The following is a 144,179-nucleotide window of genomic DNA, read 5'->3' on the forward strand; positions in this document are numbered from 1 at the left end:
AGTTGCTAAAGCACCATTTTCCTTTAGTAAATCCATGCTGACCGCCAAAGAGTATTTTTCTGTTGTCAACCCAATTCTGAACTTTATTCCTAACTAACTTCTCTAATACCTTGACCACAACTCCAGACACACAGACTGGTATATAATTCAAAGCCTTACTCTTATCACCTCCTTATGAAAGGAACAATTTTACCCTCTTTAGACTCTTTTGGAACTTGACCCAGTGAGAGACTCATGTTGAAAAGATATACAAAAGCGGTTGTTAACCCTCTGGCACATTCCCTCAAGACACGTGGTGAAATAGCATCAAGTCCCACAGCCTTATTTACATCAAGTCTATTCAATTCCTCATATACCTCCTGTTCACTTACTAACAGTTCCTCTTGCTCCTCCTTTCCCACTGCTTTAAAGTTCTGCATGATGTCACATTCACAAGAATGAAATACCTTTAGAAATTGCTCACTAAATATCTCATCTATATCCTCCGCAGCATTTTTTTTTTTTGGCCGCTTTAGCTAATGCTGCTCATACTGCATTTTTGCTACCCCTATCAAGCTAGTCACCTTCCTCGCCTGCTCTTTGTACTTCTCATGCAACTGGTTGTTATATGTACTCATTTTGTGTTTCTTCCATAATACCTTCTTCTTCCAGATTGCATACCTTATCACTTGATTCGTCCATTTTACACCCAACCTACTCTGTTTACCCTCCTGACCCTTGGAATACACTTTGATATTGCCTCCACCAAATAGTTCTTGAGTATGGCCCAAGCAACATTGATATCCTTTCCATCCAGTTCCTCTTTCCAATTTATTATCGCAAGCTGTTTCCTGAGCTTTTCGTAATTACCAGTCTTATAATTCCACATGTATCCCTTTCTAACAGACATCCTCGAATGACTGGTCACCCTGCACGTGATCACCTCGTGGTCACTCTCACCAACTGGTTGAAGATTTGACGCCTCATTTATAATAACATCATCTGATGAGATGATCAAATCCAATACTCTAGATCCTCGTGTACTCTCTGTTACGTGCTGCCTAAGGCACTTACTTATATACAAAGCACTGTGCCAAAATATACTAAGATACGCTATAACAACGTATGCTTTCTGCGCACCCTACAAATTAAATAGATTAATGTCGCTACAATACAAAATGATAAAACTAATCTTTTGGAAACAAAGAGAAATTAACGAACATAAAACATGGAAAAGGAAATTTAATCAGCAATTACAGACCCATAGCAAGATTACCAATTATCAATCAAATTTTGGAGCGGATCATACTGGTCACAGCATACACAGAGATCTTTCATATTATCCCCAAAACACAATATGGTTTTAAGAAAAATAAGGGGACAACATCTTTCTTGACAGACGTTACAGTCTTGAAGACTTTACAGACATAATTAACACCGCCTTAGACAAAAACAAAATTGCCATGGTCTAATGATCTAACTAAAGATCTTATTGATCTAACTAAAGATCTTATTGATCTAACTAAAGCATTCGATACACTCACACATCAAACCTTGTTAGAAAAGCTGAGGCATGTTGGAATAGACCTCTTCACAGGTGGTTTACAAACTACCTTCTAAATAGAAAGCATATCACATGTATCGGGTCAAACCGAAGCAGAGAGCTACCAGTAACCTGTGGAGTACCACAGGGAGCTGTACTCTCCCCAACTCTATTCAACATTTACACACACGATATTAATCAGCTACCACTCAAAGGTAAGATATGCCAATATGTAGACGATGCAGCAATAATATCCATCCATAATAACGCAAGCATAGCCCAAACAAATCTGCAACATGACATAAATAAAGCTGCATAGTTATGTCACTATGCAGCTTTGCTAAAACATTATTTCGATGCCACTACAGGACAGTCAGAAATACATGCCGTATAACAAGACCTCAGACAACTAATTATATCACATATAAATACAATAATCACTACGGAAAGGCCACGCGAAACTTTTACATCCCAGACATGATAAACAAATTACCTTTTGAACACAGAAACCTTACAAACTACAATAGCCTGAAAAGAGCTCTAAGGAAAACATGAACAAGAAAGACACACCCAAAATACCATACAAATTCAATGAAACACAAGATATTCGTTCAGGCTTCCAGTTGAGCGACACATCAATACATTCCAAGTTATTTGTGTGTGTGTGTGTGTGTGTGTGTGTGTGTGTGTGTGTGTGTGTGTGTGTGTGTGTGTGTGTGTGTGTGTGTGTGTGTGTGTGTGTGTGTGTGTGTGTGTGTGTGTGTGTGTGTGTGTGTGTGTGTGTGTGTGTGTGTGTGTGTGCGTGCGTGCGTGCGAATTTCTCAGTCATAGATTTCGTAGCTTCCCAACACAGCAAAATAACCAATAAATAATAACCAACTGGTGTCATTTTCGGATAAGCTTATATATAAGCTTCGAGGATGAATGCAGAGAAACTACTTCTCATCCAAGATGTATCACATGTAAACCAATGTATGTAATGTATTTATTATATGTAAACTAATGTATGTAATGTAAGTATCATATGTAAGTAATGTATCATATGTAATCAAATGTGTGTAATAACTGTAACAAAAGTATGCAATGTAGAGTTATTATATCCATTGATATTGTATATATAGAACGTAAAATTGCAAAGAAACATCTGTAATAATCATCATTATGAAGATTATAATAATATATGTTGCAAACAGTTATTCTTATTATTATTATTTAAAAAAAACTTTATGTGCGAGAATATATTTGTTATGCATAATTGTGTTCATATAATGTATGTAGTTTATATGAGAAATAATAATAAAAAAATATTATTATTATTACGGGCAACTTCAAGGAGTCCATAGACTCATCATGGTAGTTCCCAAACATCATATCAAGAAATATTTAGTATTCGCACAGTAACTATCATACTTTGCTTTGAACTCATTCACAGTCATGACACCGAAAATAGACTCTGGGAGCTTATTCCACTCGTTCACCAATCTCCAAGTAAAAAAACCTAGTTCTAACATCCTTGCTAAGTACACTCTTGCTCAATTTCCATGGATTCCCCAAGTTCTCCCACAACGAGATCTGTTCTGAAAAATTTCCTCTAAATTAATCTTGTAAAAAACCCCTAAGTAATTTGAATTTCTCAATCATATCACCCCTTTTCCTCCTATCAACAAATTTCTGTAACGCACAGACCTTCAACCTGTTCTCGTAAAATTCATTTCATAGACCAGCTACCATCTTGGTCACTCACTTCTGGATCCCCTCTACCTCCCCCCAATCAAAAAGAAACCCTGGTCCCCAGATTTGGGCAAAGCAATCAAGATGGGGTCTTATCCATGCCTGATAGAGAGGAAAAATAATCTGTTTGTTCTCTGCTCGTCAAAATATTCTTCAGTAACCAAGTGACCATTAGTAACTTCAGTATCCGTTATGTTTCTTATTTATTCGTTCTTTTGATATAACCATGCACTTTGTTTTCTTAAGATTAATAATTAATCACGTTTAAGCTTCTGTTGTAAATTTCTGTTACTAAGTTTTGAAGATCACCTTCAGATTCAGTTGTAAGGACGATGTCACCTGCATACCTGAAGTGGTTGAAGTTCCTATCCTCTAATTTTACACCCTTCAGCTCTAAAATATTTTTAAAAACTTATTCACTATATGTATTATACAGTAAGGGTGATAAGACACTCCCTTGTTTTACTCTTTTTTTGATTTCAAAGTTGTCAAAATATGCATTTTTGTCTCTTATTGAGGATATTTCATTCCAGTATATATTCGTAATTATACATAGATATTTTTATTTTAACCCATTATTCTGTACGATATGTAATAATTTCTTGTGATAATTTCTTGTCTATTGAATCAATTGTTTGGAGTAATCAATAAAACAAATATATATGCTATTCTGGTTATTGAGGCTTCTTTCGCATAATGTTTTCAAATTGAAAATTCTTTCTCTTTTACCTTTGTCTTTTTGAAAACCGGATTGAGTGTCTTTTGTTTTCTACTGAGAAAGTGCCTTTTATTCTTTCAAGGTTCTTGTTGAAATGCTTATACGCTGGTTATACATGATAACTAATAATTAAGGAATTGACAGCATATACTAGATATATAATTTAAATAAACTTTAATATGTACTTTCCGATATTTCGGCAAACGTCAAGTCCATCTTCTTGGGAACTTATTACAAAGACAATTGCACACAAGTACTACATAACAGCAAATGAGAACCGAAGCTAGGAAGATAACGTTTTCCTAAAGTCCTGATGGTGCCCCCTGGCGGGCTATATTGGTAGTTTTTGGCCTTTGGGCTGAAGTTCTTCTGATAAATGTTTTCCAAATTTGGGACAGTCTCATGCATCCATATTTGTTGAGCTTTGGCATGTTCCTAATGGCTGAGGCTGATTCCATGAATAGTCTTTCATATTTGAACTTGCTGAGGTGTATTACTGTGGCTTTCTTCCATCTTATTCTGTGGCGAGTATCCACAGCGTGGTCTGCAAGCCCAGAGTGGCTGTACTTGTGAAATCGAATGTAATCCTTGTGTTCTGAGATTCTGAGATTTGCTGTCCTGCCTGTTTGGCCAAAGTAGGACAGTTTACAGCTGCAAGATTGGATGTAGCCTGTGTTCTCACAAAAGCATAGCCTCCAAAATCCAACTCATCCATTAGTGAATACACGTCACTACAAGAATTGAAGAGAAACAAAGAAATAGTGATCACCAAAGCGGATAAGGGGAACGCTACTGTGGTACACAATCTTAATGACTACACAGGTAAGCTTAAGGCTTTACTATTAGATCGATCCACTTACCTCCCTATTCAATATAATCCCACCAACTCTCAAATAAGAAAACTCCATAGGCTCCTTAAGAAGGTCACTTCTTGGCCTGTGGAGATTACCAACAGATTGAAACCCTATTACTCTAGACCCTCCCCCCTGCATATATGGGCTCCCAAAAATACATAAAGAAAATGTGCCATTACGTCCCATAGTGGATGGCATTGATTCCCCCCACTTACAAACTAGCCAAGCATTTAGCCAAAGCGCTCTCACACTATACTGGGAACACCATCACACATAAAAAACTCAGCCTACTTCAAAGCCAGTATAGAAAACCTTACACTCCAACATAATGACATAATGGTCAGTTTTGACGTCTCCTCCTTATTCACGAATGTCCCCCCTCAAAGAAACCTTAGAGCTAATCCAAGCTAAATTTCCTCCCGATATCTCAGCCCTATTTCAGTTTACAATGAACTCAGGCTATTTCGTTTGGCAGGAAAAATTCTACAAACAGATAGAGGGGACAGCCATGGGTTCACCACTTTCCCCACCGTTGGCCAACTTCTTCATGGAGATGTTTGAAGAGAAAGCCTTAAACTCAGCCCCACAAAAACCTACCATATGGCTTCGCTACGTTGATGATGTGTTCGCTATTTGGCCACATGGCCAGGATTCACTCCTCTCCTTCCTAACACACTTAAACAACCAACTCCCTAAGATCAAGTTCACCCTGGAAAAAGAGGAAAACAATAACCTCCCCTTCCTAGACACACTAGTCATCCGCCAACCTGATGGAACCTTGGTTTTCTCAGTTTATAGAAAACCCACCCATTCAGGCAGATACATTCACCAACAATTCCATCACCCTCCATCACAACAATATGGAGTTATTAAGACACTATTCAACAGGGCAAAAATAATCTGTTCAAATGATCAAGCCCTAACCACTGAACTAAATCGCATCCTTGACACTTTCTCAGCCAATGGCTACCCTGCCAAAAGAATCCAAAAAATACTTAAGCCAGTTATCCACAACCCACCATCTCCTCCCTTCACAAAAAAGATTACTCTAAATCCATCGTCATTCCCTACATCCGAGGCACCTTGGAAAAAATCAAGAAAATTTAAAAAAAAACATGACTTGACCACCTGTTACAGACCACATAGAAAATTGGCATCCCTTATCTGTTCCACTAAAGGCCAACCACTTCCCCTAGACCTACCTGGTGTATACCAGGTCCCTTTCAGCTGTAAACTGTCCTACTTTGTACAATCTATCTGCAAATGGTTCTACTTCTAGTATTCTCGAACAGAGTAATGAAGTTGGGGAATTCGCCTCTTTCTTTTAAGGATCTGAGCCAACATTTCCTTGTTCTTCCGGGTGGACGCTGTTTTCCTGTTCTTCCATTTAGGATGATGTTTGAAAGTCTGTGAGGAGACGTTCTCTGGACATGGCTAAATAGTCCGAGCTGTTGCTGAACAATAAAGTCTCTGAGGTGCTAATAGTTGAGATCCTGCTTTACTTGTTCTGTGGTTTTATGTTCTGTCCAGCATGTTTGTTTATTTTTCTTAGGCACTTCCCCTGGAATGCACTTATTTTGAGTAGTTCCCTACTGAGTCGCCGCGACTCACTTCCATATGTTGCTGTTGGGACGATCATGGTTTTGAATAGTTTGATTTTGAGATGTTTCGAGAGTTTATTATTGATCCATATGTTGTGTGATTTATTCATGTTTGACAATCCAATGTTAATTCTGTGTTTTTCTGTTTCAGTGCTTTCTAAATTGTGCGTAATGGTGTTTCCTAAGTAGACCAAAGATTTTATTTGTTCTAGGGTTTTGTTCTCCAGGGTTAATGAGATATTTTCAACTTCTCTTCCTATATTCATTATTTTAGTCTTACTGCTGTTGATCCTCACTCCAAAGTTTTTACATTCGTCATTTAAAAGATGGACTGTTTTTTCTAACTGTACCTTGGATAATGCCAGGATTAGGTTAGGTTACTTTAGCGTATTTGATGTGGTTGATGTTTCTTCCATTTATATTTATCCCTGGTTCATTGGATATTTCTCTGTATATTTCCTCTAGGTATATGTTGTATAAGAGCAGTGAAAGTGGGCAGCTCTGCATGATTCCTTTTTCTATCTCAAATTGTTTCTCTTCGACGATACTTCCATTAATTTATAAGTGCGGTTTTGTATAATTCAAAGAAAAACCTTGTAGCTTTGATTTAAAAGCGTGATACAGCGATGGTTTTCACATTTCTGTTTGTCGCCTTTTTTATGGATGGGTATTATGATCCCAGTTTTCCAACCGTTAGGTATTTCTCCTGAGAATAAAATTTGGTTAGAAAGTTTCAATAAATATTTTGTTGTTCCCTGGCCTCCGCGTTTTCAGAATTCGGTAAGAATTTGGTCAATTCCAGGCGTTTTGGATGTTTTGATTTGTTTCATTGCTTTAAGTTGCTTATATTTAGGATAAAAGGTGCTATTTCTTTTCTTCGTTATTTGATGAATCCCACGTTTGGTTTCTTTGGAATAGTTTTTTGGTATTATTCTTTTTATATTTTTGTATATCGTGAATCACGCAAGTTTCAGTTTTATTAGACTCTTTCATATTTAAGGTGATGTTTTTTTATTCATTGGTTAGATCTTTTATTATTTTGTAAACAGTTTTAGTGTCATGCTTTTTATTTGCTTTCTTGCTCGCATTTTATTTTTTTTCTTCTGACCAGGATTCCTTTCCGATTTGCACATTCCGTCGATTTTGTTTTTTAGCCTTTTATAGTGTTCTCTGCTTTCATCGGATTTATTCTGATTTAATGTGTTTTAGCCTCTCTTTTTATTCAAAGATTTTTAAGATTTCAGGTGTAATCCAATAGTTACTTGATCTGATAGCTGTGCCTAGAATCTTAATAGTCGTACTTTGGACTGTTGTTCTTCCTTGTTTAAATGCAGTTTTAACGTCAGCAAAGGGTTTATTTTGCAGTTCTTTTTCTGTGATATCCTCATATAATAAGTATATATTTTGCAGTTCTTTTTCTATGATATTCTCATATAATAAGTTTATATGTTCTTCGTTTATTTTGCTCATGAATGTTAGGTTACAGTTGCTCTTTGTAATGTTATTTTTGAATTTTAATTTAATCTTGCTGAGAAAACATTATGGTCAAAGTCGTAATTAGGCTTTTTTTAGGGCTTTGACATTCTCGACTGATGCTTTCCATTTATATCTTATTAAAATGTAGTCAACACAATTTTTGGTAACTCCATCCGGTGATATTCAAGTATATTCATGGGAAGGATTGTGGTACAGTTGGGTTCTGGATATGAATAAATTATTTTGTTTGCAGAATTCAAGTAATTTTTCTTCTCTGTTATTTCTCTCATTTATTCCGAATTTGCCCATGACACCTGTTATATCTGGTGGGCATATCCCTATTTTGGAGTTGAAATCTCCCATGACTATTAAAATATATTTTTTTATTAGCTTTGTTTGTGAGGTCTTGTAGTTTGTGATAGAAGGCATCTATTTCTCCATCATCATGTGAATGGTCCAGTGCATAGATCTGAATTATTTTTATGTATATCCCCTCTTCCTTAGCTTTCATTCTAATCAAGGTCATTCTTCATCCTTGTGGCTCAATGGCTGTGATGGATTTTATAAAGATATTTTTTACTAACATGCCGACTCCTTCTATCTGGACATTATCGTCTCTTCCTCAGTAGAAAAATCTTTTTCTTTCTACGTTTATAGCTCCTTCTGTTGGCCAATGTGTTTTCGCAAGATCAATTATATTCCATTTGATTTTTCTAATTACTTTTCCATTAGTCCCAATATTCCTGTCGTATAAAGTGTTCTTTTATTGAGAGTTAGGACGAAATATGCAATGTGGTTGGCCTTTTTGACCAACCACATTGCATATTTCCCAACTCATCTGTGCTGGAGAGGCTGTCGTGTCGGCTGCCTCGGACGCGGTAACATTTTCTCTATTTGGATCTTCCGAATTTATAATCGTTTATAGCAAACTGTCTGCAGCAGGCTTGACATTTCTCGGTTGCAGCCTTTGGTCCACAGCTCCTTATTCCTTATTCGGAACAGCCCGTTAGGGCTTCCCTCATATCACCCGTGGGATTCGCCCGGAAGGAGTATGGTATCCAATATTGACTTATAGCGTATTCTATTTCTTCACACATAATTCTGCCACGATCCATATTTTGTATATCTGGTGCGTCTGTGTGATAAGAATCAAACAATTGTTTTCCATATTCTTTCCATCTTTTTATGATATATTGTATTTCTAGTAGTATCTTTCCAATTTGATCTTTTATGCAAAGATCATGGCTTAAATTTTTCTCTTTATAAGTTAGAGCTTGGATTGATTTATGCATTGATTTACTATTGCGTTTGTTATCCAATTCCTCTATTTCTTTACATTTTTCATTTAGCCATTCCTTGCATTCATTTTTTTCTCATTTTACTGAGTTTTTTATACTGTTACGTATCTTTCTCTTTTGTCTTTCATTCAATAGTTCGAATATTGATTCTGTCATCCAGCGATTTTTCTCATTATATTTAATTTTTAGAATAATCTCGATGTCTCCTATATGGGTTCCAGATTTCGACTGGAACATGAATCTACCCAAAAACATTCAGAATCTCACAACATTTGTTTTCTTGGTAGGACTGCAATATGCAAGCCTCAAACTACCCGAACTAACATGCACTGTCGTCTTCTGTGGTCCAAAGAGCGTATGTAATGGGATGTGAAAGCTTATGGAGCGACCAGACACGCTACACCCTCTACCTAGGAGACGACTGGGTATGGGTACGGCAGATGCTTGGTGAACGTCTCTTACGAGAGTGTGTAACTCCAAATATGAAATTCGGTGGTGGTGTGATGGCAGGATTCTTTTTTTCATGGTTTGGCCTCGGACATTTGTTTGTGGTTCCACGAACATTGAACTACGGGAAGTAACTTACCATACTGGACAATTCTATCTGCGTTGTGGCGTTTCTGCAGTACTGACCATTGTCTCTTTCAGCAAGACAATGCAACATGTCACAAGCATGCTGTGATTGGGTTCTTTGTGCATATATGAACATCATCACGCATGAAGGCCTCTACAGAGCCATGACCTCAATCGTATTGAACATCATTTGGATGAACTATATCGTCGGGAGAGAGAGAGATATCAAGGGACGTCTATCCCACAACAGTCCAGGACTTCATTACATGCCTCTATGCGCCATTGCATTGCTATAGTCATTGCAGCGAAAGGATGTTAAGGTTGGCGCCAACAAATAGCCATGGCGCGAAACTGTTAAGGTTGTCTCCATGGCTATTTGTTCCTCACCCTATGGTGCCCGTTGATTCCTTCCCAATGAGTTAATGTACAATTAGGTTGTATACAAAAAACAACTTGTGTAAGTGTATCTCTTGTAGTGCAAGATATCTGTGATTGGCTTATGGCGAAAATATAAATGCATTCAATCTCCAAAAGTTACATAGGGCTAAACGACATTGCCTATTTCCTATAAAGAATGAAAGGCATTAATGGATTTTTTAAATTGCGATTAAGAGAAATGGATTTTGCTATTAAATCAGAAGATTATATCAATGTTTAATTATGTTAATTTGTTTTCAGATTTTTAATTTATATTATTCTTAATATACAATTTAATATAATATAATATTATATTCTTAATATATAGCAATAATGAGAGAAGAATTTGATAACGCACTGTCCGAAATGAATAAGGGAAAAATTCCAGGTGCAGACAATATTCCTATAGAACTGCTACAAAATCTAGGTGATGAGACAAAAACCTTACTCTATCAATTAATAGCTCAAATCTATGCTAGAGGAGAAATACCAAAGGAGTTTATGAAATCAACCATAATACCAATACCAAAAAAGAATAATGCAAACAAATGCAACCAATTTAGAACAATAGCTTTAATCCCACATGTTAGCAAAATTCTGCTAAAAATTATTCAAAATAGAATTTATTCAAAAATAGATTGTCTATTGGATGAAGACCAATTTGGATTCAAAAAGTATAAAGGAACAAGAGAGGCAATACTGTGTTTAAGAACAATAATAGAAAGAAGATTAGACCTTAGTAAAAATACTTACATTTGCTTCCTTGATTTAGAGAAAGCGTTTGATAAAGTAAACCAGCAAATACTCCTAAATGTCTAACTAATATCGGCATAGATTTGAGGGATAGGAAAATAATTTATCAAATTTATAAAAATCAAAATGGACGGATTAAAATCACTGATAAGGAGAAAATAATAAATATAAGGAGTGGAGTAAGACAAAAATGCATACTTTCACCACTTTTATTTAATTTATATATTGAAAAGGCCATTCAGGAAACTAAAGATAATATAAATAGTGGCATAAAGATAAATGGTAAGCAAGTCATGTGTATAAGATTTGCTGATGACATAGCTCTTGTAGCAGAAAACAGAAGAACGTTAAAAACAATGCTAAAATTACTAAATAATAACCTTGAAAAATATAAAATGAAAATCAACACAGATAAGACTAAAATCATTGTTACAGGCAAAATCCCTATCAATATAGAGCATATAGACATCAGCGGGAAACAAATAAAACAAGTGTAAAGCTTTAAATATTAGGAAGCCTAATAACAGAAGATGGCAGAACAAGATAAGAGATAAGATCAAGAATAAACAACGCAAAAGCCCAATTCTCTAAGATGAAAAGCATTTTAACAGGAAAACTCAACCTACAATTGAAAAAAAAAAAATACTAAAGACATTGATATGGAGCATTGCACTGTATGGATGTGAAAAACCTGGATTCTAGGCAAAGAAGATGTAAGAAGATTGGAGGCTTTTGAAATGTGATGCTGGCGTCGCATGAACAAAATAAAATGGACAGAATAAAAATCAAACCAAGTCCTGAGAGAGATACACGAAACAAGAACTCTAATTAAATCGATCAAAATTAGAAGGGATAGGTGGTTTGGACATATACTTCGACATGATGGACTTGTGAAAAGAATAACTGAAGGCAAAATAGAGGGGAAAGGAAGAAGAGGCAGACGAAGGAAAAGCTATCTTGACCAAGTCAAAGACAGCACGGGTTTGAGGAGTTACCAGGAGGTTAAGAAGAAAGCCAATGAGAGAACAGAATGGAGGAAATTGCTGCAGATCTACCAGCCGCAAGACTGATGCAACTGATGATGATGATTATTCTAAATTTTAATTTATATTATTCTTATTTTTAGCTCAGTGGAAATGGTGTCTGCATTCCTCTGCGCTAAACCACCCGAAGATTGACTTCGAGTTTAAGCCTAGTCGCTGATGAGGATCTTTTTCTAAGCCTTTTTTAGACCGGTTCCCGAGTTGGTCGATATCTGTCATGGACAGGCGGGATTTTTCTCCCGGAAACTTGGGTTTTTCATCCCATGAATTCAAGAAAATCGACCGTAGAACCCACGCTATTTCAGACATGAAAATAGGGTTAGGGACAGCGAGATGGCGGCGTTTATTGAGCCGTGTCTTCACTGCGGGCTGTTTAATTAGTGATAGACTTGGGCCAGCTATCTCTATTTGTCTGTTTTGAACGCATTACGTTGAAACCCGTTATATACAAATGCTGTGCACAGTGGGATTTTAGTCTATACTTAATATTTTCGACATTCATTAACCGTGCTGTATTGCTGCACAAGTGTTGCGTTTCTGAATATTTCATTAAATTATGTAATTTCTTCGCGATTTTAGAGGGAAAATTCGTTTAATAATGGTAAAAACTTTACATATTCAAATATATTCTCTTACATTATGACATTCCGGCTGCAAGTGTATTTCTTTTTGAATTAAACGGTTTCTACTGTGTGTAAGTGAAATAATGATTATATATATTATATATATTCCAAAAAAGATGACATTACAGAAGTCGACGGAATATTCTCAAAAATGAAAACGCATAAGATCAGCTCAATTTTAAAAAAAAATCAGTTAACGCCTTTTGATTCCATATAGGGAGTAGGTGAGGCTGTTTTTTTTGTCCTATCCAACTTTAAGTGGGCTGTTCAATATCAACTGGTAGCCACCCAGAGATAGCTGTTCCAGTAATTTTAAGCAGCGTACAGTGATGAGACGGCTAACATGTGTCAGCATTTTGTAGTTCCTAGCCTAACACAATATTTAATAAGATAACTGAAACTAGGTTTTATTGGTCTGAATTTCATATAACTATTAACCGTCTATTTTCGCAACGTTAACTAGTGGCTTCATATGAGATTTTGATATTTAACGTGGCGAAACTAGTCGGTTACTAGTTATATCAAATTCTGACCAATAAAACCAAGTTTCAGTTATCTTATTAAATTAATTTTGTGGTTGAAAATAACATACTAATCACTAACACAATATTGTTAGTGTAAAATAGTGTGGGTTCTACGGTCGGTATTCTTGAGTTGATGGAACAAAAAACCCAAGTTTCCGGGCGAAAAAACACCTTTGCTTGTGCCAGCGATAGACGTACTCGGGAACTGGTCGAAAACGGATTAGAACAAGTTCTTCTAGTCGACGACTAGAATCATACTCATGACGTACATTCTTCGGGCGATTTTGCGCTGAGGAGTGCAAATAGCACTTCCACTAAGATATAGAAGCGCTGATTGAATACCGTAAAACACATAGCAATCAAATTAAAGTATCCCTGTAAGGTTTTGTGGAGTGCCACCCTGTGATCAAAACTTTGCAGGAATGCACTATGAGCGTTGCAGTAGAGACGTCTGAGAGAAAAAAAAGAATTTCCAAAATTCGCCACAAGGGGTCGCTATCTGACGATTCAGATGTAGATATAATAATTTTTCTGTATGTGTTAGAAGGAAAAAATCGACTCAAGCATAAAAACACATTTTTATTCACTTCCATTATGTATTCTCGGGCTATAGTGTTCGATGTGCTGCCTTCTTGGTATGCCACAAACTGCATCCTGGGCACAGTGTGCTCAATGGCAGAATGTAGCTGGTCGGATCTGATGTTGCATACATGCTATATTATGCTGTTTTTCAGTGCTGGCAAGTTATAAGGTTGATCCCGATAAACTCTGTATTTGAGAAATGCCGAGAGCCAGAAATCACAGGTGGTCAGATCAAAGTCGGTCATGCAGTGGAATACTCATAGCTACTCATTCTGGCTTCTCGGAAATAATTTGCAAGAACCGCCTGTATGAATCGGCGGATATGTAGTGGAAACCCATCCTGCGTGAAAATGATTTAATCAATGCATAGGCGCTGCTGTAGCTGTGACACCTCAAAATTGTTTATCATATCGAGATATATGCAGTAACAGAGCAGGTCGCAGGACCTAACTGGTGAATGTCTTCAAAGAAGAATAGTGCAATGGTAAACAATGCCATAGACCCACAACACATATTAATATTGAGTTTGGGCAAAGCAATTGTTACATTGCAGGGTGGTTTTGGATAGCCTATATGCGGCAATTGAGGGTATTAGCAGGTCCTTTTAGTAAAAGTACTCTTCATCTCTCGATAAAATCATCTACGGCCAAATAGCGTCCACTCGACTTTACTAAAAAAAATTAAAACAAATATCAACGACTTTCAAAGTCAAGCTAGCACAATTCTTGTGTCAGGGTTATCTTGAATTGGTAAAAATGCAGAATCTTCCATAGAATTATCCAAACATTTGTGTAAGCTATATTCATGGGTCTTAATACAATATGTGTACTGCAGCAACTAATGCTGTTATTTATGGTCTGCTCCTCATAGCAGTAACAATTTCATTCACTCGTTGTGATGTGATTGGTTTCAACCTCTATCAGACAGGACCGTACTTATGTACAGGCGCACGAGGCTCTAACTGGGGGGAGCACAAAATTACAACCAATTTAAGGGCCCCAGTGCACTTTTCCCGCCTCAGGAAAACTATAAGTATATCCTCCCGCTGCCAGGTCTTAATCCCAATTATTTTGTTTCTTCGAAATGAAACGACTAATCATTCGTCGCAGAGTACGTAGAGATAATGGACCTCGTGGACAATTGTTCAGGCAAAGAAATTCGTGGAGTGCAACAACAACATTGCAACTGTTTAGGTACCATGTCTTTACTTGGTAACGCATTAGGGAAAGTTACTGCCTACACTGTGGACGGTATTAAAACCACACTACCGGCAAGACGTCTATAGACGTCAAGTTTATCATGGATGCGAAGTGCATAATAAAATTGTAATACCATTGATTACGTTGAAATATATGATGGATACGAAGGATATGAGGATGCGTATTTGATCCATAATGGCCGGTGAGGTGGTTAACAAGAATGAAGGAATAAATCCCGTAGCTTCTTTTTAAACCCTCCTGGTACCTTCTGAGTTGCGTAATATGCAAATGACATGCATTTGATGTTTACAACGCCCCATTGGGGTGAAATTAGAACCTCTTGTATTTTATACATCGCTTCCGCATCACGCACAATGTATTTTTGCAATACTTTGCAGCATTCGGATCACTAGATGGCACTCAACAAGGATTTACACAGGAACAATTTAATTTTGATATCCCTCTGTTTTCAAGGATTCACTTAAAATATAAAACAAGTAGACAGAAGATCAGCTTGAAGCTCAGGCTCTGTGCTTAGCCGTCACTGATAGCTTACGGAGAGGCTATTATGACTTCTTAAGCATTAGGAAACAGAGGGATATCAAAAGTCTCCATCTTCTAAAACCTCAATATTCTTCACTCAAAGGGCCCTGATTACACAATATTACCTTCCACGTGGAATTTGGTGTGTGTGTGTGTGTGTGTGTGTGTGTGTGATATAATCAGGTCTATTTTCAATCAATCCAATTAAATAATCACTAGTAGCCATTCAGAGACAGCTGGGGAACAAAAAAAGCACTAATTATAGTTCCTCCCATTGGCGACTAGACTTGAACTTAAGACTATCTTCGGGCGGCATAGTGCAAAAGCCACACTCACTGAGTTACACAGGCAGTCGCACATATCTCAGCACAAACCATTCATAAACTTGCAGTACACAAAAATTGGCTAAATTTACTACAGTTATTCGTCAGTGCATTACTGTGTTAGTGGAAATGCTTAGAAAATAATCAAATCAGTGTAACATTTGGTTATTTCCTACATGGTGATACATGACTTTTGGCGATCTTTCATCAAAAACATAATGCAAATCTCAGAAACTCTTATCATCTTCTCGTTAAACAGAATTGTAAAACCTGAATTGGGCGCTTCCGTTATTGTCACGCTTTTCGATATGCCTGTGTAGCTCAGTGGATGTGCTGTTTGCAGAACACGGCGCTTGACCGCACGAAGGAAGACTGTTTCGAATAGAGGAAATTTTTCTAAGCCTTTTTTCGACCGGTTCCCGAGTTAGTAGATCTATGGCACGGCAACCGTGATCTTTCTTTCAGAAACTCGGATTTTTCGTTCCGTAAACTCAAGAAAATCGACTGTAGAACCGACATTATTTCAGACATTAAATATATTGTGTTAGGGACCACGAGATGGCACTTGTTTAGCCTTCTCTCTTCACTGTGTGCCACTTAATCAGTGATAGCCTTGGGCCAGCTATTGCTGATTGGCTGCCAGTGGAGATTGAACTGCTCACTCAATCTCCAAAAGTTAGATAGTCCTAAACGGCCTCGCCCACTCACTATATGGGAATAAAAAAAAAAGGCGCCAGTTAACATTTTTAACTATTATCGTTAATTTTTTTATTTCAATTTCAACTCAAATGAGTATTATTATTATTATTATTATTATTATTATTATTATTTTCGATGCTCCCATATTTTAATTTGCAAAGTAGATCTTTTCTTGTGAATTAAAATTTAAAGTACATCAGTGAACTCCGTTCTTCAAGACGAACATATAGATGTAAAAACTGTAAGTATCTGTTAAGTAATAAGTAAAATATAAGTATTCAAAGTTCGAAGTATACGTTGGTCAACTACGTGAGAAGAAAACAAAGGAAGATGCCATATTAAAAAATACAGCAAGATCGTCAAGCAAGAAATATGAAGTGCTACAAATGCCAAGAAGACCTACTGGGGGAAGAAAACCACGTAACATGTAGGAACTGCCAAAGAAACATGCATTTTTTATGTTCAGGATTGTCCGAGACTACTTGGCAGCGAAAATCAAACAAGAATCGTGACGAGTGGAAGTGTCCCCATTGCAGAGACAACAAAGGAACGTCGCCTTCGACCGCAGGCGGAAAACAGCCAATGCAGAAAACAACCGCAGGCAGTAAACAGCTGTCAACAAGAGAGGGAATTAAAAACAAAGAAAACAACAACGGAAACCCAGGTGAGCCATCTTTAAATGCATTACTTGAAAATAGATTCCAAAACCTAAAAGACTGTTTAATCGACCAATATGAGGAATTCATTAAATTTAATAATAACTCGATAGAAGGTATGTTACAGACCGTTAGAGAAATTAAAAACTGCGTCACAGAGCTAATTGAAAGACAGCATAATTTAATTAAAGAGACAACGGACCTACGGCAAGAACTAAACTCTCCAAAGCAACAGTACGAGCTCTCAAACCAACAGCAGCACAAAAATGACCTCCTCATAAATGGTCTCCCAGAAATAGCTACGGAACATCTAAGAGACACTGTAATACAACTAAGCCAAAAAATCGGCTCTCCCATTGAATCAAGAGACATCCAGTCAGTGCATCGGTTACCACAAAAAAGGAAAAGAGAAAATAATACCCGTCTTTCTCCAGTTGTAGTGCGACTCACCAACAGCTTAACAAAAACTACACTTATAAAAGCTAGCAGAATTAAAAATCCAGTAGTAAAGGATATGAAAGGAGACCACGACAACACCCCAATATACTTGTCTGAATACCGTACTCCACACTATCAGAAAATATTCTACCAAGCAAGGAAAGTAAAAACAGAAAACAATTACCAGTTTATATGGAAAAGAGACAGCAAAATATTCCTTAGAAAGACACAAGACGCAAAATCAATCGAAATAAAATCCGTAGATGACCTCAACAGGCTTTCACATTGAAAGGAATATTGACAACTCGTAAAGAAGGACCAGCACCCCAACCAACATGAATGCACACCATCAAGCAGACGTAATCACCCCGGAACATGATAATTGCCACATTCTGAAATCAATATCAGAATGGAAACAACTGACAATCCCCAAAAAAGGACTGTCTATTTTCCACATCAACATCAGAAGCATTCAAAAATACTGGCTGACCCTTCAAGCTTATCTGAAGGAAGATATAGACGAAATAGACATTTTAATAATGACTGAAGTATCTACGACAAACGAAGAGGCATCCACCTACCAAATGCCACACTTCCAACAACACAAACACAGCAGACAAACCAAACGAGGCGGTGATATAATAATATTTACCAAACATAAACTAGAAGTAACAGAAATAAACTATAAATTAGAATACGCAGAAAACATATGCATCGAAATTAAAAACATCAAACAAGAAAACTCCCTGATATTAAACGCAATATACAGACCACCCAACTTAAGCACCACAAAATTCCTAGAAGAACTAAACAGATGGCTTTCAGCCACGAAAGTAGGCACCTCAAAATACTTAATAATAGGAGACATTAATATAAACATTAGGAACATAAATAACAACACAGAACAATACCTAGACCTATTATCGGCATATAACATAACCCAATCCATACAGTCGTATACACGAGAAGAGATAGTCGGAAACACAACAACCTCAACCTGCATTGATCATATAAATATAACGGCCCCTCCAAACAGCCACACAGCAGCCTTCATAACATGCAAACTAGCAGACCATTATTTCACAGCATTGCAGTTACACACTGAACCAGAACCCATAAAAATCACTGAGACTACAAAACAGTATCATAGCATTGTAAACGAAGCAATAGTGAACGATGAAATCAGAAAAACAGACTGGATGCAGATAGCATCTTTAGACTCCGCTGAAGCTGTATATAATAATCTTAATCTTGCATTTAACAAAATATATAACAAAGCATTAACAAAAATAAAAATACGCCACCAAACGAAACAAAATGCATGGATAACAGACAACATACTAACAGACATACAAAGAAAATATGCCCTATGGAAACAACTTAAGAAGTCGCCGAACAATATCGCTTTAAAAGCTGAATACAAAAGAAAACGGAATCTCCTAACAACCCAGATTCGAACGGCAACAAGAAACTATTACAACAACAAATTAACAACAGCACAGAATGACATAAAGGAAACCTGGCACCTGATTAATGAAATGCTGGACAATATACACAGAACCACTGCCACAATAAAACACAGCTTTGCCTGCGACCCCAAATCCCTCAAACAGTTGGCAAACAACTTTAATCAGCACTTCGTGAACTCTGTCCAAAAGCTACAAGAAACAACCTTTCCTCACACAAACGAACATTCTCCACTAGGTCCACGAGCAACCCAGTCGATGTGGTTTCCCACAGTAACAAAAGAAGAACTATCACTGGCAATTCAACAAATTAATCCTAACAAAGGACCGGGGATAGACGGAATCAGACCAAAAGACATCAAGAAACACTCAACCGACCTACTTCCAGTTATACAAAAATTGTTAAATAAAATCTTCGAAACGGGACACATACCTGAAACACTGAAGACTGCATTAATCACACCCATACACAAACATGGAAAAAGAAACATAATAAGTAATTACAGACCTATCGCCACGCTGCCTGTAATCAACCAAATCATGGAGCGCATTGTACATCAGAAACTCTCCACATACGTTGAAAAATTTCAAATCATACCCAAAACACAATATGGCTTTCAAAAAAATAAAGGAACAGCAACACTCCTTGAAGATTTCACAGATCTAATAAACGCTGCATTGGATAAAAACAGAATAACATTAGTGGTATTCATTGACCTAACAAAAGCATTTGACACACTAACACATAAAACCTTGTTAACGAAACTTACCCATATCGGAATTGGAGGTCGTCTACTCCAGTGGTTTAAAGCATACACGAAAAACAGAAAGCACATCACACGTATAGGATCAGCACACAGCAAAGAGGTACATGTAACCTGTGGAGTACTGCAAGGAGCTGTCCTATCTCCCATTCTATTTAACATATACACACACGACATAAGCCAACTCCCCCTAAAAAGTAAAATCTTCCAGTATGCAGACGACACTGCCATAGTATCCATTCACAAAAATGCAAATATCGCTTACAAAAATATGCAACACGACATCAATCAAATCAGTAACTGGTTAACCGAAAACGGCATATATATAAACCCTGGAAAAACAAAGCTATTGATATTCAAAAACCCCCAAACCCTGCCCATAGGAACTAAATATCTCACTATCAAACATTCATCCTCCTATACACAAAGTGCAGAATCTAAAATCACAACCATCACACAGGTGAAAACAACACGCTACCTTGGACTTCACTTCGATGCTGATCAAAGTTGGAATAGCCATACAAATTACCTACATACCAAGCTTAGGATAATAGCAAGCAAACTATACAGATTAAAAGACATTGCCACAACCCACATAAAAATACTAATCTATAAAGCATTATGTGAAAACATTTTAAGATATGCAATCACATCATACGCATTCTGCGCAGACTACAGACTTAACAGGCTACAATGGTTGCAAGATAAAATGATAAAACTGATATTCTGGGAACAACCCACTCTTATGCAGGAAGCACGGACAAAACACAAAATATTTAAGGTGAAGCACTTACGCCACTACACAGTAATGTTAAAACACTATTATAGCCCAACATATAGAGTAACCAGAACAACATATCAAATAACAAGTCCACAGACAACCTACGTAACATATAAGTACAACAATCAACACGGCAAAGCCACCCGAAACTTCTACGTACCTGACATGATAAACAAACTGCCGTTTGACAACAGAAACCTAGAAACAAACATAGAGCTGAAACAGGCACTATATAAATATTATAGCGAGAATGAAAATTAGAGCAATTCCTGTTTCTCTCTCCCCCACCACACACACACACACACACACAAATCATGACAACACTCCCTCTCAAAAACTATCACTACAAGAACACAAAGAAACAAACACACCATGTCTAAATCCAACCCCATTTGCACAAAAAAAAGTTAAACTGTAATAGCAGTCGAAGTCTTTCAAGCATGTACCAACAAACTGTAAAATCAACACCTGGCTTGTGACCAGTATAGGAAGACAACCATGAAACCACCACCCTCTGTCATCTATTATCTTCCTCAGATAAGCTCTGCTAAGCTTCGAGGAAGAAAATTACTAACTTGCAAGTATCTGTTATACACACTTGTAATGCGTTATAAATATTACATATATGTAATTACTACAGCAACTATGTATGCAATTCATCTGAGACATAAAAAAAACTAAAAAAAAATGCTGTATAATCCTTATTGTAAATACAATAAATATTATTATTGTATGTAACTTATACTGAGACATAATAAAATGTTTAAAAAAATTATTATTATTATTATTATTATTATTATTATTATTTTTATTATTATTATTATTAAGAGAGACCCCAGAGAGTCAGCGACTCATCGAGAGAGGTCGCATACTACATGCACCAATTCCCCAGCTATCATACTTATTCTTGTATTCATTTTTCCACTGATTGCACTCACAACATCCATTCCGTTCACGCACCACCTTATCATAGAAAAATCTAGCCCTCACACCCTTCTTGGCGGCCTTCATTCTCAGCTTCCAAGGATGCCTTCTAGTTCTTATCCCACCTTCCATAAATTGAAAAATTCCATCAATTGAAATCCTGTATGACCTTTTCAAAAGTTTGTAAGTGTCAACCATATCACCCCTCTTTCTCTTGTTTGCTAGTGTCTGCAGTCTACAAATTCTCAATCTGTTTTCATAATCAGTATTCCACAATCCTGATATCATTTTTAACACTCTCCGTTGTACTCTCTCCAAGCTCTGCTTGGAATCACAACAGAAACCAGGAGAACAGACCTGTTCACAGTGCCGAATTTACGTATAATCTAAAAAAGCTATAGCTTAGGGCCTCGCAATCTTCCGGGGCCTCAAATAAAAAAACAAAAAGACCAGCTGATGTAATTTAAAACAGTAGGGGCCCTCTGTGTTTTGTTTAGCATAGGATCTCAGCAAGTCTAAATCCGGCCCTGACTGTGCACAATAGTTCAAGTGAGGTCTTATGAAGGCCTTGTAAAGTGGCCAAATAACATTCACATCTTTACATGTGAGCGTGCATTTCAGCATTGCAATTATATTTTGAGTTGTACTTGCAATCCTTGCTACGTGGCTCCTGAACTTCAACTCCGTATCTATTAACACTTCAAGATCACTAGCCTCACCAGTTTCTTCTTGCCTAATCCAATTGATATAATACGACCTTGGATATCTAATAATGCCGAAGTGAATGACTTTACATTTACTCATATTGAACTGACACACATTTTCCCAAGCCCACAATTCCAGTCTATTCAAATCATTCTACAAAGACTGCCTATCAGCAGCATTCCTGATTTCTTTGCATCATCAGCAAATAAGTGTATGTTGCTTGTCAAATCAATCCTTCCAAATATCATTAATATACAGATTGAATAACAGTGGACCAAACACTGATCCTTGTGGTATACCACTTGTTATCTTAAACCTTGCAGACTCAGATCCCCGTATACCACTTTTTGATATCTGTCAGTCAGCCATCCTATTATCCATGCTAATATTCTATAACCTGAACCCATATTCTCCAATTTATGCAACAGTCTACCATGTTGTATTCTATCAATAGCTTAGCAAAATCCAAAAGTATCATGGTGTATCCGTTCCTCTTGTCTATTTCAATGATAACATTGTTATAGAATGTGAGCAAGTTGCTAAAACATGACCTTCCCTTAGTAAACTCATGTTTGTAATTGCAAAGTAGAGATTCACTGTCAATCCATTTCTGAATGCGGGCCCTAACCAACTTTTTCAAACTCTTCACCACCACTCCTGAGATACTAATTGGTCGATAGTTGGATACACTGGTCTTTGCACGACCCTTGTGCGATGGAATTACCATACATTCCTTCCATTCCTGCAAAATCTTCCCTGTTTTGAGACTCATAATAAACATCCTGGTCAAAGGAATGGCCAGTTCAGCTGAACACTCTTTTAGCACATGTACTGATATCCCATCAGTCCCTATTGCTGAATTCTTATTCAATTTGTGCAACAGCTCTAATACCTTGGTCTCACACACCTGCGTTTCTTCATCTAGTGAAGAGGTAACAGTGAGCTCAATGTTGCATTCACCAGGTTGAGAGCTTTTAACGAATTGGGCTGTCATTAACTGAAAAAACTCTTCTGCATCTGTAGCCTTCACGCCATCTGGATTTAGAAGAGACATTCTTTTACGTTCATTATTTCTTTTACTTGCAGCACATCGATAGAATTCTTGTGGTTGTCTTTAGCACATAGAGTCAGTTTCTTTTCATAACCAGAGTTTGCTTTCCATACAACAGTTGTGAATATTGTAGTCTTATGTTTATAACGGACGTCATCTTTATACTAACGGTATTCCTTCCACATCGTCCTTTTCTTTCGAATCTCTTGCTTAATAACTTTACACATCCATTTGATTCCTACTCTATTTATTCTTCGATGTTTCGGGACACATTCTGATATCGCATCATTTAATTATTGTTTATACGTTTCCAATGCACTGCCGATATATCCTTTCCATCCAGCAACCGCTCCCATTCCACTGAACTCAGTATACTCCGCGGTTGGTCATGATATCCTGCTTTGTATGTCAGCATGTAACCTTTACTGAATGGAATATTCATAACCTTAGTCACTTCCCAAGTGAGTACCGCATGATCACTGTCACCAACTTAGGCAGAATAGTTATGTCTTTAACCGATACGCCCTCTGAAACTATAATCAAATCTTACACTCTTTGACCACGAGTTCCTTCTGTGACATGCTGCTTGAGGAAGTTGTCCTGCAATAGCTCAATTAAAGGATTTTTTATTCTTCTCATGAGATTCTACTGCTATCCAATCAATATTTTGATAATTAAACTCTCTCCTTATGTTTATTCTTTTGGCGCTCATCTTTTCTATTTGGTGATACATTTCACTAGTTTTATCAATTGAGTTTAAACCTCTGTTTCAACTCAATACAGTAATTGATAAAGTCTGGAAGTTATATATATATATATAAGACAGATTAAACTTTTAATTTCAGTATAAATTTCACATAGAGACTGTTGGCTGACCATTTTTTTTTTGTCTTATTATATATATAATTTCCTGTGTTTTTTATACATTTGATTTTAAGTACACTGAACCCTTGAAAACGCAACTAAAAGAATGATTTTAGCGCCATCTTCGCTTTTGCATTTTCCGACTATTTTTGTGATGTGAATGAATAGTAGTGGTTTGTTCGCGATATATGAGGATAGTTTGATTGCTTTGTGTTGGAACTTAAAGAATAGTAGGTTTCTTTCGTTGTAATCTGCCATGTCAGATCACCAGGTACCATGTTTTTGTGCTAGTGATGTGATTTGTCATTTGAAACTAATTTTCATGATTTGACCTGTGATCTTTATTCTTTTATTCTTTCTTATACTTTTAGAAACCGGAAGGAAGTGATTCCGGATCTGAATATATCAAACTCAAAGTAGTTGGACAGGTGCGTCTCTCTGTAATGTTATTACTATATATAAAGATTGTAATGTTATTACTATATATATATATATATATATATATATATATATATATATATATATATATATATATATATATATAGATGCATACACATACATACATATATTTATATATATGAAATGTGTTCGCGCGCTACGTGTGTTTCGCACTCAGACACACACACACACACACACATATATATATATGATTAATTCTTAATATATCACTTGTGTGTATGTTGTATCATATGCTTTAATAACTTCTGCTAATGGGCTTGTGGCGCGAAACGAGTACGAAAAACAATTGGTGTAAATAAAATATCCGTTAGGCTTAAGTTAAGCGCCCGTCAAATGGATTTAGCATAGAATAGGAGTAACATTTTATATTTTGAATTAACTTGTCGGTGCATTGTTTTCAAGAAGAAAAAATTGCCATATCTGTATTAGGAATACTTCTACAGCGTAATGTTTCAAAAGCTTATAAGTCAATATGTCAATCGATTATTATTTTTATTTGAAATTACTAATTGAAATTATTGGTCAACTGTGCTAACAGAATTGCTTCCTTTTGAAGCAATTTTTTTTTCTTTTCTTTTCTAGTATGTGTTGTTATTGCATGGTTCCATTTGGACACATATATCATATATATTATTATATGTGAGGGTGACGACTTGACTGATGATGTACTGTTGGGAAAAGAAATAGAATGAAATTCAATTTTCTGGAAAGATAGGAAGGTGAAAAGAGAAGGGGGCAGTTAATGATTGCAGAAGAATTATGTCCACACGGTGTGGAAGTTGTGGTGCATGTGTAGATTTTGAGTCTGTGTGACATTAAAATTAGTGGACTAGTATACTGACTAGATACTGGTATAGGCCAGGGAATGTACTGAATACCAATTGTGAAATGTTTAGGTAAATTGGTCAGGCATGTAATGAAAAATAGTGATCCTGATGGGAGACTTTAATTACGAGAATATAAATTGAAACAAGGAGAGTGAGCTTGTTGAATTTATGAGGGATAAATATCTTAAGTAGCATGGGACAGAAGCAACAAGGTCTTGGATTTGGTGATAATTCACAAGATGTAGTTGAAAATGAGCTATTAACACTGTCGCTAGTTGGTGAGAGTGATCATGAGGTATTCATTTCGGAAGTGGTGAAACAAAAGGTTACTGCCAAAAAAGATTATATGTGGGTGATTATGTGAAGCTCTGTCGTCACCTAGCATCGGTACATTGAGTAAATGAGCTGTGCAGAAAAGATGTTGATGTTGCATGGGAATTTATAAGGCAATATCTAACATAAGCAATGTATAAAGCTAATAAATAGAGTAGGAGTGAAATGGTCGAACAGTGAAATCAAGCAAGGTGGGTTGGAAAAGAACATGTTATGGAGGAGGGAATACAAGATGGCAATCAGATCTCTGAGGAGAATAAAGTGCAGGTGAGGATGATGACAAACATGGTAAAGAAAGAACAGCAGTAGTATGAGAAGGGATTGGCTGGTCAGGCCCAAGTTAATTCAATGGAATTCTGTTATATAGCAAGCAAGAGGAATAATAATTATAGCAAGTTGACACTGGTGGATAGTCATGGCAGCAGCAGAGTGACCATTGCAAAGGATATAGTGGATTATTTAATGAGTACTTCATCAGTGTGTGCCATACTTGTGTAAATGATGCTGTGCAATATGTAGAAAGGAGGCAAGTATTAGGAGAATTGGAAGTGAAGGAATTAGGTGTGTCGGGTGTTGATTGGGTTAGATGTTAATGAGGCTGTGGGAATGGATGGCAGCATATTACTACATATTTTTAACGAATATGCACAACAGTTAGCTATGCTCTTGACCTGGTTGTTTAATGAGTCTTCCAGTGAGTAAGGTTTGTAAGGAGGGGAAAGAAGGCAAAATAGTGCCACTTCACAAGCATGCTTATAAGACGGGTTTTCAATTATAGACTAGTCTGTATAACAGCAGTTGTAGTCGAGGTGTTAGAAATCAATCAGGAATAGAATACAAGATTGAGTTGATCAGCAAGGAATGGGTGGGTCTTGTTTTAGCATTTACTTGCATTTTATGATAAGATAATGCTTGTTAGATAATGGAGAATCATATACAGCAATATTCTTGGACTTTGCAAAAACATTTGATAAATTATCGCATGATAAGTTAGTGTACAACCTGCAGAGGATGGGAATGGATAGTAGGCTGATTCACTGGCATGTCTTAGTGCTCTGTTCTTGGACCTTGTGGTTTTATTTATTTGTTAATAATATATATATGGATTGACTGGTGATCTTCAGTTTGCTGATGAAGCAAATTTGGGAAGAATTATAAGGAGCTCTACTGATTTCAATTCTCTTCAGGAAGATTTGAATAGCTTTTTCAAATGAGTTGGGTTGTATTTTTAATATTAACAAGTGCAAGATATTGCATTTTCGAGTGCAATATCTTGCACTCCAAAATGTATACTCAAGATATAAGGCTTTGTATTATATCAATGAAACTGTCCTGCAGGATCTGGGAATGATAGTTGACAGTAGACTGAAATTTAGAGGACATGTTGCGAATCCTGGGAAGACCACACATGGTATTGCTGCTATGATAATAATTACACTGGCATGTAGAGAATAGGTGGTGGTGGTGGTTTTGCCACTGTATAAAGCAATGGCCGAACCACACTTGGACTGTTGTGCTTAGATTGGTCACTTGGTTTTCATTGTGATCTGGAAACATTGGAGAGGGTCCAGAGAGAAGTAGCTAAGATATCAGGTCTCTGGAATGTTGGCTATGGAGAGAGGTTGAAGGAATGTGGATTGTAGAGTTTGGTGGATAGGAGGAAAAGAATTGATATCAGATTAATCCAGAAGGGATTATAAAAATAGTAAGTGAGAGGAAAAATCAGAGGCCATCCTTTTAAGTGATGTAAAAGTGTGGTGAAGAGGGGTATGAGGAATAAATTTTTTATGGAGAGAACTGTGGGTGAATGGAACACGTTACTGGAATATGTTGTTGATATAGGAAGTGTTAAGGATTGTAAGATTCATTGTGATAAATATATTGTCTGTTGAATGAACCTCTCATGAGTGCTGACTCCATAGATGGTAGGATAATAATGTTGTATTATTATATACTACACATGCATGCAGAAATTGCAATATTTGGAGTTAAGTGCAGTGTATTTCATTGTTAAGAGTTTGTCAACTTTTTGCTCATCCTCTTTACCAAAACTACCCTCATGTATGAATTGATATTATAAAGTATGTCTCTGGATGTATGTATTTGTGGATTCTGTATGGTAATATGAACATATCAAGAGAACATGTTTAATGTAGTCTTCATTTATTGGGAACTTGTTTTTATTGGTAAATATTAAGATTAACAGATTTTTTTAAAGTGAGTAAGTCATATTACTCATTAAGGATTTGATGAAATGAGATCTCTTTAAAAGTAGTAACTTATGTTTATGTAACTTTTACTGCAAATGTAGTTTCATCCATATTGTATTATCTGATAAACTTTTATTATTGCATAACCTAATAACACTAGGAAATGCTCTAAATAATTAATAAATACTGAAAAGTTATTATATTTTAATTTAAGAACACATTTAATAGCATAATTTCTATTCCAACAACAGTTTTGTTCCATGTTTCAAATAGAATATATAGCATAGTCCTGCAGATGATTGCTTTATAGTAACTTATCATTGTGAAGCAAATCAGACATGTTTTTCTGTTAGAGTTGGCTGTTTAAATTTCCTTTTAAATTTGATGTTAAAGATGTATTTAATTTCCTGGTAGGGTTTTTAAAATTTCTCTAACTGTAGAACAATTGAGTTTTTATGCAGGCTCTTGGTGATAAACTGGGAGGTCTTAATATCTTGTGTATTGCTCAGAATTATCCATTTATTATTTTCAAGTATATATATTAATAAAAAAATTATTAGTACACACAAATTTGCTAAAAATTCTTTTAGCATAGAATGGTGATTTGTACTATGTTATGCTTCTCAGTCTTTTGCATAGGTTTTTTTTTGGTTTGCCATTTGGGTGGAATAACACATCCAAGGTGCTAGGGAACAAAAGTGTTTTTCACAGTGACTAGTGCCATTGTGAAAGCATTTTATGACTAGTCTCATCTTGAAAACTTTACAATAGGTTAAGTAATTGATACGACCCTTATCCCCACCTCCAAATAATTATAGGGGAGCAGTGTACATGTTAATGGTGTTTTTTTTTTTTTTTTTCCCTTGATGCTATGCATATGTCATCTATTTAAAGATAGCATATTAGCATTTGTGGCTGAGTTAGATGACTTGCATACCCCCCCCCCCCCTTTCTCCCCTTTCCACAGACTAAGGGAGAAATCAACCATGGAACTCTTTAAATCCTGTAATAAGAAAGATAACAGGTTTCATATTGGAAAGTGAAATTCATAGGCCATCTAAAGACATTTATAAATATACCCATGCTGTAGTGGGATTTGAATCCATATTAGTTGGTTGGAGAGTAGAGCTCTTTTATTATCCCTCACACAAAAGGTTGCAAAACCCATAACATTTTAGTGTAGTCTGGGGATAACAGGCTAAGGAGATAGAAAGAATCTGTTGATACATTTCTTGAACAGGTGAAGGCCTTAATCTGATCAAGACAAAAGACAGAAGTACATCGAAAGAGGAGGATGAGGAGCTAGTTTGGTAGGCTTCAAGCTGTACAATACATGGACATTGACCAGTCATTGTCTTGTACAGGTTTGGGGGAAAAAAAAAAAAATGGAGGAATAATAGTGGTTGGTTCAGCAGAATGTTGTCCATTGAAATACATATGGAAGAATCAGGCACTAAATGTTTATGATCGAGCAACTGAAATTTCTTTCTTACAGAGTGAATCTGTGATATTGCTTTCTTTTGGATAGCTTCAAGCATTCTTAGAGAATTTTGGTGCATGGATGGACAGCATTCTGAAGTTCCTGCTGATTTGAAAATTCTGCAGTCAGCAGTTGTACAAGTAGAAAGTTGTTTTCTAAAGAGTATATTTAATTATTTGGTGGACTCATCTGCTGGATATTATGAAAAGTAAGGGAAAATAAATTGATATTTTTCTTGCAGGAAATAAGATAGATGTTCTTGTATTTCACTAAGCCAGTCCACATGGTAGTGTATAAAAAGCACTTCAGTAGTTTCATAAAAGTGGCAGTGACACTTGTGCAAATAGTAACAGAAAAAGTGGAATTATGATATATCAGATGAATTTTTAGATATTTCTGCTAGCACATCTTCTGTCAGTGTAACTTAGCAACATAGGCTTCTGAAGATCGCCCCCAAACTACAGTGGCTGTTTTTAATTAAAAAAAAAAAATTAAATTAGCATATCAGTAAAATAAGAAATAGACATAGAAAAGTAATGCACACCTCCCAAACCATTCTGCATTAACTTTACAAACTTCTGTCCTTAGTTACACTTGAGTCATGTCTGTTTGGCAAAATGACACTTGCTTTTCATAACTGAAACGTTACTATCCTCTCTTTCTACTTACATTACTTTTCATAGTTATGCACTCTTTTGATTTTTTAAAAATGTATTTGTACATATGTCTGCTCTGATATGCCATGTACAAGTATGAGTGTGTAATATGTAGTCATCTCTTTTAAATCTCCTTTACCTAAAATCTCTTCCCTCCCCCTCCATATTTAATTTTCTGTTGCTCTCCTAATGTCACCAGCTATTCTGGTGACATTAGGAGAGCAAGAAAGAAAGGAAATTTTTATTTCCTTTCTTTAAATCTTGATTACAGTCATCTTCCCCTAGCCATTTCATATGCACTACATCCATTGCTACACTTTGATTTTTCATCAGAAAAGATCATTAAAATCTTATTGCAGTATGGATATCAAAAGCCTTGTAGTCCTAACATTTTTCTGTTTTGAAGGTTTGTTGCTCCAGAGTCTTGTTTCACATCATTGTTTTCTATCTATTCTTGTATTCCATTGGTATTAATGAGTTAACTAAGACTTTAAAATAGCATCATGAACTGACTGTCACTCTTTCTTAATTTGGGAAACCTTTCTTATGATTGACAGTAGAGGCTAATAAGAAAAGCACTCAAGATCCATACTCGTTGTGCTTACACATATGAGCTTGCTTAGTCTTGACTTTGTTATTATAATTAACCTAGGAACAAAAGAGTTAAACTGTGGCATGGGGATTCTGTTTAAAAATAGAACTTCTTTAAATCTGTAAATTCCAAAGGCTTAAAATACTGTGCAAGTTTTTCAAAGAATAATTATAATTTCATAAAGTGGTTTAGTTAATGTCTATGTGCATTATAATCAGGACTCAACAAATTATGTAAAATCCTACTCACTAGGAAAAAAAAATGTACTTGCCCAGTCAACCTCACAATATATTTAATGATATTTCTCAGGTAAGTTCTGTAGTAGTTCTGTATCATTCTTTTGAGAACCTTCCTCTGTGTGGTTACTTGGGTCTTGCACTCATAGTAAATTTTATATATTGGGGGGATCCACCAGAGTGCAATGATCAAAACAGAAGCATTAATTTAGTGTCAGAGGGAAAAAAAGCAGTTTTGATATAAATTAAAATATATGTTCTAAGTTACAAGGAGTTTTCTTTGTTAAATTGTAATTGACTGTGGATACTTTGTTTAGAATATATTTTTAGTGTATCTTATCATTTTTAGTGGACCTTGGTTTTGTACTGTGTTATAATAATGGTGGCTGTCATAAGTGTTTGCTGATATGTTGTCACCCAGCCCACTGCCATTCAAGAACTGTATTTTACACTGTATACCACAGGGTTTTTTTTGGCATATGGTGCTTGCAGAATGTTTGTGTGTTGGCAGTTAGAAATATGACAGGTCAGTGATCAGGGAGTGCATGTCTGCATACGATTGTAGGAGATAGGAAGAGCTTGATATAGCAGCATAGATTTAAGTGACTTTGGTTTGGTAGCAGTGAGTGTCAGAAATGAGCAAATGCTGACAGACATGAGTAGCATGATCGAGGGTGAGGAAGATGAGCATTGTGTATAAATGAATGTAGTAGATTTAGAGGATAATAACAATTGGGTAGGTAAATGTTGAGTGAAAGTAGGTTGATTGGGGGGGGGGAAGGCTGAGAAAAGACATGGAGAATATGAAAAAATGAGTTGAGAAGCATGAAAGAAGAGATTAGGAGACTGGAAAGGCTAACTGATGTAACTAACAAAGATGGAGTGAGAGAGAGTGGAAGTTCCAGGGGATCAGAATGATTGAGAGGAAGGCAGTAGCTAGCGATGGAGAGATGACAGGAATGCATGTAAGTAAGAATGCAAGGAGAGAGACAGAGTGAGGGATGTAGGTGAGCAAGAAACGAATGGAGTGAGATGTGATATATGGAAATATATCGCAGTGGAATGATTCGTGTAGCGCAAAATATAATGCGTGGACGAACAATAATGTGACCATTGCAATTAAGTGATTAAATTATGAAACAGTGCTATCTCTGGAAGTTATGAATAGAAGTAATAAGAGAGGTGAGTAGTGACTTTTGCATGGAGAGTGGTTGGACTGCAGAATACATTGGCTGATAGGGTAGTGAGTGCACAAACAGTTGTGATATGATAGACTTTGTGTTGTTTAAGATGTGCTTCTCGTGGTGAGTTATGACTCCATGCTGGTCCTGAATAATAATAGTAAGTCATTAAAGAAATCCATGTAATGTCTTGTTTTCTGGAAAATAGTTCTAAATATCTATTAGGTGATGAATTTTATAGTCTGGTGAGAGGAATTCACCTTGCTTATTGGAGGTGTGAAGTTCTTGAAAAATTAAGTTTTTAGATCTCTAGAGCACAGTTTCTAGATTATCCAACCCATAGCCACTCATGATGCTTTTCTGCAGTAAGTGTGCTACTTTTCAGTGTAATTCAAGAAAAGGAAACAAAAAACGATTTTCATCAAATTTGCTGAATTCTGTTGTGTGTAATGTTATAACTCAATCTTAAATAAGTTATAACAGGTGCTGGTGGAAGTTCATCTATAGGTTTAATGCCTAGATGGTGAACCTATGGCACGTCAACAATTTACAGGCGATATCTTTTTATATGCTTATAAATTATTCAACTTTTTTTTAATTATTACAATATGTATAAGTTAAATTTTGTTTTACACAAGAGAGCAGCTATGAAGACTTGCATGTGATTGGTGTGGTATTAACAAAAGATCACACAACCAAAAGACAAAGGCAACCAACAGTTGTTGAGTTGAAATGCTAATTTTCTTCAACTGAATTCCATAACATCTGAAACCGTCATAACAACATTCACTATACAGGTGACCCTCATATAATGTGGTATTTATACAACGTGGTTTCGATTTAACACAGTCTACAAATTGTAGTAATCCTTTATCTTTTCATATATTTTTCACCGCAGGACTTAAAAATCAAACTTTATCTTCGTTAAATTTGCATCTGCCCGTATCGGCATGTAGTTATAAGTAGCGAATTTATATTACGGGAAATATCCTTTAGCAAGCATGTACAACAATTGTTTACCGTATAAAGTGTTTATTGTTGAAAATTGTCTTTGTTTTCTGCTAGCAAAGCGCATTAAAAATCATAAGTGTGTTAATCTCAAGCTGAGCACTTTATTTTCTGGTGAGTTACATACAATATGTAATGCTTTTTTTATGTAAAAAATTTATTTTTATAATAATGGTCACTTAGAGAGCTTTTGAAAATGAGGAGGAACTGGTACAATTAATAGATGACGTTGAACCAGATGACGGGGAAAGTTCTTCAAGATTCTGATTGTGATGAATTCGTTAAAGAATTCAATTTAAAGATATTAGAAGGATTGGACTTGGTAAGAAAGTTAGGAAGTTATTTTACGGATAATAATCCCTCAATGGAGTGCTCTGGAAAATTCACGAGACAATTGGATATTTGTTTAGCTTCATATTATGAACTTAACAAAAAATTGCAGCATAGTGGTAAGCAAGGTCTTATGACTGAATTCTTGATAACTAAACCAGCCGAAGTATGCAATGAGAATTATATATTAGTATAATTCTCATTGCATACTTAGATGTCCAAGAGATTAAGTGATGATGACCTCTGGCCATTCATAAATAAAGAACATACTACGAAATGTTAGTTTTGAAGGCAGTAATGATGATTAAAATATGCACTTTATTTTATTTTGCCTAAAACATTTATGCATTATGTGCATAAATGTAATTTTTATAAGTTTATACCATGTACTAGCCCCCCCCTCTTCCCCCGAGTTCCAGGCTGGTAAGCCGGTTCTCCTTCAATTCTGATGGCTCGAGACATGAAACAACAATGTGTTTGTCTCATGAAGGCAAACATGTTGGACGTTTCAAAACAATGAAGAGACAAAAAACGTGACATAAAAACGTTTCAAATTTCGTCTTATCTTTATATATATATAGAATAGATTTGTTTTCTTAACTTACATGAATCACTTGAATTAAATAAAAATATATGTTTTGTTGGGTATGTTATTGTTGTGTATATAATTTAAAAAAAAAAACGATTTCGGAACATAACCCTACTTTTTCTATGTGATCTGAGTCTCTCATAATGCAATTTATATAAAGCGCCATTTCTATGGAACCTAACATCCACATTATACGAGGATTACCTATATATTTCTTAACCCGTTAGCATACAAAGACATTTGTGACACGTCTTTTGTTTATTGCACCAAAATTGATTTTGACGTATCGCAGACATTACGAAGTTTGCATCAATTTCAAATGAATTTAGAGTTTAAAAATAATTTATATGTCAAAGGGTTAATTTTAACACATTCACTACGGGGTGTCGTTTATTGTTCCGAAGGAACTTCTCATTACCGATAGGCAAGGTTTCAGCACAAAATATCAACCTTTGGTTGAATTTTAATGCTGCTTTTTTTTTGCGTTTGAGCTGGCAGGCGAACACACACACTCATTATATGGCATATTTCAGTTCGTCGTAGAATTTTATTTGTAGTTATCCTTTGTGATCTGTCATAATGACATCAAGAATTTCACACTCATTTCATGTAATTGAAAAATTAGACAATAGTTTTTAGTTAGATACTGTGTTTCGGCACAACATGGTTTTGCTTGAGTCTATACAGCATAGTTTGTGGGAGAGGACATGTGATTCATTAGTTAGCACTGTTTTTATTCCAGCTGTCTCTAATTGTACTATTCATTGAGAAATATATTAAACAGACTGCAAAAAGCCTCTGTACCTTATTCAGGGATACAGTTAAACTACTTGTTTTTCTTGCATCTGCAGTATAATGGTTATTGGGGAGAGCGTGTTAACCGCAGGGAGCAAGTTACAATCGCCTCAATGTGAACATGTTTAAACATTTCTCATGTGCAAGGTATATACAAAACTTTTTAATATCTTTTTTCATAAAGTAAAATCATGGGTGAGAGTTATACATAAGTGAGGGCAAGTTATGTTCGAGTAAATATGGTAAGCATTTCGCCGATAAGTTGACATTCTTCTGCTGTTTCCTCTGCTCAGCTGACTTCTTTGGTGAGTTATAATGCATAAATATTTTTCTCACTACCGTTTTTTTTTTTTTTTTTTTTCAAACCAACATCATTAAAATCAATTTAATAATACAATAATCAATTTTACGCTGAATAATATTGTAAATTAATATATAAATAAATATTATTTAAAAAATTATAAATAATGACTTATAAAATATTATATATATATATATATATATATATATATATATATTTAAATAAATAAGAGTCAATAGGCTTCACTTCAGCAATGTAACATTATTTAAATGAAGGGGATATTAAATCTCGCATTATTTCAAAGCCGAATAAGAAACTCAAAGATCGGAATCAAAGTTTCATACTGAATATAGTAAACCATAAAAATTTCGGTGGATTGTAGCGTAAGCTAAAGCACATAGGGCAACTCGTTGCAAAGGTGGGTAAAGTTCTGATCACTATTCTTAGTATTACATATAAAGCACATCTCCTAGGAGATGTATGATGTTATACATTATGGTGGAAGGTCACTACCCAGACCGGTTTCAACTCTTATTGAGGTCTCATCAGTGAGCAGGTAGACCAGGTAATACTAAGGTTATAGCAAAAAGAACTTATATAAGGATCGAAATCGGTGCCAGATTGATATAATAGGAGTTACTGAAACAAAGAAGACAAAAAAACAGGTAAGACTTTTCTGAGTAACAAATACAAAATATCTGGCAATAACAATCAGAGAAAAGGAGTGTTTGTAGTATTCAACACTAAATATGAGGATAATCTCCTTAATGGCAAGCGGTATCAAGTAGAGTGATGTAGGCAAATATCAGATCAGGGAATTGGATAATGAGACTTATATGGGCTTATGGACTAACAGAAGGTTTTACCAAGGAAGAAGTGGAGGAATTTTTTGAGGCATCAGAGAAGGTAACTGACAGAATGAAAAATGAATAGTTGGTTCTGTAGATCTAAACATTCTGGGAAAATCTGGAGAAAAGAGCAAAGCTAATAATGGTATGTACCTGTTAGATTTTTGCTCAGTTATTAATAATACTATGTTTCACAACATAAAAATGTGCACAAATTTATGTGCAGAGAAGATACAAGAAATAAGAAAAGTCTCATCGATTATGTATTGTTGATAATGTTTTTCCAATGCTTCAGGACATGAGTATACAGAGGATTTGAAATTGGAAGTGATCACTATTTAGTTTTGAGCAGGATCAAACCGAGTTTTGTATTGAAAAGAAAGGTGTGTAAGAAATTGAAACTAATGAAACTCGAGCAGCTAATACAAGTGAACCGTAGAGTCAAATACACAATCATTATTTAAAAAAAAAAAAAAAAAAATGAGAGATTGAAAACAAGAAAGAAACCTTGGAGATTAACTACTGGCAAACTCCGAAGAAAACATTGATTCAGCCAGAGGGGCATGATGAGCTTATCTGCAAAGATAAAAAAACACAGAACTCCATGGTAGATTCAGGAAGTAAAAATATTCTGGAGGCTGTTGAAAGTTTTTCCACTTGGTTTTAAATTAAATTATAGATGCCAAGAAATTATATTATTGGTTTATCCTTTAAGTGTAAGCAAAGATTGCTTGTGAAATATTTTCACAACAAAACTACTTGTATATAGTCTAATAACTTTCTGTTAATTGCCTTAGTATCTCATAATGCAAAGCACATCCTTTTGGGTGTGTATAATGCCAAGCATTATGGAAGCATTTAATGCTAGGCATTTAAAAGGAATCAGATAAAGGTAGCATGACAATTGAAGATAAAGATACTTTAGATGTTTGGAAAAATTATTTGCAAAGATTGTTAAAAGAAACAATAAATGGCAGCACGGTAATAGAAAACACTCAACAGGAATGAAATCAGAAATACATATCAATGCATGAAGTAGAATCCCCCCCCCCCCCATCAAAAACCTGCTAAGTAGCTGAGATAGGCGGAGGAGGGGAGATATGATTGAGACATTCAAATTGCTAAAGGGATTCTATAGGATTAATTCAGAGGATATTTTTGAGATCAGGACTGGTGGTGGGAGAACTAGGGGACATCTATGGAAGCTGGGCAAGAGTGTGGTTAGCAGGGGTGTTAGAGCTGGGTTCTTTACTTTTAGAGTGGTAAATGAGTGGAATAAGCTGCCAGAGTCTGTTGTTGGTGCTATGACGGTGAACGAGTTCAAGACAAGGTATGATAGATACTGTGAGAATGTAATCGCATAGTTGTGTGGACGTGATGTTTAGGGCCTCCCTCGATGAGTAAGGACTCCTGGAGTCGCCCGAAATAATAATAATATTCAAGCAGAAATGCTCAAATATGCAGGCATAAAATTTTAGTGTTCACTGTATAATTCAGAAGGACTGGTCAGAAAGTCAAATTCTGTATGATTGAAGTACTCTCATTGAAATCTATAAAAAGGGAAATAAAACAGTGTTAGAATTACAGAGGTAATTCGTTATCGAGTGTTCTTCCTGCTAAGATTTATGCGAGTATGCTTGAGAAATAACTAAGAAAAATTGTGGAAGAGAAGCTTGGTGAAGAACAAGTTGAATTCAGGCCAAATAGAGATTGTCGGGATCAGATTTTCACTTTAAGATAAATATTTGAGATTTTTTGGGAATATAACGTTGATTTTAGTAGATCTGAAAAAGGCATATGAGAAATGTGCCAATAAGAAAGCTTTTCAAAGTTATTTGGTGTGAATGAGACATTATATCAATCAGTACATAGTCTATTTGAGCTGTAAGTAGTTTGAATGGAAGAAGGTAGAAGACTTAGATGTTAAATCAGATGAGTGACAAGGTTGCATATTATCAACACTGTCATTCATTATTTATACAGATCACATTATGAAGGGCAATGGTTTTAAACCTGATATCAAAATCTGCAGGATTCTCTGCCTGACTTGAATAGCTGTTTTAATAAATTTGATATGAAAATCAGCAAAAGGCTTTAGGGAGATGAGACACTACTTTTTGTAAACACTTTCGAATTTTTTTTTTTTTACCTTTATTTTTTTTGTAGATAAATGCAGATCTAGGCTATAATTAATTTTTCAATTACTAAAAAAAAATCTAAAAAAGTTGTAAACAAAATGTCTCTTGGCATGTTTCGGCTGACCTACTTTGCAGCTGCATCTAGTTGATGGCAGGATCATGTTCCATTCATGGGGTTTGAACTATTTACATTAAAAGTTTAAAATTGTGAGTCTTGCTTAGAGTCCCAGCTACTCCTAAAATAACAAATATAGAAATAGATTTCACCAAACTACTTCCCAACAAAAGTAACTTTTCTTTTATTATTGAAAATTAAAATTTCATAATTTTTGTTTTTACTGCATGCATATTGAATAATTGAAAAATGATGTCACATTTGTGTAATTTTATTATAACACAAATTTAAAAAAATAAATACCCTTATAATTCATGCTTGAATGAAATATAACTCCTCCCAGATTGCCTTTGTGTTAGACAGGAGTACACCCATGTCACTAAAATTTTAAAAGGGGGGTACCGAAAGTTTGAAACACTACTATAGGACATTAATACTTCGTGTGGACTAAAAGTTAGAAAATCTGGTAACCCTAACCTAGAAACCAAACAACTTCTTGAAGCCACTTCATTTTTCCAGTGAGCAATGTGGTGGTCTCATATTGGATACTGAAAATCATCTCTCTCCTGAAGGCATTCACTAAACTCAGAGTGTTTATTGTGTTGGTTGCAGAGAAAATATGCTAATAACTTGCCAACCAGGCTGGCAGTTGTTAATGTTGTAGCCAGCAAAGGTTGATCGATTGGTAGAGCCTCTGCTACTAATGGCTCAGCAAAAAGTTAAGCAAGTGTGAACGCAGTTAGTAGTTGGAAGGAGATCAATTGTTCGATGCTGTTGGCACACTCTCCCTCTATGAGTCTTTGGACTCCCTGAAGGTGTCTAATAATGATAATATCTTGTTAAAAAAAAAAAAACAAGTTTAATTTTCTTGACAAAAATGCTCTGGAATGACTTTTAATGGGATTATATTGATCAAGTGCATATAATAAACAACTATGTTATACCAACTAGGAAATAAATGTAAAAAGGCCAAACTATTAAATCACCTCACTTTTTTGAAAAGATGTCGAGACAACAAGATTATTCCAAAGTTTCTATTTTTAAAAGAACAATTCCATTCAAGACGAGCGAAACATCTTTGGCACTTCTATGTGAATGGATACAGATTCATACCAGATTTCTTTTAAGCCAAATAGATTTTTGACGATGTCTCTATTACTTTAGACCAAGATATATGGTTGCATTTGGACAGAATGGTCACTATTAGCTATGATAAAGTCTTTACAACAAGCAAACGAAACCGAATAAAAAATTTAACGATCTTTATACAAAAAGAGATAACTTTGTTGTCTCTACCAGACAACAAAGTTATTTTTAATTTATCGGATCATGTATTAACAAAACCAGAGATCAATATACTTAAAAAAGGTTTCAATTTTGCAATAACACCTGATCATGTCCCTAAAGTGGATATCATTTGTAATATAGAAAAGGCAGTCTCGTCGTTACCGGAACCCATAGCTAATGATATTAGATTAAAAAGTAGTATCATCCAGAATTCCTAACAAAAACATCACTGCTCTGGAAAAAAGAACATTGTATAGTTTGAAGAAAAAGAAAGATATTATCATATTGAATGCAGTGCTAGACCTACCATGTTCTAGTCACAGATCCAATACTAAAGAATCACAATGACACTAACGATTTAATACGTCACATGGTGAACTGGTCTATAGACTTAAAATGAAGATTGAAATCCATGCATCCACTAACACTAAGACTATATGGTGCTCCCAAGGTACACAAAAATGGAATACCACTACACCCGATTGTGGATGGAATCAATTCGCCAACTTATCTGTTATCTAAACACCTGGCAGGTCTCCTCAAACCACACATCCATAATTCGGATACTTATATACGAAATTCCCAACATTTCGTTGAGAAACTGAACAACATCTCTATCTCCAATACGGATCTACTCGCCAGCCTGGATGTTACATCTCTATTCACTAACATCCCTGTGGAGGAAGTCATTAACATTTTAGGAAGTTTGCTCCCACAAGACATTACTTCTCTGTTCCATCATTGTTTAACATCAAACTTTTTCTTATGGAATAAAACCATATATCAGCAATTGACTGGCCTTGCAATGGGTATCCCCATCTCTCCATCTTGTGCTGATCTCTTTATGGAGGATTTTGAAAGTAAAATCTTATCTCAAACAGATCCTAAACCCACAGTATGGTGGAGATACGTGGACGATATTGTTATTGTTTGGAACTACACAAAAAAGGACCTGTTCGACTTTCTTAACAAAATCAACTCTCTACACCACACAATCAAATTCACTCTGGAACTTGAAAAAGATAACCAATTATCATTTCTGGACACTTAAATTAAGAAGCTTCCGAATGGTGGTATCAACCTCTCAGTTTACTGCAAACCTACCAATACAGGACGTTATTTACATTTCACTTCCTGCCACCACATTTCTCAGAAACTTAGTATTGTACACAAGAACTGTGCCTCTCTCCTTACAACAGATCAACAAGACCTCCAGGAAGAACTGTCCCTGATATCTACCAACCTTATCATGAATGGATTCCCTCGAAGACTCCTCCACAAGATACTTTTCTCTGAACCCTGACAAAGACAACGAGATGATATACGTTATATTTCTACCATCATCATTCTATACTTAGGGACAGTTTCCAATAAGATTGCTAGACTCCTTACACCACATAAAATAAGAGTGGCCTTTAAACCTACAGAAACAATTACACAATTCTTAAGATCTCCAAAAGATAGCCATCCTTTTTCCAAATATGCTGGAGTTTATAACATATCCTGCTCGTGCGGCTTGAATTACATCATCCAAATTTCAAGGAGCCTTGAAATTAGGCAAAAAGAAAACATAGGTGACGTCAATAATAACGAAGAAAATTCGGGGTTAGCTTTTCATTTCTCAAGAATGAACCATACCATAGAGTGGGATAGAAGCACAATTCCTTACATGGAGGAGGACTTCCGCTCCCGAATTTTTAAAGAGGCCACAACATTTGCCTGCTGTATACAAAACCTTAACAGGAACCAGGGACTAATCTTACCCATGATCTGGAAGACCCTTATTAGATCTCTCAACTCGCCAGAACTGAATTACAGTGCCAACTATAGAACGTTCCTAAATAACAACAAGTGAGACCATGCACGCTCTATGCATGTATTGTACACACTCTGTTCTTTGTTTAATATAATTGGAATCGGTTGATTATAGTTTGTAACAGTTTTTTACTTTTTAGTGCCTTACATCAGTTATGTACCCTGAAGATGCCAACAGCCTTAGTTGGTGAAACTAGTTGGTATAACATAGTTGTTTATTATATGCACATGATCAATATAATCCCAATAAAAGTCATTCCATAATAATATCTTATTTTATCAGCTTAAATTTTTATAAATTTTGTTTATTGAGAATTGATTTCAATCATTGTTTAGCACTTTGAAATGATTAACATTATAATTTAGCACTCTAACATTATTGTAGAAACTATCATTAATTTTATTTTCCCCCTCCTTTTGAATAGAGCTATAATTTAAACTAGATGTATTCATATCTTGGTTTAGTAATAGATATTTTTTATAGGAACATGAGCTTCTTTAGTTAATATCTATTTCATTGATTGGTGATAACAATTTCTTATGCTTTTTTTTTAAAGGAGAATTATTATTATCTTTGAAATGAATGAAGAGCATTCCTGTATTCAAAGATAAATCTCTTTTGAGACATGAAAAAATTGAAACCTAATGTTTCAAGTTTATCACTGAGCCAAATACTGAAGCAGTGTTATGAGAGATTTGTGAAAATGCTAATTCCATTTCTGAATCCAAATAAAGACCGCATTTAAAAGTATACGTACACTGGTAGCATACATGCTACCGCTTCATTAATTTTTGTTTTAAAAAGTGAAAACAGTCCTGAATGGTGATTTAAAGTTAGTAGAGTGTGTTTCAGTGGCTGCTTTTAATGTTTGTTCTAGTTCTCTGACAGAAACAGTGGCATGCTTTGCTTAAACAGCCGGTATGAAATTCCATCATGTTATACCATCATTTTGTTTGGGTTTAAGCCAATAAGAATACAATTTGGTTGACTGAATCTCAAATTTTCAGCCTATCTTCATTAGCTTAGTATGTAGATAGATACCTATTAATGGGGGTGCACAACAGGAAGGGGAGTATTGAACATTAGATCAAAAGCCCCAGTCAGTTTTCTACATTCCTTAAAAGGCTATCTGAATGTTTCTCCAGTCATTTAACTTTGACCCTTGCGCATCCCTCCCTCTGTCTTTCCCATCTGAATAAAGGAAATTTATCTCTTCATAGACAAGATTATTCTCTTCCCTGTGCTTTTTGATTTCTCACTAGTGGAGCATTATGCTCATTCACAGATGCCATGATGCAAAATTGACAAGACTGACTGGAATAAATTTTAATAGCTTGTATAATTTAATCTTGTGGTTCTGCTAAACACTTTTCACTGAAGCAGTATTGTGTATCACACTGTATTGGCATTGATCCCACCTGCAGACAACTGCAGTTCCAAAATATTTTGATATGCATGCTATCCAGAACTGTGGTGGAACTCAATGTGGATAACATTGAACACACATGATCAATACACAGCATGGGCATATATTGGATAGTTTTAAAGCAGGCTCAGGTTAAAAAGCATGATATATTAGAATTTTTTTGACTCCCACCAGCAAAATGTTATAAGCCTGTAGTATGTTAGGAATGTGTGCTAAGGATTTTTTCCTGTTTTATTTCTGAAGACATTATCTTGAAACTGTACCCTAGAGACCAAACATGGAATGTTTTCAAGCCATTTCAGACCTCCACTAAACAGTATGGGTGGTCTCAGACTATGAAATGAAATTCATCTCCTACCTAAAGAAAACACTTCTGTGCACATGTCAGGATTCAAACGAGCAGTCTCTTGTTGCCGATTAGATATGCTAACCTCTCAGTTAACCAGTTCGTGAAGATGTCACCCCAAAAGGGATTTTTGATCCCGTTTACGTCATCTATAATTACTTTATACAGCCAATGCAGAAACACTAGGATAAAACCTGTAAAATAAAGGATAGGTATAATCTCCACCATAGATCATTCCTTGCATGTTTAGTTGCTATCCCAAGACTATTTCAGGATTGTTACTTTATAGTGGAATCATGTTAAAAGGCAGTTGTTGGTTTCTTGCCAGGTGTGCCAAAAGTCAAGCAAAGTGAGAAGTGTTTTTTTTTCGTTTTCTGACAGTATAATTTCTAGATGACCAAAGTTGATGTCAGACAACTTTGGTCATCTAGAAATATCCATCCTAGTTACATTCGTGAAGTATGAATACCTGGAGTATTGTGCAGAGTGGCCATAATTAAAGAAGAGGTGTTCAGAGACCTGTATTGGATGAAATTCAACTAAATTTGGTGTAAGTTCTCTGGAACATGGTGTTTTGATTTACAGAAAAAAAAAGTACAAAATTCTGGCACCAGCGGAGAATTGGCGCTAGATTCTCGTGATATTTGTATAATCTCACTGTTTCTACCAATAAGTTTGTGGATATAAGGAAGACCAAAACAGATTTGTGTCATTCTGATAACTCATAAGACTGAATGTGCATTGATAGTTGAGCTTTACTATCAACAATGTGGTTACGCTAATGCTGTGCTAGTCTGCCATTTGAAGGATAGCAGAAAAGGTTTAATCACAATAACAAATCTTAGAGAAATGATTTTATGATTTGAAAATAGCAGTGAATCTAGGATGAGGATGCAAATGGATTCAATAAGGAAATACTTTAAATATGAGTAGGCATATTTAAATAAATTATAATATTGGAATAAACTAGCCTAAAATATTATTTTATTAGTATAATTTTCGCTTATATGCTGAAGATGTCTTTGATACTTAGTTTATACTTAGTGAGTTTATTCCAATATGAAGATTTTGTGGAGTGACAAGGCATAGTTTTATCTGAATGGTAGCATTAACTCGTACAGTTGTTGCATTTGGGATGTGAATGACCCTCGTTCCATCTTGACCCCCTTTACACTCACCGAAAGTCACAGTGTGGTGTGGTTTCACTGCATCGATCTACTTTTTCAAAGAACTTCAACTGACAGGACCGGTGACTTGTACCATCTCTGCTGTTAGGTATCGAGAGATGCCACGTAACTTTGTTGTTCCACAACTGCAGCAGCAAAGATGCCTTGACTCTACCATATTCATACAGGATTATAGCACAACCTCACATTGGTTTGCTGGTACAGTGACCTTGAAAATTAGCAACCTTGAAAGACTAACAGCATGTTACAGTGACCTTAAAAATTAGCAACCTTGAAAGAATAACAGCATGTGAGACAGATCTGTTACATTCTGCTGTAGAAAGTGTCATTCACAGAATGCAGTTCTTAGAACATCTGTAAGTTATAACAACACAAATTGATTTATGTCTCTTCTAACCATTACTGTTTAATTAATCCCAAACCTCACGTTTATAGCACCAAATCTCCTATGGTGGCAGAATTATTAACCAATAATTACTTTTCCTTGAATGTTATATTCAGGCAATAACAATCAAGGAAAAGGAATGCCTATGGTATTCAACACCAAATATGAGAATAATCTTTTTGAATGGCAGGCAGTCAAGTAGAGTGATGTGGGCAAATGTTGCAATGGGGAATTGGATGGTGAAACTTAATTGTCCCACAGAAGGTACTAAGGAAGAAATGGAAGAATTTTTAAAGGCATTAGAGAATGCAGCTAACATGTTGAAAAAGGAAAAGTTTGTCCTTGTTGGAGATCAAAACAGCAGAGTAGGAAATGACTACCAGACATAGAAATGTTCTGGGAAAATTTGGGAAAAAAAAAGAGAAAGCTAATAATAATAAGAAATACTTGCTGGATTTCTGTTCTGGACATGACTAGTTATTACTAACACCATGTTTCAACATAAATATGTGCACAAATTTGAATGGAGATAAGATGTAAGAAATAAGAAGTCTGACTGTGTTATTGTTGATAGCGATGTTTCCCACTGGTTCCAAACACATGAGTTTACAGAGGATTTGGAAGAGTGAGTGATCACTTTTTAGTTTTGATCAGGATAAAATTGAATGGCATATTGAAAAGAAGAGTGTAAGAAAATTGTAAAATGAATTGGAGTTGAGCTGCTTTCAGAGGTGGACTGCAAACTTAAATACACCAACATATTCAAGATAAAATGAAAGAACTCTCATTCATATTTCGTGCACTATCATACACTGCTTCTTCTACATTCTCCACAACACTTGGACAATCCTGCTTTTGAAGACAAGAACTAAACCTTGGAGATTCAGTGGCAAACCCTAACAATGATTTGGCAAAAAAGGAATATGGTGAAGTTGTGTGTAAGGATAGAAAAATCAGAACTCCATGGGCGTCTTGAGAAGTTAGAGGCGGTCAAGGAAAAGAAAGAATATCAAAAGTTCCTTGCAATTAAGTTAGCTTGTGTTCTTAGAGAATACAGTGAAAAATGTAAGAAAGAGAAGCACTGTGTAAAACTAGCTAAACAAGTCATGGGAAGACTAGTATGAACATAGAAAATAAATATTCTGAGGATATTGAAAAAGCTAAGAAATGGATGAAAGAGTTCTATAAAAGGAATAGGATGATAAAGGTGACATGAAAACGGAATATGAAATTATTCTATGTCTGGAGTAATTACTTTGAGCAGTTGCTACTGTCTTTCCACAGTTGAGAGCTGTTGTTGCCAGAGTGCCAAGAAGAGTCAATTCATGTTGAAGGGGAGAAAAGGTAATAAGGATTTGTCACCAATATGTGTCACCAGTTTCTTGCTGTATTATCTTGATATTTGTTTTCATTTTTTTCCATTTTTTTTTGTATTTATTTGTATAATGGACCCAGTATCAGTGGTGCACCCAGAGGAGGGGGGAGGGGAAGGGGCCCTTCCTCACCCCAAAGAAAAAGGGAAAAAAACATTGGAAAATTTTCCAAAAATCTTCTAATTAACATTCATTTTTTTTTTTTTTTTTTTGTGTCTTGTCTTCTATTTCTATACTACTTATGAATTAGTGATCATTGCAGATACTCAGTCATAGGTCACATGCGATGCATAGTGTGTATTCTCAAATCGTCTACTCATCTCGTCCACCCCAGATTAAATCCTGAGTGCACTACTGCCCAGTATTGTGAACAAATTCTGGTGTTAAACCTTTCAATAGTGCTTGTAAAAGAATATTACATAATGTGCTGACATTCGGTGAAAAATAATTGTTAGAAGGCAATCTCTTAGGCCACAAAACTTGCAAGTGAAATTATGGGCCTATCAGAGTTGACTGTTAAAAGAGTTTGTAGGGAATCAAAAGGTGAAGACAAGTCATTTAAATCTTCTAAAAACCACCAGAGAAAGAAAAGCATCGAAAATATGGCTTTGAATGATTTTGATGTTGACCTTATGAGAAGAACTATTCACAAATTTTTTGCAGTTGAGAAAAAAAGTGTCAACTGTTCTTAAATTTGATTCCTGTGCTGGAAGAAAAAATTAATTTTCATTTGAAAAGAGAAACTAAGAAAAATACTTCATGAAATCAGATATTTTTTAAAAAATTCGCAGAATTAAAGGAAACTTATCATGATGTGAAGTGACATAATTTAAGTAGAATGAGTTAAAATTTGTGTGGAGGTGGAGATATTTTTTTTTACTGAATTCAAATTTACTTTACAAAGACAGTTCAATAACTGCTTGATTGAACCAGTTATTGAACGATATTCAATACGATCTTCGAAAAATGAGCAGAGGAAGTGCTGATTCCAAACCTTCCTAAAAATGCATTTTTTTTTTTATAACAAAGATAAACGCTCAAAAATAAACTATTTAAATTTGACACAATGCTCAAAGAGCATGGATTTCTAGCTTTGAGACTACCATAACATCATTGTGGTATTGATGCTATCGAATTTAGGCAGAAATGAAGAATTTTATTCATCATTGCAACATAACTGGGATATTGTTGAATCTTTTTAAGTTTTCAGAACAGCTGCTTAATTTTACATGCTATATGTAAAATTTTCCATCTGTTCAATTATCAAAGAATTATGCAAACCTTTGGTGATTACTGAAAAGGATTTGATAAAGGTTCTTTTTTTTTTTTTCAAAATTTTATGTATGGTTTCATTAGTCACAACAAGACATTAATTGGTTTAAGACATAAAAGTGTGAGTAATACTGTAATTTTAGAATGGCTAAGTGCATTTGAAAAAATTTGTTTTTCTGTATAATTATTATTTTTTTAATACGAAACTTTCTTAAAAATAAATTTCGCTTGCAATATTTTTTATTTTATACCTTTTTTAAAGTTTGTTCATACTATATGTAAAATTTTCCAACTGTTCTACAAGCAAAATAGTTACCACTTTAAAAACAGATTGTTCAAAAAGAAAAGCTTATTTCTGACGTGTAATAATAAACAACCTCATCCCATGAGACAGATTGATTACCCTATTATCAGAATGGATTTGCCTCCTGCCATACACAGAAGTGTTGGGGGGTTCTTATCTTGTTAAACAGTGAATGAGACAGGCAGTGACAGCATGGTGGTAGATTGCAGTCAGGAATACATATCAGTACTTGAGGTAGGAAAGCCATCCAAAACCTGAAATGTGGAAGGCACTTGGAGTTAGATGAAATACGACCACAAATATAAAAATTTTACAGTGGCTGCACGGCATAATTCAGAAGACCTTGTTAGAGGATCAAATTTTAAATGATTGGAGCAGACCTCTCATAATAAGGGAATAAAATAATTTTAAAAAAAATAAAATGGGAAATAAAACAGTGAGAATTACAGAGGAAATAAACAACAGAATTAATAAAGCTGGTATAGTAGAAGTCAGCTGAATAAATATATATGGAATAAGAAAGAAGTTAGTCAGAACACTAAATTAGCTGTATACAAGAGAGTTTAAACCAGTTTTAACTTACGGATCTGTCTGAGAACTGGGTTAGAAATGAAACACTTGATCAAAGACTTGAGACCACAGATGTGAGATTTCTGAGAAAGATTAGGAGAGTGAACAGATGATGCCAATGGCAGTATCATATTAAAAATGAGGATATTGGGAAAAAACTTGCCATTGTTAGCATTCAGGAATGTGTTAGCAGAGCTTATCTCAGATGGTATGGTTAGTTAAACAGAATGGGAGAGGAATGATTTTTTTATCAATTATATTTTAATGTAGTATAAGTTATTATATAAATAATTTATGCAAGAAAAAGTTTTAAGTATGTTCTCAACTAGGCTGTCTTGGGTTGGAAGCAGATGATATCACATTGATCTATCTTAGTATTGGACAAGTATCTGGAAATCATTTGTCTCCACATACAAATAGCCTAGTTTTGAAAATAGTTCACGTACAGATTTGTTCACTCATTGTTTACCCATATCCTGAGTAAAGGATGAAATCAATATGATTTCTTGTCTGGTACAATTTACTTTTTGTAAGCAAGCAAAAACTTTTTACAACTATCTCTAATCCAAAGTATTTTAATATAGTAATAACCATATAATAATAACCAAGTATATGTAAAATGATATCTGCATTTGATTTAGCTTTTGCATCTCCATAGGTCTGGCTCCCACTCATGGCGCTACAATAAAAGTTGAAACTGGTCTGGGTAATGACTTTCCATAATGCATAGTAGTATGTGACTGAAAGAGAGCATTCTGTGTATTATGGGACTAGAACAATTTTATGTGTAATCATCTCACAAACAGCTTAGTCATGTGTACTTTGCTTGCTTGTGCTCAGGTGAAGAATTAAAACAAGAACATGATTTCTTGTATTTATAATTTCTATAGATAAGTGCCTCCGTATTGCAATTGAAGGAACGACGGTACGTTGCGTCCTTCTATTAGAAAAGGTCTAAGTTTGATTCTTGTCGAGATGGGAGGAATCTTTAAATGGACTTTTTCAATTGAAGGTGAGTTAGCCAATCCCATTCAGAGGTAGCAGGGTTTTTTCTCCTGGAAACTCAGGTTTTTCCAGAAATGCATTAGCATCTCCAATTTTGATATCATGTCTAATACCACTTTCCTTCATAATGTGATCCATATAGCTAATGAATAACAGAGGGGATAATGTACATCCTTGTCTCACACCAGATTTAACATTAAACCATCTTCCTGTACTTCAATTCTAACTGCTGACTTACAACTCAAATAAAGACTAAGTATTGCTTGATATAATGCCCCATTGACACCATATAACTGTAGCGTATTGAATAGCTTCTCTCTTGGCACCTTGTCATATGCCCTTTTCCAGATCTACAAAACTTAAATACAGATGTTTGTTATATTCCCATGATTTCTCAATTATTTGTCGTAAAGTGAAGATCTGATCCTGACAGCCTCTATTTGGCCTGAATCCAGCTTGTTCTTCACCAAGCTTTTCTTCCACAATTCTTCTCAATCGTTTCTCAAGTATACTTGCATATATCTTACCAGGAACACTTAGTAGGGAAATACCTCTGTAATTCTCACATTCAGTTTTACTTCCCTTTTTATATATGGGTACTATGAGAGCTCTACTACTCCAATCATCGGGAATTCGTCCATCTGTCCAGGCCTTCTGAACTATGCAGTGCAGCCACTGCATGACTTTTATACCACCATACTTCAGCATTTCTGGTCGAATATAATCTACTCCTGCTGCCTTTCCATATTTCAAGCCTTTGATAGCTTTTTCTACTTCAAGTATGGATTCCTGACTGTATGCCTGTTGAGTGTTTTTTACCACTGTGCTATCACTGCTTGTTTCATTTAGCAATTTCTCGAAGTAATTACTCCATGCTTCAAGGATATCTTTTTCTCCAGTTTTCATGTCACCTTTATCATCTCTAACTTCTTTTACAGCACTCTTTCCTCCATTTCTAAGGTTCTTCAACAACCCCCAGAATATTTTGCCACCTTCTTGATATTTATTTTCTATGTTCTTGCCCAAGTCCTCCCATGACTTTTGTTTAGCTAGTTTTGCACAGTGTTTGTCTTTCTTACATTTGTCTCTGTATTCTCTAAGAGCACAAGCTGACTTATTTGCCAGGAACTTTTGATATGCTTTCTTCTTTTCTTTCACTGCCTCTTTAACTTTCTGTGGCCACCATGGAGTTCTGATTTTTCTATCCTTGCAGACAACCTCAATACATGCCTCTGGCTGAATCAATCTGGATATTCTTCAATGCTTGCCACTGAATCACCAAGGTTTGGTAACTGTTCTCAAACTCTTTCATTTTTTCTCTTCAATAATCTTTGTGTATTTTAGTGTACAGTTCACATCTGAGAGCTGCTCAACTTTTATTCGCTTTAAAACTTTCTTACATGTTCTTCTTTTCAACATCAAATTCAATTTTATTCTGCTCAAGACTAAATAGTGATCACTTCTAATTTCAAATCCTCTGTATACTCTTGGTGTCCTGCACCAGGGAGAAAACATCACTATCAACAATAACATAGTCGATGAGACTTTTCTTATTTCTTGCCTCTTCTCTCCATGTGAATTTGTGCACATTTTTATTTTGGAACATTTTGTTAGTAATAACCAGTCCATGTCCTGAGCAGAAATCCAACAGGTATTTGCATTATTATTGGTTTTGCTCTTTTCTCCAACTTTTTCCCAATATATTTTTATATGTCTGACAATCATTTCCTACTCTGCTATTTAGATCCCCAACAAGGACCAACTTTTCCTTTTTCATTGTGTCAGCTGCTTTCTCTAAATCCTCAAAAAATTCCTCCACTTATACCTTAGTGGAGGAATAACTTATACCTTAGTGTCGGACCATGGGCACAAATAAGTCTCATTGTCCAGTTCCCCATTCTGATATTTGCCCACATGGTCCTGAGAAAGATCAGGGCATGAACAGATGGCATCAGTGGTAATACCATATTAAAAATGAGGATATTAAGAAAGAACTTGACATTCATCCACCAAACACTAAAACCTATGCCTAGTTTCAAAATTCTTAAAGACCATATTATGATTCTGTTAGGGAGTAATGGGACTGGATATAAACTGAAACCATTTGTGATATGGCACAGTGAGAATCCACGAGCCTTCAAAAACATTAGGAAACATACTCCTCCAGTTCATTATCGGAGCAGTAAGAAGTCGTGGATGACAAAAATTTGTTTGAGGATGCCTTGATCAACTGTTATGAGTGAAATGGAAAGCTATTGTGTGAAAGAAAATGTAAGAATTAAAATTTTATTAATTCTAGATAATGCTCCAGTCATCCACCTTACATCAGTGATCTTTACCCCAAGATCAAGGTCATTTTTCTCCCTCCTAATACTACTTCATTGATATCCAACCGATGGGGGTTCTTTCAGTATTTAAGGCTTATTATCTATGGAGAACTTTTTCACAAGTCATTTCTGCCACTGAAGGAAATGATCAGACTCTCATGCAATTCTGCAAAACATTCAATGTTTATCATGCTATTAAAAAGATTGCTGTGGCTTGGGACGAAGTGATCTCTCAGTGTGTGAGTGGCATATGGAAAAAGACATTAAAATAAGTTTGTGCGTGATTTTGGCAGTTTTGAAAAAAATGAAGGCCTTTGTAAATTGAGTGAAGAAATAGTGGGCCTAGCAAACAATCTGAATGAATCTCGTAGTGAATGATGAAAACAGTTCAAGTCATAGAAAGTGCCCATGAGAGTTGACCAACGAAGAATTGGTCAAACTGGAGGAACAACATGTTGCAGAAGAGGAAGAACGAGAAAAGGAATAGGGAAAAGAGAAACAAGAAGAGGTAGTTAATCAATTCACAGTGAAGGGGCTTGCAAAAATGTTCTCTGAAGTTAGCGATATTTCAAAATGGCTTGAAGACATGGACCCCAATGTTGAACACTACTTATTAGTAGAAAGGAAAGAACATTGATGCGTTTGTTTGCTATAAACAAATTTATGATGAAAAGAAGAAGAGGAGGAATAAGCAACACATTGAACATTTTCATAAAAACACAAAAGGTTACACCAGAACAGCTGCAGTTTGGTCCTTTGCATAGGGAAGGTTATGAAAATGTGATTGTGGAGGAAGATTTGGGTGATTATTCTCCTGTTTTATAGTGGCAGTAATGCGCAGTACAGTTTTATAAGGTTTAAAAATTAAAATAACAGTATGCTTATGTTTAAGTCCCTAATCCCTATAACTCTGTTGATTTAATGTATCAACTTACATCCCAACTGACTTGTGTCCTGCCAGATGGAACGAAACCCAGACATAAGTCAAGGAATGACTGTGTGTATATATATATATATATTGAAATGATTAAATTCGTTTTGCCATTTTATATATATATATTCGTGTTTTTTTGACTGACTGAAACCGAGAAAACAGACAAGTTAATTTAATGAGGCACACAACATGTTTCGTCAAAAATGACTTCTTCAGGCTTGGGAACACTTAAAGCAAATGAAAAAACCATAAAAACACTGTTCCATTATAATAACAGACGTAAACTGAAGTTAAGTTTGAATTGTCGTTACAGTCCGTGCTATAGTTCTATTGTTGTTCATATGCAAGCGTGTGAGTTCACGTGCCAGTATCTAATGGCAGAACTATGCGAGTCAGGTAGACTATAACTGAGGTTGTTGTTGATGTGAGAAGAGTAAGATAATTTCTTTGGATTCCACTATGCGACGTTCCACTTCATCGTGACAAATATAAACGTTTGATGTTGTATTCCAATCTATTTCGTGTTGACGGCCTTCATCGTTTGTGTTCACTGAAAGACATCACTTGAGAGTGTGCATGCTCTGATTCTCTTGTATGAAATGTCTCTCTGATGCTCCTTTAGCCATAGGACGATTGACTTCCCAGTCTGGCCATAGTATGGCCTCCCACAATCACATACTATTTTATATACACCAGGGAACTGAAGATGGCTATGAACTTGTTTTGGGTGGCTTAGAACTGACTTTAGTTTTGGAAGAGTTGAAAAACACGTTTTAATATTCATTTTTTTCAAAATTCTTCCTTGTTTCCTGGAGAGCTAGCTGATGTAAGGTAAAGAAATATAACCCTTGGGGTTGTTAGAAATCACTGTGTTGTTACGAGGGCGCTGGTATAGTTGCCTCTTGATGTTTTTGGAAGAGTATCCATTATTAGAGAAAGTTCTTTCTAGATATTTTAGTTCATTTTTTAGTTCTTCATCAGACAATACTGAGCATGCATGATGAGCCAGTGTAGAAACGATGCCTAACTTTTGTGCAAGATAGTGATGTGAAGATGCATGTAGATATCTGTGTGTGTGTTGATTTCCTGAAGATTCTGATTTTTAAAAATCAGATACCTTAGTAAATTTCATGTCAAGAAATGAAAGGGAACCATTTTCTTCAATCTCAACGGTAAATTTTATGTCTTGGTGGAAGTTGTTTTAATGATTTAGAAAGATGTAAAGATTCTCTACACCATGCTCTCAAACAAGGAATATATTGTCCACATAGCAGAGCCATGTTCTATGTTTTAATGTTGCTTTAGAGATGGCTTTTTCCTTGAAGTAAATGTTGGCCAGTATTGGAGACAGGGGGCTGCCCATAGCTAGTCCTTGATTCTGTTTATAAATTTTCTCTTCAAACTTAAAATACCCCGAATTTATTACAGTGTGAGGAGCAAAAAAACTTTCTAGAGATCTTGTTTTTTAAAATGTTGAGAACATCTTGCATTGGAATGTTTGTAAAAAGTGCTACAACATCAAAGCTTGCCATAATATCGGAATTCTTGAGCTTTATATCTTTAATTTTAGAAACGAAGTCCATTGAATTTTTAGTGTAAGAGGAAGATTTTCTTACTAGACTTTTTAAGGAGGATGCTAGATATTTTGATAATTTATATGTGGGTGAATCAATACTATCAACTATTGGCCTGAGTGGACAATTTTCTTTGTGCAACTTTGGAAGGCTGTATAATCTTGGAATAAGTTGATGTAAAGACTGAAGAGAAAGACGTGTGTTTCTTTGAAGTTCGTTGTCGTCTTAAGGAGATTGTTTGTTTGATTATGCATCTCTCTCTTGTTGGGTCTATCTAGTTCAGAGTAGGTATCTGATTCTAATAACGCCAGGATTTTTTAGCGATAAAATGTTTTGTTTAGTATGACCATTGCATTGCCCTTGTCTGCTTGGAGGATAATAATATCTCTGTTCCTTTTTAGTTTTATGATGGCTACTCACCGAGTAAATATAACTGATGATCATATATATATATATAGGTATCCCTTGCTCAATGCGGGATTTGATTAACGCGCTGAAATTAATTGTGACAATCCCTTGATATACGCTGCAAGAGTTTTAATTAACACACCTTTAAATTTACCAAAATTCCACCAAATATGACAACATTGCTACAACCCATGGACGTCAACTTTCAAAGCTTATTTTCTTAAAAAGATATTCTCAAATGCAGTAGACACAACAACAACAACAGGAGAAAATGCGATTACGCTCCAAGAATTTTAGAAAAAATTTAACATTAAACACGCAATTGAAAACATTCATGATTCATGGGAGTAAGCATCTTCTACCTGCATGTGAGCTGTTTGAAAAAACCTTTTGCAGAATGCGTTAATGACTTAGGTGGTTTCCAAAATCCTGCGAACACCGTGGTTGAAGAAATCATTGCAATTGGTGAAGACCTTGGTTTTGATGGTGTTGATGCAGAATATGTTTTATTGGATTCAAATTCAAAAGATTTTGGTGACAACGATCTTCTTGAAATTGAAGAACAACGCATGTATGAAGACAACGAACAAATGGAATGTGAAGATGAAGTTCCAAAGGAGATAACAATCAAAGAACTGGATGGAATATTTCGCAGTTTAGAATTGCTTAAGCAGCAAGTAATGGATATGGATCCAGATGTTAATCGAAGAATGCTTGTTTCCCGAGGTCTAGAGAATCGTTTTGCTTGTTACCGTAGAATTTATACTGATAAGAAAAAAACAAACTGTTCAAACGACTCTTGATTTGATACCTTTTTTTTTTTTTTTTGATAAAAAAAAATTGCAGTAACTAATGTAGGTTCAAACATTTATTAAACATTTACTTTGTATTCATTTTTTATTTTTCCTAAAAGAGTACCATAGACGAATTGTAATTTTTGCCGTTGATTATTATATTTGATTAACGCGATTTTGATATACGCCGTAACATTGAGGAATTAATCAATTGCGTTATTCAAGGGATACCTGTAAATATATATATATAATTTTTTTTTTTTTTTTAAGAAAAGATTAAATCCGTTATTGAGATTTATATATAAATCTTTCACACAAGAAATTTGGAATTCATAATTACACATTGCTGTGTGTTGGCAAAGGGAAAATGTACACATTATTATTTATATATTTTATTTATTTTATTTTATTGTTTATTTATTTATTGGTGAAATAATTTACAATTGTCGTATGCTTTCCCAGTTAATAAAAATTGATATTTCATGAAAAACAGAATTTGAGTATTATGAGATAACATTGGGCATCTTCTTACTCTGTAGGAAAATTGCATGTTCTAGTAGTAACCGTTTTTCTTTCTTTCCCATCAGAAATAAAAATTTGATAATAACAAGTTAATCTTGTTTCATTTGTTCTTCCTGTGTGAATGAGAATAGTAGAATAATACAGTTTACATTATGATAATACAATAAGTTTTCTGATATAAATTGATTACTAAATCACTTAAGGAATTGACAACGCATATCATCATCATATCAAGGATTTAGGCCTAGCATGGCCTGTTCCGGGATTAGAAGTCATCGTTGAATTGAGGATGTCCTGGTTTTCTTTTTCCTAATGGCTTGTACTTTAAGGCTTGTTTTGGTAATCTTTCTGTTTTCATTCTTTGAACATGTTCCATCCATTTATGTTTATATTTTTTAATTTTTTCTATTACTGGTTCTTGGTTTAATTTTTTCATAATATCTTCATTTCTTTTGTGATCAAATAGGGTATACTTTGCAGTTTTTCTCATAAACTTCATTTCTGTTGCTATTAATCTTTGTTTGTCTTTTTGTTTTATTGTCCAGAGTTCGCTTCCATACATTAAGACTGGTAGGGCTAATGTATTGTATACTTTTAGTCTGGTTTGTTTTTGAACTAGGTTTGGTTTAAATATAGAGTTAATTACACCTGTTATTTTTAAATATTTTGCAATTTTTATGTTTATATCTTTTTCATTTTCATATGTTGATCATACATCCTAGGTAGTTAAATGAATTCACCTGTTCTAAGATCTTGTTATCAATTTCTATTTTAGTTCTTGCTGGATCTTGTCCTTTAAAGGCCGTAGTTTTTGATTTTTTTGTTGATATTATTGTACCATAATCTTTGGCTATCTCATTTAGATCTAAAATAGCTTTCTGTAAGTTATCTACAGAATTTGTAATTATTTGGTCGTTGGCAAAAAGGAGAGTGTTTAAGTTCACTTTAGGAGAAAGATTAATTCCTTGATGTAAATTTTTATTCCATTTTATTATTATTTCATTTAAGTAAATATTAAAAAGAGTTGCTGAGCGGGGCCATCCCTGTCGGACCCCTTGGCTTATCTCTCTCATATATGATAGCTCGTGATTTAATCTTATTTGTATTTGATTATTTTCATATATATACTTGTGATAGCTTTTAGGATATTTGGTATTTGTCTTTCTTTTAATATGTTAAATAATATGTTTCTTTTAACTTTGTCAAATGCTTTTTCAAAGTCAATAAATGCAATATGTGTTTCTAAATTGTATTCTCTTTTAGGTAAAAGGCCAGGTCTATACATGATCGTCCTTTTTTAAATCCATTCTGTACTTCTAAAATAAAGTTTTTGGAATATTTCATTAGTTTGCTATTTAAGATTCTGCTATATATTTTGCAACAGGAATTTAGTATATTGATATCTCTATAGTTTTTAGGGTCATCTCTATTAGGAATCTATAGGAATCACAATTGCTTTTTTCCATTCTATTGGGGGGGGATAACAGTTGAATAAATTTTATTTAAAAATAATAAGAGTCTTTCTTTGAATCTTGTTCCTGCGTATTTATATAGTTCTGAACCTAGCTTATCTTCTCCAGGTGATTTTCCATTTCTTGTTTCTTTCAGGCTGATTTCTAATTATTCTTTAGTTATTTCCTTTTCATTTTCATTAATTGTTTGCCAGTTGTCTTTTAAAATATTTGTCTGTCCACAGTTCTGTGCAGTAATTTAGAAATTCTTCTAATTTCAATTCAGTGTTTAATTTTATGTTTTCTTTCGTATCTGCATTTAGGTGTTTCAAAATCTTATATACATTGGGTCTTATTTTGTATAAATCGTGTTCTAAATTAGAAACGAATTTGTTCCATGATTCTCTGTCTTTTTCTGACTTCTGTTTTAGCTATGGCTCAACATACATAAGAATATAAATTAAATTACACTTTAATAAATATTTCCAATATTTCGGCAATGTCACGTTGCCATCTTCAAAAGGAACTTACAAAAAAAGCACGTGCACGTAGGCACTACAACACAGTAACTGAGAATGAAGTGATGAAGCTATTATTCTCCTGAAAGTCCTGATGGTGCCCCTTAGCTGGCTATGTAGGTGTTCTTGGCTGTTAGGCTGAAGGTTTGCTGATGTAAGCCTCCCAAATTTGGGGCAGTGTCATGCAACCACATTTGTTGAGGTTTGGAGAGTTTCTTAGGGCTGAGGCTGATTCCATGAATAGTCTTTCGAATTTGAACTTGCTATGGTGTATTACTGTAGCTTTCTTCCACCATATTCTGTGGCATGTATCCAGAGCATGGTCTGCAAGACCAAAGTGGCTGTACTTGTGAAAGCGGATGTAGTCCTTGTGTTCCAGAATTCTGATATTCGCTGTCCTGCCTGTTTGGCCAAAGTAAGACAGTTTACAGCTGCAAGGGACCTGGTATACACCAGGTAGGTTTAGGGGAAGTGGTTGGTCTTTAGTGGAGCGGATAAGGGATGCCAATTTTCTGTATGGTCTGTAACAGGAGGGCAAGTCATGTTTTTTTAAGATTTTGGTAATTTTTTCGAGGTGCCTCGGATGTAGGGAATGGTGATGGATTTAGAGTAATTCTTGTTGTGAAGGTGAGGGAAAGGGGGATTGTGGTTTGTTGGTTTCAATATTTTTTTGGGGAGTAGCCGTTGGCTGAGAAGGTGTTGAGGATGTGATTTAGTTCAGTGTTTAGGGCCTTGTCGTTAGAACAGATTAGTTTAGCCCTGTTGTATAGTGTTTTCACCACTCCATATTGTTTGTGTGTGTGTGTGTGTTGGGGGGGGGGAATTGTTGGTGAATGTACCTGCCTGTATGGGTGGGTTTTCTATAAACTGAGAAAACCAAGGTTCCATCAGGCTGGCAGGTGACTTGTGTGTCTAGGAAAGGGAGGCTGTTGTTTTCCTCTTTTTCCAGAGTGAACTTGATTTTGGGGTGTTGGTTGTTTAAGTGTGTTAAGAAGGAGAGGAGTGTATTAGAGCCATGTGGCCAAATAGCGAACACATCATCATCATCAACGTAGCGAAGCCATATGGTTGGTTTTTGTAGGGCAGAGGCTAAGGCTTTTTCTTCAAAGGTCTCCATAAAGAAATTGGCCAAGGGTGGGGAGAGTGGTGAACCCATGACTGTCTAATTTAATTTATATTCTTATGTACGTTGTCAATTCCTTAAGTGATTTAGTAATGCATAACCAACATATCAGCTTGTCTATGAGATATAAATTGATACATGAAAAAAGTCCCTTTATCCTACATTTAGTAAAATATTACTACTAACAATATTAATGCTATTTTCTATGTTCTGTATTCTGAAAGTAGCTATATTTCTTGTTTTTCCTTTCAAGTCATGTAAAACTTAAAGCCTGGCTTGTTCTAGTATGAACAGTGGAACTCTTCCAAGTGTTACTTTTGCATTTGCTAGTTGTGAAAAACTGAGGATTTCATAGCTCATCCAGAAAACTTTGCTTATGTAAGAACTGTGACCATGAGATTCCTGAAACAATAGAAAAATCATCCCAGTTTCATTCCTTTTTAGAAATTTGCTGGCGAACATCTGTTTCCCAGATATGTTGTCCATAGTATATATGCCTATAAAGCAGATGTGAGGTTAGAAAACCTGGGTTTGAAACCTGTGTAATACTATGAGAACCTTCATCAGGGCTTTGCAACTGAAAATAAGTTAGTTTCATACTGAGATGGTTTTTCCCTACCAGGAAGTCATGTTTTTCACCAAACTGGCAAAGCACTGGAAAACAAACACACAATGTACTTGCCTCATAGTTGCTTCTGCCGCAATTCCAATCAAAGCCTTAGTCTGCTCAGTCATTTTCCTGATTGAGACAACTAAGCTTGGGTAGCCAATTGGAGAGGGTCACTGCTTTTTATACTAAGTGGCTGCGATTAGAATCTTCAATACTGGCACGAATCCTTATGAAAATATTAAGTGGGTAGATGTTGGTTCTGTAAACAGCATAGTGCTAATACATGTTAATTACGTAAATATAGCATTAACGTGGACATAAAAAAAAGAAAAGTCTTTGCACCTAGAGGACATGTGCCCTGATGATACTCCCTATTTTTATTTTATTCTCTCAAAAAAAAAAAAAAGGTAATATTAGCCACTTCGAGAGGAACAATATATTATTCTGTGTGTTATAAAATCAACTTAAGTTTCTCTTAAAGAGGAACCGGAATCGTTACTCTCAACCATCTCACTATCAATACTTGTAAACCAGAAAAGGATTGTCTTGATGGCCCTGAGAGGGAACATTTTTGTTTTCATGCTGGTCAAAATTTATTTATATTGAACAGTATGGAACGACCTAAAACAAGGACGAACGCACAAAGCAGTTTTACATTCTGAACACCATATGGTTTCCTTGCTAATTTTTTTTTTATTTTTTTAAAGCAGACATGACATTTGCATGCGGTGTTTATTTATTTATTTACTTTTTTTTTTTTTTTTTTTTGTGGGTGGTGAAGTTTCTGAAAAATAGAATTAGCAGCATTCAACTACAGAAGTCTGGAAGGATTGCATGTTTCCTGCTTCCTGCAGGACCATAAACTTGTTGCTGGCGATTTCTGCTCTTTAATCTAGATATGTTATGGTAGACATATATTTTCTTGTGCAAGAGGAAACTGTTCCAAATAATAAAATCCAATATATGTGCACTTTTTTTTGTAATATTTTTTATGCTGTTTCCTCATTACAGAGTAAAATTATAGCTACTGATCGCACTAGACTTCTCCCATAATGTCGATATATGCACACACAGTAATGGGTTTGTCTTGAAATCATGCTTCTCCACAGATTCCATTGATGGATTGTGCAGGGAAGACAGCATAAAAACATTTTTTTTGTCTTTCCAACATAGTGCAAAGACTTTCCCTCACTGCTAAGTTCGGATTTCAACCTTTGATGGTTTTCTTGACGCCAAATCTGGAGGATGTCTTGCTTTTTGTATTTAGGTATAATAACTTGCAAATCATCGAGTTCAGGACATATATAGCAGTTATCCATTATAATTCAGTAACCTTTCCACAGCAAGGGATCTAGTAATTCCATTATTACAGCATCAACAAGGAAGATTTGAATATTTATCATGTTCGAGTTTTCCTCTATAAGGTTTGAAATCCCAAAGTTATTCACTTTATGCTTTGCAAAGCATAAATTGACCCCATACTTTTCTCTCTTTTGGTGAATATGCTGCTGACATTTAATCTGCCTTTGAATGGATGGCATAAGGCTTTCATTGATATTTTCATATCTCTCAGGATTGTATAGTGATCTAAATTTCTGACGAATTTTCATCAGAGAATCATAAATTTTGTTGAGGACTAGGCAAGGATGTGCTGCCTGATCATATTCCTCATTCTGAAAATATAAGTACTTCACAATGAGACTGAATTGTTTTTCAGTCATAACATCATTAAACATTGACATACTTAGAATCCATTCTATAGACCAGCGTTTCCCAAACTTCCTATGACAGAACACTTCACAAATCCTGAAATTTTCATGGAACACCCTTGGTTATTTTGTAATGTATTAATGAATAATAATTGTTAATTTAGCTGGTTTTTATTATTATTAATAATTAATTAAACATTAAATTAATTTGTGCTGATTTTCATACATATCCCATTCTGATCACAAAAATTTATAATATAGGTACTAACGAGTGAATGCAGACTTTTTCTCCTGTGTGCTGGTAGTTTTCCCTTTCTTTTGTACATCCTAGAGATCGCTTTGTAGGCTAGTGGTGGTGGATGACTCACTATCTGTTGCATCAGAAACACCTTCAATAAGAGATTTCTTAATACCAAAATTAAACAAAGTCCCTTGTCTCTTATTCATATTAAACTTTAAATCTGCAGGCCTATTACTTTAAAAAAAATCATGGCACTACAGTTTCAAAACTTTCACTCTACGATACGAACTTGCGAAGAAAGATTCAGTATTACTAGATTTGAGAACTGGATACAGGCTACCTTGATCTTCAATTTTAGTGGGAAAATTTTCTTTATACTTCCTTGCTGATTGGTCACTAACATTTGCAACATAGATGTTATTTCTTTCAGTTTTGAGAATTGAGGATACATCGCCCATTGTTATAATCAGCTTGCAGGCAATTTTTATGATCGGTCATAAACGGAGGTATTCTCTTTCCCAATTGTTGAAAGATTTCGATGTGTGAAAATTAACAATAATTCACGAATATTTCCATCTTTAAAAATATGCCGCTTGGTCACTGACATTTGCTACACAGATGTCATTTCCTTCAGTTTTGAGAAGAGAGGATACGCCGCCCATTGTTATAATCTGCTTGCAGGCAATTTTTATGACCGGTCATAAACAGCGGTATTCCCTTTCCCAAATGGTGAAAGGTTTCGATGTGTGAAAATTAACAATAATTCATGAATACTTCCACATTTAATAAAAATACATGGCATGGTTACTAACATTTGCTACACGTATGTTATTAGGCGTTCTGGGTCTGAGCTTTTTGACATATTCACGAATATTATTCTCCTCAGAATATTTCCACTATAAAATATTTATTCATGAAAAATGCTTAGAAAACTAAAATGATAAATTCCAGGAGAACTTCTTGCAGAACACTTATTCACCTTCTGTGGAACACAGTTTGGGAAACCCTGCTATTGATAGCAGGGTTTCCCAAACATACATGTAGAAATGCATTTCAAGAGTTGTCTTTTTCAGGATACCTTGTGCAATCAAAAGCATTATAAATGTAAGTGGTATGTTGATATTGTGCTCAAAAGTGTACTGCAAGAATGCAGACTGTACTCAACTTGCTGATGTTGGCAAGCATAAATGTGTGTTCTACTATGAAGGAAACATTATCGTCTAGAAATAGATGGAAGAAGCCTAAAATATTGTTCTGTCAAAATCTTCAGCAGTTTCTGGCTTAACTATGAATGAAACTGTGGACAAGATGGTATGTATTTAGTTTAGACATGCCTTCATCATCTGCATGAAGGCATGTCTAAACTACATGCAAAATCAACTTAAATTTTAATTCTATTATGAGTATTTTGGAAATAAAATTTCATTTTGATGCATATACCTATACATATTTCAAATGATAAACTGTAGGGGAAGTATCTCTACTTGAAAATTAGCAGAAAATATGTATGTAATGGTTGATGTCATGATAGCCGTTTATTTTGATTTGTAGTGAGAGATTAGGGGAAACCAAGAAAGTTGAAGTGAAAGATCTACAGATCACGTTATGATTCTCTATAAAGTGAAATCGTAAAAGTGCGAACCTTCACACAATCTGTGAACTAACCCTCGAACTAAGATTATGAATAAAAAATAAAGAAAACTTAATTTGGAACAGATGGAGGTTGTATTTACTTTAAAATTCAGATTTTCATGAATTTATAAAATAATTATCTTGAATCAAGTTCTGTGAGAATAAAATATATTGGCAACTGAGATAATTAGCAAAAAAATTGATAGTGACATTGATCTTCCAAAGTGATACAATATTAAGTGAAGAAAGTGTGAAAGGATCTCTTATTCTGCACTGGCATTAAAAACTATAATTATATGATAAAACAAGTAGCAAAAATAAATATAACTTGTAGGCATTTAGTCTAATATAACTAAGATTCCAGTTACTGAGTAAACAGCAAGCAACTGCATTTCTTGCTATAAGTAACTAAGCGTAGCTGTGTACGTGAGGTAATCTGGTTAAATGTTCTGCCTATCATGAAGGAGTATCACCCCTTCTAATGGACATGATGATCAAATTGCATTTCATATCATTGTTCTTTCAATAGGTGGTCTGAATCATATCAAAGTTTTGCTGGACATATATATATATGTATGTATATATACGTCCTGGCTGGTTGGCCAGGACTATCAAAAATCTCTCTCTCAGTCATGTGCCACTTTTAACCTCTCCTTCAGTCCTATCTGCCATTACATCATACAAATTTTCACATGTATTCTCAGTTCGTCTACCATTTCACTCTCACACTCTGACATACACTTTTGACTCGTTTTCATATCATTTTTTGGTACACTTTCCTTCCACCACTCATTTTCAAACCAATTTGCTTTTGGTAATGAATACATCTCGCAGACATTGCACTGTACAAAATCCCTTTGATTAAATTTTTTAAACAATGCCTTAAGTGCCATTGTTCTTCTTCTCATTGGTGCCACCTGCTATGCTATGTAACTTATAGTCTAATTCTAATACAAGTTTTAACTAATATCGCTAATTTTTTAAAACTAAACAACTTAACTTTCAGAGCTCTCCAAACTCAGTCCTACCACCTGACGGCTGTTTTGGATGTTAATAAAGCTGTGGGACTAATGGGATTTATTATTATTATGTGACACCGCCATGGAGTCCAAAGACTCTTCGAGGGAAGGCACCTACTCTACAACTCTGTCTCCACCAACTACAGCAAACTGCAACTACCCTCATCATCTACACCAATGCCATCTACTGCTCACCACTTTTTTTTTATATTTCTTGGTTTTTATTTTATTATCTACAAATTAAAGATAATCAAAAGCTTCCATGCCAACAGCAGGATTTGAACCCGCAGCGTTTTGGCTGAGAGCAGATACACTAACCACTAGGCCAACCAGGCCAGATTTCATCACATGTTTAAGAGAATATGAAAGTGGACCATAGTCTGACCTCAGAAGAAAAAAAAAGTACCATAAATAAATGCTTTGGTAAAACTACATTAGTGGTTAGTAGTTTCTAATAGTCTTGTTATTTAAAAGTTCTCTTTGTTGTGTGATGTAGGATGAACGAAGACTGCTATCATTGGCAAAGCCATGGACAGGATTTGTAGAGTAGGTCAGTCATGTATAAGAGAAAGAGGACAAGTGATAGAATGGAGCCCTGAGGTACTCCTGCATTGGTGGTAAAGCTTGAAGAGAGGTTGCCGTCCACCATGTTACACAGAGAACAACTGGAGAGAAAGCTAGCTATCTAGTTACAGAGTGGGGAAGGTAGACTGAAGAAAGGAAGTTTGCAGAGCAGGCCTTGATGCCAAACATGACTGAAAGCAGTGAAAATGTCAAGGGCAACAGTGCATGTTGCTCTCAATCTTTATATGGCACTGGTCTGGTGATCTCTTTGTTGTCACTGAATTATTAACAGATTAAATTTCTATTCTTCCTGGTATCCACTATATGGGTTAGTCTTGCTTGAATGATTGTTGGAGTTCTTTTTCTGGCTGCTATTGTAGGGTTGTAAATGAGCCATTCAAATCTTAGGGACATTTAAGCCATCATTTTTGTAAAGATGGTTTATGGATAATCATTTTACTTGCTTCCTTGAATTTAAATTTGTATGAAGTTTTGGTCTGGTACTAATATAAATGGTTACCAACCAAATTTCAATTAAAATAATAGCTAGTCTGTAGGATTTGGATGGCTCATGTACAACTCACAAAACATCAAAAAAAAAAAAAAAAAAGACCTCCAAGAATTGTTTAGTCAGGAATAACTGACATTTTGAATACCAGGAAGAATAGAAATTTAATTTGATAATGAACTAGTGGCTCTCAGAACTTCGTTGATTTATTTTTAACAGTATTGATGAGGACACAGACTTATAAGAAAATAATTACTATTTATTAACTTATTGCTGATATTTTCCTGGTATTGTATTCAGTATCTTCAGAGCACAAAAACAGTTAGTCACAGTACTGTGGCATATTGTTTGTAATATAATTGCATACAGTGGCCGATTATATATTCCTACTAAATGTTGTGCTATTTAAACTAAAATTGGAACCATATTGATACATTTAGTAGAGATGGGAAATTCCAAATTTCACTAAACTTTTAAGCCATCATTTTTGTAAAGATGGTTGATGGATAATCATTTTACTTGCTTCCTTGAATTTAAATTCAAGGAAGCAAGAATTTGTATGAGGTTTTGGTCTGATACTAAACTGGTACTAATGTAAATAGTTACCAACCGAATTTCAACAAAAATAACAGCTAGTCCATAAACCATTAAGATCTATATCTAGACATTAAAAAAAAATAGAGACCAGTAATGCTGCTTGGTGTTATCTGTTGTAAAATTGCTTTCTTTTAATGATAACCATGTCTAATTATATTGTCTAATTAAATAGCAGAGTTTGTGATTTTTTTCTGCCTTTATTTTTACAGGACAGTAATGAAATCCATTTTCGGGTTAAAATGACTACTCAAATGGGCAAATTAAAGAAATCATATAGTGAACGAGTAGTAAGTATTGCTTTCTTCTCCATCCTTTTTGTTTGCAGTAGCTGTATCAGAGCTAAGTATTTTAGTAAGAAATAGATCAGATTATGTAAAATAATTTATAGTGATGATAAATTTTTAATTTTTCGTTTTAACATTTCCTGGGTTGCATTGTGAAAGCAGAAACATTTATTATAGAGGTGTTGGCTGTGTGGTGCATTTTGTTTATTATGAAATGATGCCATAAGCATTTGCTTTTGTAATCTTGTATTACTCAAAACATATAAATGATCTTCTGAACTGTTGTTCAGAAGATCATTTATCAGCAGGTGTTGAGGGGGAGATTATTTCTGCTGCTTATGCCACTGGCTCTTCTATGCTATTGTATTTCTATGATTCATGCAATTAATACTGTGCTGAATTGCTGTTTTTTGAATATATTGGTAATTATTTGGAAATATTTATATATTTATTTTTTTGTCCTCACTGCAATTCAAGTGGTTAGAAAGAAAAGGAAGGAATCTGTTAATGGGCATTTTGAAGAGGATGGAGTTGTATTCATTTGGGAAAATGGTTGGGGGTGACTTCTAAAGAATAGAGGTAGATGAAATAAGTGGATGAGAAGTTGGTTTAATTAATGTGGAACCGAACTGTTTATGAATGCTAACCATCAGATGCTCTTGACGTAATGTGACTAGAGGAAAGCGGAGGAATGTTGGCAAGTTTGGTGGAGCAGCTATAAATTGCCATTGAAAAGACAATGTGAAAACATTGCATTTATGGAAGAAAAGGGAACATCTGTTATGATTTATATTAGTAAGAACAGAATTCTAAGGTTCAGACAGAATTCAGATTTATATTATAGGGGTCAAAGCTGTATAACTGAGAGGAGACCTCCACATAGCCTTTTAAAGGAATGCAGAGAACCAACCAGGGCTTCTGACCTAATGTCCAATCTTCACATTCTCGTGGTGCAGTTTTACAGTGTTTAGAAAGTTATAAACACTGTTCATTTTAGAAATTATGGACTTTACAACCGTGTTATAACTATTTTAATATCCCGAAGTTTCGATCTTCATATTAAGATCATCATCTGGAGCATATATAAATATACAGGACAAGCTAAGTTACATTACATACAGTAAGCTACAGAAACAATGATTTGATCACAAGTTATTCTACTGGCATTATTTCTAGTGAAAAAAAAAAAAAATTAATTATTTATAAATTACATCAAGCTAAATTCTATTTATGATAATATGAATAAACATTCTTTCTTACAGATAGTTTTCTTTTAACAATGATGTCCTATTTTTAGCATTACAATTGTTATTTTTGATTTAGAATCCTAGATTTTCTAGTCCTGTTTATAGTTGCTCTTAGAGAGGAAGGTTCCATGGGTTTGTAAAACATAACACGATTGTAAAGTCCATAATTTCTAAAATGAACAGTGTTTATAACTTTCTAAACACTGTAAAACTGCACCACGAGAAGGTGAAGATTGGGCATTAGGTCAGAAGCCCTGGTCAGTTCTCTGCATATTTTTTTAGAGTAAATACTCTAAAAAACAGGGCTCTGAAGATCTGCTCCAGTGAACAGGCACTGAAAGACAAATTTAAAGTTATCAGCAATACTTTTCAAAAAACTAGTTACAGTCAAAACACTATTAACAAAATTCTCTACAAGACCTCAATAAAAAACAAAAAAATGACACATTAAAATAATAATTATGGTGAAGCTGGCCTTTCTGATCATGCCCTTGAACACCTTACATAGAATTGACTGGAAAAGCACTAGTTTTCTACATCACACCAAAACATGGCATGAAAGCAAATTTAAGGAAGCCTGTGAGATTATTACCAACCACCCCAATCTGAACAATGATGGTCTAAAAATCCCCAAACATATGGAAGGCATATATTTGACCCACGGAACCTGCTCTAAGAGCAACTATAAACAGGACTAGAAAATCCAGGATTCTAAATCAAAAATAACAATTGTAATGCTAAAAATAGGACATCATTGTTACTGAAAGAAAACTATCTGTAAGAAAGAAGGTTTATTCATGTTATCATAAATAGAATTTAGCTTGATGTAATTTATAAATAAATATTTTTTTTCACTAGAGGTCATGCCAGTAGAATAACTTGTGTGATCAATTCATTGTTTCTCTAGCTTACTGTATGTAATGTAACTTAGCTTGTCCTGTATATTTGCATATGCTCCAGACGATGATCTTAATATGAAGATCGAGACGTCGGGATATTAAAAGAGTTATTTATAGCACGGTTGTAAAGTCCATAATTTCTAAAATGAATGCTGATCACAGTGTAACACTAAAAGAAAGGATTATAAACACTGTGTAATCCTTACAAAAAGAAGCCATGGGCTCGCCATTATTCCCCCCCCCCCCCCCATTGCTAAAATTTACATGAACATTTTGAGCAACTTGGCTTAGATACGTTAACGATGTTTTTGCAATCTGGTCCCATGGCCGCCAGACATTACACATTCCTTAGCCACCAACATGCTAAAAAACAGGGCACAGACGATCTGTTCCAACGAACAGGCACTAAAAGACGAATTTAAAATTATCTTTAATACTTTCCAAAAAAATGGATACAGCCAAAACACTATTAACAAAATTCTCTACAAAACACCAATAAGAAACAAAGACAAACCAGACTACAGTAAAACTATAACCATTCCCTACATTAAAGGAACATCAGACAAAATAAACAGAGTATACGAAAATACAACCTCAAAGCCACCTTTAAACCTCCTGTCCCGCAAAATTAAAAAGCTTACTCAACTCATCCAAAGACCCACTCCCTCCACTAGCCAGACAAAAAGAACATAAACGACACATTAAATATAATATGTCGAAGCTGGCCTTTCTGATCATGCCCTGAATTCCTTACACAGAATTGACTGGAAAAGCACTAGCTGTCTACATCGCGCTAAAACATGGTATGAACGAAAATTCAAGGAAGCATGTGAGATTATTATCAACCACCCCAATTTGAACAAGAATGATGGTCTAAAAATCCCAAACATGTGGAAGGTATACATTCGACCCACGGAACGTTCCTCACTAAGAACAATAAAAGCAAAAATAAGAATTGTAACACTAAAAATAGGACATCGTTGTTTCTGAAAGAAAACCATCTGAAATCATGTTTATTCCTGTCATTGTAAATAGAATTTAGCTTGATGTAATTTAATCGCCCCCCCCCCCCTCCACTTGAGGAGGGGGAAAAACTCTACTGGCATGACCTCAAGTCATGCCACTAGAATAACATGTGATCGTATCATTGTTTCTTTAGCTTACAGTTAATGATGTAACTCAGCTTGTCTTGTATATTGAAGTATGCTCCAGAGGATGATCTTGGTGTGTGAAGATTGAAACGTTGGGATAATAAAAAAGTATTTTTTAGCACGGTTGTAAATTCCATAAAATTTTTTAAAATGAAACACTGTAAAACTAGGTAAACAAAATTCTTGGGAAGACTTTGGTAAGAACATAGAAAATAAATATCAAGGTGGTGTCAAATATTCTGGAGGCAGTTGATAAAGCTCAGAAATGGAGGAAAGAGTGCTGTAAAAGAATTAAAAATGATAAAGGTGACATGAAAACTGTAGAAAAAGATATCCTCAATGTATGGAATAATTACTTTGAAACATTGCTAAATGAAACAATCAGTGACAGCACATTGGTAAAAAATACTCAACAGCCATGCAATCAGGAATCCATACTTGAAGTAGAAAAAGCCATCAAAAGCATGAAATGTGGAAAGGCAGCTGGAGTAGATGATATTTGACCAGAAATGCTCAAGTATTGAAGTATGAAGGTCTTAAAGTGGCTACACTGCATAGTTAAGAAGCCCTGGACAGAGAGACGAATTCCAGATGATTGCAGTAGAGCTCTCATAGTACCCATATGTAAAAAGGGAAATAAAACTATGTGAGAATTAGAGGTATTTCCCTACTGAGTTTCCTGGTAAGAGTTATGCAAGTGTACTTAAGAAACGGTTGAAAAGGATTGTGGAAAGGAAACTTGGTGAAGAACAAGCTGGATTCAAATAGAGGCTGATCCAGAATCTGTCAGGATCAGATTTTCACTTTACCACAAATAGTTGAGAAATCGTTGGAATATAACAAACATCTGTATTTAAGTTTTGTAGACCTGCAAAAGGCATATGACAAGGTGCGAAGAGAAAAGCTATTCAAAATGCTACAGTTGTATGGTGTCAGTGAGGCATTATATACCAAGCAATACTTAGTCTTTATTTGAGTTGTTAGTCAGCAGTTAGAATTGAAGGAAGGACAGGAAGATGGTTTAATGTTAAATCAGTTGTCAGACAAGGATGTACATTATCCTATTCATTATCTATATGGATCACATTATGAAGAAAAGTGGTATTAAACCTGATATCAAAATTGGAAATGTTAATCTCAGCTCTTTACTTTATGCAGATGATGTTATACTGTTAAATAAATCCAGGACAAATTTGAGGATTCCCTGATGAAATTTAATAGCTTTTGTGATAAATTTGGTATGAAAATCAACATTAAAAAGACAGACATTGAAAACATAAACTGCATCCTGAATGGAGAACCTAGAACAGTGGTCGATATCGACCCCCAGGGGTCGATATAACATTGTTAGGGGTCGATTTGGGCTCAGGGGTTGATAGAAAAATATAAGCCATCATTGTATGGGTAATATTTAATTCGATTAACTTGGATTACCTCCATCCTGAATGATAACGCAATTAAGAGTGAATCGTGGGAACAGTGACATGAATAGGACCTATAAGATGGAGCAAGGTCATGAAAATAGTTACAGAAGCCAATCAAGTAGGCCAAAATGACGTATTTACCAATAAACGGATGTTGGTGGTTCCTGCCCAGCCCGCGCGGCGGGAGCGAGATTGCAACACGCGCGCTATTGCTTATTTACTTATACTTACACGTATTCGATCCCAGTCTCATTTTTGCGCATCAACATACAAGTGAGCGTTAATGTTCTAAAATTCATCAGCATACACATTACATCATATTAAAATTATGTAATAGTAAAATAGAAGAGGTCTATAAAAAGTCGAGAAACACTTGAAGGGGTCGATGGTCAAAAAAAGTTTGGCGATCCCTGACCTAGAACAAGAAACACATTTCAGCTACTCAGGTACAATTTTTATTGAAGACGGTAAATTAAACATCGCAATAGACAACAGAATCAACAAATCCAGTATGGTAGGAAGTAAACTAAATAAATTTATATGGAATAAGAGAGAAATCAGTCAAAACACTAAATTAGTTGTATACAAAACAGTGTTCAAACCAATTTTAACTTATGGATCTGAGAGCTGGGTTAAAAATAAAACACTTGATCAATGACTAGTAACTGCAGATATGAGGATCCTGAGAAAGATTAGGGATGTGAACAGATGGCATCAATGGCAATACTATATTAAAAAAAAGAGGATATTAGGAAAGAACTTGACATTGTTAGCATTCAGTAACATGTCATACCACCTGATATTAGCACAGTTTATCTCAGGTGGTATGGTTGCTTAAAACAGAATGGGAGAGGAAAGATTAGCAAAACAAGTGTTCTTAGCCAGGTTGGCAGGAAAATGCCCAGAGGAAGACCAAGATATGAGTGGATTGTACAATAAAAATTGCCTTAGAAGACAGAAATATAAGATCTGATAATGTTGGAGTTTTGACAGGTAACAGATTGATTTGGACTAAAATTGTAGATATGAAGTTAGTAATGATGTAAGTTTTTCATGCAGTATCATATCCTGGTCCGTGCAGTTAGCCTAGTGGCTATGCGCTTCGCAACCATATGCCTGAGGAAGGAGTGTCCTAGGTTCGACATGAGGAGCTCAAGGATCTTCCTCAGCCATAGCCATGTTAGCAGGTCTTGGGTGTGGACAGCAGGATTTTTCCCCCAGTTTTTCATCCCACAAGCAGGAAAACTGGCCCCATGAACACACACGGATTACTGTCATGAATATTGATCTTAGGGGATGCAGCAGAGGAGTGGTGAACAGGCTGCATTAATAATCCAGTAACCCCTCATTAGGAGGGGACTCAACCCGTCTTAGGATGGATAGATGAGAGGGATAGGATAGGAGGATCATATCCTATACACCCCTTGAGAGTACGTGTCAGGAATTTGATGCTGATTAAGAATTGAAAACAGAAGAGAAATAGTGTTTTGAAAAGCTTTTTGAAGGATGAGTAGGCTATGTCAGCGGTGTGTTTATGCTAGGATAGGCTTCAATGTTAAAGTCAGCTCAGGAAGAGAAAATTGATCTTGACCTGCATTCAGAATATTATCCAACTTAAGGTACCGTGAGGCAAATTTTTTCTTCTCAGAAATAAGACAGATCATTTTTTAAGGCATTAGCTATGGATCTTGAAGCTTGAATAATCTGAGCGGTATATGGTTGTTTGAATAGAGAGAGGAAATGGTTTGAGTCATCAGACAAACTGGATAGGATTTGATGCTTAATGAGAGAAGGTAGCTAATGTATAGGAGAAAGAGTATGGGTGAAAATACAGAACCCTGGGTACCCTTGTATTGATGGAGTATTCTCATGACAGTAGACTCTACCATGACACATACTGAAACACTAGAGTAGAAGTTTGCAATCAGGTCACGAAGAATAGAACAGTGTGTGTGTGGTGGGAGGAAGACATTCTAAAATGGTAGTTTGAGAAGACCTTGAAAATATAGGAAATATCAAGAGAACCTGTGAGTTTCTTCAGACATTGCTTGTGCCCAAAGATGGTTAAGTTAGGTAGATGGTCTGCCATGATAGGAGTGCCAAAATCCAGATTACTAATCAATTGGTGGATTTTAAGTTACTATAGAAATTGTCCATTAATGAACCTTCTCTGTTGTTTTTTGTGAGCTTTAGCACAGGCTGAGTAAGAAACTGGGGCTCTTGATTTGAGGCATTGAATATACCTTTCATTTTTATCTTGAACTGTTTGGCACACTTGGAGAACCTGGGTTTGGATAGAGGATAGAGTTTTAGTGTATTGTGAGGAGTAAGGAATTGAAGGCCCTAATTCCAGCAAGGATTATTTCAGTTATTTGGTCAGAGTAGATGTTTAGATCTGGTGAGCAGAAATAGTAATCAGGAGGTCATCCCTTGTGGCAAACATTTCTGATTTATAATGCTAAATCACTAGAAGAAATTGTTTACTAAAGGCAGGTAATGTTTTAGCAATTTGCTCATTTTATAACAATGTTACAGCCAAGTTGGATAAAGGGAATGGATACATTATGGTAATATTGGATTTTTCTAAGGCATTTAATAGGATACCACACAAAAGGCTGTTGCATAAACTGGAGAATATGAGATTGGAATATAAACTATTGACTTGAATCAGTGGAAGGTTGACAGGCAGATATCAAAAAGTGGTATATGCTGGGTGCAAACCTGCCAGATTTAAGGTGACCAGTGGTGTACCTCTATGGAAGTGAGTCATGGCGACTCACTAAGAAGGAACAACTCAAAATAAGTGCATTCAAGGGGAAAGTACCTAAGGGGGGGGGGGGAACTGGACTGAACATAAAACCACAGAACATGTAAAGCAGGATCTCAACTACCAGGACAACCTCACAGACAATTTTCTTCAGCAACAGCTTTACACAGACTTCCAAACGTTGTGCTAAATGGAAGAACAGGAGAACAGCGTCTACCCAGAAGACTGAGGAAAATTTGGCTCAGATCCTAAAAAGAAAGAGGGAATTCCCCAACTTCATTACTATGTTCGAGAAGACTAGAAGTAGAGCCATTTGGAGACATTGTACAAAGAGGACTCAACCCGTCACCAGACGGAAGATGAAGAAGTGGTGTACCTCAGGGTTCAGTTCTTGGGCCATTGTTCAATCTATACATTAATGACATTAGGAAGGATCTAATAGATGTGCAGTTGTTTATTGATGATGTGAAGGTAGGGGCAATCAGGGATGTTACTGATATCCAGCACTTACAAAAAATGATTTGAATAGGCTGGAAATTTTGGGCAAAAGAAAATGGCTATCAGTTTAATGTTAGCAAGTATAAAGTTATGCACTTTGGTGTGATGAGATTTCCACTGGCATATTATATTATGGGGTTATGCTACAACAAACTGATGTGGCAAGCTGTAATAAATTTAGTATGAAAATCAGCAATAAAAAGACAAAGACAGTGAAAATATGCAGAAACTTTGAAAACATCAACTGCATTCTGAATGAAGAACCAACCTATAGAACAAGTGAAACATAATACATAGAGCTGAGATTGGCTGGGGAAGATAGATCTGCAGAAAAGGAAACTTGGACAAGGTACTGGTTAGAGTTGCCAGTAGGAAAGTTAATATTTACCATGTATTTAGAGAAAGCTGGTTAAGAAAGTTTCAGGGTATTGGGAGAATGATGATTACCTGGTATTCTGGTAGGTGAACAATTTGTATTAGATTACTATTAAAAGATAATAGTTCATTTTACTTTTCAGCTTGATTTTTTAAGTTAAAGAAGAGGCACCAGTTTGGAATATGAACATGGAAGTCTCTATGAAAGATGATTTTCCTGTTTCAGTAATTTAAACTGTAAGTTAAAGAGTGACGTTAAACGTAATATCAAAATCGGATTTGTTAATCTCAGCTATTAACATTATGTAGATGATGATGTTATACTTCAAAATAAATGCAGTACAAATCTGCAAGATTCCCTGAATAAATTGAACTGTTGTAATAAATTTGGTATGAAAAGTAGCAATAAAAAGACAAAAACAATGAAACTAGGCAGAAATAATGAAATCGCCAACTGTATCCTGAATGGAGAAATAGAACAAGTAATACATTTCAGCTATTTAGACAAAATTTTTAGTGAAGATGTCAAATTAAATATGAAAATAAAAAACAGAATTAGCAAACCTAGTAGTGTAACAAGTCAACTGAATAAATTTATTTTGAATAAAAAAAAAAATTAGTTAAAACACTTATCGTATACAAGACGGTGTTCAAACCAGTTTTAAATTATAGAATTCTGAGAGCTGTTTTAGATAAATACTTTAGATAAAAGACTGGAGGCCATAGAAATGACAGTTCTAAGTAAGATTAAAGGAGTGAACAGATGGCATTAGTTGAAGTATCACATTAAAAAAAAACAACAGGATATTAGGAAAGAACTTGACATCGTTAGCATTCAGGAATGTGTTAGCAGAGCTAATCTAAGGTGGTATGGTCACTTAAACAGAATGGGAGGAGAAAAGTTAACAAAGCAAGTGTGTTTTTTGCCACGATGGCAGGAAAAAAGACCCAGAGGAAGACGAAGATCAAGGTGGACTGATAGTCTTCCTTTTCCTAGTGTTATGTCCTGCTTGGTGCAGGGTTCACTGTTTTTCTTGGGAGAGTATATACATATTTGTCTTGATGAATGCATGATGGTGAAAGACAATCACAAACATCCATGTTCCAGGCAGGATTCGAACCCACAGCCTCTTGGCTGGAGAGCAGATACACTAACCACTTGGTCAACCAGGCCGAGTGGTTAGTATATCTGAAAGTACATATCTGGAATTTGATGATAATTATGATGAGATCATCTATCAGAGATGGAGGTCAATATGGTCATCTGAATTGTGTAAAGTGGTAAAGGTAGCAAATGAAGGCAACAAAATAACAGAAGGCAAGTGTAAGCCACAGAGGATTGCATAGAGAGTATTTAAGGTTTTGTAACCTGGCAATGAATTTTAGAGCACATGTTCTTCCCTTATAGAAGGCATATCTGGCATGATGTTAGCATACTTGAGGTTAGTCGCACTTGACCACTGTATTAAGTATTACATATAGATTCTGTGAATTTACTTATAAAGGCTTTTTTTTTTAGTGAGTGATAAGAAGCAAAGGTAATTAATACTTTGCTTAGGAACTATTTTATCTTTTGGAACAATGTTAATAATTTTTGTTGATGCATGAGGTACTACCCAAAAATTGGGGAATTTGATTGTTAAAAGAAGAAAAAAAAATACTCACCCAAACTCCTAGTTTCCATCCTCTCCTTTGAAGTAATTCCTTTGGGCATGATGTATATAGCGATCCCAGCAGATTTTCCATGATTCTGTGCATCCTTGGAAGTCCTCAAGCGACTGTGTTGGACACCTCCTGTTATTCTGTCTGGATCTCCTGAATCATATCAAAGCTATCAGAATTTCATCTTGGGGAACAGGAAAAAATCGCATGTGGGACGAGGTCAGGTGAATAACGGACATGGGGAATAACTGTTGTGTTTGACATTTTCTGGATTCTAAATCCAGTATGAGGTTCTGTGTTGTCCTGTAAGAATAGCACTTTCTTCTGATTAACTAGTCTTGGCAGTTTCCGAAGTAACGCATCCTGTATACGCTTGAGTTGCATCGAGTAGATCTCAGCCATAATTGTTTTGCCTGCAGCGAGAAACTCGTAGTGGACAATACTGGTTCCAGTCCACACAAACAAACAAAAAAGCATAGTCTTCTGGGGATGAAGCGGTGCCTTTGAGGTGTGCGGTACTGGATCGTTTGGTGACAACCAATGATAAGTTTGCTTCTTGTTAGAGTACAAGATCCATTTTTGATCACAAGTGAGCAAGTAATCCGAAAACAGCACGTTTTATGACATGAAAGAAGTGAAGAACAAATTGATAGCCTTTGAAGTTTATTGTCATCTGATAATGCATGTGGGACCCATTTGCTTTGCTTCCATGAGTTTCCCAGTTGATGCAAGTGTAAACAAATTGTTTCACTGCTTGCGTTAAACATTTGTGAAAGTTCTCAACACGTTAATGTAGAATTATTTTCAGTAATGTAGAATTACAGTGGCATGTAATTCTTCATTATCAATAATGGAGGGTCTTCCTGAATGTGGTGCATCTTCAAGTAATTCATCATCAGAAACAAATTTTTTAAACCATTTCTGTGCAGTATGTTCTGCTACTGCATCTTTTCCAAATGCCACACATCTTATGAGATGCTTCTGAAGACTTCGAACTGAGTTTAAATTCATAAAGCAAACAAGTCTGAATTACACCAGGTTCAATTGACATTTTAAAAGGGTTCAAAGTCACAAACAAAGGTTACACATCAAGTTAGAGTGCACTGATTGACTGACATATATCTTTGCCTTATGATGTGCATAAAAAATTGCACTCTGCAATCCATTACAAAATGAAACAAGTCATTGCAGCAAACTTTACCAAAAACTGCATGAACTTTTTTGGTTACCTGATGTAAAAGAACTCTTGACTTAAGAGTGTGACATAGTAGGCATAGTCTGCATAAACATGGCTCGTTCTAAACTCAGATTTGATTTTTGAGAGGAAATCAGAAATTCGAAAAGAGATTCCATCATTATGCATAAATAATAGAACAAATACTTAAATGTATGAGATTTCTTAGAGAAATATAACTTGAAAAAAAAAAGTTTCAAGTAAAACTAAAATGTAATGCCATAAGAAATTGTTCTGTATAATCATACTGTTAAGGGGGGGGGGGGGGGGCTCACAAGAGCCACATGCTATATGTACAGTATTTGTAATAATTAAAGTTTTAATTTACTGAACTAGCATTAATTTTATACTTTTTCCATAAATGAAGTTTACATAACTATTTTACTTCATAATGTATGATATGGAAAACAAAGAATTATTATTCTTTCTCATTTTCTTTTTTTAAAAAGCCAGCCTCTAATTGTTCATATTTATATATTTTCACATAAGTTCCAACATGAATATATATATGTGTATATATATATATATATATATATTTATATATATATATTGGAAGTTAATTGCCATTGAAGAATGATTTGAAGCAAATGTTCTTCACGTTTGTGCAAAATTTGTCAAAAAAATGAGAAAGGAGTAATATAGTATACCGTCGTCAGCAGTGGAGTGCATAGGATATAGTAGGTGGAAGAACAGAGCCATGTGGTGTCTTTGTCAGATGTCATCTCCTTCCAGGAGGTTGACTACCATGAGCTTCCACCATGTACGGTTTTGTGCTTCTCTTTTACATTCTTCATAGTACATAAAGGTCCAGTCTTAATATTTCCCATCCAATCTGTTCTTTGTCTTCCTCTTCTTCTTTTTCCTTGTATCATTCCTTCTAGAAGTGTTTTTTTGTAGGGATTCATGCCTTAGTATGTGATCAAGGTAGGTGTACTACTTCAGTATTTATACAAAGTTTGAAGGTGAAGATCTGTCCATCATCACATGTAATGTGTGACAGTAGAGAAATTTGGTAACCCATTTGTAGAAGACAGACTATAAGAATGGAAGCTTGTTTAATAAAACTTTGTGCCCAACCTGATTGAATGCCATAAAGATATCCAGAGTCAACCATTTGAATTTCTCCAAACTTGTCCTTGACATATGTTTAAAGTTGGATGACATAAGCAAGAAGCCCCATGGATTGAGACTGGTATAATCCATATTTGTTGTTATTACTGAAAAGTTTCCATGTAAGATTCAAACATAGGAATGGACAAAAGCTGTATCCAGTGTCTTTGCCATTGGATAACTACCATATGGTCATAAAGTGAGATTGCTGCTTTTGGCCCTTTGAAAATCACTTTTGGTTGATCATTTGATTGTAGTTATAAACAAGCAGACAAAGATGGATATTTTGATGAAGAATTTTGAAAGAAGATTCAAGCATCTTTGGCATTAGCAAGATGCTTGATTCTTCTTTTGAGCAGCCTTGGAACGAGATTAAACGTGAATGGAGATATTGAATCTTCACATACCTAGGAAATTAAGTAGAAATAATGAAATTCATCCTACTTGACATAATAATGTCAGACATGTTAATAGGAGTGATTGTTTAAGTGTTGCTTCATGGAAGAAGTAATCAGTCTTATGTTATGATGAGAGATGAGAAACAGTCCATTCAGAGTATAAAAATCTCTATTAAGAGATTTTTATACTCTGAGTGTTTCTTAATTACACGAGGGTTCAATTCTGATTGGTGCAATGACTTAACTATTTCTTTTAGAATCTGGAAAATTATTGACTCGAGACCAAATAAAATATATATACACATTTAATGAAACTAAAACAATATACAGCAATCCCTTGATTAATGCACACCCGATTAATGCATCATTTTTTTTTCGATACCCAAATTCGATTAGTGCGCCTATATACATCTTAAAAATATATGTTACAGATTTTAAAAATTTTCGATCTATACATTTTTTATAGCTAACTATTTTAAAAATCACTCCAGGATGAACTAAATTAGTTACCGATTTGAAACATTTTACAAAGTTATTTTTTAATGGCATACTACACTATTTTCATGTACACTGTTCCAGATTTACAGCCAACATTTATGTCATCTGCTTTACATAGCATTTTGCTGATCATATCTTGTGCAATTGTTTTCCTTACTTTTTTATTTTTAATTATTTTCCTAACCTTTAATTATGAGTAAAAGAATTAGTGAGCAAAAAATAGAAGTGTGAAAATTATTCGAAAAGTAATCTGATTGGAAGAAAAATTTGAAATAATAAAGAAAAATGAACAAGGTGAGTCCAAAGCAAACATAGGACAAGAACACAAAAATGGGTGAATCAACTGCTAAATACAAAGAGAAAGATAAGGCTGCTTCAAGTTCATCATGCAATCACTCGAAATCAAAGTATTATAATGATTGAATTAGAGAGACGTCTTTTTACATGGATTGAAGATTGTAACCAAAAACGGATTCCGCTAAACACTGGCCTTATTAAATCAAAAGCATTGTCTCTTTGTAACCTGGAAAGAAAGGGCTATCAATGATGGAAAAGAAGAATTCCACATTAGTGCTGGGTGATTGAGTGTTTCAAAAAGAGAAATAGGCTATCTAATGTTCTAATCACAGCCGAAGCTGCAATTGCAGATAATGAGATATCCAGAGATTTTTGAAGAAAATTGTGTAAGAAGGGAACTATTGTGATCATCAAATATTTAATGTCGATGAAACAGGCCTTTTTTTTTTTTTTTTTTTTTTTTTTTTGGAAGTGAATACCTTCCAAGACTTTTCTAACCAAATCAGAGAAATCTCAGCCAGGTTATAAAGTCGCAAAGTTGAATGAAATTACTGCTAGCAATATGCGAGCCGTTTGGAAGCACATTCTTCCACATTGTACAAATGATTTTAGAGGCTTTTCAAATGAATCTAAGTTAATTAAATCTCATTCTGAGAAGTTGAGTGATTCCGACCTGCTAAATTTAGATGCACAGCAGGAAGCTACTGAAGAATATGAAGAAAATTTAATCACTGACAAGTCCAAAGAGGTTTCACAGAAACAATTTGAAAATATTATTCGTACAATCGAAGTTTTTAAGCAGCAGTGCTTAGAGACTGGCCCTGGTGAAGAGAGAACCAGTAAAATTTGCAGAAGAGGCAATAGGGCCATTACATCAGTTGTATGAAAAAAAAGAAACAGAATGCCTGCCAAACTACGTTAGCTCAATTCTTTGTTAAGAAGCAGAATAATAAATTTATATTCTGAATATGTTTTATTGTCTTTCAGCTTCATGGTTTTCCTTTAACTAGGCCCTGAGACATACCCTAATTCTTTTATAAAAAAAAAATTAAGGATCAAAAAAGAAATTTGAGGAACGAATTATACTTTTCCCCATGTTATTATATTCGATTAATGCTCCTGTTTTAAAGAACGCATTAGGCACATTTAAATATAAAATTTATAAGAATATATAAGAATTTATTAGAAGAAAATATAAAATTTTTCTTCTTTTCCATGGGATCCTTTTTAATCTTCCTCATGTAGCATACAATATTATTCCTCCTGTCTCACTGAAGTATAAATATTCTTACATCTTGTAGTTCTACTTGATGCACAATTTAATAATTTTGTGCCAGAGGAAAAAAGTTTCTTATACTACTTCATAAACAACATATCTAAGTTGAGCTCTTCATGTTAAACCACTTTAGTTTCATATTTCACCAATTGCTTTTTCCATAGTAATCAGGTGTCCTCTAGACAGAAGATGAAACTTTCCATTCGGCTATTCCTCAAACATTCAATTAGAACATGGACTGCAATATCTTATTTAATTCACTAAATACTTGTTCATACTCTCAACTCCTCCAGTTTAAAGACTCCCAGTTCTACAATTCCTTTTCGGAATCTTCTACAATATTCTCCCGACTGTCATTTAAAACTTAAAAACTTCCTAAGAACAAAATTTCTCTGATCTGCATTCTTATACTTTCATTAGCTTTCCTTTTCATTTTCCTTGTTACTCTGATACCGAATGCTCTCTCTGTCAGCTGTCAATCACCCATCAAACTCCTCAGTAAGCATGCACACACTATGTAAATGGCAGGTGAGAAGTTGCGTATGATGGCTGACACATCTCCGTTAGCGTAACGAGATTGTCTTTTCAAAACACAACACTTAATAATTTTAAATTACGATAAAAAATTTTGAAAGTTACACAACTATCAGAATCTAGTAAGTATATCAATTTCAAATGGTTTACATTTCATTTTGACAATAATTAATAATATCAATAACGGGCACAATGCAAGTGCCGATACATGTGCTACGAAACGAAAACTGATAATATATCAATTTAGAGAAATTATCGTGAAAAGATTCATAATTGTAAATGATTATCTTTACAATAGAGTGGTTTATGTCACTTTGGTATTTTGGTAGACACGTGAATGATTTATGTGAGATCGATAGAGCTAGCAAATGTTTCATCTCTACTTGTGTAACTCTGCAGTTTTTAAAAGTAAACCCAGCTGCAATAGTAAGTATTTAAATCTCCAAGAAATATGATTATTAGGAAATTTGGACTAAAGAAAGAAAATGAAAAAAAAAAAAAAATTAGGATAATTGTCGATCAGAAATTAGAAATGACATAATTTTTTCATGTAGTAATATCATAATACCCTGTACACCTTCTCAGGGTAGATATCATGAATTTGATGATGTTCTGTCATCAAAGGCAATTTTAGGTATATCAATCCACATACATCCAAATTAATCTGTTACCTTTCAACAGGCTCCAACAATATCAGATCTGATATTTCTGTCTTCTAAGGCAATTTTAGCTATACAGGAAACCTCGCTTAATGGGATTAATTAATTCATCAATTAATGCACGCTAAGCAAAATCGCTTTAAGTGAATACAATAAACAATAGGAATGATTATAATTCATCCATCAGTGCTTAAATTTGAAAATAAAATTTACAGTATAAACTATATTAGAGGATAAAATCATCAAAATTAAAAATCAATTGTTTAAATTTTTATTTAATGTCTAAACATTTGATTGAACTACTTTTTAACAAAAAAATTAAGTTAAGATGTTTGATTAGTGCTCAACTTTTCATGTTGTCATGCAATTTGCTATCGCTGGCGACCACTTTATCAAGATTTCAGCAGACTTTGAAGCTTTGTTCTATATCAGGATCAGCTTCAAACAAAATTTCCTTAGCATGCTCAATGTGATTGAAAACTAGCTCATGTTCTATTGCAGTTAGCTTCTTAGTCATAACATTCTCTCCTTGCTCGCACTCCTTATCTTCTTCATATGCACGCTGTTTTTCTAGTTGAAGATCATTCTTGCTTTAATAAATTTAGTTTAATCCTTTATCCAAGTGTGAGCAAACAAAGTTTGCGCCTGAAAATATCTTCAGGACTGGGGTAAGGTGGTACAACACCGGGCAACTAGTAGCAAAGGTGGACCAAGCTAACATCTCTCCTATCTCAGTATCTCCCATAATGCAAAACACATCTCCTTGCAGATATGTACAATGTTATGCATTAAAGGGAAGGGCCACTACCCAGACTAGTTTCGACTTTTATTGAGGTCTCTTCAGTGTGAGCCAGGCCCAGAAGTGGAGATACCAGGCAGAAGCAATGCCTATAGGAGTTGCCAAAAGGTGTGCCACCTTTTTATTAAATTACTCTGGATTTAGAGAAACATGTTGAAAGTTTATTTTTCACTTGGTTAGACTATAATAAATTTAGTTTAATCCTTTATCCAAGCGTGAGCAAACAAAGTTTGCGCATGAAAATATCTTCAGGACTGGGGTAAGTTAGTGCAACTCGTAGCAAAGGTGGACCAAGCTAACATCTCTCCTATCTCACTTCTGCCTGTATCTCCACTTCTGGGCCTGGCTCCCACTGAAGAGACCTCAATAAAGGCCGAAACTAATCTGGGTGGTGGCCCTTCCCTTTAATGCATAACATTGTACATATCTGCAAGGAGATGTGTTTTGCATTATGGGAGATACTGAAATAGGAGAGATGTTAGCTTGGTTCACCTTTGCTACGAGTTGCCCAGTGTTGTACTACCTTATCCCAGTCCTGAAGATATTTTCAGGAGCAAACTTTGTTTGCTCACACTTGGATAAAGGATTAAACTAAATTTATTATAGTCTAACCAAGTGAAAAAAAAACTTTCATCATCATCCTCGCTTAAATGTTCTGAAAGAGAATCGAGAAAGTTCATCACATCTTCATTATCCAGTTCATTAAATCCAAATTCTTTTCCAGTTGTGCTGATTTCTTCAATACTGTTAGATCTTGGATTTTGCTCATGATAAACTAACAGGGTTTGAGTTTAAAATCACCTTCTGCATTGCCTCCTAATAAAAGCCTAAGACAATCTTTAGATGATTTGTATCGTAGTTGAGATGCTTTAGTTTTAGCTAGGGAAATTTTTGTCAGTATACACTTCCAAAAGAGACCAGTTTCGTCGATGTTTAATAATTGATGATTGTCATAATCACCCTCAAAAATTTGCAATTCTTCAGGAAACTTGGTCGCAGAATTTTTATCAGTGCACAGATTCCCCAGTTATTCATATGTTATGTAGTTTAGTTCAATTTTAAAATGATCAAACTATCCTAAACTCACAGTAAAGCTTTCACATTCCTCTTGAAATTTGGTCTCTTTTAGTGAGGTAAAAATATTGAGAGCCTTTGCCTGAATATTCCTTGTGCTAAGAGGTATTCTTTTTTGGTTACCATCCTCAATCCAGAGCGATAGACGTTCCATCTCGATCATTAAATGGCTTCTATTTTGAGTGATCTAAATGCTTAAAGAAGCAGTAGCAACTTTTCCTTGTTCTTTGTATTCTTTGCTCTTATTTAATACAATCCGAACATATCAGGGGTTGAATATAATAAAGCCTTATAGCTATCTAAATTAAAGCAAAATGAAGGAAAAGTGATTGAACAAGAGAACAGAGTTTGCACGTTCGCTTGCAGTGATAGCTTTGACTCAGCAAGTGCCAAGTGGCGCTACTCGCTGCAGATTGGCGACAAAAAATTTTGAATACCGTAAAAAATTGCATTAACTGATTAATCACTCAATTAAAGCGAGAAATGGTATAATTTCACTCTATCACCCATATCTAATTCACGTTAAGCAAGGTTTTCCTGTATATAATCCACCTACATCTTAGTCTTCCTGTGAGTCTTTTTCCTTGCAAAGAACCTTGTTTTGCTAATCTTTCCACTTGCATTTTGATTAAGTGACCATACATCTGAGATTAGCTCTGCTGACACCTTCTTGAATACTAACAATCCAAGTTCTTTTGTAACATCCTCATTTTTAATATGATACTGCCATTGCTTCCATCTTCACTCCCCTAATCTTTTTCAGAATTCTTGTATCTGTGGTCTCCAGTCTTTCATCTCCAAATATTTTATTTCTGACTCAGCTTCAAGATCCATAAATTAAAATTGGTTTGAACACTGTCTTGTATACAGCTAATATAATGTTTTGACTAATTTCTCTCTTATTCCATATGAATTTATTTAGCTGACTTCCTCCCATAACAGCTTTACTAATTCTGTTGTCCATTTCCATATTTAATTTGACATCTTTACTAAAAATTGTGCTTAATAGTCAAAATGTTTTACTACGTCTATAAATTCTCTCTTCAGGATACAGTTGATGTACTCAATATTTCTGCCTGTTTTAGTTGTCTTTGTCTTTTTATTGCTGATTTTCATACCAAATTTATTACAACAGTTATTCAATTTAGTCACAGAATCTTGCAGGCTTCTACTGAATTTATTCAGAAGTATAACATCATATGTCTCAAGTACAGAGCTAAAATTAACATCACCAATTTTGATATTAGGTTTAATACTCCTTTCCTTCATTATGTGAAGGAAAGGGGTATTCATTATAGATAACGAATAACAGTGGAGATAGTATAGAAATTATAGATAATGAATAGCAGCTGACTTATAGTTCAAATAGAGACTATGTATTGCTCAATATAATGTCGCATATACACCATATATATTCTTTTGCTATATTTTGATATAGCAAAAAGAATTGAATTTTACTCAGTATTATATCAGAATGACAAATTAAATGAAGAAGACAACTACCAAATAGCTGAAGTACCACATATTTTGGATGCTGGATATAACTAGAAGTTATGTTTGCAAAGCTTGCTAACACTTTGTAAACCACTACTATCAGTGGTTTACAAAGTGTTCATGAAAGTCTTGGCTCGTAGACTTTGTACGATCCTAGACCTAACACAACCAAAAGAACAGGCAGGCTTTCAAAGTGGCTTTAGTACAATGACCATATTCAAGTTGTACAACAGATTGAACGGTGTAATGAATATCAGTTACCACTATGTCTTAGCTTTATTGGTTATGAGAAGGCATTTGATTCAGTAAAAACTTGTGCAATACTTAAAGCACTACGAAACCAATAAGTGGAGGAGTCATACATCAGGACCATCAAATCATCATACACCAATGCCACAGCAGCAGTTCATTTCAGTGGAAACATCTCTACTGTGGAAATACAGAGAGGGATAAGTCAGGATGACACTATCTCCAAAATTATTCACAGCATGCCTAGAAGAAATATTCAAACTTCTTGATTGGGAAGGGAAAGGTCTGAAGATAAATGGAAGCTATTTGAGCCATCTACGTTTTGCAGGTGACATAGTTACCTTTACTTCAACAGGAATTACAGTCCCATATCCATGAACTTCAAAATTGCTACCAAAACAGCTGGCCTGAGGACAAACCTAACGAAGACCCAAGTTATGTTTAATAGTCCAACCAGAAATAACAAAAATCAATAACGATAAAATTAAATAAGTAGATCAATACATATACTTAGGACAACAGATATCAATGGAACAAAATTAAGAATTATAAACACGTTAACACAAGGATATTTTAATGTTTGCCAAATATTTCAGTCTGAAACTAACAGACTATCCTCAGTGGTTTGATAGGAACAGTTTTTACAAGGTGGAATACAAACAATTGATCATTCAAAAGTAGAACGAGCCGCGTGATGTTTCATTGCTAAGCATTAAAGAGAGGTAAATTTCATCAGTGATGAATAAATTAATGAATAAATTTTTAAAAAAATGCATGTTGCTTGGGTGGAAAGCATTTGGAAAACTACATTCAGTATTCAAAAGCCAATTACCATTATGCTTGAAGAGAAAAGTTTTTAACCAATGCATTCTTCCTGTTTTGACTGCTGTGAAACATGGACACTAAGGGCAAAGGAAATTCAAAAATTAAGAACACAATTTAGTATGGAAAGAAGTATGCTTGGTATCACAAAGGAATATGTGGATAAGAAACCAAACCAAAGTCTCTAATGTCATAGGAAGAGTGAAACATCTGAAGTGGCAATGGGCTGGACATATTGCTCGAAGACAAGATCAACGATGGACAAAAGAAGTAATGGATGGGATTCCACAAGAGGAAAAATTACTACAACCGACCTAAATCACGGTGGATTGATGATGTTTGCAGGAGTGACATGGGAAAGACGAGCCATGGACAGAGAGTCTTGGAAAGGCCTTCATCCAGCAGTGGATTGACAGCTGATGATGATACACCATATACCTGTTGAGTGATTTCTGCCACTGACTGCTTGTTTCATTTAGCAATCTGGTCAAAGTAATTACTCCAAACATCTAGAATATCTTCAGTTTTCATGCCACCTTTATCATCATTTTTTGCCAGCTGGTTGGCTGAGTGGTTAGCATATCTGCTCTCCAGCCAAACGACTGTGGGTTCAAATCCTGCCATGGGCATTGATGTTTGTGATTGTCTGTGAAAATACTAGTGGTGGTGGGTGGTAGATGATGGTAGTTGCGGTGCGTAGTAGTTGGTGGAATGAGTGGTGGAGACAGAGTTGTAGAGTAGGTGCCCTTCCTTGATGAGCCTTTGGACTCCCTGGAAGTGTCACGTAATAATAATAGTATCTCTGATACCTTTTACAGTACTTTTTACTCAGTTTCTAAACTTTCACAGCAACCTCCAAAATATTTTGCCACTTTCCTGATATTTATTTTCTCTGTTCATGTCCAAACTCTTCTCATGATTTTTGTTTAGCTAATTTTACACAGTGGCTTCACTTTCTTGTATTTTTTTTACTGTATTTTCTAAGAGCACAAGCTGATGACTTATTTGTCAGGAACTTTTGCTATGCTTTCTTCTTTTCCTTGACTGCCTCTTTAACTTGCTGAGTATACCATTTAGTTAATTTTCTATCCTTTCAGATTACCTCACCATATGCCTCTGTGGCTGAATCAGTCAATGTTTTCTTTAGAGTTTGCCAGTGAATCTCCAAGGTTTGTTTCTTGTTTTCAATATTTTATTTTTCTTGAATAATAATTGTGTATTTGAGTTCACTGTCCATCTCTAATAGCTGCTCAAGTTTTTGCTTGAAACCTTTCTTAACATCTTTCTTTTCAATAGGAAAATCAGTTTTATTTTACTCAACATTAAATGGTGATTACTTCCATTTTCAAAATCTGCTGCATGCCTTGTGTCCTGAACCTGTGGGAAAACATCGCTGTCAACGATAACAAAGTGAATGAGACTTCTTATTTCTTGCATCTTCTCTCTCTATGTGAACTTGTTCACATTTTTTATGATGGAATTTGGCATTAATAACTAGTCCTTGTCTTGGGCAAAAATCTAGGTATTAACTATTATTATTAGCTTTACTGTTTTCTCCAAATTTTCTCAACATATTCCTATACATCTGGTAATAATTTTCTTCTCTGCTGTTCAGATCTCCAAGAAGGACCAGCTTTTCCTTTTTCTTTGTGTAAGCTGCCTTCTCTAATGCCTCTGAAAATTCCTCTACTTCCTTAGTAGAACCTTCTGTGGGATCATAGGCTCAAATAAGTCTCATTGTCCAATTCTCCATTCTGATATTTGCCCACATCACTCTACTTGATATTGCCTGCCATTCAAGATTATCCTCATATTTACTGGTTAATATTACAGCTACTTCTACTTTTCCTTCATTGTCATTTCCTAAAACTGCAAGTTCAATTTCTTTCCTGTTTATACTTATGGTGATGGTGCCAATCTTGAACTCTGCTGGTTTTGATTTGGGATTTGTTCCAGTAGGTAACTTTGTGCTGGTTCCCTGGCAATAGCAACCGGGGGTACCTTGTTTAATCAGGCAGTGTCCCAGCTAGCATGAAATTCTGTCATGTTGCACCATCATTTTGTATTATAGTTTAAGCCAATTACAACAATTTGGTTGCCTAACTCCCAAATTGTGAGCCCATCTTCATTCATCCAGTATCCCACCTAACAGGGAGGGTGTACCATGAGAAGGTGAGGATTGGAAATTAGATCAGAAGCCCTCGTCGGTTCTCTACACTCTTTAAAAGGCTACCTGGAGGTCTTGTCCCAGTTATATAGCTTTGATCTTTAAGCAGCCCCTGATGACAGAACAACAGAATGACACACAAAGTTAATAGAATGAAGCAAAAAGATTTATCATCATCATTATATCCTGATGTATGTGTAGGATATTATAGTAGTATTACATAATTAATTTCACATTATTATCTTCCTGTTAATAATTTTCTTTGTAATCTGTTCTTTATAAGATCTCTTTTTATTAACATTATTCTAAACATAGAATTTCAATTTCAATACTACAAAGTACTACTAATTGCAGGAGTGAACAAATAGACAATCTTAGATATTTTTATCTAGCATCAAACATCTAAAACTGCTGACCTTTATTTTTTCATTCTGTTTAAGTGACTGCACCACTTTAGATTAGCTCTGCCTCATGCATTTTGAATACTAATGATTTTAAGTTCTTTTTGATATCTTGAGTTTTAATACGATTCTGCCATTTTGCTATTTGTTTTCTCTTTTAGTTTTTCTTGGAACTTTTGTGTATGTGATATTTTTTATTCATTCACCCATTTTGTTATTCAGCACATGAGAAACATAAAAACAGGTCTGGTATACTGCTAGTTTTTGGCTAATTTCACTTATTCAAACTGATTTCACACTAGCTTTGCTTCCAAATTTGTTTCCAAATGTAATCTGCCATCTTCACTTTAAATTGTGTTCAAATAGCTGAGATCTTTTACTTAGTATTAAGATTATGTTCACAGATTGCCTTTTTAATGGATGATTTTCATACCAGGTTTAGTCCTGGATTTATATATAACATTGTCTGCTCTAAGGAGCTGAGTTTAATATCTCCAATTTTGATACAAAATTTAATGCCACTTTTCTTCCTGATGATTTATGTAGATGATGAACCTATTACCCACAATTTAAGCATAGGGTATATATTGCTTTGAATAATATTCCATTTACATCATACAAGTTGCATTTTCAGCTTTTTTGTGGCACCTAATCATATGCCTTTTCCAGATCTGTACTCAGATGATCAACTGTTTGTCAACTAAAGTGAAATATCTATAAAAAAGAAATCATGTTTCTTTTTATAGATGAGTTCTCTGATGGTTACCTGAATAGGCCATTTGAATTATCATACGGTGCCATTGCTCTGGTGATGAGGCCAGTAGAACAGAAGCATTACGGTAGCCATTGAGACTATGTGGCTGCTACTTCCTATGCCACATCATTCAATCGTGACGCATTGGCAACATATCATCCACAGACAACCTAGGTATTGGTTTAGGCGTTGTACTTAGAAAAGCAGCCACTATGCTGCAATCTATTGAGATTTATTCTCTGACAGGGATTTGTCTCCACCAAGACTGTTAAGATTTTTTTTTTATAAGCTAAAGGAATAGAAATAAAATAGATAACCTAGTATGTAAAGCTAGTTGAGGATAGGCTTGTATGCACTATCAGATAAAGGTACAACATTTGACTGGCTTCATCTATGGCAGACCCTGACCTAGCATTAGCAAGGTTACAAAAAAATCTGGCAATAATTTAAATCAGCAGGTCTGTAATCTTATAAATAGCTGCATGACTGATAATCCTAGGTCATACTGTAGTAAATGCATAATGACTAAATGCCTCTAACTCAGAATTTTGTCTGGCCACTGCACCGATACCATTTGCGCATTGTGGGTTGAAAGGCAGCTCTAGCTGGAGTTGTTGTGGTGTGAATGCTCTGGCAATGAAGCATTAAGGCAGTTGTTGAGACTATGCGGCTGCTCTTACATATCATCTCAGTTACCACACATCTCATATTCAGTGTTTTATTCCCCACATGATCAGTGATGAGTACAATCAATGATTATTTAGGCTTAAGCACTGGTTAACATTCATGTTACACTTTAATGGAATAATAACAGCACGGAAATAATAAAACAACAGTCACAGAGACATATTCAGGAAAACAATGTTAAAATTCTAATAACACACAAAAACACTCAAGAAATAATAAGTGGAAGAAATGAGATTGTAATAAATTAAGAATAAAGCCCTATGAGGGGGTACTTTCTATGGGTGCTGTTGTCTAGCCTTTAAAAAACCAGCCTTATCTTAATAAATATGGTTGTATTCAACTTCCCAAAATTTTGGAAATGTGAATTCTTAGGCTAGCCAACAGCACCTATAGAGGGCACCCCTTCATAGGACTACAGAAAATACAACCTTGGTGTATGTTCTTGGTGATAATGCTGCTGATATAAGGATTTGAGCTTCCCTTCCCACAATTTACCTAATTATTATGCTACTTGAAAGATATAGCCTACCTGAAATGGCTTGAAAAACTTGCCTGTTTTGTCTTTGGTGTAAGCTTTCCAGATTTATGTTATTTAACTCATAGTTTAATGTATTATAGGTTAAAAACAGTTTTTCATTAGTGGGATTCACATAAAAAAAAAAGAAAAAAATGTCTCTGCCAAATCACAAGTCAGGGTATATAAGCACATATCCATAATTTTGGAGAAGGGGGAGGGGTTCATTTCTGCAGTGATACCTTTGCCATGTGTTGTTTCAGTATTGAACTATTTGAAAGGTGTTTTTATCTAGATTTCTTATATATATAATGAAAAATGATTTTATATATATAACCCATTAAGTATTAACATATTATTAATAAATTTAATATGTGATTTACAACAAATATGAGAATGCATTGTGGGTTTTCTGGACTTAAAATTGATACAAAGTTTACTAATTAATTATAATCTTTAACTTGATACTCATGTTTCATCCAGCTCACATAAATGTAACATGTATGTCTTTATATTGCTTATAACTATTCTGGTTGGCCAAGTGGATTGTGTTCTATCCAACCAACAGTTTATGGGTTTGAATCCTGTTGGCATGGATGTTTGTATCTTTTATTGTGATGGTGATTCCTGCTTACTTGTGGCCTTAAGAGACATCAAAAAGGTTCCTTGTTTTGATCTCTAGACTGAATTTGTGATCTTACTGCACTACAGATTTACACAATAGACAGACAGACATTAATGATTTATGTACATATGCACACTAGTGGGGGGGGGGTCATCAAAATCCATAGATTCCTGTAACTTCACAGAGTTCTTTTATTATATTTTTTAAAATATTTTTAATAATTCATTAATACCTCTATCCACTGTGTCTGTTTTTGAACACTTTCAGTTGAAATTTAAATTTTAAACATTGTATTACATAAAGTACTGAGTTAATAGGAAAAAAGTGCCTGAGAGTTTGAATTCCAAGACTTTGCATTCATGGAACACTTTCCATGAGCAGGCTATATTTCATTATTTGGTAAGTCCCTGACTTACATGGTTTTGAGTTATGCAGATTTGCACATGCAATTGTATATGTCGACTTAGACTAGCAGTGTCCTCTATCAAGTGCTCTATTTGGGTAAGGCAGGGATAGTTGTATATAAAACCATATCTGAAACTCTGTTTCAGCAGTGCTAACTTTTGTTTAATTTTAGCTTTAACAGTATTAGATTTTTATTTAACAAGACTAAACTTATCTCATTCCACTGAAAGTACACTATTTTCTATATTTTGATGCTAAGTTTTTATTTATTTATTTATTATTTTTTTTTTATGAAGTACTTTGCTTTTTTTTTTTTATCAGTGTAATCTATAGTCGGAATTAAATTTCTTTGATAGGGAGTTCCTGTGACCTCACTTAGATTTCTCTTTGATGGCAGAAGAATAAATGATGATGAAACACCAAAACAAGTAATTTTTTTCCAAATCTTGTTTTAATACATTTAGGTTTCTGTAAAACTTTTGTCCCTTTAACCCTTTAATTATGCATCTGCCTTTAAATGTAGTATGACAAACATTTTAAGATATTTAGAGCTTCTATAACATCTACTGATAAATCAGGGTTGCCACCTCCTTTCTTTTAGTTGTTTGTTCTGCAGTGAATACTGCTGTATTGTGATGCCAGTGAGTATCATTTAGATTGGTATATATCAAATGGTGTGCCACCAAATTTTGATAGTAAAAAGTATTTTCATCCAAATTACAGCCCACTTTTGTCTATTTATATGATTATATTTGTATAAAAACTTTTACCAGCCTAATATTTATGTAACATTGGTTTATTTTGCTGTAACACAAACTGTTTGGGTTCATTAAGAACCTGGGTGTGCTGACAGAAATTTGCATTGGCAAGTGTGCCACAGTCTGAAAATGTTTGACAGTCATTGATCTAGATGATAACCAGATACTTTCCATGTTTTTTGAAATAACTTATGCATTTGGAAGTCATTACTTCAAATATGTGGACAGTTTTAAAATATTTCAACTCCAAAAATTGATGTAATATTAATGCTAGTAAAGAGCAGGGGTAGGCTTTTTTATGTCTATAATTACAACGTATCTATCTGCTCAGTGGTCTGCAGTTTGAATCAAAAATAGAGCCTTTGCTTTTATATCTGTATAGTGAGTTAAGGAGATTTAAACATTTTCTGTAATTAAATTTAATTGCCACACTTATTGTTCAGAGAACTTGTGTAAGTGAAATAATGCATACTTGAATTTAACCTGCAATTTTTCAGACACTCATAATACACTTTAATGGAATAACTACAGCACAAAGAGAAATAATTAAATAGCAAGTTTAATTATTTCAATATTTCATCTCTTATCACAGAGACATCTTCAAGAATACATCGTTAAAATTGTAATAACACACACATAAGAAGAAATAAATGGAAGAAATGGAGGATATTAGACTACATGAAGACTAAAGTGAGGGCAGCCTGTATGGGTGTTGTTGACTAGTCTTGGCTGTGTTGGGTTGGGAGACCTAAGAATTAAAGTTTCCCAAATCTTGGGAAGTTTAATACAACCATATTTGTTAAAATTAGGTGTTTTTTAAAATCTGCTACTGATTCTGAAAGAGTCTTTCAAGTTTGTATTTACTGTGATGGAGCATGATAGTTTTCTTCTATCTGATTATGTGCAAGGTATACAAGGCATGATAGACCTAAATGAATAGTTATTCCATTAAATTGTATGAGTGTAAACCAGCACCTAAGCTTAAATACTTCTTTCCATTCCCATCAAAACCCACCCATTACCGCTGTTTGCAGTAAATATACAAATTTGCACTTCCTCTTCAAGAAACAAGCGTCATACGTAGATGCACTTGTTGACATTCGTAAACTTGTTTGCAGAATGTATGGGAGTGAAGGGGGGGGGGGAACAAAGTGCACAATTTGTTTATGAGGCTTATGTATTAGGGATTAAAGCCAGATCCTGCCAATCGAAATCCACACGATGTTCGTAGAAGCGTACATATTAATTCTCCTCCTTAACGGATTCTCTGCAGCTGCAAATAGTTCATGCTCCTTGATAAAGCATATTGCTTGTAGAGTGATATCATGCCTTATCTCACAAAACAGGCAAGCCAGACTGACGAACACACATCATTAACAGATATAATGCATTGACCATCTGAACGTAATTGACTTCTGCAAATGTAGAGCAAAAACATACAATAATAGCCCAATTTACAACCAGCTGCACATGATATTTTTCAGTTATCACCAGTGGCCATTTGCTCATATGTTGGTTTTAACGACATGATGCTGCTGTGAACGTCAATGCTTGCAACTTCTTTGTGTTTAGGTGTTTTTTTTTTTTTTTGTGGATTATCAACGGCTTATACTCTGGCATCCAAAAGCTGAGGATGAATCAGATTTTTACTTGTATATGAGAAAATTTTCGTAACTACAGCCAAATGTGGACATAAATTTATTGCTAACATATTAATAAATTATATTACACAAAAAATGTGTTATAAATCTCATACAAATTAAATTGCAATACATTTTTGGCAAAAGTTACGAATTTCCTAAGGATGTAGTTAAGGTATTAACGTACAGTGCTTGCAGAAAACTAAGCGGAGAGACATTTCATTATGGAATATGTATATCATGAACTGTGATGCCACTCTCACGTCATATCATGCTTAGCACCAGTTGATTCATGAGTTCTTGAGCAAACTAGCCCACTCTTCCTTTTATGCTTTTCATGCCTGTTGTCTCTATTTGGCAATGCATTTCTTCATCACTAGCAACCAATCCACCAGGTCTGTAACAACATCCCACTATGTAATTTATCTTGTTAGATTCTACCTCACACCAGATGGCTTCAAATTCACTGCCACACAATATACTGTTACCAGTACTACAATCATAGATCTCAATACTAACTGGCTTCAAGTCATTCAATATCATTAGCAGCATGCCCCCCTTCCTCTCTATCCTTCCTAAAAATACTGTACCCTTTACACTCGATACCATACCAGTTAGTATGTCTGATTCTGATAGCCAGGTTGCACCAATGTCTACAATATGAGGTCCCAACATACTGACCAAAGCAATAAACTCTACCTTTGTTTCTGATACTCCTAGCATTTGCATATAGACTTAATAAGCTACCTGCATGTTCTTTTGTATACTCTTGTCTAAATGACACCGTTAAGCAACTTGGGCAAACACATCCAAAAGGATAAGTGCTTTGTGTTGTGTGATACTAATACTAAAGATGTGAGGTCATCAACCTGTATGCACAAGTAGCCTAATCGTGAAGATACTTCACAAACAAACCTTGTTTGCTCACAACTGTATCAAGGATTAAACTAGAATATAATTTCTTGGCAAGTGTAATTTAAATCTCATACCTGTTCTTGTAGATATCTCAGGATGATCTTGGCGATGTCATATTGCAATTATCATCCCCTTTGCTTTTAATGGAGGATTTAAATGGATAGAACACTGGGGTAATGCCTGATCCAATATATTAGAGGAGTAGTTGTTTAGCTTAACAACAATAATATTCCCTCTTGAATACAGAAACCAACACCTTCCATATGCTCACTTCTACAGTGACTGCCATTGACTTAACTATATATCTGCTCACTGTTCCTCCTCCCATTGTTTAAGAGGACAACTGCCAGCAGCTTATTTGGGAGTGATTACTTCTCTGTGATATCCACTTTTTTTACATTTGCAACAAAGTACTATATCACAATGGAAAATCAAGCAAGGTGACTGGCTAACCATCTCTTCCTTTACAGAATTTGATTCTGTGACAGTCAGCTCATCTATCAGCAATGCAGTGAATCATGTGACAGTACGCAAGCTGTAACAACTGAAATTTTAAAAACTTCTAGTTGGCTTCCAATTGTCCCTACACTGTAGAATGCTACTTGCACAGCAGCCAGGGAAATGCAGAAGAAAGCTTGGAGTATCTTCTACAGATACCCAATCAAGACACATTCATTGTCAGAGCCAAAATGAATCCTGGATCTAATACACATCTTCCATAACAAGAGCAACCAACAGCAAAACAATGTGGGATGAAATCTGGCAAATGAAGGCAGATATAGCATCCTCTCCACTTTCTATTCTTGAATGGCAGGGTAAGTTTTGTCAAAACAGCAATATCTTATTCCCTGGATTTCCTTGCCCGAAAACGTATAGCAGAAAAAAGAACAAATTCTGTTCACTTTGAGCGGCATGGAAAACTATAACAGGATCTTCACAAAAGAAGAAATGAAATCTGTTTTGTTTAAATGTTTCCCAATTGCTGTTGGACCAAATAACTTCCATTATATATCAGACATTCAACTACTGTACCTGTTGCAACAGAATTTTCTGTGAAAATATTTTTCCAGATGGCTGACAAAAGTCAATTATTAGTCTTTCCTATGCCAAAGATGAATCCACAATCTCCAATGAAACATCAAACAGTTGCTTGTGCAAGATTCTGGAAAAATGGTTAACTGTAATCTTTTATGGTTTAAAGAAACAACCTTTTGTTTTCCAGAACACAGTCTGACTTCTGCAAATATCATTCAAGAGCTGATCATGTAGTGTGACTGGAAGCATCCATTTGAGATGCCTTCCTAAAACGTGAGCACTTAGTATCTATTTCTTTGATATGGAAAAAGCATGATATTGCTTGGTGATTTGAAATATTTATTTATTTTGTATGGGGTTCCCACTTTCCTCCCCAATTGGGGAGGAAAGGGGTTGAGCTATCCTAATAAGGGATGAAGTATGTATTTTATGACTAGATCTATGTGTGTGTGTGTTCATGGGGCCGGTTTGCCTGTCCTGGGGGATGAAAAACCCAAGTTTCTGGGTGAAGAACCCCCCCCCCCCACCTCTGTATGAGACTGGCTTGCTTAGTCGAAAGAGACCAGATAAAGGTTTCTTATGGGGAACCTTTACCCCTATCTTTCCGGCCAAAGGGCTTCGTTGTACCGACTGAGCTACGGAGGCTTATTTGGAATATTGAAAGACCTACACAACTTTGGTCTCAGAGATCCAAAAGGTGGTTTTAAGCGTCGCACCGAATAACTGAATAGCTTCTTACGGCTGTAAGTAATTACCTTTGTGTGGATGATTTTACTATCTTTTGTCATTTGTGTAATATGAGTGTTATAAGACAGCTGCTGCAAGCCATTGACTATCTTTCAAAATAGGTTCAGATTTTCACCAGCAGAAGAGAGTTTGTGTACATTTTTGTCATAGATATGTTCTTCATCCCAATGCAAAACTCAGACTACAACAAACTTCTGTCCCAGTTGCACCACAAGCCAAGTTCTTGGGGCTCATATTTGACAAGAAACTGTTTCCTCCTTCACTTATGCCAGTTTGAAAGATAAGTGCTGTGAAACAGTGAACATCATTTGCATTATCTTCCACTTCTTGGGGGTGCTGACAAGTGTTCTTTTCTCCAGTTGTATCATGCACTGATTAGATTACAACTTGATGATGGGTGCCAAGACTGCTTCTGCCATAGAGAGAGTACCCTGCAATGGTTAGACCTTGTCCAATATTAAAACCAGAAGAATTGCAACTGGAGTAATTTGAACTGCAGCAATCTCTAGTCTTGTGTGTCGAGGCAAATGAGCCACTCCTATCGCTTTGACATCAAGAGCAGTCTTGTATATGCTACTAAAATAAAATTCAGCCAGACCATTCTACTTGGTCAACTTTTTCCTGTGGGCTTGCAAACAAAAGTTTTTAGAAGCTCTAGATATTATGGGGAGACTGGTTTCCTGCAACATTTTTGAAGTGAAATTGCTATCATCAGGGATCAGTGCACACATAGTATTCATGCTGGTATTACTTGTAGCAGAAGAACAAAGGTAGGTCTAAAGTCCTATTTTGTACCACCTAGTGAACATGATTATGGGGTGCTGATGGTCTGAGGAAGAATGTTCCCTAGCAAATTTTTTGAAGTTTGGATAGTTTTTTTAAAGAAGAAATAAATTCCAGGAAAGGTTGCTAATATTTGTATTTGCTACAGTATAAATATACATATATACAAATTAAAACTTATATACCCTCAAGGGGTGTAAAGGGTATCATAGTACTACATGAAATACGATGGAATAACTACTGGGAGCACTATATTTCAGAGACTCCCAAGCTGCAATTCTCCACACCAAACTGCATTCGCTAAACAGATAATCATTTTATCCTAAACAGCCTAGTGTAAAGTGCAGTATTATATGAAAGCAAACAAACATAAACCCTAAAACAGGTATTTCTTTATTCAAAATTTGAAATGTGGAGTTGAGAGGAAGAATTAAATCGACAGATAATATTTTAAATGATATTATATTTAAAGGCAGTTAATGTTAGAATTTTAGTTAACACGTAAAGAAGGATGTGTTCTTCATAATCTAACTAATCATTTGAGCTATTTTACCAACTTTTGAAATATGCCTTCCCAACTTCGACTCACTGTTGCACTTAAATTATAAAACAATAAAGAAATATTTAATTGTACAAAAGTGAAAATGTTAAAAGATTTATTGCTTTAAGCATGTAGTTTCTTTGAAGTTTGTATAAAAAAATAATTTTTTTAAATATTTTAAAACCAAAACAATAAATTTTATTTTGGGCAATAAATAAACAAGATAAACAAAGAACATTCTTTGTTCTTTGAAGAAACAAAGAAGGGGGTGCTTAAGGGTCAAAGCTGTATAACTGATAGGAGATCTCCACATATCCTTTAAAGAAATGTAGAGAACCAACCAGGGCTTCTGACCTAATGTCCAGTCCTCACCTTCACGTGGTACACCCTGTTGGGTATCTACCTGGATACTGAACGAACGAGGATGGGCTGGCAATATGGGATTTAGTCGACTAAATTGTATTCTTATTGGCTTAAACCAATATACAAAATGATGGTACAACATGACAAAATTTCATGCCGGCTGAGGTGTCGCCCGGTTAAACAAGGCCCTCATTGTTTTTACCAGGGAACCAGGGCGAACAGCGAAAAGTCAGCTACTGGAACAAATCTGAAAGCACACCCTAACTCAACATCACCAGAGTTAAAGATCAGTACTATCAACATAAGAAACCTGAATGGCAAAGAAATAGAGCTTGCTGAGGAATTGGATAAGTACCAGATCGACATAATAGGGGTGACTGAAACAAAAAAAAAAAAAAAGAGAAAATCTGGTGAGATTTTTCTGAGCAATAAATACAAAATGTTATATTTAGCCAATGACAATCAAGGAAAAGAAGGAGTAGCCATAGTATTCAATACAAAATATGAGGCTAATCTTCTTGAATGGCAGGCAGTCTCAAGTAGAGTGATGTGGGCAAATATCAGAATGGGGAACTGGACAATGAGACTTATTTGTGCCGATGGTCCCACAGAAGGTTCTCCTAAGGTAAAAGTGGAGGAATTTTTTCAGGCTTTAGAAAAAGCAGCTGATACAATGAAAAATGAAAAGTTGGTCCTTATTGGGGATCTAAATAGCAGAGTAGGAAATGATTGTCAGACATACAAAAATATTTTAGGAAAATTTGGGGAAAAGAGCAAAGCTAATAATAATGGCAAATACCTGTTGGATTTCTGCTCAGGACATGGACTGGTTATTACTAACACAATGTTCCAACATTAAAATATGCACAAATTCACATGGAGAGAAGAGGCTAGGAATAAGAAAAGTCTCATTGACTATGTTATTGTTGATAGTGATGTTTTCTCTCTCGTGCAGGACACTAGAGTGTACAGAGGATTTGACATTGGAAGTGATCACCATTTAGTCTTGAGCAGGATAAAATTGAATTTAATATTGAAAGAAGAACATGTAAGAAAGTTTTAAAATGAATAAAAGTTGAGGTGCTCTCATATATGAACTGTAGACTGAAATATACAAACATTATTCAAGAAAAAATGAAAGAGTTCGAGAACAGGAATCAAACCTTGGAGATTCAGTGGCAAGCTCTAAAGAAAACATTGATTGATTCTGCCAGAGAGGCACGTGGTGAGGTTGTCTGCAAGGATAAAAAAATCAGAACTACCTGATGGATACAGGAACTTAAAGAGGCAGTGAAAGAAAAGAAGAAAGCATATCAAAAGTTCCTGGCAAATAAGTCAGCTTGTGCTCTTAGGGAATAGACAAATGTAAGAAAGCTAAACACTGTGTAAAACTAGCTAAACAAAATTCATGGGAAGACTTTGGTAAGAACATAGAAAATAAATATTAAGAAGGTGGCAAAATATTCTGGAGGTTGTTGAAGAAGCTCAGAAATGGAGGAAAGAGTGCTGTAAAAGAACTTAGAGATGATAAAGGTGATATGAAAACTGGAGAAAAAGATATCCTTGAAGTATTGAGTAATTACTTCGAAAAATTGCTAAATGAAACTAGCAGTGATGACAGCACAGTGATAAAAAACACTGACCAGGCTTGCAATCAGGAATACGTATCCATGCTTGAAGGAGAAAAAGCCATCAAAAGTCTGAAATGTGGAAAGGCAGCTGGAGTAGATGATATTAGACCAGAAATGCTCAAGTATGGTGGCATAAAAGTCTTACAGTGGCTACACTGCATAGTTCAGAATGCCTGGACAGAAGGACAAATTCCAGATGATTGGAATAGAGCTCTCATAGTACCCATGTATAAAAGGGAAATAAAACTGATTGTGAGAATTACAGAGGTATTTCTCTGCTGAGTGTTCCTGGTAAGATTTATGCCAGTATACTTGAGAAACGGTTAAGAAGAATTGTGGAAGAAAAGCTTGGTGAAGAACAAGCTGGATTCAGGCCAAATAGAAGCTGTTTGGGTCAGATCTTTACTTTACGACAAATAGTTGAAAAGTCATGGGAATATAACAGAGATTTAATGTATTTAAGTTTTGTAGATCTGTAAAAATCATATGACAAGGTGCCAAGAGAGAAGCTATTCAAAACACCACAGTTATGTTGGTGTATCATTATATCAAGCAATACTTAGTCTTTATTTGAGTTGTAAGTCAGTAGTTAGAATTGAAGGAAGTACAGGAAGATGGTTTAATGTTAAATCTGGTGTCAGACAAGGATGTACATTATCACCTCTGTTATTCATTATCTTTTTTTGATTACGTTATGAAGGAAAGTGGTATTAAACTCGATATTAAAATTGGAGATGTTAATGTCAGCTCCTTGCTTTATGCGGATGATGAGATGCAGAGAACCTGTGGAACAAGTAAAACATTTCACCTACTTAGGTGCGATTTTTAGTGAAGATGGTAAATTAAATATGGAAATAGACAACAGAATCAACAAAGCTGGTATGGTAGGAAGTCAACTGAATAAATTTATATGGAATAAGAGAGAAATTAGTCAAAAACTAAATTAGCTGTATACAAGACCGTGTTCAAACCAGTTTTAACTTATGGATCTGAGAGCTGGGTCAGAAGTAAAACACTTGACCAAAGATTAGAGACCGCAGATATGCGAGTCCTGAGAAAGATTAGGGGAGTGAACTGATGGCATCCATGGCAATATCATATTAAAAATGAGGATATTAGGAAAGAACTTGACATTGTCAGTATCCAGGAATGTGTTAGCAGAGCTAATCTCAGGTCGTATGGTCACTTAAACAGAATGGGCGAGGAATGATTAGCCAAACAAGTATTCTCTGCCAGGTTGGCAGGAAAAAGATCCAGAGGAAGACCAAGATATAGGTGGATTGATATGGTAAAAAGTGCCTTAGAAGATAGATATATAAATATAAAATCTGACAATGTTGTAGCTTTGACAGGTAACAGATTGATTTTGCAGAAAATTGTAGGTAGGAAGTTAGTAATGATGTAAATTTTTCTTGTAGCACTATCATATCCTGTACATCCCTTGAGGGTAAATGTCATAAATTTGATGATGATAAACAAATAATAAAATCAAGTTAAATGAGAACTACAAAATATGCATTATTAGACAAAAAAAAAAAAAAAAAGGAACAAAGATATTTTAGAAGAACTGAAAATAAAATCAGTAGAAGAAAAAGTACACAAATATAAACAAAATTGGATGTAAACCTAATGATCAACACTTGTAAACATATCCTGAACTATTAATGAAATATAAACCAATTGTGAAGAAAAGGATGCATAGATCTCAAAGAAGGATATTAGATTGAAAATGAAACGAGTACACATCACGAGGATGTAAAAATAATCATAATTTAAAATTCTGGATATTTTTACAAATCTTTTGTTAGTACATTATTAGTTTTGGTTTCATAACATGCATTGTCGGCACTTGCAATGTGCCCATTATTGATGTTATTTTGTCAAAATGAAATGTAAAGCAGTTAAAAAATTCATGTACTTACTGGATTTGGATAGTTGTGTTACTTTCAGAAATTTTATTGTAGTTTAAAATATTGAGTTTTGTGTTTTACGAAGACATTCTCTTGTCGCTGATAATGGAGACGTGTCAGCCATTATACTTTACTTCTTGCTTGCCACTTTCATGGAGTGCGCATGCTCACCGAGGAGTTTGATGGGTGATTGACAACTGACAAAGAGAGCATTCGGAAAGAAAAGAGAATGCAGGTCAGCAAATATTTGGGTTCTGAGGAAATTAAGTTTTTTTTTATGTGACAGTCGGAGGAAAATTAATAGTATATTCCAAAAAAAGGAATCGTAGACCTCTGAGTTTTCAAAATGGGAGACTGTCAGTAAGTATTGTTAAATAAAAGAAGATATTGCTATTGACGCTGTAAAGGAATGTTCGAGGAAACGCTGATTGGAAAATTTCATCTGTCTTAAGGACACCGAATCTAACTGTCATTTCTACTAGCAAAGGAGACGGAATTTAGCAACTTAGATGAAGCAGTAGAAGAAACCTTTTGCTGGTACAAAAATTAGCAAAAATTGAATTGCATGAAGTGAGAGTATTTATACTTCGGTGAACTCAGAATATCTACACTTCAGAGTCAGGAAGAATTAATGTGTGCTACATGAGGGTGATGAGAAAGGATCCTAGGAATTAGAAGAAGAGTCTAATATCTTTGGAAAAAGGCCTTAACAAAAAAATGGCTATGAACATTTTGTTATTGTGTAAACAAAGTGTTTAGTCTAGTAGTATGATGAAGTATATGTTAAACAAATCAGTAATTGAATGAGTTAGAAAATGGGTGCTCTCTTAAGTGTCAGTTTATTTTAAAAGGCCTTGGATCCAATTCATTTTATAGCTATGTAATTTTGTTTGGAGTGTATGTATATTGTTTTTGTTTTATTAAATGTCTAATATTGTATTTTGGTCTTTAGTCAGTGATTTTTTTTGGATTCTGAAAGAAAGTAAAAAAGTCATTGCACCAATTGAAGTGAACCCTTGTGCATATATAAATACACTCGGAAATAGAAATAATTGTTATAGAGAAAATCTCATAATAAATGAGGATAGATTGATAAAAAAAAATAATATTATTCATTATAAACAAGGTCTATATCCATATTTAATGTTATGAAAATGATGCTATAGTAAAGGAGGCTGTTTTCTAGAATATCTTGTGGGTTTTGAAGGGCCATAGTGGTGGTACTGAAATCTTCTTGCTAGATTCTGATGTTCTCTGGCCATAGTAGCATAACTTACAGCTTTAGTGTATACATTAGACAGCTCTAGGAACTGTAGCTGGTCTTTTCGAGCATAGGTATGAAATGTCAATTTTTTGTGTGGTCTGAAGGTAGTCACCAAATTTTTCTTTTAAGGTTTTTGTCCAATTTCAGATAAGCCCTGAATATTTTGCTGGTGATGGATTTATTGTGGTCTGTTTTGGAGGCCAAGAGAGAGAAATTGGGGTGTTAATATTATGTAAGTTTTGGTGGACATTGTCATGAGAATAAATTTATTTTGCTTTATTGACCAGTGTCTTTATGTCATATTGAGTGAATTTACTATTGGAGGAGGGGGGGGGTGGAAATCCTGTAAATGGAATGCAACATTGGATCAATATGTAATCAAGGTATCTGGAAAGGATATTTTGCATTCCTTCATTTTCATTAAATTCTTAATATTTTGATAACATTTTTTAACTGAAGCCTCATGAAATGCAGTGTAGCATAATATACTTACAGAAAGTTAAAGATTTATCACTAAATAGTGGGGTGATGGTCTTGATGCTTTTTGATCACATTGTATGCAAGCTATATATTAATTTTTGTATTATTAGTAAGCATGTATGGAGTCACAATTATTTTTTATTTTTAGTTGGAAATGGAGAACGATGATGTTATTGAGGTATATCAGGAACAAACAGGAGGATGGTGTACTCTGTGAAACTGCCAGTTAGTGAAGCTGTGGGCTGAAAATTGTGAAACTTCACATTTTATAAACCCTGTAAACAAATTGGAATTAAAAAAAAAATTGTTTTGACATTCTGGTTGAGTAACATGCAAAATGTTCTGAGATGGCTGCAAGAAAGATATAAAATGTTTGTAGAAATTCTTTTTTCAGTTGCTGCCATGTACCACTTTGTAACCTGATATCTGTTAACTTTTGCTAGATTGTCATTAGATGGAATAAAATGTTTTCTACTGATGATATATACATATATATATATATATATATATGATATTTACACTCACATTTGTGTGTGTGTGTGTATATATATATGTATATCCCTTTGTTGCACTAAGCCTTGCAGTTGTATAATATACACTGAGCATTCTGAATATGAAAATGTAAGCATCACTTTATTTTATTCCAGATTGTATAGAAAATCTTTGATGTTTTTTCATAATGTAGACCTAGCCGATGCATCAGAAGGTAGTCTAAACTGTACTTATGCTTATATCTTCATCTCCACCCCATTCTTTTGTGTCTGCACTGAAGTAGTGTTAAATTAACACTTGTTAAATAGATACATGTGGTAGGCTTGAGTCATCTTTGTCATAATTTTTTAAAAAATATTTGTCTAATATAAATTCAGCCTTCAAACAGGGAATAAAACACAAGACAGTGTAATAGTATTTGTGTAATATTCAGTATTCATCTGTTCCATGTGCACTTTTCATGCTACTTATCATTTTACGTTAAGTCAATGTCTGTCATTTGAAAGAATTTTTAATAAAGAATTTTAAGGGACTCTTGGGTAGTCTTTTCCTATAAAGAAAAACTTTTTCAAAAGTATTCGTTATCATCTAATATATTATTAACATTAATATTTGAAGGATTTTTGTTCTTTTGTGTGAATTAAACAGGATGGTTGTTAACACATGCCACTTGTATTTTGTAGATTTCCAAGGTTAACTGTATTTCTTAAACATATCAAAAAATAATGTTCTGTGCAGTTTTTTATTTATATTTTGGAATTAAAAATCGTTTTGAATAAATGTGATTAGTATGAAAATAATCCTTCAGCTACTTTCTCTTCTACAAAGTGAGAGGTTTGTTATGTTTACAAATTCTAACTGCACCCCTTTTACAACTTATTGTGGTATTTATGGTGTGCTTGCTATAAAGTTTATAGTTCTGTAATGTTTTCCCACTTGGCTATAATGTATGTTATACTGGACAATATATTTATGCTTAGGCATAGGGTTAAAACAAATATATAATTTCTTGTCAGGTATAATATAAAATTATATTACATTTTCACAAAAAAGGACATTTAAATGCAAAATACATATATGAAGGTAATAACTGAATAGTGCTTCTGTACATTTCTTATTTTCAGTCGATATTGTTAATCTCGAATAATGGTTAGACTATAATTATAATACAGGATTCTGGTTTGAGGATACACTGTAGTTGGTGAGTGAATTTAGTGCTCCCAAAAAATTGGTGATTTTTGTCTGTTTTCCCTTTGAAAATTAGTGTTTTGTAGTATACTAGTGTAGTTTTTAGTGTATTTAATCACATTTTTATTAAGGTATTTCAATATTTAGTATACGTTTAAAATGGCACCAAAAAAGGGCAAGAAATATAATGCTAAAAAAAGCATTGTATGCGAGAACAAGGTTTTCCCCACTAATGAGCTTAATAAACTGGTTAATGGGGCTTCATAATGAATATGCAAACTTCCTCCATGTCTATATTATAGACATGGAAGTTAATGAAAAAGAATTAACCTCGAAAAGAGCGAAGTTGAAGCTGATCATCAGAGAGACGACACAGGAAATGCAAAAAGTCGAGAGGCGTTTAAAGGAAGAGAGGAAGAAAATTAAACAGGAAAATAAGAAACAAAGCAAGGAAACAGGTAGGTCAGGAAATAACGGGAATCAGGTAAGTGACGTTGTTAGTAAAAAGAATTAAGTTATTTGGTATGGTGACTATAAAAAAAACCTGCAATAGGTGAGCGAGTTATAACATCGAGTTTTCCTGGAGTGAAAATTAAGAATATAAAGGAAGCAATTCAAAAACAGAAAAGTAAACATAATCGTAGTTTCAGAAGCTACCAATGACTTAACTGATGATAAATTCAGTATGAGAGAGAGAATGTGAAAGGGTTGTTGGAAGAGGTGAGAGTGAAAAGTGAGAAAATGAAAATCGTCAGTATTTTACCTCACTACGATAAAAATGAATTAAGGACTATGGTGGCAAATGATTCGATGTTTAGAAGGAATGGATATGAGTTTTTGGATGTGTGGAGTGAGTTTGAAGGAAGATTGGATTTGTATAAGAAGGACACCTACACTTGAATGCATTTGGTATCAGGAGTCTAGAAAAACTAATAACTGGTATGAGACCTAACACACAGTCAGGGGGACTAAATTATAAAGGGAGGAATGGTGTGAATGTGAGTGTAAGAGTGACAGTTATATAACTGTGTTAATGGTGGGAATAGGCTTTGTCATGAAAATGTAGATGAGGAGAGAATGATTTTGAGTTTGTTCATCTGGTTCGGACCCATCAGACGTGTGCAAAGATGTCTACATGTGTAAGGCATTAGAGAAGAATAAGATATGCAAGTTGTCCAACTGTGTCAGGCAGATTATTTTGTCTGTACATGAATGCTAGGAGTATCAGAAACAAAGAGATAGAGCTTGCTTCCTTAGTCAGTTTGTTGCGACCTCAGATTGTAGGTATTAGTGAGATCTGGCTATCAGAATCAGACCTAACTAGTGTCAAGTGTACAGTATTTTTAGGAAGGATAGAGGAGGGGGCGTGCAGCTAATGATATCAGTTGATTTGAATCCAGTTAGAGTTGAGATCTACTACTAACAATATTTCATGTGGCAGTGAGTTTGAAGCCATCTGGTGTGAGTGAGATGGAATCTAACACGATCAATCACATAGTGGGGGTGTTATTACAGACCTGATGGATCAGTTGCTAGTGATGAAGAAATGCATTACCAAATAGAAAAGAGTAATAATGCGAGACTTTCATTATCCAGATATTGATTAGGCAGCAGTAGAATCTCACGAGAAGAATGAAAATGCATTTACTGAGCTGTTGCAGGACAATTTCTTGAAGCAACATGTGACAGAAGGAACTCGAGGGCAAAGAATGTTAGATTTATAGTGTCAGAGGGCATTTCAGTTAAAGACATAACTATTCTGCCTCTGGTTGGTGACAGTGATCATTCAGTACTCACTCGGGAAGTGACTAAGTTTATGAATGTTCCATTCAGAAAAGGTTACATGGTGAACTACAAAGCAGGAAATTATGACTAACTGAGGAGTATACTGAGTTCAGTGGAATGGGATTGGTTGCTGGATGGAAAGGATATCGACATGGGAAGCATTTAAACAATACTTAAATGATTCGATATCAGAATGTGTCCCGAGAGTTCGAAGAATAAATAGAGTAGGAGTCAAATGGATGTGTAATCTTATTAAACAAGAGATTCATAAGAGAAGGACGATGTGGAAGGAATACTGTGTGCATAATAATGACATCCATTACATTATAAACGTCATAAGCAGCAGGCTAGAATAGGCGCACCTGTTGTAGGAAAGCAAAGTCTGAGTATGAAAAGAAACTGGCTCTGCATGCTAAAGACAACCCACAAGAATTCTATCAATATGCTGCAAGTAAAAGAATGAACGGGAAAGAATAACTCTTCTAAATCCAGATGGCATGACGGTTACAGATTCAGAAGAGTTTGTTCAGTTAATGACTGCACATTTTGTTAAAAGCTATCAACATCATGCAACATTGAGCTCACTGTTACCTCTTCATTAGATGAAGAAACACAGGTGTACGAAGACGAGATATTAGACCTGTTGCACAAATTGAATAAGAATTCGGCAATTAGGGACTGATGGGATAACAGCATGTGTGCTAAACGAGTGTTAAGCTGAACTGGCCATTCCTTTGACCAGACTGTTTAATATGAGTCTCAGAACAGGGAAGATTTTGTAAGAATGCATGGTAATTCCATTTCACAAGGGTGGTGCAAAGACCGACATATCCAACTGTTGACCAATTAGTATCTCAGGAGTGGTGGTGAAGATTTTGTAAAAATTAGTTAGGGCTTGTATTCAGAAATGGGTTGACAGTGAATTTCTACTTTGCAATGAACAACATGGGTTTACAAAGTGAAGGTCATGTTTCAGCAACTTGCTCACATTCTACAACAATGTTACCATTGAACTAGACAAGGGGAATGGATACACCATGATACTTTTGAATTTTGCTAAGACTTGACAGAATGCAACATGGTAGACTGTTGTATAAATTGGAGAAAATGGGATATAAAATATTAGCATGGATAAGAGGATGGCAGACTGACAGATATCAAAAATTGGTAAAAGGGGATGTGAGCCTGCAAGATGTAAGGTAACAAGTGGTGTACTACGAGGATCAGTGCTTGATCCACTGTTATTCAATCTGTTCATTAATGATATTAGGAAGGATTTGACAAGTGACATACCGCTATATGCTGATGATGCAAAAATAGGCAGGATAACCAGGAATGCTGCTGATATGCAGTACTTGCAGGATGATTTGATGGGGATGGTGTTAATAGATAGGAAACTGAAGTTCGGTGGTTACGAAGCAAAGAATGCATATACAATTCAGAAGATAATTGCAATATTCGCATGTAAAGATAAGGATATTATGTCTCTTTACAAGGCCTTGAAAAGACCTTGGACTATTGTGCGCAAGTATGGCCTCCTGGTGGTTTCCGTTGTGATTCACTAGAGAGTACAAAGGAGAGTGTTAAAAATATATCAGGATTGTGGAATACTGATTATGAAGACAAATTGAGAATTTGTAGACTGCAGACACTAGCAAACAGGAGAAAGAGGAGTGATATGATTGAGACTTACGAACTTCTGAAAGGGTCATACAGGATTTCAATTGATGGAGGATGGGGAAAGGACGAGAGTACAACCTTGGAAGCCGAGGGCTAGTTTTTTTCTCCTATATAGGGTGGTGCATGATTGGAATGAATTGCCATTGGATGTTGTGAGTACAATCAGTGTGAATGAATTCAAGACTAAGTATGATAGCTGGTGTGTGTAGTATATGGCCTTCCTGGAGGTCTCTTAATAATAATTATAATATATATATATGTATAATTTTTTTTTCTCTTAAATTGTGTATTTCAGATTTTGTTTTGTAAATAGCAAAACTTTCTCGTGCTTTCCATCCCATGGTACTTATTTTTCTACAAATGCTTACTTGTTTAAACAGAATTTTATATGTGGTCAGTATTTTCATCATGGCATATTTGAGTGATTTTATTAAAATTCATATGTATTTCATGAAAGTTATTTTATATTAGTGATAACTTCATGCTAAATGGTGTTTTCAAAATTGAAGAATAAGAATTCCTGCGTAAATAGGACTTGTATCTTGAATCTTTGCTATACTCAGGTATGTTATACCAAATTTATATGCATTGCTTAGAGCAAAAGTGGATCATATCAAGAAGTAATTTCTCTCCCTAAAGCAAATATGTTCAGTTATGGTTTCGTGAACACACGATGTTGAAAATGACAGTGGTTTGAAGTACTACATAAGTGTTTCAAAAATGGTTGGATTAACTGATTCTTATGAAAAGTAATACTTTTGAGGGAATGACAAATTATACAAACCCTACTCATACAGCAAAAAATTTACCCCTCCTATTTTTTTTTAAATTTTTTGCAGCAAGTCAATAGGAGTTCTATGAAATGATTAGTGATATTGCATCTCTCTCTCTATATATATATACATATTTTTTAAAAAAGATTTTGTTTATTAAATAAAAATATTCTATTTTGTCCAGTCTTCTGCAGCTCACCTACAAGTTGGCAAAATCTACTCACCGTTGGGGCCGCCCTGTGCAGTAGCATATTTTGCTTCCTCTACGCCCTTATTTTCCGTATAGTTTATGCCAACTTTGCTGCCCCATGCAAATGCACATCTTGCACTGTCGGTAGAGCTGGCACTGCTCACTGTAGGTTATTGTATTTGTTGAGCCCTGTTATGATGCTACTTGTGATAGTTGAAGGCACTCTGTCTTCTAACTGTGTAACTAATTCCAGGATTCTGTTCTTACCAAGACTTCTATATGTCTTGGTAAGAACACTCCAGCTGACTACCCACGCAATATGCAGCAAAGCTGCATATTGAGTGGGTAGTCAGCTGGAGTAGGACAGACCATGTCCCACACAAACCAGAACAACAATTTCTGATCTCCAAACCATTTTTAGTTTGAAAAGCCTCTTCTGTTTCATTGTCAGTAAAACACAGTTTTATCTTATCTCATACTGGAAGCATACAAAAAAAAAAACTGTTTCCTTCCAGTCTTATTCTTGAAAATACCCAAATTGGGATTACTTTACCATCAGACCTCTCTTCTAAGCACATTACAACTACTATACCCCCCCCCCCCCAAAAAAAAAACGATTTCTCTTTTGCTGAAGGCATTATTTGATCTCTGAACAGTCACCCCTATACAAATCCAACTATTGAGTATTGTTTGTACATCTTGGGTGGTGCTCCTAAGAGCTCTGCAAAGTTACTTCTCTCAAAACAGAAGAGAACAATTATGCTGATTAATAACCTGTCTCACCATTTCACACTGGTGCACAGTTTCTGCTATTTGTATCTTCTACAAATACTTCCATCTGAATTGGTATCAATAATTGTCCTCATTTATCCCTTATACTGCTGCCCTCTGAAAAAGTTTTCTATCCCATGTTTCCAAGGAACAGTCCACAGCTTCTCATACTAAATGTGAACAAGTTCCTTTTTGCCCGTACGTAATATTAATGTATTATAGGTCGCTAACTTCTCTTGCATGAGATTATCATTACTTTTGGGGGCGGGGGGAAGGAGTTTCATTGCCTCTGTCACTTCAGTTTTAATTTTTAAAAGAAAATTTCACAAAATGGATAAGATCTACTAAATGAGTTGGATAAGTCAAATTGTTACAATTATATTTGGTATATTAATGGAACTGAGACTGCCAGATACTAGAACAATATTGTGCACTATGTTATCTGCAATCTTTTGAACAAATACCAATCCTAAATTGAAAAAGATGAATGTATGTATATACCACTATTACCTGTAGTTTAACAGAAAGGAAACAGTGCATTCCTATAGAAAATTTAAATGAATTTTAAAATTTACCTCATTGTAATGTGAAGCATACTTCAAGTGTAAACTTCTAGAATGGTCACATCAGTTTTCCGTGGCTAACAAGTGTTCTCTAGTTGGATTAGTATTTTTGCTAGAGTGATTTCTTTCAACTTTGGATAATTATACAATTAGCCAAAGGTTAAAAGACCAGATGGCAATATCAAAGTTGACCCAAAATGGAATAAGGAAAACAAAAAAAAAGAAGAAACACTGAGAATTGGCACTTGGAATGTATGATTCCTGAAATGAAGAATTCGGAGATCTTCAAAATCATACATCTTAAAATTTGTGCAGTAATTATACAAAGAAAAAAAAGCTAAGTTATAAAGCAAATTCTAATTACATATTAATATATAGTAGAGTAGGGAGTTGAAATAATGATGTATAAAGATCTTAGAGAACAAATACAAGAATCCAGTTATGTCCTTGTATTTGTTCTCTAAACTAAAGATGGAGAAAAAGTTCTTAAATGTTAGTGTATAAAAAGGGAAAACTAGAAATAGAAGAATTTTTTGAAGATCTTCAAAATGTAACAGATGGAATATATATATAATAATTGGAGATATAAATGTAAGAAATGGCAGCATGGTCATTCCACTTATATGCAAAAGTCAATGAAAATAGAATAATTGCTACAGTTATATACAAATAATGAATCAAGGATAAATAATATATTCTTTGATTATAAAAGACAGCATAAAATAAAAGGGTAAAAATCTGTAACTGATTATATAATTAATAGAAAAATGACAGAAAAAAAAATTTCATGTAAGTTTAACATTAGCAAAGAAAGGAAGTGACTGTAAGTAGCTTTTTTAAAAAAAAAAGAAAACCAAAGGCTAAAACAAAACATGACATACAGGACAGAATTACTCCACGATGAAAGTATAAAATACCTGTAGTAAAAAAGATTGTTAGATAAACTGGAAACATTAGGAGAAAAAATTGACAACCTTGAAAGACATAATTCATCAAATTTCTGACATATACCCTCAGTGGATGTACAGGATATTATGATAGTACTAGATGTAACTTCCTATTGTCAATTTGCGTCCAAATTAACTTAGCTGTTAATATTTTTATCCCCTAAGGTACTTTTTACTGCATCAATCCTGGGTCTTTTTCCAGGCAAAGAACACTTGTTTTGCTAACCTTCCCTCTTCCATTTAGTGTAAGTGGCCATACTACTTGAGATTAATTCTGTTAACATTCCTGAATGTTAAGTTCTTTTCTAATATCCTCATTTTTAGTATGATATTGCCACTGATGCCATCTTTTCAATTTCCTTCTTTCTTAGTACTCTCCCTCATAGCTGTGGTTCCCCAGCAGCAGTGGCGTCCATAAGGGCTGCAGCCCCTCCGTTATAAAATTAAAATTCCTATTTTATTATTGCTGTTCTTAAATTTCTATATATTTATCTAAAAAACTTATTTTCTTGTTTGCAATACAATGCTCCTCAATAGTATTTTATATAATTCATTTTGTACCAGTGATTGTATTTAGAAATAGTCAATGTGCTGTACTGGCTACTACAGTACATTGACCAAATGCTGGAGCTTCATTTAGTGCAGACCGCACCAAACTGCTACCTAGTTGGGATAATATGTCATTTACATGCAGTTTGGGCTGGTAGCATTGCAGCCCAAGATAACGTTGCTACTACATAACACAAACAACTCAACATCATCAGTGTTAAAATGGATCTAAAAACTTATTTTCTTGTTTGTAATACAATACTCACCAGAATTGCATTAAATCAGACCACACCAAACCGCTACCTAGTGGGGATTCTTACAAGCCACCACTGGCATCCAGTCTTTGATCAAATTTTATTTCTAACCTAGCTCACATATATATTATATATATATTTATACGTTAAAATAAGTTTGAACACTGTCTTGTATATTGTATATAGCTAGTTTAGTGTTTGACTAATTTCTCTTTTATTCTGTATAAATATAAATTTATTTAGTTGATTTCTTACCAGACCATCTTTGCTGATTTTGAAATTTAACTTGCCATCTTTACTAAAATTGTGTCTAAATAGCTGAAATGTTTTACTTGAAGAAGCAGTTGGTGTTTTCAATATTTCTGTCTATTTTCATTCATCTTTATAATCTTTGGGGAGACTGGAATGCAAAGATTAGAAAAATAACACAGCATGGGAAAATTTGGATATGGAGAAAGAAATGATGCATCTTGTTTTACATTAGGTAGGCAAAAATGAACTTCTGTGGGTTTTTTTTTATTCAGGTCATACCATTGTAAAAGATAGAAATATGAAATTTGATAATATTGAGTCTTGAAAGATAAGATTAATTTGGAAGGAAAACATGGAGAGATGCTTCTGGAATTTGCCACTGATAACCTGATGATTTGCAATACCAAATTCCAGCAAAAGGATCATTGTAAATGGACATGCGCGCTCTTTCGATGGCAAACAAGGGAATATGATCGACCTGAAATGGAGAACCGCAGTTCAACAGTACAGATCATTCCAAGGAGCTGATATTGATTCAGACCACAGCTTAGTGATTGCAAATATAAGACTAAATATAAGACAGAAGTACAAAGGAAAGTTCCAAAAAGCTAGAGACATTTCAAAACTAAATGAAGACAGGCTAAGAACAGCATATCAGAACATATTGGAAACTAAGCTTAAGATTCCAAGTGAAAAACAAAATATAAATACAAGAGCAGAATGACTGATTACAGTGCTAAAAAAAGCAATAGAGGAAGTAATTCCTGAAAGAGAGAAGATCAACAAGAAATTGATAACTCAGGAAACCCTAAAACTGGTACAAGAGAAAAGAAACTTAATTCAGAGGCAGCAGATGAGTTATACTGTTGAAATGCAATGAAGTATGGAAAGCAACAAGATCTGATAAAGCCAAATGGTTGGAGGAGCACAAAGACATTGAATAGTACTATGGAGAACACAAAACTAGAGAGGTCTACAAACGTATAAGAATCTCGTGGACAGGCTTATACGTTGGTTATGCATTTCTAAATAACTTAGGGAATTGAAACAACGTAGATCCGAATATAAATTAAATTATACTTTAATAGATATTTCGGCAATGTCACATTGCCATTTTCTAAAGGAACTTACAAAAAGGCAGGTGCACACAGGCAATAACAATACAGTAACTGAGAATAAAAGTATGAAGCTATCGTTCTCCTAATAGTCCTGATGGTGCCCTCTGGCGGGCTAAGTAGGCGTTCTTGGCCGTTGGGCTGAAGGTCTGCTGATGTATGCCTCCCAAATTTGGGGCAGTCGCATACAACCAAATTTGTTGAGGTTTGGAGAGTTTCTTATGGCAGAGGCTGATTCCATAAATAATCTTTCGAATTTATATTTGCTCCGGTGTATTATTGTTGCTTTCTTCCACCGTATTCTGTGGCGAGTATCCAGAGCATGGTCTGCAAGACCAGAATGGCTATACTTGTAAAACCGGATGTAGTCCTTGTGTTCAGAAATTCTGATATTCGCTGTCCTGCCTGTTTGGCCAAAGTAAGACAGTTTACAGCTGCAAGGGACCTGGTATACACCAGGTAGGTTTAGGGGAAGTGGTTGGTCTTTAGTGGAGCGGATAAGGGATGCCAATTTTCTGTAAGGCCTGTAACAGGAGGTGAGGTCATGTTTTTTTTGAATTTTGGTGATTTTTTCTGAGGTGCCTCAGATGTAGGGAATGGTGATGGATTTAGAGTAATCTTTTTTGTGGAGGGGGGCTGTGGTTTGTAGGTTTTAATATTTTTTGGATTTTTTTTGGGGGGGGGGTAGCCATTGGCTGAGAAAGTGTTGAGGATGTGATTTAGTTCAGTGTTAAGGGCTATGTCGTTAGAACAGATTTGTTTAGCCCTGTTGTATAGTGTTTTTACCACTCCATATTGTTGTGAGGGGGGGAGGATGTATCTGCCTGTATGGGTGGGTTTTCTGTAAACTGAGAAAACCAAAGTTACATCAGGCTGGCGGGTGACTAGTGTGTCTAGGAAAGGGAGGCAGTTGTTTTCTTCTTTTTCCAGGGTGAACTAGATTCTGGCGTGTTGGTTGTTTAAGTGTGTAAGGAAGGAGAGGAGTGTTTCAGAGCCATGTGGCCAAATAGCGAACACATCATCAACGTAGCAAAGCCATATGGTTGGTTTTTGTGGGGCAGAGGCTAAGGCTTTTTCCTCAAAGGTCTCCATAAAGAAATTGGCCAAGGGTGGGGAGAGTGGTGAGCCCATGGCTGTCCCCTCTATTTGTTTGTAGAATTTTCCCTGCCAAACGAAATAGCCTGAGTTCATTGTGAACTGAAATAGGGCTGAGATATCGGGGGAAAATTTAGCTTGGATTAGCTCTAAAGTTTCCTTGAGTGGGACATTTGTGAATAAGGAGGAGACGTTGAAGCTGACCATTATGTCAGTATGTTGGAGTGTAAGGTTTTTCTATGCTGGCTTTGAAGTGGGCTGAGTTTTTTGTGTGTGATGGTGTGTTGCCAGTATAGTGTGTGAGCTCTTTGGCCAAATGTTTAACTAATTTGTATGTGGGGGAATCAATGCCATCCACTAAGGGACATAATGGCACATTTTCTTTATGTATTTTTGGGAGTCCGTAAATACGGGGGGGGGTATAGAGTTAAACGGTTTTAATCTGTTGGTAACTTCTACAGGCCAAGAAGTGACTTTCTTAAGGAGCCTGTGAAGTTTTCTAATTTGTGTAAAGAACAAACTTATAAGAAATATCAAACAAGATCAGTAGTAGTCAAAGATGAAGATGGTAAAGTGTTGATGGACAAAACTGAAATCATACACAGATGGACAAAATATTGCAGCGAACTATATATAAAAATCAACTAAATAATACTGCAACAGAAGTAATCAAAGGAGTAAAAGCAATCTCTCCACCAGCAGAGATCTTGGAAGAGGAGGTGAATAAAGCTATAAAACATCTCGAGAACAACAAGTCCTGGAGATGACAACATAATAGGTGAGATGCTAAAATATGGGGGAGAATCAGTTGTAAAAGAAATGCATAAGCTATGTAATGAAATATGGAGATCAGGGTATGCCCCCAAAGAGTGGAGAAAATCGTTCTTGGTTGTTCTTCATAAGAAAGTCAGTGCTTTAGAATGCACCAATTACAGAACTATTGCATTAATGATCACCTTGGCAAAGTGCAGATGAAAATACTAACAGAACACCTGAAGGGTCATATGGAGGCACATCTTCCTGATGAGCAAGCTGGATTTTGAAAAGATCGAAGTACAGTGCAACAAATACTCATACTAAGACTAACAGCAGAGAAAGCTCGAAGAAAGAATAAAAAGATATACTGCTGTTTTGTGAACTTCCAAAAAAGCATTTGATAATATTGAGCAAAATATAATAGGGCTGTCTTGGAATCCTATGGTGTGGACAATAAATTGATCTGCCTGCTGAAAGATGAAAGATATAAACAGCCAAGCATAAGCAAAAATCAGGATAGCAGGTGCGACTGGAGATTGGTTTGCCTCTAGTCAAGGCGACCCAATATCACCAATCATCTTCATCACACATCTGGAAAGAACACTAGATAAGATTAAAGAAGGTGGAGGCATTTCAATAAATGGCATGAGAATAAACTACCTCTGCTTTGCAGATGACATCATCCTGATTGAAGAAGATACAGCAAGGCTGGAATGGACATTGCAAACACTATACACAGAAGGAAAAAGATATGGATTAAATGTCAAATTGGAAAAACTAAAACAATGAGATTTGGACAACAGGAGTTACCATAGACAGATTTCAACTGGAAAATGTGGAACACTTCACATATCTTGGACCCCAAAAAATAGATAAAAATTAGAATAGCCAGAGCAACAACTATTTTAAATGCCATGGACAAAATATGGAAGAGACGAGCTATAAACATGCAAACTAAACTGCGCATTGTAGAAACCTGTATCTTCAGAAGCTTGCTGTATGGATGTGAGGCCTGGATACGCCTGAGAGAATCTGAAAGGAGGATATTAGCATTTGACAGGAAGTGCTATAGAAAGATCTTGAGAATAAGCTAGATCCAGAAAGTGAACAATGAGGAAATCTACAGATGAATACAACCAAAAGAAAACCTGATCCAGAAAATAATCAAAAGGAAACTACGTCTCTTTGGCCATATACATATATATGTAGAATGAAAGATGAGAGGAAAATAAAAATGCTGCTGTTTGGGATGACTGAAGGAAAGAACAAAAAAGGAAGACCAAACAAAGAATTGGGCAATGACATTGTCAAATGGTGCAGAAACTATACACAAACTAAGTCATCTTGCACAAAATAGAATGCAACGGAAGAATCATATCAAGATGGCATCAGACACCTACGGGCATTGGAACCATGGTTGTTGTTTTTGATATTTTTAATGCTGATTTTCCTACTAGATTTATGACAGCAGATATTCAGTTCAGTTAAGGAATCTGCAGACTTGCACCAGATGAACTGGAATGTCGGGTGAGATCAAGGGATGTCCACCTCACAACAGCCCAGGAGCTCATTACATACCTACGGGAAGAATGGTTGAAAATTCCCATTAATTGCTATCATAAGTTTGGGAAAGAGTGCCCCATAGCATTGTGACAGTCATTGTATTTCATGCATTGTTGATTTTTTCTTTATTCTGTATGTTGATTTCTAGTTTTGAAAAAAGTTCACTTGTTCTATGATGTGCAAGGTTGGGTCTTTTTTTCTACAAATTTGGTTAGATTTTCTTGCCACCTAATTTTTAAAGGAATAAGGTTGGATTCGAATTCTGCTATTTTTCCCAGAGTTGTATTCCTTAGTCCACATATGATTTTAGCTGCATTTTTTTAAGCTTGTCTAAACTGGTTTGTGATGTTTGCATCCAGATAAGTGAAGCTTATTCCATTATGGGATAGATAATAGAGGTATATGTGACTTTTAAGGTTTTAGCATCGGCTCCCCACTCTACCTGAGATACTTTTCATGATATTTAGCCTTCTTTTTGCTCTGACTGTAACATTGTTGATATGTTTATTGAAGATTAGCAATGGATCAGAGGTATTTGGAGTTTTCATTAAATGTAATTAGTTGACTGTTTAGCTTAATGTAATTAGTTGACTGTTTAGCTTAATCTTTGGTCTCCACTTTCTGAGGTGGTTATTAATAGTAAAAACACATTTCTGATTTAGTAGAGTTAGTTTTGATTTTCACAGTATGTAGCTAAACTTTCAATGGCTTTGTTAGGTGGTTGTGAGCTGAGAATAGGACCAAATCATCAGCAAACATAGCTATCTTTGTTTCTTTATTTATATTTTTATCTAAGTCATTTAAGTAGATAGAAAAAAGGAGTGGGCTCAAAATGCTACCTTGAGGGAGTCCCTGTCTTATTTTCACTTTCTGGGAAAAGGTATTATTTATTTTAACTCGAATTGTTCTATTTCTTAGAAAGTAATAGATCCAGTTAAGAACTTTCCCTTCTATTCCAATATGACAAATTTTGGAAAAAAGTTTCTACCTCGACACCTTGTCAAAGGCATTGCTAAAATCTATAAAAGCTGCAATGGTGGATTGGTAGGTTTGGTCTGGAAGTTATCTTGAATTGTCTGGGTTAAGTAGAAAAGTTGATCAGTTGTTGAGTGATTTCTTCTAAAGGCAGCCTGAAAATTTGATAGTATACTATTTTTGTTTAGATAGTAATTCAAACGTTGGAGTATCATTTTTTCCATTAATTTGCCTAGAAGTCAGTGAAATTGGTCTATAACTTCCTGGTTGGTCTTGCGGTTTGTTAGGCTTAAGATTGGTATGATTGTGGCTGTCTTTCATAACTTTTCCTTATTTTAGACTATTTTTGTATAGGTGAATTAGCCAATCTAGGGCTAGGGAAGGAAAATGTTTGATCATAATTCCTTGTATGTTATCTGGTCCACATGATCCAAACACTTCAGATACCAAACTTTGGAAACTGACTGCAAATTTACAAGAGACCTACCAAAGGCAAGTGAGACTAACACGCTAAAAGATCCAAATGGAAATATCAAAATTGGAGATAGGGAGATTGCAAATACCTTGGCCTTTCATTTTCAAAATATAAGCAAAATAGAGATGAATACTAGAAAAGACCATCAAATATCAAAAACAGGCTTGACAGCAGAAAAATGCTGCAAACTCCCCAAAATATCAAAACAAACTTCTCTGGGATCCATTTGCAATCTCTGAATTGGGAGATGGCTTGGAGAGACTAGATATAAATAAATCATGTGGGACGGATTCTAGATGATTGGAGTAGAACTCTCATAGTACCCATATATAAAACAACGTGAGAATTAAACACGTATTTCTCTGCTGATTGTTCCTGGTAAGATACGATTTATGTAAGTATACTTGAGAAACAGTTGAGAAGGATTGTGGAAAAGAAGCTGGATTCAGGCCAAATAGAGCTGTCAGGATCAGATTTTCACTTTACAACAAATAGTTGAGAAATCATGTGAATATAACAAAGATCTGTATTTAAGTCTTGTAGAGCTAGAAAAGCTATATGATAAGGTGCCAAGAGAAAAGCTATTCAAAATGCTACAGTTGTATGGTATCAGTGAGGCATTATACTAAGCAATACCTAGTCTTTATTTGAGTTGTAAGTCAGCAGTTAGAATTGAAGGAAGGACAAGAAGATGGTTTAATGTTAAATCTGGCATCAGACAAGGGTGTACATTATCCCCTCTGTTATTCATTATCTATGGATCACATTATGAAGGAAAGTGGTATTAAACCCGATATCAAAATTGGAGATATTAATGTCAGCTCTTTGGTTTGTGTGGGTGATTTATGCAGTTTGTGCAGATTTATTTACTTCTAAATAAATTCGCTACAAGTCTGCAAGATTCCCTGACTACATTGAATAACTGTTGTTGCTGGTACCTTCATACCATATTACAAGATAAAAACAATGAAAATAGGCAGAAGCATTGAATATATCAACTGCATTGTGAATGAAAAACCTATAAAATAAGAAAAAACATTTCAGCTACTTGGGCACAATTTTTAGTGAAGATGGTAAATTAATATGGAAATAGACAACAGAATCAACAAAGCTGGTATGGTATGAAGTGAACTAAATAAATTTATATGGAATAAAAGAAAAATTAGACCTCCATATTTGATCATTTCTGGTCATCAATTTCAGCTGGTTTTCCACATTTTATATATTTTTGATAGCTTTTCAAGTATTGCTTTCCTGTTGAGTGTTTTTTTACCTCCATGCTCTCACTGCTTGTTTAATTTAGTATTCTTTCAAAGTAATTACTCCAGACATCTACAATATCTTTATGTTCAGTTTTCATGTTACTTTTATCATCTCTGATTCCTTTTACGTTCTTTTCTCCATTTTTAAGCTTTTGCAATAGTTCCAGAATATTTGATAATCCTGATATTTAATTTCTCTGTTCTTACCAGTCTTCCCATGATTTGTTTAGCTAGTTGTACACAGTACTTCACTTTCTTACATTTTTCTCTGTATTTTCAAAGAATACAATTGACCTGTTAGGAATTTTCAATATGCTACTTCTTTTCTAGGACTGCTTCTAAAACTTCCTGAGTCCACCATTGAGTTCTGAATTTACTATCCTTGAAGATTACCTCACCACATGCCTACGTGGCTGAATCAATGTTATCTCCAAAGGTTTGGTTCTTGTTTGCAAATTTTTTTTTGAATAATAATGTTTGTGTACTTGAGTCTATAGCTCATGTATGATTCATTTAAATTTTCTATATGCTATTCAATTTCATCTTGCTCAAAACTAAATAGTGATCATTTCAAATTCTCTGTATATGCTTGTGTCCTGAAACAGTGGGAAAATATCACTGTCAACATAGTGAGACTTTTCATATTTCCTGCATCTTCTCTCCATGTGAATTTGTGCACATTTTTATGTTGGAACATAGTGTTAGTAATAACTAGTCAATGTCCTGAACAGAAATCTAGCAGGTACAGTGATATCTTGCTAATCCGAACCGGGGTTTGAAAGAAAAAAAGTTTTATTACGTATTATTATATTATTAAATAAAAATACTATTATTTTTATTTAATAATTCTTTTAATTATTATTACAGTAGAGTATTTTTTTCATGTTGTCGATAGTACGGTTATACTGTAGGTCTATTTTAATTTGTGTGTTCACGTTTGCCTGGGAAGCCGTTGAACCTGAAGCAATTTGAGCATCATGGAAAAAACTGGCCTTCTAGAATTTACCAAGATAACTACGGTGATACACAAAAAGAGGAAATTCAAAACATGCATAATTTGGTTAAAAATATAAATCCAGATGTTGATATTTCACAAATAGATATTACAGAATGGGAAAAGAAGAGGCAGTTGACAGTTTTAATGTGTGTATAGAATGGGCTAAGCAGAATGATACCCCATTCCACAAAATTTTATTGCTAATGCAGCTCCAAGAAGAAGCATTCGAAAAAAGTTTAGCTTCCAAGAAGCAAAAGAAAATCTGTGACTTTTTTTACAAAGAAATAAAAAAAAAACTTTTGTTTTTGTGAAACTTTTTTTATGGCTTGTGTACAAGAAAGTAATATTTTTTACACAAATTAAGTTATGCAGTGATAGTTTTTTTTTATTGCAGAATCCTCAACAATACAGGTACATACAAAGTAAATTTTTTACTAAGTTTTACATTACAGTATAGTAGCTTTTTTTTTCTATGAGATAATACATTTATTTACAGAATTAATTGATGTACCATTAGAATTTGATTACTTTTGTCTTAGACGCTAGTTATTGTTGTCTCTTGGGCGAAAATTCGCTAATCCGAATGAGCACAGTTTTTATTAGTTCAGATCAGCAAGATACCATTGTGGTTACCATTATTATTAACTTTGCTCTTTTCTCCAAATTTTCCCAAAACATTTCTATGTCTGGTAATCTTTTTCTTTCTTGTTGTCAGCTGCATTCTCTAATGTCTCAAAAAAAAGTCTTCCATTTCTTCCTTATTAGAACCTTCTGTGGGATCATACACAAATGCCTATGGCCCCACAGGAGGGAACATTCTGACCATATCCATTTTGATATTTGATTGTAATCTTCAAGAGGATCACTCCAATTACAGAAGTATCAACAGAAACTCAACAAATCTTAAACCGTAACAATAACAGCCTCTAGGACAAACTTCATTCTTGGGATGAAGAAACAGTAAAAATAAGGCTAAAAGCTCATGTTTTTGCTCCAAGACTGTATGGCCTTCCTAAATTACATAAAGAAAATGTGGCATTAAGAACTATCGTGAACTGCATAGGATATCTGACTTATAAATCTCAAAATACCTATCTAAGGTGGCATATTGTGGAGAGCTCTCCACAGTCATACCACAAAAAAAAAAAAAAAAAAAAAAAAAAAAACCAGTTAAATTGTATTAGAATTAGACTGTATTGTGAAGTTAATTAGTTTAAAGTTAAGTTTTGTTTTAAATGCAGGCTAAAGAGAATCTCAAACAGTTCTTTCGAAATACTGCAAGTAAAAGAAAGAACTCCGCAAAGTATATATCATCCAGGAATGATTACAAGGTGGCATATTGTGGAGAGCTCTCCACAGTCATACCACAAAAAAAAAAAAAAAAACCAGTTAAATTGTATTAGAATTAGACTGTATTGTGAAGTTAATTAGTTTAAAGTTAAGTTTTGTTTTAAATGCAGGCTAAAGAGAATCTCAAACAGTTCTTTCGAAATACTGCAAGTAAAAGAAAGAACTCCGCAAAGTATATATCATCCAGGAATGATTACAAGGTTAAAGTTGCTCATAAGATTACTTGGTTACTGAAGAATCCTTTGACAAGCAGGTTACTGTTTATCTTTATTGAGCTTTGATATGACCCCATCTTGACTACTGTGTGCAGATCTGGGCACTAATTTCCTGGTGATGAGGAGATGGAGAGGATCCAGAAGCGAATGACCAAGATGATACAGGTCTATGGAATGAACCTTACCTGAACAGTTTGAAGATTTGTGGGTTACAGAAACTGGTTGACATGATTCACACATACAAATTACTGAGGGGTTTTTACAAGATTAATACAGAGGAAATTTTTCAGAACAGGTCTGGTGGTGGGAGAACTAAGGGCCATCTGTGGAAACTGAGTAAGAGTGTAGTTAGCAAAGGTGTTAGAACCAGGTTTTTTGCTTGGAGAATAGCAAATGTGTGGAATAGTTTGCCAGAGTCTGTTGTTGGTACCATGACTAAGGCAAAGTATGATAGATACTGTGCAAATATTGGGATAATTCTAGATAGGATGTTTAGTGTTTCCCTTGATAAGCCTAAGGACTCCTTGGAGTAGACTGTAATAATAAAAAGAATAATACAGGAATATTGCTGTTATTGGTGCTTATTTCTGAAATGAAATTGAAGGACCATGATTAAAATCATTTTTCATTTGGAGAACTTAGTAATGGTTTAATAGAAGCAGAGCACAATATATAAAACTGGAGTTTTTAGAGTAGGGGTGATAGATTAGATAACCCTTACTTTGTCGTCGTGAATTTGAGCATTGTAATTATAATGGTCTGTCCATATCCTAAACAAAAATTCAGTGGGCACATCATTGCCCCCCCCCCCCCCCCCTAAATTTTTATGAATGTTTGTCATTTCTTGATATAGATCAAGATGTGTACAAGAATATTACAACCAGGCTATGTAAGTCCACACTACTAGAGTTCCTATCTACAAATTGGCAGTGTTGTCAAATCTTACATATCGGTTTCTAAAAAAGTATAACTTACTGCATCCCCACCCATAAAAGAATGTAAACCTCTGGTAGATTAGTATTGTACTGTGGGTAGGTTAAATAAATAATCTGGAGACCAAACACTTTGTTTCCAGCCACTTCAAGAGACCTCCAGCAAGCACAAGATTTCCTAATTTTTGAGATTAATGCCAGCAACATTTTATTTTTCCTCTGAATCTCTTAAATCCCATTCTAGCAACAAGACTTGCTATTCTTTCCTCTCCTATTCTATTTCACAATGAGATCTCATATTTATGGTCTTTAGTCTGATAAGCTTTAATTTCTAACCCAAACCTCAGATCCAGAGGCTGAAATTAGTCTGAAGCTAGTACACACATCCTTCTTTACACATGATTCATTGCTGTACATCATTTCTATCTACTGATTTGCAATACTTCAAGTTATTTTTGGCATTCTCTCAAATACTTGCATAAATCTTAACTAAACCACTCATTAGTAAACCTCTGTAATTCTCACTTTGTTTTATTATTATTTTTTAAAAATCATAGATGTATACTAGGAGAACTCTACTCCAATCATTAGAATTACCCCTTTTGAATTATGTAACCATTTCTGGCCATATATCTACTTTGTCCAGTTTTTCAGATTTCTGAAAACTTTTTCTTGCATAAATCTTAAAAACACTCAGCAGCAAAATTTCTTTATAATTCTCACTGTTTTTGTTTCTCTAACATATGGATATTCTGTGAGCTCTTCTCACCATTTAGAATTTGATATTTCAAATTATTTAGCTATTGCTTTGACCTTTTATCTACTTTGACCACTTTTTCTACCTTCAATACTGAAATATATCTGTGCTTATGAAATACAGTATGCTTATTGCTTCAAAGTATATATATCTTTGCTATTCTTTCCAAGGTGTTTTTGAATGGGCTTTGTTTAGCTGCTTTCTTAAATTTTCCTTTAATATTCTCTAGGCCTTTGCCATGATCTTCAACAAAGCTTTCTTCCAGGATTGCATTTTTAACTTCCTATAAATCCACCATGAAGTTCTAATTTTTCTGTCTTGCTTCTGACTAAATCACTTGCTTTTTTTTTTTTTTTTTTTTTTTGCTGCTGCTTACAGTTTGGTTTTTCTTTTGAAACTATTTCACTTTTTCTGCAGTAATATTAATATTTGCGAGTGCTGCCTCTGTTTCAGTAATTTTTTGTGATACTTGAATGTCTTTTTTTCATTTGATATCATTTTTATCCTATACATGTGAATTCCACCTACAAAAAGGTGGGATTCACATAATGTAATCATATGTTACATTCTGTTAGTAGTGTGGGTGGGCTAAAGATCAGATAATCTGAAAATCCTGCTCAGCCCACCCACTCCACTAACCTTGAAGCAATAAATATACTGTATTTCATAAGCACAGATATATTTCAGTATTGGAGGTAGAAAAAGTGGTCCAAGGGTCAGATAATCTGAAAATCTGACCATTGAATAAGGTTTTGCATCTGGCAATAAAATTTACCCACCATCCAACAGACATTTATAAATATCCATGCTCACAGTCGGATTTGACCCATTGCCTATTAGTCAGGGAGCAGATGCACCAACTATTCCATTGACCAGGCTAAGAATATGTATTCCTATCATGAAGGTTTATGTATTTTTATACTAAACACAAGAAGTTGATCAACTTATAGTATGGTAGTAGGAGGATGGAAAGAGAGCTGAGGGAGAAGAAATATTTCATTTTGAAGACATGTATTATATTACTTGGGAAACAAACAGGAGGGGAGAAGTAGAAAGAATGAATGAGGAAGAGAAATTTGTTTTGTGAATTTGGAGTTAAGCTGTGAAGAAGGTTTGGGTGGCTGCAGTGTGTATTTTAATGGATTACATTGAGAAAATCATTCATGATAATTCAAATGAATATTTACCATGATGGTATGCAGTGGAAATTATATGCCTGAGTAAAGTGCTAAGAGATAGATCATTAATCAACCTAAGTGCTTTGTGATAATTGGGTAATTTGTATAAGGTTTGGAGGTAAATTAATGTCGCCAGTGGGAGCAATAAATCCTAAATATTTGGATGTTGAGGAGGTACTAGTTGTAATGTGGCTATGCCAAGAGAGAGAGAGAGTAATCCTAAGAAAAGAAATCTTCATCTTGTCTAGAGATTTGGATGTTTTCAAAAGTACAATTAAAAGAAAATGTTTTTGGGGGAGATAAGGCAGGACTGTGTTTTGTTATAAATGAAATTGACAGTCATCTGAACCTCACTCTCTAAAATGGTTTAGAGATCATAATTAAGGGTAGTGGAAATTAATGCTCTGTGAGGGGTAGGGTGTACTCTTGAAACTGGATTACCAGTCAACTGGAGTAAGCTGTTGACATAGAGAAGGAAGAAGGGTGGATGAGAGAACAGATCCTTGCAGAATACCTGCATTAGTTACATAGAAGATGAAAATTCAGTCCTCCATCACATGTAATGTGCATCCAGACAAAGTTTTCAACAGAGTTACAGAAATGAAACGAACAGACCAAATGATGGGAACCTATTTAATAGATCCATTGTGCCTGATCCAATCAAAAACTTTGGAGATATCAAGAGATTTGGGATTTGGCAAACTTTTCTATGGTTTGTAAGTATAAGATCAACAGGAAATCATCTTACTTATGTAAATGACATAAGTAAGAGGATTTCCTGTTGATCAACAGTGGCAGAATCCATGTGGCAAACAATTGCTGAGTATTGATCATTCTCTTCATTACTTAGAAGATTTCGTATATAGTTTCGATGGTATGGATTTGTCATCTTTCCTGGGTGTTATACATTTAGCTAATTTCCAGGTGGTAGGATAGATACTGGTGGAATAAAAGCATAAAAAGAGAACATGGAACAGGAGTCAATTTGAGTGCAAACCTTCACAATTGGCAAAATGCCACTAATACGAGAATTTTTAGTATCTAATTTGGATGAGATTCTTCTGATCACATGCTGACAAAAGGTCATTAGGGGATATTTAACAAGTACAACTATGGATGCATTTGAAAAAAGCATAAAAGCAGTAGGTGGGTGATATAATAGAACCATCCTGGTGAACAAGAAGCAAATTGATTTTGCAGCAAAAAGATGTAACTTAAATAAATGCCTAAAACAGAGAAAAATTCTAATATTAATTTTTAAAAAGGACAATAAGGAAGAAATTAAAAACTACAGACCTATAAGCCTACTCCCCACCATATATATAAAGTCTTCACAAAATTTATAAATAACAGAATAAAAATCTAAACTAGAGGGAATGCAATCCTGTGAACAAGCTGGATTTAAAAAGAATTACAATATTTGGGACCATAAGACAGCTCATTGAAAAATCAATTGAATACAATAAATTCTTAAGTCTGGCCTACACAGACTATGAAAAAGCATTTGATTCAGTTAAAACATCACTAACACTAAAAGCACTTGAAATGGAGGGAACTAAGAAACTATATATATATTGAAACACTAAAGATATTTACAATAATGCAACTTCTGTAATTAAATTATAAATTATATAAAAACAGTGAAAAGTTCCCAATACAAAAAAGGCATCCGGCAAGGCGACACCATATCTCCCAAATTGTTTACAGCTGCACTAGAGGAAGCCTTTAGAAGCCTTGATTGGGAAACAAAAGGAATAAACATAAATGGAGAAAGGCTGCATCATCTGAAATTTGCAGATGATATTGTCCTAATAGCAGATAATCTTGAAGATCTGGAAGAAAGGCTAAATCAGCTAAATGAAGCCTCCAAAGTAATTGGATTAAAAATAAATAGAGGAAAAACAAAAATAATGATGAATAAATACATAAACCATAGAACTGTCAAAGTTGAAAACCATGAAATAGAACAAGTTACTTCATATGTCTACTTGGGCCAACTGTTATCCTTTGAATCCTTGTAGAGAGGCTTATATGCTGGTTAAACATGATAACTAATAATTAAGGAATTGACAGCGTACACTAGAAATATAAATTAAATAAACTTTAATATACACTTTCCGATATTTCGGCAAATGTCACGTTGCCATCTTCTTGGGAACTTAATACAAAGACGTGCACACAAGTACTACATAACAGCAAATGAGAACCGAAGCTAGGAAGCTAATGTTTTCCTAAAGCCCAGGTGGGCTATATTGGTAGTTCTTGGCCTTTGGGCTTAAGTTCTTCTGATAAATGTTTCCCAAATTTGGGGCAGTCTTATGCATCCAAATTTGTTGAGGTTTGGCATGTTCCTAAGGGCTGAGGCTGATTCAATGAATATTCTTTCATATTTGATCTTGCTGAGGTGTATTACTGTGGCTTTCTTCCATCTTATTCTGTGGCGAGTATCCAGAGCATGGTCTGCAAGCCCAGAGTGGCTGTACTGGTGAAATCGGATGTAATCCTTGTGTTCTGATATTTGCTGTCCTGCCTGTTTGGCCAAAGTAGGACAATTTACAGCTGCAATGGACCTGGGTATACACCAGGTAGGTCTAGGGGAAGTGGTTGGGCTTTAGTGGAGCGGATAAGGGATGCCAATTTTCTGTGTGGTCTGTAACAAGTGGTCAAGTCATGTTTTTTTTTAAGATTTTGTTGATTTTTTCCGAGGTGCCTCGGACATAGGGAATGGTGATGGATTTAGAGTAATCTTTTTTGTGGAGGGGGGTAAGAGGGGTTGTGGATAACTGGTTTAAGTATTTTTTGGATTCTTTTTTTTTTTTTTGGGCGGGGTGGGGGGGCAGCCATTGGCTGAGAAGGTGTCACGGATGTGATTTAGTTCAGTGGTTAGGGCTTGATCATTTGAACAGATTATTTTTGCCCTGTTGAATAGTGTCTTAATAACTCCATATTGTTGGTCAATGTATCTGCCTGTATGGGTGGGTTTTCTATAAAACTGAGAAAACCAAGGTTCCATCAGGTTGGTGGGTGACTAGTGTGTCTAGGAAGGGGAGGTTATTGTTTTCCTCTTTTTCCAGGGTGTTGGTTGTTTAAATGTGTTAGGAAGGAGAGGAGTGAATCCAGGCCATGTGGCCAAATAGCAAACACATCATCAACGTAGCGAAGCCATATGGTAGGTTTTTGTGGGGCTGAGTTTAAGGCTTTCTCTTCAAGTCTCCATAAAGAAGTTGGCCAAGGGTGGAGAAAGTGGTGAACCCATGGCTGTCCCCTCTATCTGCTTATAGAATTTTTCCTGCCAAACGAAATAGCCTGAGTTCATTGTAAACTGAAATAGGGCTGAGATATCAGGAGGAAATTTAGCTTGGATTAGCTCTAGGTTTCTTTGAGGGGGACATTCATGAATAAGGAGGAGATGTCAAAACTGACCATTATGTTGGAGTGTAAGGTTTTCTATACTGGCTTTGAAGTGGGCTGAGTTTTTTTATGTGATGGTGTGTTGCCAGTATAGTGTGAGAGCGCTTTGGCTAAATGCTTGGCTAGTTTGTAAGTGGGGGAATCAATGCCATCCACTATGGGACGTAATGGCACATTTTCTTTATGTATTTTTGGGAGCCCATATATGCGGGGGGGGGGGGGGTCTAGAGTTATATGGTTACAGTCTGTTGGTAATCTCCACAGGCCAAGAAGTGACCTTCTTAAGGAGCCTATGGAGTTTTCTAATTTGAGAGTTGGTGGGATTGTATTCAATAGGGAGATAAACGGATCGATCTAATAGTAAAGCCTTGAGCTTACCTGTGTAGTCATTAAGATTGGCATTCCCCTTATCTGCTTTGATGATCACTATTTCTTTGTTTTTCTTCAATTGTTGTAGTGACTTGCATTCACTAATGGATATGCTGGATTTTGGAGGTTTTGCTTTTTTGAGAACACAGGCTACATCCAATCTAATATTGTTGGCGATGTAGTTTGGAAAGTGGCGAATCCCGCATTCAATTTGGATCATTAAGTTCCCAAGAAGATGGCAACGTGACGTTTGCCGAAATATCGGAAAGTGTATATTAAAGTTTATTTAATTTATATTTCTAGTGTACGCTGTCAATTCCTTAATTATTAGTTATCATGTTTAACCAGCATATAAGCCTCTCTACAAGGATTCAAAGGATAACAGTTGGCCCAAGTAGACATATGAAGTAACTTGTTCTATTTCATGGTTTTCAACTTTGACAGTTCTATGGTTTATGTATTTATTCATCATTATTTTTGTTTTTCCTCTATTTATTTTTAATCCAATTACTTTGGAGGCTTCATTTAGCTGATTTAGCCTTTCTTCCAGATCTTCAAGATTATCTGCTATTAGGACAATATCATCTGCAAATTTCAGATGATGCAGCCTTTCTCCATTTATGTTTATTCCTTTTGTTTCCCAATCAAGGCTTCTAGAGGCAGAAAACTCAAGTGGTCTGGGAAATCATGGGGGAGACTGTCCAGCAGTGGACAGAACCAAAAGGTTGAAGAAGTAACTGTCATTTGAACATGATATGTGCCCAGTTTTTTAGCTTTTCAAAATCAGGGAGGATGTGTTGATAGGTAGCTGTTTTGGCGTTGTAAGTAGTAAAGATGAAGATGCAAACCAGTTCTGGAATGCCCACGTTTTGATCAAGTGCTTTATTTTTAACCAAACTCTCTGATCATAATGAACACTGGTTTAGACACTGTTTCGTGTTTTGGCTAATTTCTCTTATTTCATTGAAATTTATTCAGCTGGCTCCCTACAATACAGCTTTGCTTATTGTGTTGTCTATTTCCAAATTTAATTTGCCATCTTCACTAAAAATGTGCCTAAATGACTGAAATATTTTATTTGTTCTATAGGTTCTCCATTGAGAATGCAACTGAAGTTTTCCATGTTCCTGCCAAATTTGTTACAACTAACTAAATTGTTACTCAATTTAGTTGGAGAATCCTGGTAACTTGCACTGGATGTGCATCTGCATAAAGCAAGAGCTAAGTTTGATATCTCCAATTCTAATATCTGGTTTAATTGCACTTTCTTAATGAAATTCATATCTGTGATGAATAAGAGTGGAAATAATGTGTGTCTTAGACCTGATTTTACATTTTCCTGTATTTCCTTCATTTTTAACTGCTGACTGACAACTTAAACATAGATATGTATTGCTCTGTATAATGTTCCATTCATCCCATTTAATTGAAAAACTTTTCTCTGGGCACTTGAAGTATGCCTTTTCCAGATCTATAAAACTTAAGTACAGATCCTTGTCATACTTCCACAATTTCTCAGCTATTTGTGTTCAAGTGAAAACCTGATCTTGACAACCTGTATTTGGTCTGAACCCAGTTGCTTTTCTCAAATTTTCTCTTCCACAATCTTTCTCAACCTCTTTTCTAGCATCCTTGCATAAATCTTACCCGAAACACTCAGTAGAGAAATTCCTTTGTCATTCTCATATTTAACTTTATTCTCTTTTTTTATAGATAGGGCCTGTAAGAGCTCTACTCCAATCTTCTGGAATTTAGCCTTCTGACCAGGCCCTCTGAATTATGCAGTGTAGTCTCTGCAGAACTTTTATGCCTCCATATTTAAGCATTTCTGTTTTTTTTTAAAGACCTTTTCTACCCAAGTATTGATATGTACTCTTGTTTGCATTCATTCTTCTTGAAAATTTCTATTTTTTCATTTAACGATCTTTCAAAATAATCACTCCAGACATCTAGGGTATCCTGATTGTGATATTGCCAGTTTTCATATGACCTTTTTCATTTTTCAATTCCTTTTTTGATACTCTTTCCTTCATTTCTAAGCTATTTCAATAGCCTCCAGAACATTTTGCCACCTCCCTGAAGTCTTACCAAGACTTGTTTAGCTGCTTTTACATATAGCTTAGCTCTTTTACATTTTTCTCTGTATTTTTAGGGCATTTGCTGACTTATTTGCTAGGAACTTTTGGTATGCTTTCTTCTTTTCCAGGACTGCTTCTTTAACATCTTGTATCCACCATGGTGTTCTTATTTTTCTATCCTTGCAGACAACTTTACCATGTACCACCCTAGCTGAATCAACGGTTTTCCTTTCCTTCATGCTTACACAGTGATCAGAATACATCATGAAAACAACTGCCGTGTTAGAGTCAAACTTTAGTTTAATATAATCCAAAATAAATCTCAACGTTTCAACCTTCACACTAAGGTCATCATCTGGAGTGTATACATATGTACAAAGAAACAAGCTGCATTATGATCTACATGGCCAACTGTTACAACTATTGGCCTGACCTCTGGTGTAAAAAAAGAAAAAAAAAAGCTTACTACATCAAAGCTAGAGTCCTGTTATTATTATTATCTATTAGGTTACAAAATTAAATTAAGCTGGAGAGCAACATGTTTACAAAAAGAAAAAAAATTAATAGATAAAATAAAAATTACTTATAAGTATACATATAAATTAGAACACACTGGTATTGATAATGGTCAATAAAAGCTGAAAAATTCCTAGGAGTCCTAAAGTTAGCGTTTGCTGGAAGACTAAGTGGGCTGAATGTGTGCCATCCAAATTCTTGGGATTTTTATGCCACCATTATTGTTAAGATCAGGGTGGTTAATCAAAATGTAAAGAACAAGTACTTTTCCAATCAATTTGGTGTAGGGTGTTAAGAGCATGATCTGTGAGGCCTGCTTCACCAAAATTGTTAAAAGTAATGTGTTCTTTATGAATAGGGGTATGTCTAGTTTCCCCAATATAAGATAAGTTACAGATGCAATAAACTCCAGGGTGTGCCAATGGGGGGGGGGATCCTTAGAGGAGCTACACGTTTTTTTAATTTTAAAGGTGGTTTAAAAGTGGCATTAAAATTATAATGATGTAGGATTCTATTAATTTTTTCTGATAATCCTTTAATGTATGGGATAATATAGATTACAGTAAAATCATGTGGGAAATGTTCACATTCCTACTGCTGAAAACTCCTAATGTAAAAAAGCAATAAGCAATATGAACAGGTGCAAGCTACCATTATAAAAGCCTTTAATTTTGTTTTTATGAAACCTCACTACCACTTCCTCTTGCCAGTACCTCCAACCTTGGATTCCCTATAGGCAGCGCCTGTGAATAAGTTTCGTTAAACTTGTGCTCCCGAATTTTATCGTAATTGCAAGTATCTTTTTTGTGCAATATAACCAGTAAACAGAATACAGAGGGTACTAAGGAGCCAGTTACTTCTACACAACCTGTAAGTACCCATAGTCCTTCATATCAGTTACTTTTCAATTAAAAAAACAGCTACGTGAAAGCGCCCGATATGCCTACCATGTGAAGTAAAAATGGCGGCAACAAAGGCCAACAACAAAAGAAACAAAAGATTACTTCTAGTCCCGTCAGCGTAGCGCAGCCGATAGCCAACAAACTGAAAGACAATACGAAGTGCCGCAGTTGCAAAACCGAAGTTACCGAAAGGAAAAAAGATATATCATGCAATTTCTGTTGCAACTGGCTACATACTTCCTGCGCGAAAATAGATGAATCAGCGCTCAAGCTTTTTACTGAACTAACCAGCCTTTTTTTTGTTCGATGTGCCTTCCTTCTGTCAAACCTAGACAAACGAGTTGAAAATCTCGAACAACACCTTAATAACACGATCGATACTTTCTCGCCCAAAATCTGAAAGTTGGAAACAAAGCTCGAGATTCTCGATGTCCAGCGGCCAATCGCAAGTGCATCTGTACCCGCTAACGAACTCCCCATGATTTAATCACATCAACGGTATATGCGTCGCTCATGGCCGAAAACAGGAGACTCAACGCTGTTATTCTGAACTTTCCGGAGGAAAACAGTAAATCTTTAAAAGAACAAGTTAGCAAACTAGCAGGTGAATGCAACTTTGACCCCAGGAATATCATCAAATGTCATCGCTTCAGGCTCATAAACAAAAGAAAGGACAGAACGAACTTTCCATGTCTCATGAAAGTGATCTGTGATACACCGACAAATGCTTCCAAATTAATAATGGCGATAAATAGCAAGCTAAAGGACAGTTGCCCCCAATCGCATGTACGTGCTCAACCTGACTTAAAACCTTTGAACAAAGACGCCAACTCTGAACACAGCTAGAAGAAAAATGCCAAAATGAAGACAACTGGAAACAAACTAAACTAATGCAAAAACCAAGTGATGCCACCAAGGAGACCAGTATGCAGGCACTGCATAGGAAACGTGCAAGACCCTTGTGGTCAAAGCCATGCCCCACAGACCCTTGCATATCCACTACACCAACATCTGTGGCCTCAACTCCAACCTTAATAGCGTTCGCTATCATCTACAGTCAACCAAACCCCACCTACTCTTCTTAAAAGAAACTCAAATTTCACCTTCCCCCAGCACCATCCAAACTATTCACTATTTAACTCCTTTCAACCCAAGGGTGGTGTGTGTGCATATATCAGCTCTGACATACCCTGGCAGAGAGCACCTAACCTAGAATTGCCTAACTTTGACCTTCTTTGGCTAAAAATATCCCTCCCCCACTCAGTAAAATTCATATGCTGTCTCTATCTCTCCCCCAATACCACCAACCATCCAAGCTCTTTGATGTCCTCTCCTCAAAAGTTGATTTCCTCCAGTCCCACTATCATAATAGTGAAATCATCCTCCTAGGTGATTTTAATGTCCATAACACCAAATGGCTTTCCTCTTCCAGTTGTACAGATCCAGTAGGCAGAGACGCTGAAATATTTGCTATCACCAATGACCTTACACAAATAGTTCACAAAGTGACCAGCATACCAGATAACACAAATCACTCCCCAAATACCCTAAATCTCTTCCTTACCAATGACCCAAATATACAGTGAATGTAGTGAGCCCCCCCCAGTAATTCTGACCACAACCTAGTGCTCATCTCCTACCCCATGCAACAAGGCTTACACAGTCACTGCTGCACAAGAGTAGTCTGGCATTATAACAGTGCCAAATGGGACAGCCTCCGAGACTACTATGCTTCATTCCCATGGTTGGATGCAGTCTTCCAATCCAAACATATGCACCGAACACATCACCAAAGTAATCCTCACTGGCATGATAACATACATTCCCCTATCCAAACCCTGGTTCTCCAAAAGATGTGCCAAGGCTGTACTAATGAAAAACCAGGCATACCACAACTGGCTCAAATTAAGAACTCCACCCTCCTTCAGTGCCTATACTGAAGCCCGAAACAGATGCAAAAAATTTATCAATGATTCCAAAACAGAATTTGAACACACAAAAAGCAGGAAACTTGCAGCCTGTCCTAGTGGCAGCCATGCCAAAGCAATTGGTCACAACTTTTGCCCTACACTACTCCCACCCCTATTATACCCATATGGCTCATTTGCAACATCACCCACTGAAAAAGCTAATCTCCTGGCTTCACACTTTGCCTGCAATGCACGCATAACCAACAATGGTTATGCATGCCCCTGTATTCTTTTGCCAGAAAGCGATCATAAACCTGTTGTTAAAATTAGGCACAAAAAAAAGCCCCTGGCCCTGATTGCATTCCTCCAATTGTCCTGAAGGTCTGTGCAGCAGAACTGACTCCTATCCTATGCCGTCTGTATGCACTATCTTACTCCACTGGAAATTGGCCTATATTCAACCCATTCCCAAAAAGGGAGACAAATTGCTACCATCTACAATCCTATCTAAAGTGAATGAGAAAACCATCGATTTAGATATTGAAAGTGCCCAGCTATTAAGCGACCACCAATATGGATTCCACCGATGCCGATCAACAGGTGACCTACTCTCATATATATCACCCATCTCTGGACACATACCATGGAAAAATTTAGCGAATCCCAAGTTAGTTGCACTCGATATCTCTAAAGCTTTTGACTGGGTCTGGCACAAAGGCTTACTAAGCAAACTTCCATCATTTGGACTGTCTCAGGACTTCTGCAGATGGATTGCCAGCTTGCTGTCTGGACGCACACTATTTGTAATGGTAGATGGCTCCCTATCTTCCCACTATCCAACTAATGCTGGGGGTCCCACAAGGTTCAGTTCTCTCACCGACCTCTTCCTTCTATACATCAATGACCCAATTCAGTTGACCTCCACTCCAATACACAGTTTGGCAGATGACAGCACATTGCACTCCTCCCTTTCATTTGATAAATTATTCTACACAACTCACTTCAACCCACAGAACATCAACCACAACTTCCCTTAACGCAGACCTCCGAAACATCCTCCGATGGGGCTCAGATAACCTCGTCAACTTCAACGCTAGTAAAACCCAGTTCTGTCTTATTTCCCACAAATAAGAACCATTTCCCCCCCAGTATTATTTTTGATAACACTCAAATCCTCAGACAAGATGAAATTTCTTTTCTTGGAATTACCATGATATCAGGCCTCTCCTGGCATAAACACATGACAACCATTGCATCCTCAGCTTCCAAAAAACTAGGCTGTCTCTTTTGCTAATACGTTACTTCACTTCAAAACAGCTGTTAACTTTATACAAATCGCAAATCCGCCCAGCTATCGAATACTGTTCTCACATTTGGAGTGGGTCTCCTAAAAGCTCCCTCAAAATGCTTGACTCGATACAGAGGAGAGCAATTAGACTGATAAATGATCCATCTCTTACCGACTCACTCCCCCCCACTTTCACATTGACGTTTAGTCTATGTGAAATCTGCAATTTATATATTCTACAAATATTTTCATAGAAAATGCTCATTTGAAACATCAATAATTCCCCCACTCTGTACTAAACCCATTGGAACACATACAGCCACCTCCCAACATCCCTTCACAGTACACCCTGAAACCCACAGAACGAGTTTCTTTTCCTCCTCCTTCTTCCCTGCTACTGCTATACTGTGGAACAGTCTTTCCCCCCCCCCCCCCTAAGGTATTTCCCAAGGAATACAATATACAGGCTTTCAAATCGAATGTTAACAAGTTCCTCCTTTCCCATCCCACTACCCATATAGGTACTAAAGTACTATAGGTTGACCAGCCAACCTCTCGTATATGGGCCAAAAAAAAAAAAAAAAAAAAAAAACCCTCACCCTTTGCGTATTAATTCTCATCTACATCTTCTGCAAACTTGCACATGTCACTCAATTTTCAAAGGAATCTCCCATACACACTAGACCAGATGCACAGTGGAAACTATGGCAAATGGCAACTCCTACTAAGCTCCACAAAAATTCCAACTCAGAGAATTGGATCTTTGTCTCTTTTGCAATGTCTCAGGGATCTTGGGACATGCATGTCCTGCAAACAAAGTGATTATCACTTATGTCCTGAACACTGTCTTTGGCACCTGTAATTACATGCACAGGATATGTAACTTTCTCTTCATCTGTGCCAAGGCCATCATTTACAGCTTATACCTTAAATACATAAGAGATAACCAACACCCATCAGTAACCAAGGTGGAGCAAAACCTTGTAGAACTTACACAAGAAGCTACAAGGCAGAGTGGGTTCTTCCTAGAATATCACTGTTACAAAGAAAGAACTGTAGCCAAATTCATCAAAGAGTGGAATCCAATTGGCACCCTTTTCTGGATTGCCAATAACAATGTACTTTATGTTGCTGAAAGTGGTATTTAAATGTAATGTTCTGTTACAAGAAAAGTTGATCCTTTTTATCATTCTATTCTGTTTTTGTTGCCTTTCCAGTATTTTACCAGTTAAAAAAAAGAAAATTCTACATAAAAATTACACACACATATATCAAATTATATCCATTAATACTTACCATCATCCCATCACACATTGTGTGATATGTACTTTTCTTTCCAGTTAGTAAAAGAATTGAGTTTTAAGTGGTTGTTAACACACACACACACACACACACACACACACACACACACACACACACACACACACACACAAAAAGCAGACTACTTTCACCACAAGGACAATTGGCTTCTTCAAGTACAAGTACACATAAAGATGAAAAAGAATTACTGTAAAAAACATTTCAGCTGTCTGGCACCTCATCCTTCAATTATTAATACTATAACAGCTTCTCTTTTTTTAACTATAAGTTGTTTCCTCTCATTTCTATTTATCTCATCACTTTTATTCATCCTGAAGAAGTAACTCATTCCTTGTGTGAAAGTAGCCAATTATGTTTTCTTTGTTAATGACCAATTAAAACCCAATTCTTTTGTGTTAATAAATCAAATACTGCCTACTCTTCCTAACAAATGACCCTGCAGTGGTGGCATGAATCTTAAATAAAATCATCCTCTCCTACTTTTCAAATTTGGTACTATGTCTTGTATTGCACTGGTAACCTACCAGGTTACCTGTGCGATGGTAGGGGTAATCACCTTATCCTCATATTATGGTTAGGAAATCCAAGGATACTTGGAAGACTATGGGTCCTTAAGTGCCTGTTAAAGCCACTGATGGATGAATGGAAGCCACATAGTAAAAATCAAAATAATTTGCCACTCACATTTAATATGCCCGCTGTCTCTCTCTCTCTAAAACTTTGTTTCTGTATTATGACTTTACATATTAATATCTACATATCCATAATATGCATGCCATCTACCCAAGACACATCATTAATATGCCCACTGTCTTTCTAGTGATCTACTAGAAAGTGACTGGAATGAGACCCATTCCAGTCACTTTCTCATCAGCTTTGTTTCTGCATTATTCCCTTTCTAAATGTATTTCATATACACTGCCATCACCATTTCCATTCCTCCACTTTCCTCAAGTGCATTTTTTAAAATAAAAAAGCTGTTGTCAACATCTATGCACAGTTTAAAAGAAAAGAGTTTCAAAAAGGACAGATTTCTTTAAATAGTACTGATCACAACCAAGTTGTAAGTCAGATTAGATTGTCCAGAAGACTCACCTCTACAAATATTCCGTGCAAGTTTTTCTTTCTTCCTCTTTCTTATGTTCATTTGTGCAGTGCTTGACTGCCCTGCATTTCAAATTCAAAACACTTCGAACCTTCAATATATAATTTAATGAAAGAAACCATCAACATGAAAGAGTATAAAATTTCACTTGCAAACTGAAAAAATTTAATGCCTTCACACATGGCTAAGTTCACTATAATCAAGATGTGAGTTTTTGTACTCCATAAGTACTGTTTAAGGAGTATCAAAAATCAGTCACAGGAGATCCAGCTAATTAACACAAAAACTATCTCATCCCTCATTACATGACAATCCAATTCACTTACTTAACTCATGAGAAAAATGTATAGCCCACACTAACAGTTTCATTTACCTTCAAGGATAATCTCTTCCCCATCCCTGTTTTCTCTCACATCTATCATATTCCCTCTTTTCTATCTGCTTAATTTTCTGTCCTGCATAAATTATGATCAAAGTATAAACATCATTTAAGTAATGTAAAATTTTAGTTTTAAATCCTGCAATCTATCTTAATGCATCTGAGATTACCTCCCTTCATGTGTCATTTCAAAAACATAAAGCTTAATAATACTCATGCTGCTGCTGTGTTGGCTTGGTGCTGGACATTTGAGAAAGAGAAAATGAGAAGTGTGAGACAGTGATTATCACGCAGCAGTGACAGAATGTGATACAGATAAAAGTAAGGAACAGGGTAAGGGAGAGAGAGAGAGAGCAGCAAATAGAAGAGGTAGGATGGCCTCACACAAAGCAGGAGTGATCATATCTGTAGGGGGTACTAGAAGTATGATGATGATGGGAAGACTGGATAAGACAATCCAAGGGAGAAATGAAATGAATATGCCTTATTCACACAACCTATTGTGTATAAATTAAAGATGCCAAGAAATTATATTCTTGGTTTCATCCTTTATTATTATTATTATGAGCTACTCCAAGGAGTCCTTAGACTCATCAAGGGAGGCCCTAAACATCACGTCAAGAACTATCCAACATTTGCGCAATGTCTATCATATTTGGCTTGGAACTCATTCATAGTCATGGCACCCATAACAAACTCTGGCAACTTATTCCACTCATTCACCGCTCTCCAAGAAAAAAACCTAGTTCTAACACCCTTGCTAACTGCACTTTTACAAAGTTTCCATGGATGGCCCCTAGTTCTTCCACCAGACCTGTTCTAAAAACTTCCTCTGAATTAATCTTCTAAAAATCCCTCAGCTTGATCTCATCATCTCTTCAGCTTGATCTCATAAGGTTCATTCCATAGGACCTGCTACCATCTTGGTCACTCACCTTTGGATCATCTCCACCTCCTCATCACCAAGAAACCCTGGCACCCAGATCCACATGCAATAGCCAAGATGAGGTCTTATCAAGGCACGATAAAGAGAAACAATAACATGCTTGTCTCTACTCGTCAAAGTATTCTTCTGTAACCAAATGATCTCATGAGCTGCTTTAGCCATTTTTGCTATGTGCCCCCTAAACTTTAACTCCCAATCCACTAATACTCCCAAGTCTCTGGCTTTGTCAATTTCATGGAGTACAGTTCCACCAATGTGATATACAGCTAATATAAAATGAAGAGTTCCTCTCAGATATGTTCCTATATTGTTAATTTACAAATTAAACAGTAGTGGTCATAGAACAAACCCTGTGGCATGCCACTAATCACAGGTCTTCTTTTAGACTCTACTCCTGAATAAACTACTCTCTGATATCTCTCCATCAACCACCCTCCTATCCATCCCCATGTGCTGCAGTTTACTGATTAGAATTCCGTGTGGTATCCTGTCAAAGGCCTTTGCAAAATCCAGCAGTACCACTGTAAACCCATTACCTTTTCCAACTCAGCTGTTATTGTATTATAAAATGTGAGCAAGTTACATGACTTGACTTCACAAAACCATGCTGCCCTCCCCATACAGTATCCCATTTACATCTCCCCATTTTTGTATAAGTGTAAGCAAACAAGCATACTAAGGCGAATGATGTGAAGTCATTAGTCTCTATATAAAAGTAGCCAAGTCATAAATGATTTATAAGGGATAATGCAATATCAAGCCCTATCAAGAAGATTTAAATAAACTTTCAGCTTAGACAGATGAGTGGGGTTGTTTCAAGCTGTTTCAAATGCAAGGCATTGCAGTTTGGTTCATAGAGGTTCAGTACTGTGCTGTTTTGGAGAATGTGCTCCAAGAGGTGGACGAAGAGGAAGATGATAGTTACAGATAAGTTTGTTGTACCATTTTTTGAACAGATTATTGTGTGCAGATTTAGTCACCAGGTTTTTACAGCAATGACAGAATTTTGAATTGGATCAAGAGATGAGTAACTAAAGCATTATCAGGAATGTTGGTTATGAAGGAAATGCAAGCTGTATAGTTTGGTGGATCAGAAAGAGATTAAGACAAAATGGATTTTACATACATTCCTTCTATCTTAATCTTGTAAAATGCTATCCCTAGAAGTTTTACAGGGGTGTAGTAAAGAAGGGAGTGAGGAGTAGACTGTTGTTTACACAGAGAATGGTGAAATGCATTGCCACAGTTTATTGTGTAAGGTTCTAAATGATATATTGCTGACAGAGATGTTGTCCACAAGAGACAACAGACTCCACAGAAAGTTGTTAATAATGTTTTGAAATGTCCTGTATTTAACATAAAGCCTTTTTAACAAATTCTTTTAATGAACGTGAAAATTAAAAAAATATCTAGTATGCTTTGATATGTGCCTTCTCACAGTGTTATGTTCTCCAAAGAAATATCATTTAAAGATGTCTGCCCTAATAATAAACATTTATATATTAACAGTAATAAAACCAACTTAGTTAAAAACTCATATCTGAGAAAATCTAGGTCTTGTAAAGAGGAAGAACAAAATCCCATATACTGCCAGTCCTTATCCTACACTTGACATAGCATATATCACCCTCAACATCCACTACATTATCTTTTCTGCCTTAGCACCATGACCACTAACCATCTTGTTCTTTAAAAAAGAACATTTCACATTCAGAGATTTTTGTGAATTCTAGCTACATTTGGCTTTTTCTTGTACTGTATCTGAAACCAAAACATAATTTTACATTCAGTCACATTTGGCACGTGACTTGTCACAGTATTATGTTCTCCAAAAAAATATTATTTAAAGATGTCTATCATAATAACAAACATTTATATATTAATTTTAATTTAATAACATAAATAAAAATAGGTTGACGGTTAACATGTTGAAAACCTTTTCTTTACTTAGCATTACTAATACTGAAAAATAATTTATAATGCAAAAATTCAAACCCTCCATGGAGTCAATAAATTAATCATGGAAGATCCAAAAATGCATTCCACTCATCTGTCATTCTGCATGTGGATAACTGCCTATTCACTCTCTCTCTCTCTCTCGCTTACAACACACACAGTTTCCAGAGATGATCTCCTTACATCCTATCCTTATAGTTCCTACCAGGTTAAAGTCTCAGTCACATCTGTTAATCTCTACAAACCACACTCCATCATTCTACCACTGGTCTCAATTCTGCAGTCCCATCTTAGTTACTAAGAATTTCCTTATATCCTAGGTATTCAGGAAATCATCAGATTTCTGCAAAACAGTCCAGATGTGGCATAATCAGTTGAATAGGGGATGTGGACAAGTCACATTGATAAACATTCTTCTCATTTAATTGTTGGCATGATGTTCCAAACTGTTGCAATATATTCCATAAATTAATATTAATAAAATTAAACTACGATAAACTGGATTTACCATTCACAGAAATTTGCCAATGTTAGCATTACTTAACGGACTATACCAATAAATTTTTTAAGTTGGATTTAAAAATTACTGGTACTCAAGTCAAATGGATTGGGAGGGGAATGGAGATTCTATGTAAGGACAGTGAATTGTGGGCCTTCTCAAAATTTTACATTTCAACTTTAGAAGCTGCTGATAAATATAACTAAGATTTATATATTCGATATGCTAAATAATATTTGAGGGAGCTTGAAGCTGTCAAGCTTAACTTAATTTTAAGTTTCATAAATAAAAACAAATGGTTTATCCTGTACACATAAGTTATTTTGTTTATTTCATTACCCCCCCCCCCCCAAATTATGAAGTTTATAAAGAATTTTCACATGCCAGTGTTTAGCTAGGGTTTTATTTTAGGGCAATAATAAAAGTTATTTAACTAAACTAAATTGAATAAGGTATTTTTTATTCCTCAAACAGAGTAGGTCATTTAGTCCTAACTTTTCAAAACAGGATGTCTTCCTAAGCTGGAATAAATGCCAACCAGACATTCTAGGTGGGGGATGACTATCATCAGATGGCAAAATAATACTATCGTGCTTTTTGTCCTACTTTCAAGGACATGCCACACATATTGTGGAGACCAAAAATTTTCTCTGCGGGTACAGCTGTAAAGCAGTTTGGAAGTCAAGATGCTAGATAGTACACAGAGACTGAAATTACAATGCAACAAAAGAATTTCTGATCAAATGATTCTGCTGCCATCTACTCTGCCATAACATGCATGAAGGGAAAGCAAGTAGTATGGTTTATGGACACACTGTAGGAGTGGACAACGTGTCCAAGAGTATCTTCTCGGTGCACGGCCCTTATCTTTAATTAGATCCTATCTGATACAACCATAGGAAACAAAATAATTATACCCCTGCAGTAATATAATATATATATATAAAATTTCACCAAAAATATAAAAACAAGAAAGTCCAACAAAAAATATCCATGTCCATAGCACATAAGCCATACACTTCTGCTTACAAACTCCAGCTGTGATAACTAATGTATTTTTACTCCAAATGACTCTGAATCTGCTATAAGAATACCCTTTATGCAATCCAATATTTAGTGTAAGAAAATTTCTTTTCATATGACTCAAGATTTCCTTTTCCTATCCTGTAACATTAATTTCCTGTCTTTTGGTTCTGAATTAGGGAGAATCACCCTGACTTTTGACATTTTAATCCCCCAAGCTTGATTTTTCTGCAGCATAAACCCCAACTCCAAGTGCCTTCTCTT

General features: G+C 35.2%; 1 protein-coding gene across 1 annotated transcript; it reads left to right on the top strand.

Annotated features, from left to right (window-relative positions):
• The first annotated feature begins 24,257 nt into the window (after positions 1 to 24,257).
• On the top strand, positions 24,258 to 105,123 carry LOC150094436 (small ubiquitin-related modifier-like). Its single transcript, XM_090412102.1, has 5 exons — positions 24,258 to 24,399; positions 24,500 to 24,556; positions 65,938 to 66,015; positions 92,389 to 92,460; positions 104,248 to 105,123. The coding sequence occupies exons 1-5, from the start codon at positions 24,385 to 24,387 to the stop codon at positions 104,314 to 104,316; spliced, it is 291 nt and encodes a 96-aa protein (XP_090268228.1). The 5' UTR covers positions 24,258 to 24,384; the 3' UTR covers positions 104,317 to 105,123.
• The last annotated feature ends 39,056 nt before the right edge of the window (positions 105,124 to 144,179 follow it).

The sequence above is a fragment of the Typopeltis vanoorti genome, chromosome 22 (genome assembly GCF_054136105.1).
Source record: "Typopeltis vanoorti isolate ZY-2024b chromosome 22, IOZ_Tvanoo_1.0, whole genome shotgun sequence".
NCBI lineage: Eukaryota > Metazoa > Arthropoda > Arachnida > Uropygi > Thelyphonidae > Typopeltis > Typopeltis vanoorti.

Bases quoted from the DNA above. Each gene is read 5' to 3' on its own strand.
- LOC150094436 (XM_090412102.1), top strand. The intron at 66,016-92,388 runs GTAAGTATTGCT...TTTCTTTGATAG, and splicing joins AATCATATAGTGAACGAGTA to GGAGTTCCTGTGACCTCACT. The intron at 92,461-104,247 runs GTAATTTTTTTC...TTTTATTTTTAG, and splicing joins ATGATGAAACACCAAAACAA to TTGGAAATGGAGAACGATGA.